Genomic DNA, 144,179 nt, shown 5'->3' with positions numbered 1-144,179 from the left:
TCTGGGTAACAACAGTTATGGGAGTCAACATTCATAGAACACTTTCCCTTGATCTCTTTTCTCATGGAATGGTACAGTGTGTCCTAGTTGTGTCTTTACACAGCTCAGAAACTGCAGAGGATCATGTTTTTCTGAACCTGGGCATTGAGGACCATTGGCAAAAGCAGTATTTTCCTCCTGTGAAAGCTGGAAAATTGCAGCCTCAATACTGATATAAAATACCTTGGTTCATTTTTCTCTTCATAAAAACACCTTTGGTCAAGCATTTGAGCTTTCTTAAAAAACCAGGCTACTTGCCACTTCTTTCTGGGAAGTCATCTGACAGTACAGTTTCACCTTATCAGAGTAACAACAGATATGGCAGTCGACACTCACAAAACACTCTCTCTTGACCTCTTTTCTCATGGAATGGTACAGTGTGTTCTAGGAGTGTCTTTACATAGCTTTGGATCTGCAGGGAAACATGTTTTTGTGAAACTGCAAATTGGGGCCTGATGGCAAAACCAGTATTTATCCCCAGTGAAAGCTGGATAGTTGCAACCTCAAATCTGACAGAACAACACAGCGATTCATTTTTTCCCTTCATTACAACATCAGATTTGATCAAGGACTAGAGTTTTCTTAAAGAAGCAGGCAGCTTCCCACTTATTATTGTGAAGTCATCTTACAGTACAGTTTCAGCTAATCAGGGTAAAACAGGCATAGCTCAACTCACAGGATACTGTCCCCTGACCTCTTTTCTCATGATATGGTACAGTGTGTCCTAAGAGTGTTTACATGGCTTTGAAACTGATGGAAAACATGTTCTTTTGAACCTGAGATACAGGGCCTGATGGCAAAAGCAATATTGTCCCCTGTGAAAGCTAGAGAGTTGCAGCCTGAAACCTTCAAGAAAGACACACTAGTTCATTTTCTTTTGATTTCAGCAACAGCTTTGGTCAAGCATTAGAGTTTTATGAAAGAAAAGGCTGCTTTTCACTTCTTGCTGGGAAGTCATCTGATATTACTGCTTCACCTAATCAGGGTAACAACAGATATGACATTCAACACGCACAGAACACTTTCCCCTGACCTCCTTTTTCATGGAATGGTACATAGTATCATGGGAGTGTCTTTACACAGCTTTGAAACTTCAGGGAAACATGTCTTTGTGAAAAGTTTGCAAAAACTTGGGCCTGATGGCAAAACCAATATTTTCCGCCAGTGAATGTTGGAGATTTGCAGCCTCAAATCTGCCAGAAAAACACACTGGTTCATTTTTCTCTTCATTACAACAGTTTTGTTAAGTATTTGAAATTTCTGAAAGAAACAGGCTGCTTGCCATTTAAAACTTTGAAGTCGTCTGACAGCACTGTTTCATCTAATCAGGGTAACAGGCATGGCAGTCAACACTCACAGAACCTTTTTTTCACTCTGACCTTTTTTTCATGGACTAGTACAGTGAGTCCTCCAAGTGTTTACACAACTCTGAAACTGCAGGGAAACCTATTTTTTTGAACCTGGGATTTGAGGCATGATTTCAAAAGCAGTATTTTCCACCTGTGAAAGTAGGATAGTTGCCACCTCACACCTTCAAGAAAAATACGCTGGCTGATTTTTCTCTTCACTTCAACAACAGTTTTGATCAAGTATTTGAGTTTTACTAAAGAAACAGGCTTCTTGCCACTTCTTGCTGAGAAGTCATTTGAGAGTACAGTTTCAGTTAATCAGGGTAACAATAGGTATGGTAGTCAGTACTCACAGAATACTCTCCCCTGACCTCTTTTCTCATGGAATCTTACAGTGCATCCTAGGAGTATCTTTACACAACTCTCATATGCAGGCAAAACTAGTATTTTCACTCTGTAACAGCTTGATAGTTTCAGCCTCAAACTGGACAGAAAAGCACCCTGGTTCATATTTTTCATCATAAAACAACAGCTTTGGTCAATTTTTTGAGTTTTGAGAAAGAAACAGCTGCTTGCCACTTCTTGCTGGGAAGTCATATGACAGAACAGATTCACCTAGTCAAGGTAATGACAGCTGTGTTAGTCAAAACTCACAGAACACTCTCCTCTGAACTTTTTCTCATGGAATGGTACAGTGTGTCCTAGGAATGCCTTTACACAGCTGTGAAAGACATGCAAACATGTTTTTGAGAACCTGGAAATTGGGACCTGATGGCAAATCAATATTTTCCCTCTGTAAAAGCTGAATTGTTGCAGCCTCAAACCTGTCAAAAAACCACACTGGTTCATTTTTCTCTTCATTAAAACAACAGATTTTGTCAAACATTTGAGTTTTCATAAAGAAACAGGCTGTTGCCATTCTTGCTGGGAAGTCATCTGACATTACAGTTTCAATTAATCAGGGTAACAGCAGGTATGGTAGTCAACACAAAACACTCTAATCTGACATCTTTTCTCATGTAATGGTACAGTGTGTCCTTCATGTTTCTTTACACAGCTCTGAAACGGGAAGGAAACATGCTTTTGTGAACATGGGAATTGGGGCCTGATGGCAATAGCAGTATTTTCCACCCATGAAAGCTGGGTAGATATAGCCACTAAAAAACTGCCCCTAAAACACCCTGCTTCATTGTTCTCTTCATCACAACAAGAACTTTGGTCAAGTATTTGTGTTTTATGAAAGAAACTGGCATCTTGCCACTTCTTGCTGGGAAGTCATCTGAGAACAGTTTCACCAGTTCAGAGTTAGGACAGTCAGCACTCAGAGAACACCCTCCTGAGACCTCTTTTCTCATGGAATGGTATAGTATGTCCTAGAAATGTCTTTTACACAGCTCTGAAACAGCAGGGAAACATACTTTTCTGAATCTGGTTATTGGCACCTAAAGGCAAAAGCAGTTTTATTCCCCTATGAAAGCAGGTAGTTTCAGCCTCAAATCTGCCCCCAAAACCACAACGGGTAATTTTTCTGTTTATTACAATATCAGCTTTGATCAAGTATTTGAGATTTCCTAAAGAAACAGGCTGCTTGTTACTTCTTGCTGGGGCGTCGTCTTGAGAGTACAGTTTAACCTAATCAGGGTAACAACAGGTATGGCTGTCAACACTCACAGAACACACTCCCCTGATCTCTTTTCTCATGGAATGGTACAGTGTGTCCTAAAATCATCTCTACGTGGTCTTTCTGAAGCTGCAGAAAAACTTGTTTTGAGAACCTGGGAATTGGGGCTTGATGGTAAAAATAGTACTTTCACCTGTGAAAGCTGGATAGCTGCAGTCTCAAACTTTCCAGAAAACACACTGGTTCATTTTCCTCTTCATTTCAACAACAGCTTCGGGGAAATAATTGAGTTTTTGGAAAGAAAACAGCTGCTTGCAACTTCTTTTTGGGATGACATCTAACAGGATAGTTTCACCTAATCAGGGTAACAAAGGTATGGCAGTCAACATTCACAGAGCACCCTTCCTTGACCTCTTTCTCATGCAATGATGCAGGGTGTTCTAGGACTGTCTTTACACAGCTCTGAAACTGCAGGGATACATTTTTTTTTGAACCTGGGAACTGGGGCCTAATGGCACAAGTAATAATTTCCCCTGGTGCAAATTGGATATTTGCAGCCTCAAACCTGCCAGAAGAACACTCCGGTTCACTTTTCTCCACAGTACAACAAGAACTTTGGTCTAGTATTGTGTTTTTTGAAAGAAACTGACTGCCTGCCACTTTTTGCTAGGAAGTCATCTGAAAATAGTTTCATCTAATCCGGCTAAGAACAGTTATGGAAGGCAAAAATCACAGAACATTCTCCCTTGACCTCTTTCTTTTAACATGGAATGGTATATTGTGTCTTTGGTGTGTATTTACACAGATCTGAAACTGCTGGTATACTTTTTTTTTTTTTTGGTTAACGTGGAAATTGGGGCTTGATGGTAAAAGCAGTATTCTAACCTGTGATAGCTGGAGAGTTGCAGATGATACCTGCCAGAAAAACATACTGGTTCAATTTTCTCTTCATTACAACAAAAATTTTGTCAAGTGTTTGGGTTTCTGAAAGGAACGGTTTGCTTGCCGCTTCTAGGTGGGAGTTTACAGTTTCACCTAATCAGGATAAGAACAGGTATGACAGTCAGCACTCATAGAACACTCATTTCTGCCCTCTTTTCTCATGGAATGGTACACTGTGTCCTAGGAGTTCTTTATACAGCTTGGAAACTGTATGGAAACATGTTTTTATGAACCTGAAATTTGGGGCCTGATTGCAAAAGCTCTATTTTTCTCTTTGAAAGTTGCAGCTTCAAACCTGCCAGAAAAACACATTGGTTCATTTTTCTCTTCAGTATAGCATCAGATTTGGTCAAGTATTTGAGTTTTCTGAAAGAAACAAGCTTCTTGCCAACTCTTTCTGGGAAGTCATCTGACAGTACAGTTTCACCAAATCTGGATAACAATGGATATGGCAGTCAACAGTCACAGAACACTCTCCTTTGACCTCTTTTATCATGGAATGGTATGGTGTGTTCTAGGAATGTCTTTACAAAGCCCTGAAACTATATGGAAACATGTTTCTGTGACATGGAAGTTGGGTTCTGATGTCAAAGACTTTTTTCCCAGTGTGAAACCTGGATAGTTGCAGCCTCAAACCTGCCAGAAAAAGTCTCTGGTTCATTTGTCTTTCAAACAAACAACAGGTTTGGTCAAGTATTTGAGTTTTCTGAAAGAAACATGCTGCCTGCCACTCTCTTGCTTGTAAACCATCTGACAGTATGCTTTCACTTAATCAGGGCAGCAACAGGTATGGCACACACACTCACAGAACACTTCCCTGACTTCTTTTCTCATGGAATGGAACACTGTGTCCTAGGTGTCTTGTTACAAGCTCTGAAACTGCAGGGAAAAACGATTTTGTGAACCTGGGAATTGGGAACTGATGGCAAAACAGGATCTTCCCCTGTGAAAGCTGGATATTTGCAGCCTCAAACCTGCCAGAAAACCACACTGGTTCACTTTTCTCTTCATTACAACAACAAATTTTGTCAAATATTAGAATTTTCTGAAAGAAATAGATGGGTGTTTCCTCTTGTTGGGATTCATCTAATAGTACAATTTCACCTAATCAGAGTAAAACAGATATTGCAGTCAATACTCACAGACCAGTATACCTGATATCTTTTCTCCTAGAATGGTATAGTGCATCTTAGGTATGTCTTTACATAACTCTGAAACTGAAGAGAAACAGACTTTTGTGAATCCAGAAATTGGGACCTGATGGCAAAAGCAGTATTTTCACCCTGTGACAGTCTTTTAGTTGCTGACAGAAACCTGCCAAAAAAACCCACACTGCTACATTTTTCTCCTCATTACCACAACAGCTTAGGTCAATATTTGAGTTTTTTGATTAAAAAAAAAAAAAATAAAACAAACCCAGGCTGCTGTTGCTGGAATGTCATCTGAGAGTACAGTCACCTAATCTGGGTAACAACTGGTATGGCAGTCAGCACTAACAGAACACTCTTCCCCGATCTCTTTTCTCATGGAATGGTACCGAGTGTCCTAGAAGTGTCTTTACACAGCTCTAAAACTGCAGGGAGACGTGTTTTGTGAACCTGGGAATTGGGGCCTGATGGCAAATGCAGTATTTTCCCCCTGTGAAAGCCGGATAGTTGCAGCTCAACTATTTAGGAAACTCTCTAGAAAAATACACACTGCTTTATTTTTCTTTATTAGAATAGCAAATTTGTTCAGGTATTTGAGATTTCTGAAAGAAATAGTCTGTTTGACACTTTTTATAGAAAGATTTTTCTACTGTACAGGTTCACTTCATCAGGATAACAACAGTTATGGTAGTCAACACTCACAGAACACTCTCCCCTGACCTCTTTTCTCAAGGAATGGTATGGTGTGTCCTATGAGTCTCTTTACACAGCTCTGAAACATCAGGGAAACATGTTTTTATGAACCTGGGAATTGGGAACTGAGGGTAAAAGCAATATTTTCCCCCATGAAAGCTGGAGAGTTGCAGGTTTAAAACAGCCAGAAAAACATCACGGTTCATTCTTCTCTTAATAACAGCAACAACTTTGGTCAAGTATTTGAGTTTTTGAAAGAAACAGTCTGCTTTCCACTTCTTGCTGGGCAGTCATCTGAGGGTACAGTTTAACCTAATCAGGGTAAAAGCAGGTATGGCAGAAAACACAGAACACTATCCCCTGATACGTTTTCTCATCGAATGGTACAGTGTCCAAGGTGTGGCTTTACACATCTCTAAATCCGCAGGGAAACGTGCATTTGTGAACCTGAGAATTGGGGCCTGATTACAAAAGAAGTATTTTACCTCTGTGAAATCTGAATAATTTCAGCCTCAAAACTGCCAGAAACAACACACTGGTCCATTTTTCTCTTCATTAAAACAACAACTTTGGTCAAGTATTTGAGTTTTCTGGAAGGAAAAGGCTCCTTTTCACTTTTTACTCGGAAGTCATCTGACAGTACATTTCACCTAAGCAAGGTAGCAACATTTATGGCAGTCAGTATTCACAGAACCCTCTCCCCTGACCTCTTTTCTCATGGAATGGTAGAGCTGGTCCTAGGAGTATCTTTACACAGCTTAGAAACTGCAGGAAAACATATTTTTGTGAACCTGTGGATTGGAGCCTGATGGCAATAGCAGTATTCTCCCCCTGTGCAAGCTGGATAGTTGCAGCCTCAAACCTGCCAGAGGAACACACTGGTTCATTTTTCTGTTCTTTACAACAATAGCTTTGGTCCAGTATTTGAGTTTTCTGAAATAAACAGGCTGATGGCACTTCTAGTTGGGAAGTCATCTGACAGTACAATTTCATCTAATCAGGGTAACAACAGGTATGGCAAGGAACACTTACAGAACACTCTCCCCTGACCTCTTTTCTCATCAAATAATATGGTTTGTCCTAGGTGTGTCTTTACACAACTCTGAAACTTCAGGGAACCATGCTTTAGAGAACCTGGAAACTGGGGCCTGATGACAAAAGCAATATTTTCCCCCTGTGAAAGCTAGTTACTTTCAGACTCAAACGTGACAGAAAGACACACTGGCACATTTTTCTCCTCATTACAACAACAGCTTTGGTCAAGTATTTGATTTTTCTGAAAGAAACAGATTTCTTTCCACTTGTTGCCAGGAAGTCATCTGGGAGTACTGTTTCATTAATCAGGTGTTGACTGCCATGCCTGTTGTTACCCTGATTATGTGAAACTATCTTATATGACTTTCTAGCTAGAAGTGGGAAACAATCTGTTTCTTTCAGAAAACTCAAATACTTACCAAACTTTTTGTTGTTACAAAGAGAAAAATGAATCAGGGTGTTTTTCTTAAAGTTTCAAGGCTGTAACTATCCGCCCTTCACGTGGGGAAAATCCTTTTTTTGCTATTAGGCCCCGATATCCAGGTTCAAAAAAACATATTTCCCTGCAGTTTAAAGCTGTGTAAAGATAGTACTAGGACACACTGCATCATTGCATGAGAAAAGAGTTCAGGAGAAAGTGTTCTGGGAGTGCTGACTGCCAATGATTAGGTGAAATTGTACTGTCATAGAACCTCCCAGCAAGAAGTGACTAGCAGCCTGTTTCTGACAGAAAATGAAGATATTTGACAAATTTGTTGTTGTAATAAAGAATGAAACTAGTGTGTTTTCCTGGAAGTGTGAGGCTCTAAATATCCAGCTTTCACAGGAGAAAATAACGGTTTTATCATTAAACCATAATTCCCAGGTTCACAAAAAAAAGTTTACCAGTGGTTTCAGACTCTGTAAAGACACAACTAGGACACACTCTACCATTCCATGAGAAAAGAGGTCAAGGAGGGGTGTTTTGTGAGTGTTGAATGCCATATCTGGTGTTACCCAGATTAGACGAAACTGCACTCTCAGATGACTTCCAAGGATGAAGTGGCAAGCAGCCATTTTTGTTGAGCACAAATGCTTAACCAAAGCTGTCACTGTAATGAGGAGAAAAGGAAACCAGTGTGCTTTTCTGGCAGGTTTGAAGCTGCAACTAACACGTTTTCACAGGTGAAAATACTGCTTTTACCTTCAGGTCCCAATTTCAAGGTTCGCAAAAGCACGTTTCCCTGACAATTCAGAGCTATGTAAGGACACATCTAGGGCACACTATTCCATTCCGTGAGAAAAGAAGTCAGGGGAGAGTGTTTTGTGAGTGTTGACTACCACACCTGTTGTTACCTTGGTTAGGCGAAACTGTAATGTCAAATGACTTCCCAGCTAGAAGTGAGAAATGGTCACAGACACACACACTCACACACACACACAGAAGTCGCTCAGTCGTGTCCGATTCTTTGTGACCCCATGGATTGTAGCCCACCAGGCTCCTCAGTCCATGGGATTTTCCAGGCATGAATACTGGAGTCGGTTGCCATTTCTTTCTCTAGCGGATCTTCCTGACCCAGGGATCGAACTCGGGTCTCGTGCATTGTAGGCAGACGCTTTACCATCTGAGCTACCAGGGAAGCTACCAAGAAAGAGAAATGGTCGCTTTCTTTAAAAAAACTGAAATACTTGAACAAAGTTATTGATGTTATGAAGAGAAAAACGAACCAAGTGGTTTTCCTGGCAGTTTTATGGCTGCAAGTATCCAGCTTTCTCAAGGGGAAAATACTTCTTTTGCCACCAAGTCCCAATACCCAGGATCACAAAAACATGTTCCCCTGCTGTTTCAGAGCTTTGTAAAGACATGGCTAGGACACCCTGCCGCATTCCATGAAAAAGAGGTCGAGGGAGAGTGCACTGTAAGCGTTGACTGCCATACCTGTTGTTACCTTGTTTAGGTGAAATTGTAGTGTAAGAGATGACTTCCCAACAAAGAAGTGGAAAGCAGCATGTTTCTTTCAAAAAACTCCAATACTTGACTAAAGTTGCTGTTTCTATGAAGAGATAAATCGGTGTGTTTTTCTGGCAGGTCTGAGGCTACAACTATCCAACTTTCCCAGGTGAAATATTGCTTTTTCCCATGAAGGCCCAGTTCCCAGGTTCATAAAAACATGTATACCAGCAGTTTTAGACAGTGTAAAGAACTCCTAGGATACACTGTATCATTCCATGAGAAAGAGGTCAGGGGAGAGTGTTCGGTGAGTGTTGACTGGCATACATGTTGTTACCCTGATTAGGTGAAACTACTGCCAGAAGACTTCCCAGCAAGAAATGGCAATCAGCGGGTTTCTTTCAGAAAATTCAAATTATTGACCAAAGCTGTTGTTGTTATGAATAGATAAATGAACCGGGGTATTTTTTCTGGTATTTTGAGACTGTAAATATCCAGCTTTCAGAGGGGGTAATACTACTTTTGCCATCTGACTCCAATTCCCAGTTTCATAAAAGTTTGTTTCCCTGAAGTTTCAGAACTGTGTAAAGACACACCTGGGACACACTATACCATTCCATGAGAAGAGGTCAGGGTAGAGTGTTCTGTGAGTGTGGACTGCCGTATCAGAATTAGGTGAATCTGTAGTCAGAGAAATTTCCAGTCTGAAGCAGCAAGCAGACTGTTTCCGAAAACTGCAATATTTGATCAAAGCTGTTGCTTTAATGAAGAGAAAAAAATGAACATTGTGCTTTTCTAGCAGGTTTGAGGCTGCATCTCTCCAGGTTTCACAGGGGAAATACTGCTTTTACTGTCAAGTCTGAATTTCCAGGTTCACAAACACATGTTTTGCTGCAGTTTCAGAGCTGTGTAAAGACAAACCTAGGACACACCGTACCGTTCCATGAGAAAAAAGGTCAGGAGAGAGTGTTCTGTGACTGTTGTCTGCCCAACTGTTGTTACCCAGATTAGGTGGAACTGTATTCTCAGATGACTTTCCAGCAAGAAGTGGCAAACAGGCAGTTTCTTTCAGAAAGGACGAACACTTGAACAAAGCAGTTGTTGTAATGGGAGGAAAAGTGAACCGGTGTGCTTTTCTGGTAGGCTTAAGGTTGCACCATCCAGCAGATGACTTCCCAGTGGGAAACAGCAAGTAGCCAATTTCTTTTAGAAAACTCAAATACTTGACAAAGCTTTTGTTGTAATGAAGAGAAAAATGAACCAGTGTGTTTTTCTGGCAAGTTTGAGGCTGAAACTGTCCAGCTTTTATAGGGGTAAAATACTGCTTTTGCAATCAGGCCCCAATTTCCATGTTCACAAAAACATGTTACCCTGCAGTTTCAGAGCTATGTAAATACACACATAGGAAACACCATACCATTCCATTAGAAAAGTGATCAAGGGAGAGTGTTCTGTGATTGTTGACTACCATACCTGTTGTTACCCAGCTTAGGAGAAAATGTACTGTCAGATGACTTCCCACAATAAGGGGCAAGCAGACCATTTCAGAAAACTCAAATACTTGATCAAATTTGTGGTTGGAATGAAGAGAAAATGAGTCAGTATGCTTTTCTGGCAGGCTTGAGGCTGCAACTATTGAGCTTTCACAGGGGAAAATACTGCTCTTACCATCAGGCCTAAGTTTCCAGGTTCACAAAAACATGTTTAGCTGCATTTCAAAGCTGTGTAAAGACACACCTAGGACATACTGTAGCATTCCATTAGAAAAGCGATCAGGGGAGAGTGTTCTGTGAGTGTTGCCTTCTGTAATTTTTGTTATCCTGATTAGGGGAAACTATACAGATGACTTCCCTGGGAGAAATCACAAGCAGCCCGCTTGATTCAGAAAACTCAAATACTTTACCAAAGTTGTTGCTTAATAAAGAGAAAAATGAACGAGGGTGCTTTTCTGGCAGTTTTGAGGCTATATCTTTCCGGTTTTCACAGGGGCAAAATACTGTTTTTGCCATCAGGCCCCAATTGTCAAGTTCACAAAACACGTGTCCCTGCAGTCTCAGAGATGTGTAAATACTGACTTAGGACACACTGTACCATTCCATGAGAAAAGGTATCAAGGGAGAATGTTCTGTGAGTGTTTACTGCCATACCTGTTGTTACCCTGAGTAGGCAAAACTGTACTGTTAGATGACTTCCATGCAAGAAGAGGCAAGCAGTCTGTTTCTTTCGCAAAACTCAAATACATGACCAAAGTTGTTATAAGGAAGAGATAAATGAACCAGTGTGATTTTCTGGCAGGTTTGAGGCTGTAACTATTCGGCTTTCTCAGGGGGAGAATCCTGTTTTTGACATCAGGCCCCAAAACTCAGGTTTACAAAAACACATTTCCCTACAGCTTTAGAACTGAATAAATATACACCTAGGACACACTATACCATTCCATGAGAAAAGTATCAAAGAAGAATTTTCTGTAAGTATCGACTCCCATAACTGTTTTTATCCTGATTAGGTGAAACTATACTTTCAGACGTCTTCTCAGAAAGTAGAGGCAAGCAGCCTGTTTCTTTTAGAAAACTCAAATACTTCACCAAAGTCGTTATGACGAAGAGAAAAATGAACTGGGGTGTTTTCCTGGAAGGTTTGATGAAGCAACTATCCAGATTTCACGTGGGGAAAATACTGCTTTTACCATCAGTCACCAGTTCCCAGGTTCACAAAACATGTTTCCCAGCAGTATCAGAGCTGAATAAAGACACTCCTAGAATACACTGTGCCATTTCATGAGATAAAAAGTCAAGGGAAAGTGTTCTGTGAGTGTTGATTGCCATAACTGTGGTTATCCTGATTAGGTGAAACTGTACTGTCAGATGACTTCCCAGCAAGAAATGGCAAGCAGCCTATTACTTTCAGAAAACTCAAATACATGACCAGAGTTGTTTTAATGAAGAGAGAAATGAACCAGAGTGTTTTCCTGGAAAGTTTGAGGCTGCAATGATCCAGGTTTCAAGGGGGAAAATACTGCTTTTACCATCAGGTCCCAGTTCCCAGGTTCACAAAACTTGCTTCCCTGCAATTTCAGTGTTGTGTATAGATATACCTAGGACATACCGTACCATTCCATGAGAAAAGAGATCAGGGAAGAGGGTTCTATGAGTGTTAACTGCCATAATTCTCATACCCGATTAGGTGAAACTGTACTGTCAGATGACTTCCTACTAGAGGTGGCGAGCAGCATGTTTCAGATAACTCAAATATTTGACCAAAGTTATTGTTGCCATGAAGTGAAAAAAATGCCAGGGTGTTTTTCTGGCAGGTTTGAGGCTGTAACTATCCATTTTGCATGGGGGGTGGGGGGAATACTGCTTTTGCCATTTAGGCCCACTTCCCGTGTTCACAAAAATATGTATCCCTGTAGTTTCACAGCTGTGTAAAGAAACTCCTAGGACACAGTGTACCATTCCATGAGAAAAGTGGTCATGGGTGAGGTTTTTTTTACGAGTGTTGACTTCCATACCCGTTGTTACCCTGATTAGGTGAAACTGCACAGTTTCTTAGCAAAGATCAGGGAAGAGTGTGAGTGTTTTGTGCCATAACTATTGTTACCCTGAAGAGGTGAGTCCATACTGTCAGAGACTTCCCAGCAAGAAATGGCAAGTAGACTGTTTCTTTCAGAAAACTCAGAAAAGTGACCAGAGTTGTTGTAATGAAGAAAAAAATGAACCAGGCTGTTTTTCTGGCAGGTTTGAGGCTGTAATTATCTAGCTTTCACAGGAGGAAAATACTGCTTTTACCATCAGACCTCAGAACCCAAGTGTAACTCTGTAAATACACACAAAGGACACACATTAAGATTCCATGAGAAAAGAGTTCATGAGAGAGTATTCTGTGCATTTTGACTGCCGTAATTGTTGTTACTCTGAATAGGTGAAACTGCACTGTTAGATGACTTCCAAGAAAGTAGACACAAGCAGCCTGTTTCTTTCAGAAAACTCAAATACTTGACCAATGCTGTTGTTGTAATGAAGAGAAAAATGAATCAGTGTGTTTTTCTGGTAGGTTTGAGACTATAACTATCCAGGTTTCACAAGGGAATATACTAATTTTTCCATTAGGCCCCAATTCACAGGTTCAAAAAAAAAAAAAAAATGTTCTCCTGCAGTTTCAGAGCTGTGTAAAACACTCCTAGGACACACTGGACCATTCCATGTGAAGAGATGTCAGGGAGTATGTTTTATGATTGTTGTCTACCATACCTGTTGTTACCCTGATAAGGTAAAATTGTAATATCAGATGACGTTCCAGCAAGGAGTGACAAGCAGCCTCTTTCTTTCAGAAAACTCAAATACTTGCCAAAGCTGTTGTTGAAAATGAAGAGAAAAATGAATCAGTGTGTTTTTCTGGCAGGTTTGAGGCGGCAACTTTTCGGCTTTCACAGGAGGAAAATTCTATTTTTACCATCAGGCCCCATTCCCAGGTTCACAAAACCATGTTTCCCTGAAGTTTCACAGCTATGTAAAGACACATGTAAGACACACTACCATTTCATGAGAAAATAGGTCAGGGAAGAGTTTTCTGTGAGTGTTGACCCCCATACCTATTGTTACACTGATTAGGTGAAACTGTACTGTCCGATGACTTCTCAGCAAGAAGTGGTAAGCAGGCTGTTTCTTTCTGAAAACTTAGATACTTGACCAAAAATGCTGTGATGAAGAGAAATAGAACCAATGTGTTTTTCTGGAAGGTTTGAGGCTGTAAATATCCTGCTTTCACAGGAGGAAAACAGTGCTTTTACTATCGGGTCCAAATTCCCACGTTCAGAAAAAACATGTTTCCCTGTGGTTTTAGAGCTGTGTAAAGACACTTTTTTGGTCTTTTCTAAGTTATGATTATAGGTCATTTGTCATATTTAGAACTTATTATTCAAATATCTCATGAAAACTCTTTTTTTTGTGCATATTAATGTATCTTTAGGGAAATTTAAGAACAAGTTTTTGTGTCTAAGTTTTTCAGTTGTACTATATTTTCTGCTTTGTGAGATATACCTACTTTTTATTCCTTTTCTTTAACAACTGAAAGTATATTGATGACTTGGACTTAGCATTTTTTGTTTAAATTCTGTTCACTGTCTTTTTTTGACATTTGTATATCATATTAAACAATAACTAGTGGTTTTCCTCTTTCCAGATAACTTGAGTTTCATTTGGTTTTCTTCTGATATTTTCTTAATATTGTTGAGAAGTTTATCCCAAGGTTGGGAATTTTGAATTGCACACCAGGAACTAAGAGTAAGGATTCTTCCTGTTGTACTGTTGTAATATTTTGACATTAAATGTCCATGGAGTGTCATATATTCTGAAAGCCGTCTGAAAACCTTATAGCCATAAAATGTCTAAACCAACAGGATAATTGTAATAGGTGTTAGGAATCTTTAAGAGCTTAGCACAGAATCTATTATAACTGCAGGTCAAGAGAGGAATTTGTTCTGAGGGTTAAGAAGAGATTAGATGGCAGTTGATTGTGGCCTTCACACATTGTTATAAAGTAGTTTTATTTTCAAAGACAGTATCAGGAAAATAAATAATTGCTTAAACCTTTTGTAGCTTGGCTGATAAACAATAAGTTACCTTTTTTTTTTTCCATATGTCATGCAAATGATTTCAGTGTGTGACATTAGAAGCACATCAAGGCCAAGAGTTAATGCTTTACCTCTGTTGGCACAGGGCACAGCCTTGGGCAGCATGGATGGATTCTGTGTGAATGCATTGGATTGCAGAAAAGAGGCCATTTGAAGAATAGAACATGATCCATCTCTGAATAACCAATTAATATTTTCTTATTAGTGACTGAGAAGTACAGTATATATATATATATATATATATATATATATACACACACACACACACATATATATATATATTTTAGACTTTCCAGATATTTTTAATTTTATAAGAAATTGTAGAATTTGACACATAAGAATTACATTTACATTCTACAAGGTCATTTTGTCTAATATTAAAACCATAGTTTTTTTCTTTTTGGTTAGTGCACACCTGGAATAATTTTTTTTCAACTTTCAACCTTTTTGTTGTGTTCTGAGTGAGTCTTATAAAAAGCTCCACCTCTGAACCTTGGATGCCTTGGGATGCTTCCATTCCTCTAACCCATCTGACCACTGGTTGGAATGCCCTTCTCCTTTTTTCTGCTGTAACAGTGTCTTCATCTAGTCCTCTCACTCAGATCTGTTAATAACTAAAAATTATCTCTAATTCAGTCAATTTACAAAAGTATAATATAAGGTATTGGGTCCAGCAGGTGACATTTTCTTGCATTTTAAGGAAATAATATGATGCTTCCTTGTAATCAGCACGTTATACTGAAATCAGGTCAGTATTTTCCACAAGTGAAAATTTTTACTTTAATTGCCTGGCAATTAAACAAATAGAAACACAGAAATCTAAAATTGAAATAGATCAATTTTAATCAGTTATTACTTGAAAACATGTATACAGCTATCTTCAGTTGCCTAGTACCAGGAACCCTAATAGTTTTATTTATTTATTTATTCTTTCTTTAAAAAATTATTTATTTATTTATTTTTTGGAGGCTAATTACTTTACAATATTGTATTGGTTTTGGCATATGTTGACATGAATCCGCCATGGGTGTACATGTGTTCCCCATTCTGAAGCCCCCTCCCACATCCCTCCACATCCCATCCCTCTGGGTCATCCCAGTGCACCAGCCCCAAGCACCCTGTATCATGCATCGAACCTGGACTGATGATCCATTTCACATATGATAATAAACATGTTTCAATGTCATTCTCCTAAACCATCTCACCTTCGCCCTCTCCCACAGAGTACAAAAGACTGTTCTATACATCTGTGTCTCTTTTGCTGTCTCACATACAGGGTTATCATTACCATCTTTCTAAATTCCATATATATGTGTTAGTATACTGTATTGGTGTTTTTCTTTCTGACTTACTTCACTCTGTATAATAGGCTCCAGTTTCATCCACCTCATTAGAACTGATTCAAATGCATTCTTTTTAATGGCTGAGTAATATTCCATTGTGTATATGTACCACAGCTTTCTTATCCATTCGTCTGCTGATGGATATCTAGGTTGCTTCCATGTCCTGGTTATTATAAACAGTGTTGTGATGAACACTGGGGCACACGTGTCTCTTTCAATTCTGGTTTCTTCTGTGTGTATGCCCAGCGGTGGGATTGCTGGGTCATAAGGCAGTTCTAGTTCCAGTTTTTTAAGGAATCTCCATACTGTTCTCCATAGTGGCTGTACTAGTTTGCATTCCCACCAACAGTGTAAGAGTGTTCCCTTTTCTCCACACCCTCTCCAGCATTTATTGCTTGTAGACTTTTGGATAGCAGCCATTCTGACTGGTGTGAAATGGTACCTCATTGTGGTTTTGATTTGCATTTATCTAATAAAGAGTGATGTTGAGCGTCTTTTCATGTGTTTGTTATCCATCTGTATGTCTTCTTTGGAGAAATGTCTGTTTAGTTCTTTGGCCCATTTTTTGATTGGGTCATTTATTTTTCTGGAATTGAGCTGCAGGAGTTGCTTGTATATTTTTGAGATTAATTCTTTGTCCGTTGCTTTGTTTGCTATTATTTTCTCCCATTCTGAAGGCTGTCTTTTCACCTTGCTTATAGTTTCCTTTGTTGTGCAGAAGCTTTTAATTTTAATTAGGTCCCATTTGTTTATTTTTGCTTTTATTTCCAATATTCTGGGAGGTGGGTCATAGAGGATCCTGCTGTGATTTATGTCAGAGAGTGTTTTGCCTATGTCTTTCTCTAGGAGTTCTATAGTTTCTGGTCTTATATTTAGATCTTTAATCCATTTTGAGTTAATTTTTGTGTATGGTGTTAGAAAGTGTTCTAGTTTCTTTCTTTCTTTTTTTTTTTTTACAAGTGGTTGACCAGTTTTCCTAGCACCACTTGTTAAAGAGATTATCTTTTCTCCATTGTATATTCTTGCCTCCTTTGTCGAAGATAAGGTGACCATAGGTGCGTGGATTTATCTCTGGGCTTTCTATTTTGTTCCATTCATCTATATGTCTGTCTTTGTGCCAGTACCATACTCTTTTGATGACTGTGGCTTTTTGGTAGAATCTGAAGTCATGCAGTTTTATTCCTCCAGTTCCATTCTTCTTTCTCGAGTTTGCTTTGGTTATTCGAGGTTTTTCATATTTCCATACAAATTGTGAAGTTATTTGATCTAGTTCTGTGAAGAATACCATTGGTAGCTTGACAGGGATTGCATTGAATCTATAAATTGCTTTGGGTAGTATACTCATTTTCACTATATTGATTCTTCTGGTCCACGAACACAGTATATTTCTCCATCTATTTGTGTCCTCTTTGATTTCTTTCACCAGTGTTTTATAGTTTTCTATATATAGGTCTTCTGTTCCTTTACGTAGATTTATTCCTAAGTATTTTATTCTTTTTGTTGCAACGGTGAATGGAATTGTTTCCTTAATTTCTCTTTCTGTTGTCTCATTGTTAGTGTATAGGAATGCAAGGGATTTCTGTGTGTTGATTTTATATCCTGCAACTTTACTATATTCGTTAGTTAGCTCTAGTAATTTTCTGGTGGAGTCTTTAGGGTTTTATATGTAGAGGATCATGTCATCTGCAAACATTGAGAGTTTTACTTCTTCTTTTCCAATCTGGATTCCTTTTATTTCTTTTTCTGCTCTGATTGCTGTGCCAAAATTTCCAAAACTGTGTTGAATAGTAGTGGTGATAGTGGGCACCCTTGTCTTGTTCCTGACTTTAGCAGAAATGCTTTCAATTTTTCACCATTGAGAATAATGTTTATTGTGGGTTTGTCATATATAGCTTTTATTATGTTGAGGTATGTTCCTCTATTCCTGCTTTCTGGAGGGTTTTTTTTTTTATCATAAATAGATGTTGAATTTTGTCAAAGGCTTTCTCTGCATCTATTGAGATAATCATATGGTTTTTATCTTTCAATTTGTTAATGTGGTGTATTACATTGATTGACTTGTGGATATTGAAGAATCCTTGCATCCCTGGGATAAAGCCCACTTGGTTATGAGTATGATATTTTTAATATGGTGTTGGATTCTGTTTGCTAGAATTTTGTTAAGGATTTTTGCATCTATGTTCATCAGTGTATTGGCCTGTAGTTTGCTTTTTCTGTGGCATCTTTGTCAGGTTTTGGTATTAGGGTGATGGTGGCCTCATAGAATGAGTTTGGAAGTTTACCTTCCTCTGCAATTTTCTGGAAGAGTTTGAGAGGGATAGGTGTTAGCTTGACTCTAAATTTTTGGTAGAATTCAGCTGTGAAGCCATCTGGCCCTGGGCTTTTGTTTGCTGGAATATTTCTGATTACAGTTTCAATTTCCATGCTTGTGATGGGTCTGTTAAGATTTTCCATTTCTTCCTGGTTCAGTTTTGGCAATTTGTACTTTTCTAAGCAATTGTCTAAGCATCAGAGGGCAGACACACTGAAACTGTAAACACAGAAAACTAGTCAATCTAATCACACTAGGACCACAGCCTTGTCTAACTCAATGAAACTAAGCCATGCCCATAGGGCTACCCAAGATGGGTGGGTCATGGTGGAGAGGCACAACAGAATGTGGTCCACTGGAGAAGGGAATGGCAAACCACTTCAGTATTCTTACCTTGAGAACCCCATGAACAGTATGAAAAGTCAAAATGATAGGATACTGAAAGAGAAACTCCCCAGGTCAGTAGGTGCCCAATATGCTACTGGAGATCAGTGGAGAAGTAATTCCGGAAAAAATGAAGGGATGGAGCCAAAGCAAAAGCAATACCCAGTTGTGGATGTGACTGGTGATAGAAGCAAGGTCCGATGCTGTAAAGAGCAATATTGCATAGAAGCCTGGAATGTCAGGTCCATGAATCAAGGCAAATTGGAAGTGGTCAAACAGGAGATGGCAAGAGTGAATGCCGACATTCTAGGAATCAGCGAACTCAAATGGACTGGAATGGGTGAATTTAACTCAGATGACCATTATATCTACTACTGGGAGCAGGAATCCCTTAGAAGAAAAGGAGTAGCCATTATGGCTAACAAAAGAGTCCAAAATGCAGTACTTAGATGCAATCTCAAAAACCACAGAATGATCTCTGTTCGTTTCCAAGGCAAACCATTTAATATCACAGTAATCGAAGTCTATGCCCCAACCAGTAATGCTGAAGAAGCTGAAGTTGAATAGTTCTCTGAAGACCTACAAGACCTTTTAGAACTAACACCCAAAAAAGATGTCCTTTTCATTATAGGGGACTGGAATGCAAAAGTAGGAAGTCAAGAAACACCTGGAGTAACAGGCAAATTTGGCCTTGGAATACGGAATGAAGCAGGGCAAAGACTAATAGAGTTTTGTCATGAAAACTCACTGGTCATAGCAAACACCCTCTTCCAACAACACAAGAGAAGACTCTATACATGGACATCACCAGATGGTCAACACTGAAATCAGATTGATTATATTCTTTGCAGCCAAAGAGGGAGAAGGTCTATACAGTCAACAAAAACAAGACCAGGAGCTGACTGTGGCTCAGATCATGAACTTCTTATTGCCAAATTCAGACTTAAATTGAAGAAAGTAGGGAAAACCACTAGATCATTCAGGTATGACCTAAATCAAATCCCTTATGATTATACAGTGGAAGTGAGAAATAGATTTAAGGGCCTAGATCTGATAGATAGAGTGCCTGATGAACTATGGATGGAGGTTCGTGACATTGTACAGGAGACAGGGGTCAAGACCATCCCCATGGGAAAAAATGCAAAAAAGCAAAAGGTTGTCTGAGGAGGCCTTACAAATAGCTGTGAAAAGAAGAGAAGCAAAAAGCAAAGGAGAAAAGGAAAGATATAACCATCTGAATGCAGATTTCCAAAGAAGAGCAAGAAGAGATAAGAAAGCCTTCCTCAGCGATCAATGCAAAGAAATAGAGGAAAACAACAGAATGGGAAAGACTAGAGATCTCTTCAAGAAAATTAGAGATACCAAGGGAACATTTCATGTAAAGATGAGCTCGATAAAGGACAGAAATGGTATGGACCTAACAGAAGCAGAAGATATTAAGAAGAGGTGGCAAGTATACACAGAACTGTACAAAAAAGATCTTCACAACCCAGATAATCACAATGGTGTGATCACTGACCTAGAGCCAGACATCCTGGAATGTGAAGTCAAGTGGGCCTTAGAAAGCATCACTATGAACAAAGCTAGTGGAGGTGATGGAATTCCAGTGGAGCCCCTTCAAATCCTGAAAGATGATGCTGTGAAAGTGCTGCACTCAATATGTCAGCAAACTTGGAAAACTCAGCAGTGGCCACAGGACTGGAAAAGGTCAGTTTTCATTCCAATCCCAAAGAAAGGCAATGCCAAAGAATGCTGAAACTACCACACAATTGCAGTCATCTCACACACTAGTAAAGTAATGCTCAAAATTCTCCAAGCCAGGCTTCAGTAATACATGAACTGTGAACTTCCATATGTTCAAGCTGGTTTCAGAAAAGGCAGAGGAACCAGAGATCAAATTGCCAACATCCACTGGATCATAAAAAACCAAGAGAGTTCCAGAAAAACATCTATTTCTGCTTTATTGACTATGCCAAAGCCTTTGACTATGTGGATCACAATAAACTGTGGAAAATTCTGAAAGAGATGGGAATACCAGACCACCTGACCTGCCTCTTGAGAAACCTATATGCAGATCAAGAAGCAACAGTTAGAACTGGGCATGGAACAACAGATTGGTTCCAAATAGGAAAGAGTACATCAAGGCTGTATATTGTCACCCTGCTTATTTAACTTATATGCAGAGTACATCATGAGAAATGCTGGGCTGGAAGAAGCACAAGCTGGAATCAAGATTGCCGGGAGAAATATCAATAACCTCAGATATGCAGATGACACCACCCTTATGGCAGAAAGTGAAGAGGAACTAAATAGCCTCTTGATGAAAGTGAAAGTGGAGAGTGAAAAAGTTGGCTTAAAGCTCAATATTCAGAAAACAAAGATCATGGCATCTGGTCCCATCACTTCATGGGAAATAGATGCAGAAACATTGGAAACAGTGTCAGAGTTTATTTTTTGGGGGCTCCAAAATCACTGCAGATGGTGATTGCAGCCATGAAATTAAAAGATGCTTACTCCTTGAAAGGAAAGTTATGACCAACCTAGATAGCATATTGAAAAGCAGAGACATTACTTTGCAAACAAAGGTCTGTCTAATCAAGGCTATGGTTTTTCCTGTGGTCATGTATGGATGTGAGAGTTGGACTGTGAAGAAGGCTGAGTGCTGAAGTATTGATGCTTTTGAAATGTGGTGTTGGAGAAGACTGTTGAGAGTCCCTTGGACTGCAAGGAGATCCAACCAGTCCATTATGAAGGAGGTCAGCCCTGGGATTTCTTTGGAAGGAATGATGCTAAAGCTGAAACTCCAGTACTTGGCCACCTCATGCGAAGAGTTGAGTCATTGGAAAAGACTCTGATGCTGGGAGGGATTGGGGGCAGGAGGAGAAGGGGACAACAGAGGATGAGATGGCTGGATGGCATCACTGACTCGATGGTTGTGAGTCTGAGTGAACTCCGGGAGTTGGTGATGGACAGGGAGGCCTGTTGTGCTGCTATTCATGGGGCCGCAAAGAATTGGACACGATTGAGTGACTGAACTGAACTGAACTGAACTCAAGCAATTGTCCATTTCTTCCAAGTTGTCCATTTTATTGGCATATAGTTGCTGATAGTAGTCTGTTATGATCCTTTGTATTTCTGTGTTGTCTCTTGTGATCTCCCCATTTTCATTTCTAATTTTGTTGATTTGATTTTTCTCCCTTTGTTTCTTGATGAGTCTGGCTAATGGTTTATTAATTTTATTTAACTTCTTAAAGAACCAGCTTTTGGCTTTGTTGATTTTTGCTATGGTCTCCTTTGTTTCATTTGCATTTATTTCTGCCCTAATTTTTAAGATTTCTTTTCTTCTACTAACCCTGGGGTTCTTCATTTCTTCCTTTTCTAGTTGCTTTAAGTGTAGAGTTAGGTTATTTATTTGAGTTTTTTCTTGTTTCTTGAGGTAAGCCTGTATTGCTATGAACCTTCCCCTTAGTACTGCTTTTACAGTGTCCCATAGGTTTGGGTTCCTGTGTTTTCATTTTCATTCTTCTCTATGCATATTTTGATTTCTTTTTTGATTTCCTCTTTGATTTGTTGGTTATTCAGCAGCGTGTTGTTCAGACTCCATATGTTGAAATTTTTAATAGCTTTTCTCCTGTAATTTAGATCTAATCTTACTGCATTGTTTTCAGAAAAGATGTCTGGAATGATTTCAGTTTTTTTTTTAATTTACCAAGGTTAGATTTATGGCCCAGCATGTGATCTATTCTGGAGAAGGTTCCATGTGCACTTGAGAAAAAGGTGAAATTCATTGTTTTGGGGTGAAATGTCCTCTAGATATCAATTAGGTCTAACTGGTCTATTGTATCATTTAAAGTTTGTATTTTCTTGTTAATTTTCTGTTTAGTTGATATATCCATAGGTGTGAGTGGGGTATTAAAGTCTCCTACTATTATTGTGTTATTATTAATTTCCCCTTTCATACTTGCTGTTTTTTGTCTTACATACTTTTTTTTTTAACATTTGTGGAGCTCCTATGTTGGGTGCATATATATTTATAATTGTTATATCTTTTTCTTGGATTGATCCTGTGATCATTATGTAGTGTCCTTCTTTATCTCATTTCACATTGTTATATCTTTTTCTTGGATTGATCCTGTGATCATTATGTAGTGTCCTTCTTTATCTCATTTCACAGCCTTTGTTTTAAAGTCTATTTTATCTGATATGAGTATTGCTACTCCTGCTTTCTTTTGGTCTCTATTTGCATGGAATATCTTTTTCCAGCCCTTCACTTTCAGTCTGTATGTGTCCTTTGTTTCAAGGTGGGTCTCTTGTAGACAACATATATAGGGGTCTTGTTTTTGTATCCATTCAGCCAGTCTTTGTCTTTTGGTTGGGGCATTCAACCCATTTACATTTAAAGTAATTATTGATAAGTAGGAGCTAAAGAACCTCTTGATGAAAGTGAAAGAGGAGAGTGAAAAGGTTTGCTTAAAGCTAAATGTTCAGAAAACGAAGATAATGGCATCTGGTCCCATCACTTCATGGGAAGTAGATGGGGAAACAGTGGAAACAGTGTCAGAATTTATTTTTGGGGTTCCAAAATCACTGCAGATGGTGATTGCAGCCATGAAATTAAAAGATGCTTACTCCTTGGAAAAAAAAGTTATGACCAACCTAGATAACATATTAAAAAGCAGAGACATTACTTTGCCAACAAAGGTCCATCTAGTCAAGGCTATGGTTTTTCCTGTGGTCATGTATGGATGTGAGGGTTGGACTGTGAAGAAAGCCGAGTGCCGAAGAATTGATGCTTTGAACTGTGGTGTTGGAGAAGACTCTTGAGAGTCCCTTGGACTGCAAGGAGATCCAACCAGTCCATTCTGAAGGAGATCAGCCCTGGGATTTCTTTGGAAGGAATGATGCTAAAGCTGAAACTGCAGTACTTTGGCCACCTCATGTGAAGAGTTGACTCATTGGAAAAGACTCTGATGCTGGGAGGGATTAGGGGCAGAAGGAGAAGGGGACGACAGAGGATGAGATGGCTGAATGGCATCACCGACTCAATGGACATGAGTTTGAGTGAACTCTGGGAGTTAGTGATGGACAGGGAGGCCTGTTGTGCTGCGATTCATGGGGTCGCAGAGTCGGACACGACTGAGCTACTGAACTGAACTGATGATCCCGTTGCCATTTACTTTATTGATTTGGGTTCGAGTTTATACACCCTTTCTGTGTTTCCTGTCTAGAGAAGATCCTTTAGCATTTATTGGAGAGCTGGTTTGTTGGTGCTGAATTCTCTCAGCTTTTGCTTGTCTGTAAAGCTTTTGATTTCTCCTTCATATTTGAATGAAATCCTTGCTGGGTACAGTAATCTGGGCTGTAGGTTATTTTCTTTCATCACTTTAAGTATGTCCTGCTATTCCCTTCTGGCCTGAAGAGTTTCTATTGAAAGATCAGTTGTTATCCTTATGGGAATCCCCTTGTGTGTTATTTGTTGTTTTTCCCTTGCTGCTTTTAATATTTGTTCTTTGTGTTTGACCTTTGTTAATTTGATTAATATGTGTCTTGGGGTGTTTTGCCTTGGGTTTATCCTGTTTGGGACTCTCTGGGTTTCTTGGACTTGGGTGACTATTTCCTTCCCCATTTTAGGGAAGTTTTCAACTATTATCTTCTCAAGTATTTTCTCATGGCCTTTCTTTTTGTCTTCTTCTTCTGAGACTTCTATGATTTGAATGTTGGTGTGTTTAACATTGTCCCAGAGTTCTCTGAGGTTGTCCTCATTTCTTTTAATCTTTTTCCCTCTCTGTTTCATTTATTTCTACCATTCTATCTTCTACTTCACTAGTTCTATCTTCTGCCACCTCTCCAGGTGTCCCTCACTGTGGAGAAACTTTACATCATTAACCTAGATGTTTTATCATCCGTGCTGTATAGATGCAGAAGTCTTGAGGCTACTGTAAGAATACGACTGAAAACCAGAGGCAGGAGGCTTAAGTCAAAATCCTGAGAACACCAGAGAACTCCTGACTCCAGGGAACATTAATCGATATGAGTTTGTCAAATGCTTCAATACCTATACTGAAACCAAGCACCACCCAAGGGCCAACAAGTTCCAGAGAAAGACATACCATGCAAATTCTCCAGCAACACAGGAACATAGCCCTGAGCTTCAATATACAGGCTTCCCAAAGTCACACCAAACCCACTGACATCTCAAAACTCATTACTGGACACTTCAGTGCACTCCAGAGAGAACAAATCCAGCTCCACCCACCAGAACACCGACACAAGCTTCCCTAACCAGGAACCTAGACAAGCCACACATCCAACCCCACCCACAGCGAAGAATCTCCAAAATTAAAGAGGAACCACAAACTGCCAGAATACGGAAAGGCCACCCCAAACACAGCAATATAAACAAGATGAAAAGGCAGAGAAATACCCAGCAGGTAAAGGAACAGGATAAATGTCCATCAAACCAAACCAAAGAGGAAGAGATAAGGAATCCACCTGATAAAGAATTCCAAATAACGATAGTGAAAATGATCCAAAATCTTGAAAACAAAATGGAGTTACAGATAAATAGCCTAGAGACAAAGATCTAGAAGATGCAAGAAAGTTTTAACAAAGACCTAGAAGAAATAAAAAAGTGTCAATATATAACGAATAATGCAATAAATGAGATAAAGTAAACAGATAAAGATTCAGACAAAGTAAACAGATAAAGATTTGTGGCTGATTAATGAGGTTTTAGTAATAATCACCTAAAAAGACCACAAGATGGCAGCGTTTCTCTAGGAAGCTCAACTAAATCCTTTAAGGAGTAAGTCAATACAAGAAAATTGAAGCACAACTTGTAAGAGGATGTTTTTGAATGCACTAAGAATATGACTCAGAATTCAGTGATTCATAGTTTACTGAATTCTAAAAATAACTTAGAACATTTCTTGAGGGTTTCTTGCATCATTTATTTTGCAAAAGGGCCTAAGACACTGTCCAGAAGGACTAGAACTAGATGTGTTATTTATTCCAACTATATGGGGTGATACTACTTACAAAGCAAGTTACAGAATTCATATGTCCATGGGTCAGCACAAAGCATACTGGTTTTTCACATCTTCTAATTCTTTGGCACATTTTAGAGTTTAATTTTTATGATGACATTGAATAATCAAGACAAGCATAAATAGACTACGCTCAAGATACCAAATTTCCAAAATACAATGCATCTTTAAAACTTCCACTAAACAGAGTTTGAACAAAACAACCTTTTTTATCCTAAATATCTCTTTTGCTTTCTTGGGCTGCAGGGTGCCAGGTTATTCTTAAATAGTTGCCCTGAATGAAGACAGAACGATGACCAGAGCCATCAACTGTTTAATAAGTCAGGGGTTGTATGCATTTCCTGTGAATAGTTTAAAGATTTTCTAGTATATTTTCTTTATTCAATAAATATTTTTGAAGACTTTGATTACATGTGTCAATATTTAAAAACTTGAGGAGTCTTAAGATGTATCTCAATTGCTGAGTAAACAATTAGAGAGAAGAGATCTCAGATTGTTCTAGATCAGTTAACAAACTCTTTTGTTTATTATTCTAAATTAAGCCAGAATAAAATATATTATTTAATTGTATTGACAGTTACAAACTGAGAAACCAATGGGAGATACTTGAGTAATTTCAGTTTTGAGAAATATTAAAATAGAATCTTGGGCTAGTTTTCATCAACCTCATCAGTTCTAGGCAAGTCATTCAGTCATTATTTCCGTTTGCTGGTGGCATTTAGCTTGGAGCCATTTCATCCTGTGCCCAGTTATTTTGTAGATAAAGCTATCTATAAATACAAAAAAATCATAAAACTATGGCTTTTTAGTGAATGTTTTTGAAGCTGAAAGGGCCTAAAATAGATAATCACAAAGGCATAATGAGGCAACATGACTCCTGCAAGTCCATGTCTAAATGGGCTTTGATTCCACACAAGCAGGTCCACATCTGTAATTCCTGTATGAGTTAGCATGTCATATTTCTAACTCAGATTGTATGTCCTCACTCATTTTTTTTAGTGTTTGGCATCAAATAGAGTCCCAGGGGACAGTAAACAAGAAGGGATGTGCACTTTTTTCAAAGACTGATATCTTAATTGCTCATAATGAATTAACTGGAAAATGCCTTCTATTATTACATTTAGGTTTTATGGTGATTAGGAAAGTTGTAAAGGATGGGTGAATGTAGAGCAGTAAGAATCTGATCAGAAAAAGGAACTATGGAGATATTTAAATGGTTGATGTTCCATAAGCAGTAATTTAGTTCTACTGAAAAATTGATAAAGGTCCAAGAAGTTTAATTTTTTATGTATACCATATTAAGATTCAAAATTAAGGTATATAAATTATTTGGGGATAATGACCAAAAAAAAATCATGATGGATGAAGGGACTAGATAAACAATCCTACCAGAGTTCTGTTTTGTCATGAACTTCAAGGCAGTACAACTCTTATTAGATATGACCTTGATTATTACTTTCAGATTCTCAATGTTGTAAAATTTGACTTGTTCTTGAAAAATAATAAAGATGCATAATATGCTGGATGATCTTTGTGGGAGCTCATAAGTGGAAATAATTGTAGGCTTGAGTAAAGTGGTAAAGAGGGAGATTAAAACATTTTTTAGTTCTCATTATAAATAAAACTATCTATTTATAATTTTTTCTTATGATTACAGCATCTTCACAACTATTTCACAGTGAGCCCTGGAGTTCCTGCTTGGTATTCTTATGTCTTTTTTTTTTTTTTTATCACAGCCACCTTGATTTTTGGCCTTTTTATGGGTCTGGTAAGAGATAATGTGAATCTCTCTTTTCTTTTTTTTTTAAAGCCAGTTGGTTTCATGCAAAACTAGACAGCAGCCAAGAAAGAAAATCATATACACAAACATCATTTTGTGTATAATCAAAGAAAATAACATTTGCTTTTATGATACTGCTTTCAATGGAAACTTGAGATATAATGGAAAATTCATTAAATTATTATCACCTTATCCTCTCCCTTAAATATTCTGAAGATATATGCTACCCAAAATATAAGCAGTGTTGAAGAGAGAAATAGAGACTGAACTTGAGTTGATAGTTGACAACTGATTCAGTTGTGAAGGCACACATTGCCTACATGATTAGAACACCATAGTGATAAGGCCAAACCTGTGAATTTATTTCTTGGGTAAATAAGATGATTTTTCCTGTTTATATCCTCAAATTGAACCTTTCAGTTTTCCCAAGGTGGATTTTGTAAGATAATGTGGATAAAAAAAAAAAAAATCACAGTCATTATGTGTAAAAATGAGATGAAAGCCACATCACTATGTCTTCTTTGGATTTGAAAATTCCTTTTCATTAGGTATCTGCACACTCTGTCCCTAGAGTTTTAGATAGGGGTTGGAATAATACATTTATACCTAACTATGTGGGCTACTGTAAATGTTTGGGTATGTTTTACTCTTGATTATATATATTTATGAAATCTTTCTCTTCACCTGCTCTTGATCAGTTTGACCACTAAACTCTAAGAAGTTCATAACAGTTATACTATATACTAATCACTTTGTTCTTAAACACTGTATGATAGGAATAATTGATCACTAAAATTTTCTAGAACTTGAAGTGGAAGAATAGACTGGTTCCAAATCTGACAAGAAGTACGTCAACAGTATATATTGTCACTCTTCTTATTTAGCTTATATGCAGAGTACATCAAGAGAAATGCTGGACTGGGTGAAGCACAAGCTGGAATGCAGCATGCCAGGCCTCCCTGTCCATCAGCAACTCCCGGAGTTTACCCAAACTCATGTTCATTGAGTCTGTGATGCCATCCAACCATCTCACCCTCTGTCGTCCCCTTCTCCTCCTGCCTTCAATCTTTCCCAGCATCAGGGTCTTTTCAAATGAGTCAGCTCTTTGCATCAGGTGGCCAAAGTATTGAAGTTTCAGCTTCAACATCAGTCCTTCCAATGAACACTAAGGACTGATCTCATTTAGGATAGACTGGTTGGATCTCCTTGCACTCCAAGGGATTCTCAAGAGTCTTCTCCAACACCACAGTTCAAAAGCATCAATTCTTCGGTGCTCAGCTTTCTATATAGTCCAACTCTCACATCCATACATGAGCACTGGAAAAACCATAGCCTTGTCTAGATGAACTTTTGTTGGCAAAGTTATGTCTCTGCTTTTTAATATGTTATCTAGGTTGGTCATAACTGTCCTTCCAAGGAGTAAATGTCTTTTAATTTCATGGCTGCAGTCACTATCTACAATGATTTTGGAACCCCCCAAACAAAGTCAGCCACTGTTTCCACTGTTTCCCCATCTATTTGCCCTGAAGTGATGGGACTGGATGACATGATCTTAGTTTTCTGAATGTTGAGCTTTAAGCCAAATTTTTCACTCTTCTCTTTTACTTTTGTCAAGAGACTCTTAGTTCTTCTTCACTTTCTGCCATAAGGCGGGGTGTCATCTGCATATCTGAGATGATTGAAATTTCTCCCAGCAATCTTGATTCCAGCTTGTTCTTCATCCAGCCCAGTTTTTCTCCTGATGTACTCTGCATATAATGATGTGCATATAATGATGTCCATGGGGTCGCAAAGAATGGGACACAACTGAGCAACTGAACTGAACTGAAAAATTTCTAGAAGGACAGCCCTTTATGTAAAATTGTCTCGAAGTCTGTCCTTATATTTTGTAATGTATTCAGCTCTTTTGCACCATCTTTTAAAAAATAAAGAAAATGTTTGTCACCTTTAGAGCAAGTCATAACTTGGTACTACAAAGTTATATTTCAAGGTGCCAAGGAAGCTTGATTTTATTTTGCCATAAACATGCTCACCTCATATTATGGTTTGTATTTGTCATTTGACTGCTGATGTTAACTTCATGGGTAGGGATAGAATGTTATTCATTAGTCCCAGGTATGTTCCATTCTGCTATATTAATCTTATTGCTAATTAATGTGTCCTTAGTCCTCTGGCCTAAAATGATTTGACTTTGGCTATAACTTTGTGGATATCAATGTACTTCTCCCAACTGCTATCTGTTTTGGAGCTGCATGACTGCGTGGCTTCTGTAGGGGGAACAGTATGAGATCCTGGGAGATTCTGAGATGGAGTTATGGTGGATGTAGTTGAGTATGGGCCTATTGGAAGACCATTGAAAACTCTTCTCAGCATAAAGGGTTTTAGAATTTTATTTTTGAGGTTGACTATAAGTCTAAAAAGTCAGGCCTGCATAAGCCCTAAGTTTATTTGGAAACTGAGTCAAATTATCAGTGTAGGAAGGTTATTAGAGACTTGATCTGAAGAAAAGAGTTGATTCTAGACTATTCAAGTGACCAAGTGATGCTGTTCCTTCATAAGAAGTTGAAAAGAGAGCGTTATTTAAGGAAATAATAATTTCAAAGCAGTAATAGAGTCATGGCAAAATATGGGGAAACAATGGAAACGGTGATGGACTTTATTTTCTTGGTCTCCAAAGTCACTGCAGATGGTGACTGCAGCCATGAAATTAAAAGACACCTGTTCCTTGAAAGAAAGGTTATGACAAACCTAGACAGCATGTTAAAAAGCAGAGACATTACTTTACTGACAAAGGTCTGTATAGTCAAAGCTATGGTTTTTCCAGTAGTCATGTATGGATGTGATCATCATGTATGGATTTGGACCATAAAGAAAGCTGAGTGATGAAGAATTGATGCTTTAAAACTGTGGTGTTGGAGAAGATTTGAGAGTCCCTTGGACTGCAAGGAGATCAAACCAGTTAATCCGAAAGGAAATCAGTCTTTAATATTCATTGGAAGGACTGTTGCTAAAGCTGAAGCTCCAATACTTTGGCGACCTAATGCGGAGAACTGACTCATTGAAAAAGACCCTGATGCTGGGAAAGACTTAAGGCAGGAGAAGGGGAAAACAGAGGGTGAGATGATTGGATGGCATCACCGACTTGATGGACATAAGTTTGGGCAGTCTCTGGGAGATAGTGATGGATAGGGAAGCCTGTTTTGCTGCAATCCATGGGATGGCAGAGTCGGACATGACTGAGTGACTGAACTGAACTGAACTAAATAAGACTCATTCATTGTCTGTTAATACATTTCCACAAAACAGCAAGCACATATCTCTGCTCAAAATGCCTTTTCTACAACCGTAGTGTGTGTTAAAAGAGACACAATAGCTAGAATTTTTGCCTTTAGTGAGGTCTCAGGTGACAGCTCATTGTTCTCTGTCATCTTTGCCATTAATGGGACTGAAAGCAAGGCCCGGTGTGCCATCATGTGAAGCTTGGTCCTGGTGACCTCGGAGGGATCTCCTTCCCTCTATGAGTCCTTATGGAGTTTAACATATGCAATGGCCAGGAGGGGCAGGATGTTTTCCATACAGAAGTGATTTCCTGATCATGTCGATGTTTCCCATAAGACTGACTATTACATTTTTCTATTTTTTTGTAACTTTAAAAGAATGGAAGTCAAAACAAGGCTGCTAGTTTGATCTTTGTTTGCTGTCTTGATTGAGCCTAGTAATGGCTGAAATATTTTACCAAGTGTTATTTTTCACATGCAGTCAAAAGGCTCAGTTTTAGAAATCAAGTATATATTTTGCATTTTAAACCAATATGGGAAAGATCCATAAGTGTATATCTGTATATCAGATCACCCTAGCCTCATCACTTTCTGACATCAGCAACTGTGCTTTGAAGGATGGAAAACAGCAAAGCTGTGGACAGGCAGAAGAGCCATGAAATACACAGGCAGCAATCTTATGCCTCTCTTATCTGGTCTCCATTTCAATTGGTGTAGACACTTTGAATTTTGCAGCTTGGGTGGGCAATTTTTCTATTGGGTTGGCCAATAGTTCATTTGGGTTTTTCCCAAAGATCTTATGGGAAAACTCTAATGAACTTTTTGGTCAACCCAGTATATGTTGCTGATCAATTCCTAGCGCAGAGCCTCCACAGAGAGGGTCTCTAGTATCAGGAGGGGTAGCTATCACTCTCTGTGAAAGATGGCAAATCCATCTGCTGTCCTCGTTTAGATGCCTAGCTGTCTGCTAAGCTGAAACCTGAAAATCCAACTGTTGGAGGAAAGAGAAAGAGGAGAGTACCATTTACATTTAGACCTTGTTTGTGGCTCAGAAAGTGGCCCATCCCTAGAGAGTGGTTCTTTAGACTGGAAAATAGACCCTGAACTGATAGAATGAGAGGATTTTCCTCCTGATTTCTGGGAAGGATGACAATGTAATGGAATTATGTACTATTAGAGACATGAAACAGCCCTTAGTGGTAGACTGACCCCAGACTTGTCCTTTCAAGAGAATGCAAGTGAGAAAACAGTTAAGTGACTTATACAGGGTTGAGGCTGGTGTCCCTTAAGTCTCTTCTAGGCCCCCTTACCTAGCATTCTAGATGGCCCAGGTATCTCACAGGTGGGACTTATTCCCTTCTAGGATTTGTTGTAAATACCAATTATTTGTCACTGGCAGGTGTTTCTTTTTTCCCTTACAATGTGACTGGACCAAAAATTTCCCTTCAGTTGGTATTAAGAAAGGCAAAAGGAAAAAGAAAATCACAAAAAACATTATGTTCATTGAATAGCTACTATAAGAATGTGGCTATTATGTAGGTTTTCAAACTCTGTCTTTTTGGATTGAAATGTTTTCCTCTTTGTTGTTCACATCAATTTAACGGCTTGAAGCTTGTTCCTCTCCAACCCACAGTGCCTTGTGCATCCCATTGCCCTGCATGTGGGAGTCCTCTGCCTGACATTTAGGCATTTCTCTGGATCCAAGCATCAATACTTTGGCCACTTGATGCAATGAGTCATTAGAAAAGACCCTGATATTGGGAAATATTGAAGACAGGAGGAGAAAGTGGTGACAGAGGGTGAGATGGTTGGATGGCATCACCGACTTGATGGACATGAGTTTGAGAAACCCTGGGAAAGTCCATGGGGTCAATGCAGTTTATGCTGCAGTCCATGGTCACTGAGTGACTGAACAACAACAGGATCTAAGAGCCTCTGTGGTTGAATTTTGTGTTGCTTACAAGAGTCAGACCACTGGTGTTGCCTGTCCTCTCCTGACCATGTCCAGGGCCCTAAAGGCCACCTCTTTCAAGTGGTCATTCTAGATCCTTCCCCACCTCTATACCTGGTTGTCATTTCTGTATCTCTTAAGAATCTATTAAAGAGCTTTCTTCATTCTTTTATGAGTTCCCTGTTCCATATTGTTTTATAATTAAACTTCTTTTTTAATCTCCTCCTGAGCCCTCCCCCAGATGTTAATATGATATCTTAAATGTACTGAACAAAATATTAAGTAATAAATGAATATACAGGTGCTAATAATCAAAGTGAGTTACTCATTTGATGTTTATGAAATTGAATCAAAGGACCATGACTTTGGAGTTTAAAATTTTTTAACCCCCTTAAATTTATGAAGTGTTATTCCTGTTTTAAAGATTTGGCAGTTGTTCATAGTGTAGGTGAAGCCCAGGAGTCAGCTCAGTACAAGAGGACCTGTGAAGCCCTTCTCAATGGGCGGCTTCCTCCTGTGCTGGTCTCTCTGTTCTGTGCACTGCTGTAGGGAGGACATGTGAGGGTGTAGAGAGCCAGGGGCTCCACTGACTTATCCCCGTTTCACGTGTCATCCCATCAGTTTCATTGCCGCAGCCCACAGTCCAGGTGTGGAACATGGACTGGAATGAACCTACCTCTAGGAAGTGTGTAGTTTATCAAGGGAAACAGCATATTTATAGTAAGTAGAAAGTGAGTCAATGCTGCAATCAAGGTTGGAGGTGAGACCAGTCAATCACTGTTTAAAATAAGATTTAGTTCCCATCATTGTTATGTTTTCTCACAGATTGTCCCTTTTTTAACTTCTTGTGGCACTCTTAGTAATTCTATACCATTAAATATTCTCCCACATAGTCAGGGGTTTCCCACTGGTGAGGGACAACCCACATACAGACTAATTTTATTGTCAGTGTTGTTGTTGTTCAGTCACCAAGTCATGTCCGACTCTACGTGACCCCATGGACTGCAGCACACCAGGCTTCCCTGTCCCTCACCATCTCCCGGAGTTTGCCCAAGTTCATGTCCATTGAATCAGTGATGTTATCCAACTATCTCATCTTCTGTTGCCCTTTTCTCTTTCTGCCTTCAGTCTTTTCAGCATCAGTGTCTTTTCCTGTGAATCAGCTGTTCACATCAGGTGGCCAAAGTATTGGAGCTTCAGCTTCAGCATCAGTCCTTCCAGAGTACTCAGGGTTGATTTTCTTTAAGATTGACTGATTTGATCTCCTTGCTTTCTTTCCAAAGGACTCTCGAGTCTTCTCCAGCACCACAATTTGAAAGCATCCATTCTTTGGTGCTCTGCCTTCTTTATTGTCTAGCTTTCACATTGGTACATGACTACTGGAAAGACTACAGCCTTGATTATATGGACCTTTGTTGGCAAAGTGATGTCTTTCCTTTTTAACACATTGTCTAGGTTTTTCATAGCTTTCCTTCCAAGAAGCAGTTGTCTTCTAATTTCATGGCTGCAGTCACCATCCTCAGTGACTTTAGAGCCTGGGAAGAGGATGTCTGTCATCCTCTGTCTTCCACCTTTCCCCTTCTATTTGCCATGGAGTGATGGGACCAGATGCCATGATCTTAGTTTTTTGAATACTGAGTATTAAGCCAGCTTTTAAACTCTCCTCCTTCACCCTCATTAAGAGGCTCTTTAGTTCATCTTCGCTTTCTGCCATTAGAGTGGCATCATTTGTCATAGTATGGTTTTTAAAAAGATCACTTCAGATTTGGCTGATAATGTCTGTTTTCTTATACTTGCTAATTCATCTAATTTTAGAGGGCTGTGTGTATACATTTGACTTTGTTACCTCTGTTCTAAATTAATAGTGATTTCCTACATTATATCACATAAATATAAATAGAAAATTCTTAATTATATCCTTGTCTTGTTTTTTGAGGAATTTTGACCAATTGCTCTGTATTCGTCTATGAATATCTGGTTATAGAAGCAAGGCCTAACTTTAAGGTTGTTTGGTAATAAATGTCCCATTCACTCACTGTAAAATCACTGTTTTCCCTCCAGGTCTTGGTAGTAATATCAGAATGTTTCTATTTGCCACTTCCAAGGAATTATTCTAAACATTCAGGTAAGTATGACAAATTTATGAGTTAGAGTATCTTTGGAAATCTGTGGTATGCCTTTCTGTGCTTATAGTGAATTTCCCCTTGATTTGCTGGTGACCAAACCATCACCACCACAAATTCCTTGAAATGTGTCCTCTAGATAGATTTGAACAAGCATTCTTTTATCTCCTCTCTTAAATTTGGGAACATTCATTTTGGAAATTACTTTTTTGCTTGAATTGTATGCCCTTCATTAATCAGTTGACACATTTTCCTTCACTCAAATTGGGATGAGCAAGAAGGGCGGGGAAGTGACCCTCACTGAGTTTCTCTTGTGTACCAGTAGTGGCCCTGACCCTTTAAAAGCAGTCTTCCCAAATCCTTTCATTACTTCACACTGTTTCTGGGACCAAATACCCCTGGATTTCCTTGCTTTTATTCCTATTGTTTTCAGAAAACAATAGGAACAAACAACTTTGTTTGTTTTTTTGGCCCTGCTTGTGGCCTGTAGCATATTCAAAAGCAGAGACATTACTTTGCCAACAAAGGTCCGTCTAGTCAAGGCTATGGTTTTTCCAGTGGTCATGTATGGATGTGAGAGTTGGACTGTGAAGAAAGCTGAGCACCGAAGAGTTGATGCTTTTGAACTGTGGTGTTGGAGAAGACTCTTGAGAGTCCCTTGGACTGCAAGGAGATCCAACCAGTCCATTCTAAAGGAGATCAATCCTGGGTGTTCATTGGAAGGACTAATGCTAAAGCTGAAACTCCAATACTTTGGCCATCTCATGCAAAGACTTGACTCAATGGAAAAGACTCTGATGCTGGGAGGGATTGGGGGCAGGAGGAAAAGGGGACGACAGAGGATGAGATGGCTGGATGGCATCACTGACTCGATGGACATGAGTTTGAGTGAACTCCAGGAGATGGTGATGGACAGGGAGGCCTGGTGTGCTGCAATTCATGGGGTCACAAAGAGTCGGACACGACTGAGCAACTGAACTGAACTGTGGCCTGTGGGATCTTAGTTTCCTGACCAGGATTGTACCTGCACTTCCTGAAGTGGAAGCATGGATTCTTAACCATTGGAATACCAGGGAAGTCCCTTTGAAGACTCATGAGACTTTGTATTTTTTGAATTTTATGTGAGAGTTTATTTTTATTTTTATTATTTTTTTAATTTAAATGTATTTATTTTAATTGGAGGCTAATTACTTTACAATATTGTATTGGTTTTGCCATACATTGACATGAATCCACCACGCATGTACATGTGTTCCCCATCCTGAAGCCCCCTCCCACATCCCTCCACATCCCATCCCTCTGGGTCATCCCAGTGCACCAGCCCCGAGCACCCTGTATCATGCATTGAACCTGGACTGGTGATTCATTTCACATATGATAATATACATGTTTCAGTGCCATTCTCCTAAACCATCCTACCCTCACCCTCTCCCACAGAGTACAAAAGACTGTTCTATACATCTGTGTCTCTTTTGCTGTCTCGCATACAGGGTTATCATTACCATCTTTCTAAATTCCACATATATGCATTAGTATACTGTATTGGTGTTTTTCTTTCTGGCTTACTTCACTCTGTATAATAGGCTCCAGTTTCATCCACCTCATTAGAACTGATTCAAATGCATTCTTTTTAATGGCTGAGTAATATTCCATTGTGTATATGTACCACAGCTTTCTTATCCATTTGTCTGCTGATGGATATCTAGATTGCTTCCATGTCCTGGCTATTATGTGAGAGTTTAAGTAAGCTTATATTTCTTTTTGATTCTTAAAGGTTTTAAGGCTTTCGGACTTCCATATATAATTATAAACTAGTTATGTTCCTTAGAATTCTTAAAAGTAACAGAATCCCAGTTTAAAGTAACTTAGAGGAAAAAGGGAAAATCTATTAGCTTACGAAACTGGAAAATCCAAGAATATTCTGGTTTCATACTCAGCCCAAGGATGATAGGTTTCTGTCTCCATCATACTGATTCAGTGGCTTTCAACAGCCCCAACTCACATTTTATCAGTTTAACAATCCCTGTAGAAAGAAAGAAAACTTTTCCTCCTCACTCTGGCCAAAAACTCCTGGAAAGTACTCCAATTGGCTCTGCTTAAGTCACAGTTGGAACCAATCACCATGACCAGTGAGTGTTTCACTGAGCATTCTACAAGGTACATAATACAGAACACAAAGAACCTTTGCCCTCCATGCCTCTGGGCTCTGCCAAAGTCAGCATGGTCACCGAGTCTCCAGAAAGAGGTGGAGATGCTCTGGGTGGGGCTAGGATACTATCCAGAGATCTGTCCTGTGTGATAACATAGTTTCAAGATGGAGAAAGCCATCCTATGCCCCATCATTCCATTTCAAAGCTAAATGCACTCAACTGTTGAATTTTATTTAAAAATAAAACTGAAGTATAGTTGATGTCAAACATTGTATTAGTTTCAGGTGTACAATAGGGTTGATTCAATATTTTTACAGATTATACTCCATTTTAAGTTATTATATGGAGAAGGCAATGGCACCCCACTCCAGTACTCCTGCCTGGAAAATCCCATGGACGAAGGAGCCTGGTAGGCTGCAGTCCATGGGGTTGCTGAGGGTCAGACACGACTGAGCGACTTCACTTTCACTTTTCACTTTCATGCATTGGAGAAGGAAACGGCAACCCACTCCAGTGTTCTTGCCTGGAGAATCCCAGGGACAGGGGAGCCTGGTGGGTTGCCGTCTATGGGGTCACACAGAGTCGGACACAACTGAAGTGACTTAGCAGCAGTAAGTTATTATAAAATATTGGTTATATCCCTATGCTGTACATTACATCCTTGTATCTTGTAGATTTTATACCTACAGAATATACCAAAAGAATATGTTAGCTTTCCCCTCTCTCTGCAGTAGCTTATACCTCTTATCCCCTTCCCCTCTCTTGCCCCTCCCAGTTGGTAACCACTAATTTGTTCTCTGTATGAGTCTGTTTCTGTTTTATAATATTCATTCATTTGTTTTATTTTTTTAGATTCCACATACTAGTGAAAGCATTTGTGAATGCCCATTGTTTATTCGAGAATGTTTCCCTCTCTTTTTTCTGCAGAGCAGAATCTCAGGTCAGAAGAGGTTCATATAACTGAACAGTTGCAGGATGTAGAGGAGGAAAAGGATGATTCAAATGGAGAAGAAAACAAGGACAGCCTCTCAGATGATGAGGATGAGAAAGAAGCCCTTGGTTATGAGAAGGAAGCAGAGGAGGATGAAGAGGACAGCTCGGCTGCTGGTGTGGATGAGGAGAAGAGTGATACCCGTGACCAGGGGTCCCTGATGGAGGCCCAGGAGGATGAAGGACCTAGTGAGATGGAAGATGATACCCCTCAGCAGCCCCACCCAGCTGGCGCAGAGGCAGTGGAAGACTCATTGAGGCAGCACAGAAGTCAGCATGCTGAGAGGGGGCCGTCGGCCTGAGGACAGTGTTCCCAAGACCAAAAGAATATGTTAGCTTTCCCCTCTGTCTGCAGTTTAAACCAAATTCTTATTTTCTTTTTGAATGAACAAGCTTCTCTTGAGGAGGGAGGAGGGTTCAGGATGGGAAACACGTGTATACCTGTGGCAGATTCATGTTGATATATGGCAAAACCAATACAATATTGTAAAGTTAAAAAATAAAATTAAAAAAAAAAACTACAATGAGAAAAAAAAATGTAGTCTCGTGGCATTAAGCCTTGTGTATGTATGAGAATCTTTCAGGCACAGCAATGAGGATACAGAAAAACAAACATGATGATAGGGTCTGTTTGGGACTGGGGATGAGCACACATGTGTTTACTCCAGGCTACAGAGTTTTAACCAGAGGAAATGGTCCCCAGCATCATGAGCACTGTTCACGGGCACAGACAAGGCTGCAGGCCTCTAAAGTGAAAGCAGGGCAAACTGAGCACCCTCAGAATGTAGCAGACATCTTGCTTCCTCTTGTATTGAGTATTTATTTTTGTCAAACTGTAAGAAACATCAGGTACCATGGTACAGGGATACTTTTTAGAGATAGAAGTTCAGAGGGCCTTGGAGATTATGGTAGAAAAAAGCTTGGAAATGTTCCTAACTCTAAACCTCCCTTATTGTGTTTTATTTCTTACCTTTCACATTTCCAGTTTTCCCACCATGGCCCTGTGGGCTCCCCACCCTCTTCACAATACTTCCTCAGTGAGAGGACTCAGACAGCAGTCAGCTTGACATCAGCTGCGTTTATTCTGCCTTAAGTGTTTAGATAATCAAGCAGCACAGCTCATGAAGCCGTGACTGCCAAACGTCTCAAACAAAATGTTGTATGTAATCTTTGGAGATTCAAAAGGAAGTAGGGGTTTTACAGGAGAGATTTTGGTTGTTGTTTTTAGCCAAAAAGTAGTCTTTTTTTTTTTTTTTTCCAAAAAAAGCTCCTTTAGCAATACTCTTTTTGAAGCCAGAAGTCTCCTAAGTCTTGCTAGTACAAGGTAGTCTTATGAAGAAAACTTGAATACTGTGTTGTTTTGTTTCTGTCTCAAGGGATTCCCTGGCTCTTGAACCACTTTAATAATAACTGAAAAACCATTTCTGGTTTTCCTTCAGTGATGTGCTTTTGGTGAAAGAACTAATGAAAGTGTATATCTAGAAATGAAAGATTTGGTTTCATTTCCTTCTTCCTTAATCTTGTAAAGAATTTTATTCCTGTAAATCTCTCAGTACTTAGTCTGCTAAAAGTACCCAGGGGGCCCAATGTCTTTCAAAAAATCCATCCATCTATCTGATTTGTGTCTTAGAATAAATTCATAATATTAGATTCCAAGCTTATGAAAGATGTCTAAAGCTGATCCTATACCCCTTGAGTCCAGATGGAATAATAAGTAGTACAGGTTTATGGAATTCAAAAAGCTTCTGTATCTTTCAAAAGAAATATGCAGTACACTCCTATCTGCTGTTTAGATAACCCTTGCCTTGTATTAACTTTGAACATGGACTCACTGGAGGAGGGGGAGGTTCTGAAACTCTACCCTGGTGTGGCTGAATGAGCCTGTTGCAAGCCTCACACGAAGGCAGTGTTTATTCTGACAGAATCCAGTTTTCAGAGTTGGTTATTTTTAATCTTTCCAACTTAGTGACCTGATAGTCTCATCCCCCAGTGTGGTGACAGTAAGAGTTGCCAATAGTTTTCCTCTTTATACAGCAACAGACCTCAAGTTTGAGGCCATCGCAGAACTGACAGGCTGGGAAAACCTTGGCTTGTGCTTATTTCTAGCTCCTCCCACCATATGGGGCTCTGACACCTCCTCACCCAAAGCATGGGTTCTAGTGGTGCAGGCAGCTCCATCTCCCTGATGTCAGGAAGCCTTTCTGGAGCAGAGCCAAGCTGAGCCTGCCCTCCTGGCACTGGATTCTGTTTCTTTTCTAATCAGCTGAAACAAAATTTTCAAAGATCGTTGAATTCAAGTTCAATGGTATGGAATCAAAAAGGTTTTGTAGTTTGGCTTTTCTGTATAATATTTCCCCCAACCTTCCCCATGTTGAAATAATCTTTTTTTTTTTTTTTTTTTAAGTGGAGTATTTTACTAAAGGGGATGGAATGAAAAAATAAAATCTACTTTGGCTTTTTATAAATGTAATGCCAATTTCAGTTGGATTCAGATAATACTGTATTATATAATAAGAAAAATATATTTTCTTCTCAGCAATACTTAAAAAAAATTAGAGGAAGAGGAGAAAACTGTTTGGAGATGCGGATCCATTAAAAGTTCAAGTATCTGGCTTTGGGGACTGATTTTACTGTTTTTTTTTTTTTTAATATTCTGGTGAAAGATGTACACAGTCTAATTTAATTTCTTTCTACTTGCAGCCTTTAGGTTTATTTTCAGTACTTACTGAATATAAAACTAAAGGAAAAATATCAGCCCCAAATAACTTAAAATTAGATTAACATTTCAATAGGATTTGATATATTTTTCCTATAGATAATATATGTAATCCAGAAGTCAAGTGCATGGAAATGATTTTGATTCAAAAAATAAAAGGAATTATCATGTCTCTCTATATTACAATATCAGTTATTTAGTTATAGAATATCAAAGTTAGGTAAATTAGATAAAACTATTCATTTGGGAATGGGGGCAGTGCTTTCTATGTGAGAAGTGAGAGAGGAGAGCCTATTCACTGATTAGAGGGAAAATTTGAAACCTTCAATTACTGTTTCCTTGATTTCTTCCTTTTATTATACATCTCTTGGCGAATGACCCCAGCTTGCTTAGAGATCTCATCCTGAAGAAACATATAGGCCATCCATTTCTTTCTTGCCCTTTAAACTGTAAGTATGAATGGGATGAGAGGCTGGTTCATTCAGCTCACAGAGCCTGGCACCCATGTGTACACACCTGTAGCTTGGCCTTGGCACAGATCCCTGTTAGTCACAGTCCTCTCTGACTACAAGAAGAAATCCAAAATAACTACTGTGATAAAAAGCAAGCAAGCTTTGGCCAGGCTGACACTGATGTTGGAGAAAGCCAAATTTTGACTCTTTTATGGCCCAAATCCTTGTTGATAGCTGTGATGTTTCTCCATGATTTGGGTATGTACAATTTGGATAGATGATAAAACTGTCTTTTAAGGCAAATACTTGGCATGTGACATTTTATTACCAAGTCCTTTAAGAGTGGAGCATGTTTTACAGAATGGCAAACATTAGAGAGTCCAAATGAGTAGAAATGATAAGACACACCTGAAATTTTAGCCTAAAACCTTAAATTGGCATGAAATAGGAAAAGGAAGGGGGTGACTGGTGCTTTTACTAATGTGCATCAGTAGTTTTGATATGTCCTTCCTCTCAGTGCTAAAGTGTCATTTCTGCCAGTATTATAAATGTGTGATTCATCCATCCTTTCAAATATAATATTTGGGGAAGTATTCATGTAAATCTGTGCCAAGGGAAAAGTTCCTTCTTGTTTAGTACCTGTTTACATCAGTCTACGTTATGATCCCCTTTAGAATATAATAGCTTATTTTGAAAACCAAAAGTGGAGTCAAGTCAGATGGACCTAGATGGGGCAGCTTTTTGAGCATCTTTCCTGAACTAGGAAGCTTGCTTGAAAGGCCTTTGATAGTTTTGGATCGGGACACATGTCCTTCAGATGGTTTAGTCTCAGTGAACCTTCGTGTGAACTGTGACACTGTATATACGTGACTCAAACAACTTTAACATGTTTCTGATGTATTTTAATCATATTTGTTACTAAACAATGCAAATGCAGCTTTTATACTAATAATACTGTTTATTTGTATTGCAATACATTATAAATTTGTTATTTATATTCTTACAATGATCTTAATTTTTTAGCCTAGTGATAGATATTTTTCTTTTCATCTGTGTATTTTCTGCTTCCTTACATAGCATCACCAGGAAATCAAGATGTGAGCCTCAAGCAATGCATTGCCTGAATTACAAATCACTTTATCATAGAGTTGTATGTGATCCTTGATGCTATTTGTTTTCATTTTATCATAAATTTCCACTTGCATCAAAACCTAATGATGGTGATAACTAAGTAAAGACAAAACAGTGTACTCTTTTTCATATAAGAATTTCACAGAATTCATTTGCCTAGGCAGTGAAAAATATTACTTTATTAAAAAATAATTTTCATGTGTCCATCCTCCATCCTGTCTGTTCATTATCCTTCCTTCCTTCCTCTTCTTCCTCCTTCTCCTTGACTTGATGAATCCCAAACCCTTGCTTTAGCTGCTCTGGGAAGTTCACAAAAACTCAAGAATGAGTGCAAAGATCCCAGGCTTTCTCCTCATTGCAGTTGTGTTGCCTATGAAAACTCATTGCCCTCAGGTCCCCTCTGTCCTGAGCTCTGGAAGTGACCAGGGCTGGAACATATGGCAAGCATTGCTTCTATCCCTCCAAGACACTGTGAGTTGATCTGGTCTCCTAGGGCGCACAGAAGACTCTGCCTGCACCCGACCCTTCCTGTCAGCATAGCAGTAGAAAAGCACAAAGGACAAACTCCTTCAGAGACTAAAATAACGGATATTATATTTTTCACTTTTGAAAGATGTTAGAGACATGTGTAGTAAGAACAAAATGATTAAACTTCCATACCACCAAGTCCTTAGAGAAGCTGGCTCAGCATGCTAACGGAAGAACATCCATTATGTGGTATCTAGACCAACTTGAACTTGGTTATGCATCCTTGGTGGGAGCAAAACCTGTAGCTTTTGAAGCCACTAACACTGTGCTGCAAAGAGTAATCCCTTGCTTTGCTTCAGTCTTGGAGGTTCTTTGGAACCTATTCCATAATAATAGGACATGTCTTATTAGGACATGTGACCCTCTTGAGACTTAGAACAGGATTAGGCTAGTCTGGGCTGTGTTAACAGACTCCCAAATCTCAGGGGCTTTCAGAACAAGGAGAATTTTGTTGTTTCACTGAGGTCAGGTGTCCCAGACAGCAGAGAGCCTGCTTCATGCAGGTTTTCCTGTGCATGATCCAGGTTAAGGGAGGCTCTGGCTGTGTAATGCGTGGCTTCTGAGGCAACCGTGTTCACTCCATCCCAGTCACTGTGGAGGTGAGAGCACGAGGAGTGCTCCAGGAGTGTGTCAGAGCTGGGCTGAGTCCCTTCTGTTCACAAGGGCACTGGCTGTGTTTTCATGTGCTTAAGAAAAAGGAGGATTGAGAGCTAGCATCTCTGCCACAGTGACTTCATCTTACATGTCTTTGTAACCCTTGTGCCTCGCGAAAGGTAAACTCCTGGGAATGTTAGTGGTATGAATGTCATGTCACATGAGAGGGAAGAACACCTGCGGGCCCAGGGCTGTCTGTCTTCCTCTGAACATTCCTATCATTGGTCTTCAAGATACCAGAGTTTTCAGACTGTTAGTGGTGTGTGCTCATAGAGTTCATGTTTGGAGAGATGGACATTAGTGAGTGTGGTAAGAACAGAAGAGTTAAGAGATGCTATGTAGCTTACAGAAAGGAACCTTGTCCAGGTGGAGAGTTTGGATGGTATGTGTGACCAAGAGGGAAAGATTAGGGGTTTCTAAGGCAGAGATGGACTCAGAACCCCTCTGATGAACACAAGCAATCTTTAAACAGCAAATATTGAAAAACAGGATTAACATTTATCTCAATGGGAGGTTTTTTGATGAGCATTCAGTGTGGATGCTGGACTCCATTTTTTTAGGGAATGAGAGATGAACAGTTTCTTATTAATATTTGCATGAGTTTTTCCTCCAATTTCTATATTTTTGATATCTAATCAGTAATTTATATATCTCCCTAAATGGGTTTCTAGTTGATAGACATCCAATTTATCACATTAACCTTAAACATTATACTTTGGAAAATTTTATACCATCAGAATTCTTTGTGTTTTATTGTCCCTGGTGGGGCATATAGTTCCTAAAATTCTAATTAGTTACTTTGGTAAAGTTCATAGGATAAGGCCCAGACTCAGAGGGACAACCTGCTAAGTTTACAAAATTACAGAGCTGTCACTCTATGGAATTGTCCTTCAGTCTCTAGTTCTTTCAGTGAATTCTAAGCGTGAATCTTGATCTAATAAATAGCATTAGAAACCAGCAGGTTATGGATTAACTATTGACTTTAAACCATTTTTACTAATAAACATATTGTACAGAGTACTCTAAGACTTTTCACATCCTTGACTCCTGCATATGGGAAGCACCTGTGGACAAAGCCATAACTGTAGCACCAGGTCCTTTGACCCTCCTTCAGAACCTTTATTCCACTGACTCTGGAAAAGTATTACCGCCTAACAGAGTCAAATTGTCCATTAAATGGCATAAAATAGGGTGATTTTTTTCTTCTATGCTTCTAAACTACTGACATTTCTTTTAAAAGTGCATATCTGCTTTCATGCCAGAAGAGAAAGCAACTTCCCTACCCGCCTCCATCCTGAGAGTACAACACAATCTTATTGACAGGTTAAAGTAGTGACTTGAAGAAACAGTTAAGCCCATGACTCTTCTTGAGTTTTCTCATAAAGGAAACTGCCTCATTCATAATATGTAAACAACATAGTGATTCAGGGGCAAACCCACAACAAGAGAAGTTTGAGCATATATTGTTTCAAAAAGGGTTAAATTTAAATTGTTGTCTTTTAGCAGGCTAATGATGTAAATCTTCAAAGTAAAAGAAGAAAAAAATCTCCAAGGAAGAGGTGAGTTCAGCATTTCTAAAATGTATTTGATAAACAACATTGAGGGAACAGAAAATCTGAAAATCTCCCACCAAAAAAACTAGAAATGTTGGCTAAACTGTAGCTGACATCTTTTTTAAAGGCAAGTTCAGTTCAGTTCAGTCACTCAGTTGTGTCCGACCCTTTGCGACCCCATGAACTGCAGCATGCCAGGCCTCCCTGTCCATCACCAACTCCTGGAATTCACTCAAACTCATATCCATCGAGTCGGTGATGCCATACAGCCATCTCATCCTCTGTCGTCCCCTTCTCCTCCTGCCCCCAATTCCTCCCAGCATCAGAGTCTTTTCCAATGAGTCAACTCTCCACATGAGGTGGCCAAAGTACTGGAGTTTCAGCTTTAGCATCATTCCTTCCAAAGAACACCCAGGGCTGATCTCCTTTATTTATTTATTTATTTTTAATTTATAAACCTGTATGCGAGACAGCAAAAGAGACACAGATGTATAGAACAGTTTTTAGACTCTGTGGGAGAGGGAGGGAGGGAATGATTTGGGAGAATGGCATTGAAACTTGTATAATATCATGTAAGAAATGAGTTGCCAGTCCAGGTTCGTTGCAGGATATAGGAAGCTTGGGGTTGGTGCACTGGGATGATCTCCTTTAGAATGGACTGGTTGGATCTCCTTGCAGTCCAAGAGACTCTCAAGAGTCTTCTCCAACACCACAGTTCAAAAGCATCAATTCTTTGGCGTTCAGCCTTCTTCACAGTCCAACTCTCACATCCATACATGACCACTGGAGAAACCATAGCCTTGACTAGACAGACCTTTGTTGGCAAAGTAATGTCTTTGGTTTTTAATATGCTATCTAGGTTGGTCATAACTTTCCTTCCAAGGAGTAAGTGTCTTTTAATTTCATGGCTGCAATCAGCATCTGCAGTGATTTTGGAACCCCAAAAATAAAGTCTGACACTGTTTCCACTGTTTCCCCATCTATTTCCCATGAAGTGATGGGACCAGATGCCATGATCTTCATTTTCTGAATGTTGAGATTTAAGCCAACTTTTTAAATTTTCTTCTTTCACTTTCATCAAGAGGCTTTTTAGTTCCTCTTCACTTTCTGCCATAAGGGTGGTGTCATCTGCATATCTGAGGTGATTGATATTTCTCCTGGCAATCTTGATTCCACCTTGTGTTTCTTCCAGACCAGCGTTTCTCATGATGTACTCTGCATATAAGTTAAATAAGCAGGGTGACAATATACAGCCTTGACGTACTCCTTTTCCTATTTGGAACCAGTCTGTTGTTCCATGTCCAGTTCTAACTGTTGTTTCCTGACCTGCATATAGGTTTTTCAAAAGGCAGATCAGGTGGTCTGGTATTCCCATCTCTTTCAGAATTTTCCACAGTTTATTGTGACCCACACAATCAAAGGCTTTGGCATAGTCAATAAAGCAGAAATAGATGTTTTTTTCCGGAACTCTCTTGCTTTTTCCATGATCCAGCGGATGTAGACAATTTGATCTCTGGTTCCTCTGCCTTTTCTAAAACCAGCTTGAACATCAGGAAGTTCACGGTTCATGTATTGCTGAAGCCTGGCTTGGAGAATTTTGAACATTACTAGTGCGTGAGATGAGTGCAATTGTGCAGTAGTTTGAGCATTCTTTGGCATTGCCTTTCTTTGGGGTTGGAATGAAAACTGACCTTTTCCAGTCCTGTGGCCACTGCTGAGTCTTCCACATTTGCTGGCATACTGAGTGCAGCACTTTCACAGCATCATCTTTCAGGATTTGAAATAGCTCAACTGGAATTCCATCACCTCCACTAGCTTTGTTCCTAGTGATGCTTTCTAAGGCCCACTTGACTTCACATTCCAGGATGTCTGGCTCTAGGCTGGTGATCACACCATCGTGATTATCTGGGTTGTGAAGATCTTTTTTGTACAGTTCTCCTGTGTATTCTTGCCACCTCTTCTTAATATCTTCTGCTTCTGTTAGGTCCATACCATTTCTGTCCTTTATCGAGCCCATCTTTGCATGAAATGTTCCCTTGGTATCTCTGATTTTCTTGAAGAGATCCCTAGTCTTTCCCATTCTGTTGTTTTCCTCTATTTCTGTGCATTGATCACTGAGGAAGGTTTTCTTATCTCTTCTTGCTATTCTTTCGAACTCTTCATTCAGATGCTTATGTCTTTCCTTTTCTCCTTTGCTTTTCACTTCTCTTCTTTTCACAGCTATTTGTAAGGCCTCCCCAGACAGCCATTTTAGAAGAAAAAAATTCACAGGGTTCAAAAATCATGAAGTAAATAAACATGACCTGGTACTGGGACTGCCCTAGTAGGGGAAGTGGTTGCGGAGGTGATGTTAGTGTTGGAAGCTGCGGCCTGAGGTAACCAGAGGGTGTGTGGTTCTTTGACCACATGGCTGTAGTATACAAGGTCTTGACTACACCAAGATGGGAAGTTGGAACCAAAACTATAAAATTCCCAATTATATACTCAGTGAAACAAAAAATCTACTCACTAGCACATGGGGAAAGTTTATCTGTCTTGGCCTGATCTGTGTGCTGAAAACAGTAGTCTTCCTTGGGAAATCAAAACCACAGGCCTGACTTTTACAAATCTAAGTTTGAACTTACATAAGCTTCATAGTCTCAAAAGGCCCCAAATCAAAAAATTCTCATAAAAAATGTGAATGGGGCAGGAAGGTATACTAGTGAAAGGAAGCACAAAACTAAGTACTCTTGAAAACATTGTTGACTGGCATAAAAATTCCCATAAAGAAAGACCACTTAAAGATTAATTCACAATTCAAAATTACAAAATACATAAGGAAACTGTTCATCATCCAGCAGGATTATATTTGTCCTAATCCTTGAGATAATATTAGACAGAGTGAAGTAAGCCAGAAGGAAAAACACCAATACAGTATACTAACGCATACATATGGAATTTAGAAAGATGGTAACAATAACCCTGTGTATGAGACAGCAAAAGAGACACTGATGTATAGAACAGTTTTATGGACTCTGTGGGAGAGGGAGAGGGTGGGAAGATTTGGGAGAGTGGCATTGAAACATGTAAAATATCATGTATGAAATGAGATGCCAGTCCAGGTTCGATGCACGATACTGGATGCTTGGGGCTGGTGCACTGGGACGACCCAGAGGGATGGTATGGGGAGGGAGGAGGGAGGAGGGTTCAGGATGGGAAGCACATGTATATCTGTGGCAGATTCATTTTGATATTTGGCAAAACTAATACAATTATGTAAAGTTTAAAAATAAAATAAAATTAAAAAAAATAAAAAAAAAACTGTAAACTTTTAAAACACAAAAGAAGAGGGCACTTTTTCCCCCCTAGAATAATATATTTTAGGTTCATCCATGCTCCATGTATCAGCAGTTCAATCCTTTTTATTTGCATGTAGTATTTCATTTTACAAATATATAACACATTATTTATTCTTCTGTTAACAGACATGTAGAGTATTTCCAGTTCTTGGCTGGCCCATGTTATCTTCTGATTATGATATATTCCTGAATTACTTTACTACTATAGTAATCTTTGGTAGAAATATTGGAATGAATGCCAGAAATATATTCCTCAGGATTTTCTAAGATTTGTTCTTATGTCACCAAAAAGCAATGTATAATGTATTTCACCCCTGCAGGAAGCAGATGCTTGAGAAAACAGATACTGGAGCAGGTATCCCTGGGGTGAATCCCAGGTCTACCATTTGCCATGATTTGAACTTGAGCAAGTTATATAACTTCACTGTGCTTCATCTTTACAGTGGGTATATTAAGGGACATCCATATACATTAATGACATTATAGACACTTCTAACCAACCCTCCTAACGAGGACAACTAGAAAAGCTGCTTTATATATATATAAATATATATATATATACATATATATACACATACACACACATATATACATATGAAAGTGCTAATCGCTTCATCATATCCTACTCTTGGCGATCTCATGGACTGTAGCCTGTCAGGCTACTCTGTTCATGAAATTCTCCAGGCAAGAATAATGGAGTGGGTAGCCATTCTCTTCTTCAGTTCAGTTCAGTCGCTCAGTTGTATCCAACTCTTTAAGACCCCGTGGACTGCAGCATGCCAGGCTTCCCTGTCCATCACTGACTCCCAGAGCTTGCTCAAACTCATGTCCATCAAGTTGGTGATGCCATCCAACCATCTCATTCTCTGTCGTCCCCTTCTCCTCCTGCCTTCAATCTTTCCCAGCATCAGGATATTTTCCAATGAGTCAGTTCTTCTCATCAGGTAGACAAAGTATTGGAACTTCAACTTCAGCATCAGTCCTTCCAATGAATATTCCCTTCTTATATGTATATAAATGTTAAGATAGTAAGATACATTTTTACATACATGCACACACATCTTACCTAAGAGGATCAGATAATGAAGGATCTAGGGGAGACAGAAAAGTCAGGAATGTGACTTGGGGCAGGATTTGGTGTTGGGCAGTTTTCCACTGAGGACATTTGCTCTTTCTAGAAGAGGAGATGGTGAGTGTGTTGAGAAGCTGAGTGATCTTTTTGAGAGCTTTGTCTCTCTGAGGAGTCAGAGACTAGCTAAGGACAGGATGGCCTGTGAAACCCCCTGGTTTGGGCTGGATTTCTGAAAGGACTCACAGTAGAAATGAAGATGAACTAGAAGTAGGCACAGCCTTGGTTTATCCAGTTCCTGAAAACAGAATGCCATGACCTAGAAGCAGATGCAAATTCTGGGAGGAAGAAATTGGTAATGACTGAGTTCTTAAGTTGAGTGGTGGAGTCTCTTGCATTTTTCACTTTGCTGTGAGGTAGGATTCCATGATCTAAATAAATCCTGGGGCTCATAAAGCCCTGTCTCTGTGGATTATTGCATTCAAAGGACCAAGATCTAGCAATCAAAAGTAAACTCTGATTTCCTTATATTCCTTTCCTTTTCTGCCTCTTTTAGTCCCAGAGTGATCAATTCCCTCCCCAAAGCCAGCACTATTCCTTCCTTTTAATCTCTAGTCCGCTGCTGCTGCTGCTAAGTTGCTTCAGTCATGTCTGCCTCTGTGCGACCCCAGAGACGGTAGCTCACCAGGCTGCCCCGTCCCTGGGACTCTCCAGGCAAAAACACTGGAGTGGGTTGCCATTTCCTTCTCCAGTCTATCCCTGAATAATTCTCTCTAGTATCCCCAAAGAGTTAGCATTAATCAATCTCAATCCACCTCCATTTTCCTGTCACCTACCACCTCTTCATTCTTAACCTTTCTGGAGAAAGGCCCTTTCGCTACAGATCCTTTCTAATAGAGATACCCCATCTCAGCTTCAAAGTTTCTTTCACTGTACAATTAGGCCAATTAGTCCAGGAAAGTTGTAAATACCAAAATGACATTGCCAGAATTTTGCTTGATTGAGAGGGAACGTGGGAGAGAGGCTATGAAAGGACATGTGTTAAAAGAAACTGTGCTGATTACATTTTCCATCTGGTGTCCCCAACTTCCCTAGATAATTCCAGGAAGATCAAAATCCCTGTCAGGGATCTCTGTCAGGAAACACTATCAAACTCAGCAGCTTCTGCCAACATTCATCATTGGAGGCAGTAAATGGAAAACCTTGCTAATGGAATTTCTAGAAACATATCAGGTTGAGTAACTAATCCCCCTGCCTTCCAAGAGAATCTCAAACCCTCTGTTCCAGTCTCCATTCTTCAAATAAGGAAATATCATTCATCTGACAAACCTCCTTGAGGTAGATGCCCCACTGCATGCCCCTCTTCTCCATGGCAGATCGGGACAGAGGCCACACCCGTCTTCCAGGTCCAACCACACAGGCGGAGGGTAAGCCCTGCATGGACTCACCCCTGCTGGTTTCTTTTCAGTCTCCGCCTGTCAAAAACAACTGCACTGGAAGCATATTAGTGCCCAATCTGTGAGAAGAGCTGTCTTTTGGGGTCCTGATTGGGATTTGAGCCCTATTTATACTTCCCTGACAAGATTTCAGAAAAAACATCTATTTCTGCTTTATTGACTATGCCAAAGCCTTTGACTGTGTGGATCACAATAAACTGTGGAAAATTCTGGAAGAGATGGGAATACCAGACCACCTGATCTGCCTCTTGAGAAACCTATATGGAGGTCAGGAAGTAACAGTTAGAACTGGACGTGGAACAACAGACTGGTTCCAAATAGGAAAAGGAGTATGTCAAGGCTGTACATTGTCACCCTGCTTATTTAACTTATATGCAGAGTACATCATGAGAAATGCTGGGCTGGAGGAAGCACCAGCTGGAATCAAGATTGCTGGGAGAAATACCAATAACCTCAGATATGCAGATGATACCACCCTTATGGCAGAAAGTGGAGAAGAACTAAAGAGCCTCTTGATGAAAGTAAAAGAGGAGAGTGAAAAAGTTGGCTTAAAGCTTAACATTCAGAAAACTAAGATCATGTCACCCAGTCCCATCACTTCATGGGAAATAGATGGGGAAACAGTGGAAACAGTGGCTGACTTTATTTTGGGGGGCTCTAAAATCACTGCAGATGGTGATTGCAGCCATGAAATTAAAAGATGCTTACTCCTTCAAAGCAAAGTTATGACCAACTTAGACAGCATATTAAAAGCAGAGACATTACTTTGTTAATAAAGGTTGACAAAAAAATGGTTTTTCCAGTAGTCATGTATGGATGTGAGAGTTGGACTGTGAAGAAAGCTGAGCGCTGAAGAATTGATGCTTTTGAACTGGGGTGTTGGCAAAGACTCTTGAGAGTCCCTTGGACTGCAATGAGATCCAACCAGTCCATCCTAAATGAGATCAGTCCTGGGTGTTCATTGGAAGGACTGATGTTGAAGCTGAAACTCCAATACTTTGGCCACCTGATGCGGAGAGCTGACTCATTTGAAAAGACCCTGATGGTGGGAAAGACTAGGGCAGGAGGAGAAGGGAATGACAGAGGATGAGATGGTTGGATGGCATCACTGACTCAATGGACATGAGTTTGGGTAAACTCCAGGAGTTGGTGATGGACAGGGAGGCCTGGTGTGCTATGGTTTGCGGGGTTGCAAAGAGTCAGACACAACTGAGTGACTGAACTGAACTGAACTGAGAAGATTTCAATGAGAGGGAGTATCCCTTCTGTAACTTTCAATTCTGCTCCAGGCCTTTGGCATGAGCCCCACTAGGTGATCCTACAGGCTGTTAATATGCATTCTTTATCCTACTCAGCCTAGGTCTCCTTCACTAGTAGTGAGAATTCACGAGGTTCTTGCTTCAAGATTAAAATCAGCAGATTGTGGCTCCCTCACTTAATTGCTCCAGCCAGGAGGTTTGCCAAATCTCATTCCATCACCCCTGGCAGATGGGCCACCTTGGGCATGCTTTCTGCCGCTTGTGGGCACAGCCTCTCAAGACCATTCAAAACATTAATTGCAGCTTTTATAGCTTTGACTTCTTAAGTCAGCCCTGGTGTCAGATGTCACATGCTATAGCATCTCACTATTTCTGTGTCTGTGCATATTTGTATCATTTTAGTAGAATGATCAAATTATAACTCAATGTTTTTTATTTGACCCTTCCTTGGCATGGTATTTCCCACAGATTTTCAAGTTTCTGGGAGCAATTATTTTGTTCCGGTTGTTCCAAAGTCTGAAGTTGAATTCTGCAGCAGCAGCCAGATCCCCCGGAATAAATCTGTTCACCACCAGTGAATAGGGCAGCAGCTTTCATCTGCTCCAAGCAGGACTGACATAGGCCTTTTTCTCTGTTGTGGAAGAAATATAATTTCTTAAAAAGTTAGATGGTCATTGATGCTGTCTTTAATGTTCATTTTGTAATTTCACAGAGAAGCTTTTCTTTTAAAGACAGTTTTGATTTAACTCATTATATTTGCTTCATAAATCTGATTTCTAAATTGGAACTGGTTTTCCTTCTTCCCCTTCCTTACAATTTCCATTTCAGCAAAGCCTCGACCACTTTGCTCTGGCTTTATATAATTATTTCAAGAACCTACTCCTTAGTTCTCACTTTATTTCATTGTTCCAAGAGTCTGACCTCTGTATCAAAATGTACTGTTGATTCAGGTAATGTGTTGTTATTGTATTGTTAGTCAGTCGTGTACAAGTCTTTGCCACCCCATGGACTGTAACCTGCCAGACTCCTCTGTCCACGGGATTTCCAAGGCAAGAATATGGGAGTGAGTTACCTTTTCCTTATCCAGGGTATCTTCCCGACCCAGGGATAGAATCTTGTGTCTCCTACATTGGCAGTTGGATTCTTTACCATCTGAGCCACCAGGGAAGAGCCAGCTCAACCTAGGAACCAGAAACGTAAATGATTAACTTTATCTCTGGAAAAATACTAGTTCAGTTTAGTTGCTTAGTTGTGTCAAACTTTTTGTGATCCTATAGAATGCAGCATGCCAGACTTCCCTGTCCATCACCAACTCCCAGATCTTGTTCAAACTCATGTCCGTAATGCCATCCAACCATCTCATTGTCTGTTATCCCCTTCTCCTCCTGTCTTCAATCTTTCCCAGCATCAGGGTCTTTTCCAACTAGTCAGTTCTTCACATCGGGTGGCCACACTAGTGGAGGTTTAGCTTCAGCATCAGTCCTGTCAATGAATATTCAGGACTGATTCCCTTTAGGATGGACTGGTTGGATCTCCTTGCTGTCCAAAGGACTCTCAAGAGTCTTCTCCAACACCACAGTTCAAAAGCATCAATTCCTCAGTGCTCAGCTTTCTTTATAGTCCAACTCCCACATTCACAGATGACTACTGGAAAAACCATAGTTTTGACTAGATGGACCTTTGTGGGCAAAGTAATGTCTCCACTTTTTAATATGCTGTCTAGGTTTGCCCATAGCTCTTCTTCCAAGGAGCAAGCATAATTTAATTTCATGGCTACAGTCACTATCTGCAGTGATTTTGGAGTCCAAGAAAATGGTCTGTCACTGTTTCCATTGTTTCCCCATCTATTTGCCATGAAGTGATGGGACCAGATGCCATGATCTTAGTTTTTTGAGTGTTGAGTTTCAAAGCCAGCTTTTTTTCTCTCCTCTTTCACTTTCATCAAGAGGCTCTTTAGTTCCTCTTCACTTTCTGTCATAAGGGTGGTGTCATCTGCATATCTGAGGTTATTGATATTTCTTCTAGCAACCCTGATTCCAGCTTGTGCTTCATCCAGCCTGGCATTTCCCATGATCTTCTCTGCATATAAGTTAATAAGCACAGTGACAATATACAACCTTGACGTACTCCTTTCCCAATTTGGGATCAGTCTTGTTCCATGTCCGTTTCTAACTCTTGCTTCTTGACCAGCATACAGATTTCTCAGGAGGCAGGTAAGGTGGTCTGTTATTCCCATCTTTATAAGAATTTCCCACAGTTTGTTGTGATCCACACAGTCAAAGGCTTTGGCATAGTCAATAAATCAGAAGTAAATATTTTTCTGGAACTCTCTTGTTTTTTCAGTGATCCAGTGGATGTTGGCAATTTGATCTCTGATTCCTCTGCCTCTTCTAAATCCAGCTTGAACATCTGCAAGTTCACGGTTCACGTACTGTTGGAGCCTGGCATGGAGAATTTTGAGCATCACTTTGCTAGCATGTGAAATGAGTGCAATTGTGTGGTAGTTTGAACATTCTTTGGCATTGCCTTTCTTTGGGGTTGGAATGAAAACCGACCTTTTCCAGTCCTGTGGCCACTGCTGAGTTTTCCGAATTTGCTGGCATATTGAGTGAAGGACTTTAACAGCATCATCTTTTAGGATTTGAAAGAGCTCAACTGGAATTCCATCACCTCCACTAGCTTTGTTCATAGTGATGCTTCCTAAGGTCCACTCGGCTTCACATTCCAGGATATCTGGCTCTAGGTGAGTGATCACATCATCATTGTTATCTGGCTAATTGAAATCTTTTTTGTATAGTTATCTGGGTCATTGAGATTTTTTTTTTGTATAGTTCTTCTGTGTATTCTTGCCATCTCTTTTTGATATCTTCTGCTTCTGTTAGGTCCATACCATTTCTGTCCTTATTGTACCCATCTTTGCATGAAATATTCCCTTGGTATCTCTAATTTTCTTGAAGAGATCTCTAGTCTTTCCCATTCTATTGTCTTTCTCTATTTCTTTCACTGACCACTTAGGAAGGCTTTCTTATGTCTCCTTTATATTCTTTGTAACTCTGCATTCAAATCGGTATATCTTTTCTTTTCTCCTTTCCCTTTAGCTTCTCTTCTTTTCTCAGGTATTTGTAAGGCCTCCTTAAACAACCATTTTGCCTTCTTGGATTTCTTTTTCTTGGGGATGTTCTTAATCACCACCTCCTGTACAATGTTCTGAATGTCCGTTCACAGTTCTTCAGGCACTCTGTCTATCAAATGTAATCCCTTCAATCTATTTGTCACTTCCACTATGTAATTTATTGTAAGGAATTTGATTTAGGTCATAACTGAATGATCTAGTGTTTTTCCTTGTTTCTTTCAATTTAACTCTGAATTTGGCAATATCATGATCTGAGCTCCAGTCAACTCCCAGTCTTGTTTTTGCTGACTGTATAGAGCTTCTCAATTTTTGGCTGCAAAAAATATAATCAGTCTGATTTTGGTACTGACCATCTGGTGATGTCCATGTGCTGAGTCTTCTCTTGTGTTGTTGGAAGAGAGTGTTTGCTATGACCAGTGCATTCTCTTGGCAAAACTCTGTTAGCCTTTGCCCTGCTTCATTTTGTACTCCCAGGCCAATCTTGCCCATTATTCTGGGTATCTCTTGACTTCCTACTTTTGCTTTCCAGTCCCCTATGTTGAAAAGGACATCTTTTTTTTTTTTTTTTGTTTTATTCTAGAAGGTCTAAAAGAAAATACTAAGTACTAAGGAGAGTCCAATTCATTCCACAGTAACATTTCTCCAAAGCTCCACCTCCTATCTTTTCTTCTTCTACCCTCTCATATGTAGGTGAATGGGCTACCCTTCACCTCCACCTTATTTTCATGCTCCCTTCTTTTCCATACAAATATTACCCTAGACTCTTTCTGCATAAGCTCTCGATTTTCCCCTCTTTCTTTCATGTCCCATTCCCCCTGCTTTTATAAACAAACCTCATCTTTTTCTTTTAAAAACTTTTTATCTTTAATTTTTTTTTGCCCCCTCTATGACTGCTCTGAATATATGTAATAAAGTCTATGGGGTAGAAGAAAGACAAAGGAAGAAACGAGAGACAGCTATGCTATTGTCTCCTCAGGGGAAACACCAAATATTCATGAATTAATATATCATCCCTGTCACATTACAAAGAAATAACAATAAATCCATCCAATAAAATTTGTTGCTTCTTTGAACCATATTTTTTGACTATCATCTCTCTCCCTATTTCTATTTTGTCTCTGTCAACACTTTGTGTCTTCAGCCTAAAATTAGAAACAAAACAATTGTTCTTCTTTCCCCAACATTACTTATAGGAAATTTCATAGCTGAGTGAAAGATGTTACAGTGAGTTCCCAAGTTAGTGATATTAATTCCAGTCAGTGTTTCCTGTTTGCTTGGAAGTAAATGAGCCTTGTGGGTGTAGAAAAAGAAAATCTCACACCTGCTGCTCAGGTAGGAAGAATTTTCCTTTTCCTTCCTTCCACAGCACCACTATAAGTTCCCAACAAAACATGTGCAATGGCTAATAATGTTTGTTTGATTTTCCATATGGAATTTAATTTTATATGTAAAACTCTCTTCAGAGGGTTATATTTCTCTTAGCATTATACCTTTGGCAACTCAAGAACACAGTCTGTCCATTAAAAAAGCATCATTAATTAGTTCTTTTTGGAAAAATAGCTAATACAAACAGGAAGTTAGAATTTATCATGAACGTTTTCAAAAATATGGGCAGATTTTTCAGAAAAACCACTCACCTAGTTTAGGTAAAATTCAGTAAACTCTTGATGTAACTCAATGAACCCAGAAAGATGGGGTTTTCTGGTAAAAGTTTCTAAAACATACATTGTTGCATCATTAGAAAAAAGGAAAACACTCAGACCAAAATACTGAGATATGTTTCAATTTAAAGTAACAGTCATGAAATAATAATTTGTGAAGCCTTCTCAAATCTGATTCCTGAACCAACTCTTCTTGGAAACAAACTTAAGTAGAAGATTCACAGATATATTACATATGTGGCATAAGGATTTTAAAATCCTCAAAATTGTTCTCATAATTTACCTTTAGATTTGAAACTATTATCTTTTTAAGGATGAAAAATTAATACTTTGAGTTTTTATGTTATAAAATCCAATTATATTTTACTCTTACAATTTTCTGCAAGTTTAATACCTATCGTGGATACTGTCTTGAAAATATGTTTTGTGTAAATTGTGAGAATACCTTGAGAGGTTTTAGTTAGATGGCTATCCATCCCGTTGTTCTGTAGAACCAGCCTGTGAGGTAGTATAAATATTATTTTCAGAACCAGAAACTTCAGTTTTTAGCTTGACTCAATTTCTAGCCTACTTGTGTGATGCTGTGCCAATGATTTAACACTTCTAGGGGAGAATCCAGACTCTGCACAACTTATTGTCTATATTAACATTATTGTATTATTCTATTGTTTCATCAATTTAACTTTACCTAGAAATAGTTGCCTAGAACTTTTAAAACTTACAGGTAACTTTATAATAGGTTATTTCCAGAAACATTCTAAAAGCTCCATCAGACTTGTCACTCAGTTCAGTTCAGTTCAGTCGCTCAGTCGTGTCCGACTCTTTGTGAACCCATGAATCGCAGCACGCCAGGCCTCCCTGTCCATCACCAACTCCCGGAGTTCACTCAGACTCATGTCCAGTGAGTCAGTGATGCCATCCAGCCATCTCATCCTCTGTCATCCCCTTTTCCTCCTTCCCCCAAACCCTCCCAGCATCAGAGTCTTTTCCAATGAGTCAACTCTTCGCATGAGGTGGCCAAAGTACTGGAGTTTCAGCTTCAGCATCATTCCTTCCAAAGAACACCCAGGGCCGATCTCCTTCAGAATGGACTGGTTGGATCTCCTTGCAGTCCAAGGGACTCTCAAGAGTCTTTGCCAACACCACAGTTCAAAAGCATCAATTCTTCAGCGCTCAGCTTTCTTCACAGTCCAACTCTCACATCCATACATGACCACTGGAAAAACCATAGCCTTGACTAGATGGACCTTTGTTGGCAAAGTAATGTCTCTGCTTTTGAATATGCTATCTAGGTTGGTCATAGCTTTCCTTCCAAAGAGTAAGCGTCTTTTAATTTCATGGCTGCAATCACCATCTGCAGTGATTTTGGAGCCCCCAAAAATAAAGTCTGACACTGTTTCCACTGTTTCCCCATCTATTTGCCCTGAAGTGATGGGACCTGACGCCATGATCTTCGTTTTCTGAATGTTGAGTTTTAAGCCAACTGTTCCACTCTCCTCTTTCACTTTCATCAGGAGGCTTTTTAGTTCCTCTTCACTTTCTGCCATAAGGGTGGTGTCATCTGCCTATCTGAGGTTATTGATATTTCTCCCGGCAATCTTGATTCCAGCTTTTGCTTCTTCCAGACCAGTGTTTCTTATGATGTACTCTGCATATAAGTTAAATAAGCAGGGTGACAATATACAACCTTGATGTACTCCTTTTCTTATTTGGAACCAGTCTGTTGTTCCATGTCCGGTTCTAACTGTTGCTTCCTGACCTGCATACAGGTTTCTCAAGAGGCAGGTCAGGTGGTCTGGTATTCCCATCTCTTTCAGAATTTTCCACAGTTTATGGTGATGCACACAGTCAAAGGCTTTGGTGTAGTCAATAAAGCAGAAATAGATGGTTTTCTTGAACTCTCTTGCTTTTTCCATGACCCAGTGGATGTTGGCAATTTGATCTCTGGTTCCTCTGCCTTTTCTAAAACCAGCTTGAACATCTGGAAGTTCACGGTTCATGTATTGCTGAAGCCTGGCTTGGAGAATTTTGAGCATTACTTTGCTAGCATGTGAGATGAGTGCAATCGTGCGGTAGTTTGAGCATTCTTTGGTATTTTGCCTTTCTTTGGGATTGGAATGAAAACTGACCTTTTCCAGTCCTGTGGGCACTGCTGAGTTTTCCAAATTTGCTGGCATATTGAGTGCAGCACTTTCACAGCATCATCTTTCAGGGTTGGAAAGAGCTCAACTGGAATTCCATCACCTCCACTAGCTTTGTTCGTAGTGATGCTTTCTAAGGCCCACTTGACTTCACATTCCAGGATGTCTGGTTCTAGGTGAGTGATCACACCATCGTGTTTATCTTGGTCATGAAGATCTTTTTTATACAGTTTTTTCTGTGTATTCCTGCCACCTCTTAATATCTTCTGCTTCTGTTAGGTCCATACCATTTCTGTCCTTTATTGAGCCCATCTTTGCATGAAATGTTCCCTTCGTATCTCTAATTTTCTTGAAGAGATCTCTAGTCTTTCCCATTCTATTGTTTTCCTCTAATTCTTTGCATTGATCGCTGAGGAAGGTTTTCTTATCTCTTCTTGCTATTCTTTGGAACTCTGCATTCAGATGCTTATATCTTTCCTTTTCTCCTTTGCTTTTCTCTTCTCTTCTTTTCACAGCTATTTGTAAGGCCTCCCCAGACAGCCATTTTGTCTTTTGCATTTCTTTTCCATGGGAATGGTCTTGATCCCTGTCTCCTGTACAATGTCTCGAACCTCAGTCCATAGCTCATCAGGCACTCTATCTATTGGATCTAGTCCCTTAAATCTATTTCTCACTTCCACTGTATAATCATAAGGGATTTGATTTAGGTCATACCTGAATGGTCTAGTGGTTTCCCCACTTTCTTCAATTTCAGTCTGAATTTGGCAATAAGGGAGTTCATGATCTGAGCCACAGTCAGCTCCCAGTCTTGTTTTTGCTGACTGTATAGAGCTTCTCCATCTTTGGCTGCAAAGAATATAATCAATCTGATTTCAGTGTTGACCATCTGGTGATGTCCATGTGTAGAGTCTTCTCTTGTGTTTTTGGAAGAGGGTGTTTGCTTATCTATAGTCAAGAATAATTTTACATTTCCTTCAGTTGTTTACAACGTATATAGTTGAAAAATAGTTCAAGGACAGTTAGAGACTATGATCAGATAACCTGGAAAATTGTCATCTAGGCATTGATAATTTTTCATTGAAGCACAGATTTTTTCCATATATATTTCTATCAAGGTATATCTACTAGTGATCCATGGAACCCACTTTGGGAATTGACTTTAGAATCTGCTGCCTTTCTGTGAGTGTGCCCATCATGGGAAATGTAAAAAGGCAGATTACGAAATAGATTTTGCGTCTCTTTAGTTGAATTTGAGTTCCAGGTACTGCTCTTTTTGTATGTATCCAAACACTTTGAGAGTTTACATATCCTTTGTCAGCAGGAATTATTTAATATTATCAGACACTGATTTTTGGAGTGGTAGGTAGTGACTTCAGATCTGAAAATTAAAAAAACAAAAAAACAAACAAAAAACACATCATATTTCTGCTAAGAAATACTGGACACAATGCTCACATCACCATAATTTTAAGTGCATCGTTTTATATTTCCTGTGCTTTTTGAATCTGGCTATCCTTTGAAAAATTGTTTCCTGAACATTGAAAATGATGCCATCTCCTTTGGGGAAAATGTTGATGTCTATCAATACTGAAATCTCTTTAAGAGACACTTTCTTGGTATTGAAAGTTGAAGGGGCAGACTAATTTGTATGACCCATATCCACATGGTTTCTGAAAAACCCTATTAAGTTAAAAAACCTGAGAATTATGAAGCTGGCCAGGATCCCAATATTCTCTAACTGAAATAAAGAGATGAATGTGGGTACTAAGAGAAGACAAAGGTAGAGAGGATGTGCTGAGGACTTGTGGAAAAACATTAGAGGCTAATTTATTATTATTTTCAGAAGTGACCTGAGAACTCAAAGGGGACAGTTTTTGAAAGCCAATTGATGTGAAGGTTAAGATGGATTTCTTCAATTGTCATTCTGATGCAAATTCATCATGTTTATTTCAACAATTCCTTTTTTTTTTTTTTTTTTTTGCTATTTTTCTCTCTGTCAGACAAGCTGCTGCTGCTGCCGCCAAGTCACTTCAGTTGTGTCCGATTCTGTGCGACCTCATAGACAGCAGGGCACCAGGCTCCTCTGTCCCTGGGATTCTCCAGGCATGAATACTGGAGTGGGGTGCCATTTCCTTCTCCAATGCATGAAAGTGAAAAGTGAAAATGAAGTTGCTCAGTTGTGTCTGACTCTTCGAGACCCCATGGACTGTAGCCTACCAGGCTTCTCTGTCCATGGGATTTTCCAGGCAAGAGTACTAGAGTGGGTTGCCATTGCCTTCTCCACTGTCAGACAAGGCCTACAAACAATTAGCTTCTTAATAACACATGCATTCAACTTTTAGGAGTTAGTTCAAAGTGGGTAAAACACAGCCTAGAAAAGAAAAGGACTACCAGGTTTCATTACAACAGTATTTCATTCTAACTTAGAGAGAAGGCCGGCCATTAAAAATCTATTGTGATTTGTCTTTTCACTAAAGGGGCTGCCCATCACTGGGGCTTGACAGAGATATAAACAACTGAACAACTAAAAAATCTACTTTTATTTTCTGTAATGAGCTGACTGGTAGCATTCACTCAGGTGCTGTACAGTAACTGAAAGCAGCCTCTGTTTTCCTGATTATAAAGAGGTTATTCGCAGGAGGTAACGCAGATGGTGCAGTGGTCAATAATCTTCCTGCCAATGCAGGAGACACAGGAGATGGTGGTTCAATCTCTGGGTCAGGAAAATCCCCTGGAGGAGGAAATGGCAACCCACTCCAGTATTCTTGCCTGGAGAATTCCATGGACAGGAGCCTGGAAGGCTGTAGTCTATGTTGCAAATAGTCTATGTCGCAAAGAGTCAGACACAACTGAGTGACTGAGTACGTAGCATGCATAGAACCTGGAGAACATTCTGCTGTTGTTTACTACTGGGGAGAGAGCTGGGATAGTAAAAGTCTCCTTTAATAGGCTAAGAGAGACTTTCATTGAGTCTGACAATTGCCAGAAGGGTTCATTAAGAGACAAGAGCTCTCAGGCCAAAAATTGCATCAGTACTACCATGCCTCAACAGTGAAGGGTAGTGTCCACCTGGGTGCTGGGGTTCAGAATCAGAATGTATGTTCTTTATCTATTTTATTGTACAGAGAAGTTTTCTTCTGTTGAGATTTCAGTAAGCAGAGTGACTGGTTCAGTGGTTGATTACAAATTTTCTCTGTTTCCAATCTAAGAAACTACGAAGTTCTCCAGTTTGGGAGCATCTAGGTTTAAAATGGCACCCCACTCCAGTACTCTTGGCTGGAAAATCCCATGGACGGAGGAGCCTGGTAGGCTTCAGTCAATGGGGTCCCTAAGAGTCAGCACAACTGAGCGACTTCACTTTCACTTTTCACTTTTCACTTTCATGCATTGGAGAAGGAAATGGCAACCCACTCCAGTATTCTTGCCTGGAGAATCCCAGGGATGGAGGAGGCTGGTGGGCTGCCGTCTATGGGGTCACACAGAGTCGGACATGACTGAAGTGACTTAGCAGCAGCAGCAGCAGGTTTAAAATAGTAGTTTATAAGGAAACTGGAGAGGAATCAATCATTCTACTCCTGTGGTATCAGAAACTATAGTTAGGCACTATTAATATTCTTATATCAATAGTTTCTGTCCTGCCCTCATTGATAGTGTTTGAATAAATTGGAATATTTTAGTTGGTAAGACCCAAAACAGAATTTTCTTATGGGATTTTTTTCAATCATCAGTATCAGAATTACAGAACATACACAACATACACACCCTTATCTTCATCCCAAAAAATTTGTACAGAAAAAAACAAAACAGCCAGAACAAATATTTTAGTGAATGCTTCTGGAATTGTACTCAGTGAGACTAATCTCATTGAATTCTAATAATCTCTATTCATTAGACTTTGTATTAAATTACATTTAATTATCAGTTAATTATAACCATAATTTCATAGATCTGTATAAATACAAAATATTATATGTACATATGTAGCATATGTGTGAATATGTGTATATATAATATCTTATTACCTTATTATCACCTTATTAAATCCTTCCCTGGGCATTCCAGTGAACTGGGTTCTGGGTCAATAAGGAGCTATGTTTGGATGCTAGTGAAACATATCCCAAATATAAAGAAAACCTTAAATATTGATAGAATAAAGGGTTATGCTGAGTTATATGAAAGCAGTTGTGGAGGGAAGGTAATTTGGAGTTGGTAAGGTCGCTTTGCAGGCCTCAGAAGCCAGGCTCAGAATCCTTGTCGCTTTCTGTCTTGCCATCTTTAGCCAGAATCATCAAGGAAAAAAAGACAGATGAACCAATAAAATAAAATCAGAAACGAAAAAGGAAAAGTTGCAAACAACACAGAAATAAAAAATCATGAGATTGCTACAAAAAATTATACATCAATAAAATGGAAACCTGAAGAAATGGCTAAATTCCTAGAAATACAATTCTGAGGCCAACATCACCCTGATACCTACCAAAGATATCACACAAAAAAGAAAATTACAGGCAAATATCACTAATAAATATACATGCAAAAAACCTTAACAAAATATTAGCAAGCCAAATTCAACAATACATTAAAAGGATCATATACCGTGGATTTATCTTAGGGATGTGAGAATGATTCAATGTCTGAAAATCAATCAACATGATACACTACATTAACAAATTGAATAACAAAAATCATATGATCATCTCAATAGATGTGGAAAAACTTTCGACAAAATTTGACATCCAGTTATGACAAAAACTCTCAGCAAAATGGATATAGAGTGAACATGTTGTTTAGTCACTAAGTTGTGATTGACTCTTGAGACCCCGTGGACTGTAGCTTGCCAGGCTCCTCTGTCCATGGGATTTTCCAGGCAAGAATACTGGAGTGGGTTGCCATTTCCTTCTCCAGGGGATCTTCCAGACCCAGGGATTAGACCACATCTCTTGCATTGGCAGGTGGATTCTTTACCACTGAGCCACCAGGGAAGCCCATAGAAGGAGCATATCTCAACATAATAAAACCCATATATGATGAGCCCACTGCTAACACCATACTCAACTATGAGAGCTGAAAGTGTTTCCTTTAAGATCAGGAACAAAACAAGGATGCCCACACTCACCACTTTTATTCAACCTGATATTGGCAGTCCTAACCACAGCAATTAGACAAGAAAAAGAAATAAAAGAAATCCAAGTTGGGAAGGAATTAAACTCTCACTATTTGCAGATGACACAATATATACATGGAAAATCCTAAAGATATCATCAAAAAGCTACTAAAACTCATCAGTGAATTTGGTAAAGTTGCACAATACAAAATTTATATAGAGAAATCTGTTGCTATAAACTAGAAACAAACTATCAGTAAAAGAAATTAAGAAGACAATTTCATTTACAATCATATCAAAATAAAGAATAAAATACCTAGGAATAAATGTAACCAAGATGGTAAAAGACCTGTACTCAGAAAACTATGACACTCTGATGAAAGAAAATGAAGATGACATGAACAGATGAAATTATATGCTGTTTTCATGGATTGGAAGAATTTATATTATTAAAAATGATTATACTAGCCAAGGGTGGAGAAGGAAATGGCAACCCACTCCAGTGTTCTTGCCTGGAGAATCCCAGGGATGGGGGATCCTGGTGGCTGCCGTCTATGGGGTCACACAGAGTCAGACACGACTGAAGTGACTTAGCAGCAGCAGCAGCACCCAAGGTAATGTACAGATTCAGTGCAATTCCTATCAAAATACCAATGGCATTTTTCTCAGAGCTAGAACAAATAATTCTAACTTTGTGTATGGAAGTACGAAAGACTGCAAATAGCCAAAACAATTTTGAAAAATAAGAACATATCTGGGAGTATTATGCTTCCTGATTTCAAACCATACTTCATAGTGAGAGACATTAAAACAGTATGATGGGCTTCCCTGGTAGCTCAGCCGGTAAAGAATCTGGCTTCAATCCAGGAGATCCTGGTTTGATTCCTGGGTTGGGAAGACCCCCTGGAGAAGGGATAGGCTACCCATTCCAGTATTCTTTGGCTTCCTTGGTGCCTCAGATGGTAAAGAATCCACCTGCAACGTGGGAGACCTGGGTTCAATCCCTGGGTTGGGAAGCTCCCCTGGACGAGGGCATGGCAGTCCACTCTAGTATTCTTGTCTGGAGAATCCCCATGGACAGAGGCGCCTGCTTCAGGACAGTCCATGGGGTTGTGAAGAGTCAGACATGACTGAGAACCTAAGGACACACAAAGCTAGAGTCATCAAAACAGTATAGTACTGGCATAAATAGGACACACAGGTCCATGAAAGAGAACAGAGAGCTCAGAAATGAATCCACATTAATTTAGTCAACTAATCTACAACAGAAGAGGCAGGAATATACAAAGGAGAAAAGCAGCCTCTTCAGTAAATGGTGTGGGGAAATCTGAATATCTGCATGCAAAAGAATCAAACTGGACTACTTTCTCATATTAAAAAAAATCTTCAAAATAGATTGAAGACTTTTATGTAAGACTTGAAACCATAAAATTTCTAGAAGAAAATATAGTCAGTATACTCCCTGACATAAATCTTAGCAATGTTTTCTTGGTTATGTCTCCTCAAGCAAGGAGAACAAAAGTAAAAATAAACAAATGAAAGTACATCAAACTAAAAAGCTTTTGTACAGCAAGGAAAAGTATCAACTAAATAAAAAGGTCACTCATAGAATGGGAGAAGGTATATGCAAATGACATATCTGATAAGGAGCTTGATTTCCAAAATACACGAGTAACTCTTACATTTAAACACACACACAAAAATCTCCCCAAACAACTCTACTAAAAAGGGGGCAGAAGATCTAAAAAAACTTTTTTTCTCCAAGCTGATGTACAGATGGCTAACAGGCACATGAAAAGATACTCTACATTACTAATCGTCAGGGAAATGCAAATCAAAACCAAAATAAGATATCTCTTTACACTTGTCAGGATGGTTTTTGTCAAAAAGATAATAAATAAGAATTGTTTGTGAGAATGTGGAGAAAAGGGAGTGCTCATGCCCTGCTGATGAGAATGTAAATTGGAAAACAGTATGGAAGTTTCTTGGGCTTCCCAGGTGGCACTACTGGTAAAGGGCCTTCCTGACAATGCAGGAGACTTCAGAGATGCAGGTTTGATTCCTGGGTCAGGAAGATCCCCTGGAGGAGGGCAAACAACCCACTCCTGTATTCTTGCCAGGAGAATCCCATGGACAGAGGAGCCTAGTGGGCTACAGTCCATAGTGTTGCAAAGAGTCAAACATGACTTAAGCAACTTAGTGCAGTAAATGGAAGTTTCTCAAAAAATTAAAAATGAAATTACCATGAGAGCCAGCAATGCCACTGCTGGGTACTTAGCTGAAGAGAATGAAAATGCAAACTTGAAAAGATACACACACATCTATGTTCACTGCAGCATTATTTACAACAGGCAAGATATGGGCTCAATCTAACTACCAATGGGTAGACTAATGGTAAAGAATATATGCACACAATTGAGGAGGAGCTAAGATGGTTGAGTAGGACGGGGAGAACACTTTCTCCCCCACAAATTCATCAAAAGAACATTTAAACACCGAGTAAATTCCACAAAACAACTTCTGAATGCCGGCAGAGGACATCAGGCACCCAGAAAAACAACCTAAGTCTTCGAAAGGAGAGAGAAGAAATACAGCCCCACCCACCAGAACACCGACACAAGCTTCCCTAACCAAGAAACCTTGAAAAGCCACCTGTACAAACCCACACAGAGCGAGGAAACGCCACAATAAAGAGAACTCCACAAACTGCCAGAATACAGAAAGGACACCCCAAACTCAGCAATTTAAACAAGATGAAGAGACAGAGGAATACCCAGCAGATAAAGGAACAGGATAAATGCCCACCAAACCAAACAAAAGAGGAAGAGATAGGGAATCTACCTGATAAAGAATTACAAATAATGATAGTGAAATTGATCCAAAATCTTGAAATCAAAATGGAATCACAGATAAATAGCTTGGAGACAAAGATAAAGAAGATGCAAGAAAGGTTTAACAAGGACCTAGAAGAAATAAAAGAGAGTCAATATAAAATGAATAATGCAATAAATGAAATTAAAAACACTCTAGAGGCAACAAATAGTAGAATAACAGAGGCAGAAGATAGGATTAGTGAATTAGAAGATAGAATGGTAGAAATAAATGAATCAGAGAGGATAAAAGAAAAACGAATTAAAAGAAATGAGGACAATCTCAGAGACCTCCAGGACAATATTAAACACTACAACATTCGAATCATAGGGGTCCCAGAAGAAGAAGACAAAAAGAAAGACCATGAGAAAATACTAGAAGAGATAATAGTTGAAAACTTCCCTAAAATGGGGAAGGAAATAATCAACCAAGTCCAAGAAACCCAGAGAGTCCCAAACAGGATAAACCCAAGGTGAAACAGCCCAAGATACATATTAATAAAATTAACAAAGATCAAACACAAAGAACAAATATTAAAAGCAGCAAGGGAAAAACAACAAATAACACACAAGGGAATTCCCATAAGGATAACAGCTGATCTTTCAATAGAAACTTTTCAAGCCAGGAGGGAATGGCAAGACATACTTAAAGTGATGAAAGAAAATAACCTACAGCCCAGATTATTGTACCCAGCAAGGATCTCATTCAAATATGAAGGAGAAATCAAAAGCTTCTCAGACAAGCAAAAGCTGAGAGAATTCAGCACCACCAAACCAGCTCTCCAACAAATACTAAAGGATATTCTCTAGACAGAAAACACAAAAACGGTGTATAAACTTGAACCCAAAACAATAAAGTAAATGGCAACGGGATCATACTTATCAGTAATTACCTTAAATGTAAATGGGTTGAATGCCCCAACCAAAAGACAAAGACTGGCTGAATGGATACAAAAACAAGACTCCTACATATGTTGTCTACAAGAGACCCACCTCAAAACAGGGGACACATACAGACTGAAAGTGAAGGGCTGGAAAAAGATTTTCCATGCAAATAGGGACCAAAAGAAAGCAGGAGTAGCAATACTCATATCAGATAAAATAGACTTTAAAACAAAGGCTGTGAAAAGAGACAAAGATGGTCACTACATAATGATCAAAGGATCAATCCAAGAAGAAGATATAACAATTATAAATATATATGCACCCAACACGGGAGCACTGCAATATGTAAGACAAATGCTAACAAGCATGAAAGGAGAAATTAACAATAACACAATAATAGTGGGAGACTTTAATACCCCACTCACACCTATGGATAGATCAACTAAACAGAAAATTAACAAGGAAACACAAACGTTAAACGATACAATAGACCAGTTAGACCTAATTGATATCTATAGGACATTTCATCCCAAAACAATGAATTTCACCTTTTTCTCAAGCACACATGGAACCTTCTCCAGGATAGATCACATCCTGGGCCATAAATCTAGCCTTGGTAAATTCAAAAAAATAGAAATCATTCCAAGCATCTTTTCTGAGCACGATGCAGTAAGATTAGATCTCAATTACAGGAGAAAAACTATTAAAAATTCCAACATATGGAGGCTGAACAACACGCTGCTGAATAACCAACAAATCACAGAAGAAATCAAAAAAGAAATCAAAATTTGCATAGAAACTAATGAAAATGAAAACACAACAACCCAAAACCTGTGGGACACTTTAAAAGCAGTTCTTAGGGGAAAGTTCATAGCAATACAGGCATACCTCAAGAACAAGAAAAAAGTCAAATAAATAACCTAACCCTACACCTAAAGCAACTAGAAAAGGAAGAAATGAAGAACCCCATGGTTAGTAGAAGGAAAGAAATCTTAAAAATTAGGGCAGAAATAAATGCAAAAGAAACAAAAAAGACCATAGCAGAAATCAACAAAGCCAAAAGCTGATTCTTTGAAAGGATAAATAAAATTGATAAACCATTAGCCAGACTCATCAAGAAACAAAGGGAGAAAAATCAAATCAATAAAATTAGAAATGAAAATGGAGAGATCACAACAGACAACACAGAAATACAAAGGATCATAAGAGACTACTATCAACAATTATATGCCAATAAAATGGACAACGTGGAAGAAATGGACAAATTCTTAGAAAAGTACAACTTTCCAAAACTGGACCAGGAAGAAATAGAAAATCTTAACAGACCCATCACAAGCACAGAAATTGAAACTGTAATCAAAAATCTTCCAGCAAACAAAAGCCCAGGTCCAGATGGCTTCACAGCTCAATTCTACCAAAAATTTAGAGAAGAGCTAACACCTATCCTGCTCAAACTCTTTCAGAAAATTGCAGAGGAAGGTAAACTTCCAAACTCATACTATGAGGCCACCATTACCCTAATACCAAAACCTGACAAAGATCCCACAAAAAAAGAAAACTACAGGCCAATATCACTGATGAACATAGATGCAAAAATCCTTAACAAAATTCTAGCAATCAGAATCCAACAACACATTTAAAAGATCATACACCATGACCAAGTGGGCTTTATCCCAGGGATGCAAGGGTTCTTCAATATCCGCAAATCAATCAATGTTATACACCACATTAACAAATTGAAAAATAAAACCCATATGATTATCTCAATAGATGCAGAGAAAGCCTTTGACAAAATTCAACATCCATTTATGATAAGAACTCTCCAGAAAGCAGGAATAGAAGGAACATACCTCAACATAATGAAAGCTATATATGACAAACCCACAGCAAACATTATCCTCAATGGTGAAAAATTGAAAGCATTTCCTCTAAAGTCAGGAACAAGACAAGGGTGCCCACTTTCACCATTACTATTCAACATAGTTTTGGAAGTTTTGGCCACAGCAATCAGGGCAGAAAAAGAAATAAAAGGAATCCAAATTGGAAAAGAAGAAGTAAAACTCGCACTGTTTGCAGATGACATGATCCTCTACATAGAAAACCCTAAAGACTCCACCAGAAAATTACTAGAACTAATCAATGACTTATAGTAAAGTTGCAGGATATAAAATCAACACACAGAAATCCCTTGCATTCCTATACACTAATAATGAGAAAACTGAAAGAGAAATTAAGGAAACAATTCCATTCACCATTGCAACGGAAAGAATAAAATACTTAGGAATATATCTACCTAAAGAAACTAAAGACCTATATATAGAAAACTATAAAACACTGGTGAAAGAAACCAAAGAGGACACGAATAGATGGAGAAATATACCATGTTCATGGATTGGAAGGATCAATATAGTGAAAATGAGTATACTACCCAAAGCAATTTATAGATTCAATGCAATCCCTATCAAGCTACCAACGGTATTCTTCACAGAGCTAGAACAAATAATTTCACAATTTGTATGGAAATACAAAAATCCTCGAATAGCCAAAGCTATCTTGAGAAAGAAGAATGGAACTGGAGGAATCAACCTGCCTGACTTCAGGCTCTATTACAAAGCCACAGTTATCAAGACAGTATGGTACTGGCACAAAGACAGAAATATAGATCAATGGAACAAAATAGAAAGCCCAGAGATAAATCCACGCACATATAGACACCTTATCTTTGACAAAGGAGGCAAGAATATACAATGGATTAAAGACAATCTCTTTAACAAGTGGTGCTGGGAAAACTGGTCAACCACTTATAAAAGAATGAAACTAGAACACTTTCTGACACCATACACAAAAATAAACTCAAAATGGATTAAAGATCTCAACGTAAGACCAGAAACTATAAACCTCCTAGAGGAGAACATAGGCAAAACACTCTCCGACATACATCACAGCAGGATCCTCTATGACCCACCTCCCAGAATATTGGAAATAAAAGCAAAAATAAACAAATGGGACCTAATTAAAATTAAAAGCTTCTGCATAACAAAGGAAACTATTAGCAAGGTGAAAAGGCAGCCTTCAGAATGGGAGAAAATAATAGCAAATGAAGCAACTGACAAACAACTAATCTCAAAAATATACAAGCAACTCCTACAGCTCAATTCCAGAAAAATAAATGACCAAATCAAAAAATGGGCCAAAAAACTAAATAGACATTTCTCCAAAGAAGACATACAGATGGCTAACAAACACATGAAAAGATGCTCAACATCACTCATTATCAGAGAAATGCAAATCAAAACCACTATGAGGTACCATTTCACACCAGTCAGAATGGCTGCAATCCATAAGTCTACAAGCAATAAATGCTGGAAAGGGTGTGGAGAAAAGGGAACTCTTACACTGTTGGTGGGAATGCAAACTAGTACAGCCACTATGGAGAAGAGTGTGTAGATTCCTTAAAAACCTGGAAATAGAACTGCCTTATGATCCAGCAATCCCACTGCTGGGCATACACACTGAGGAAACCAGAAGGGAAAGAGACACGTGTACCCCAATGTTCATCGCAGCACTGTTTGTAATAGCCAGGACATGGAAGCAACCTAGATGCCCATCAGCAGATGAATGGATAAGAAAGCAGTGGTACATATACACAATGGAGTATTACTCAGCCATTAAAAAGAATACATTTGAATCAGTTCTAATGAGATGGATGAAACTGGAACCTATTATACAGAGTGAAGTAAGCCAGAAAGAAAAATACCAATACAGTATACTAACGCATATATATGGAATTTAGAAAGATGGCAACAATAACCCTGTGTACAAGACAGCAAAAGAGACACTGATGTATAGATCAGTCTTATGGACTCTGTGGGAGAGGGAGAGGGTGGGGAGATTTGGGAGAATAGCATTGAAACATGTATAATATCATGTATGAAACGAGTCACCAGTCCAGGTTCGATGCACGATACTGGATGCTTGGGGCTGGTGCACTGGGACGACCCAGAGGGAGGGTATGGGGAGGGAGGAGGGAGGAGGGTTCAGGATGGGGAACACAGGTATACCTGTGGTGGATTCATTTTGATATTTGGCAAAACTAATACAATATTGTAAAGTTTAAAAATAAAATAAAATTAAAAAAAAGAATATATGCATACAATTACTCAGCCATAAAAATAGTGAAATGTTGCCATTTGCAACAACATGGATAGATCTGAAAAGAACTATGCTTTAACTTGGGACATGTGAAAACTGAAATGTAAAAAAAGGAACAAACATAAAACAAAAAAGGGTCATATATGCCAAGAACAAATATTGGTTGCCAGAAGGGAGAGGGGTGAAACAGATGAGGGAAACAGGTGAAAGAAATCAAGAGGTACAAACTTCCATTTACAAGATAAAGGAGTAACAGGGATAAAATGTATAGTGGAGAATATAGTCAGTAACAATATTTGGGTGATAAACAAACTAAGGGGCTTCATTTATTAATTCCATCTCTCCTCATTACACTTGGAAACAATATTTTAAAGAAGTGACCACCACAAAAAAATCATCTTTTATAAATAATAGTCTTCCAATTTTTCCTTAGCTGAAAATATTTATAATTTTTGATCAGCAGTCTTACATAATAATATATATCAAGATAATATATTATGCATAAGAATATATGATTACATATCAATATGATTTGTTAAGCAGATGTATTTACAGTGAAAATCAGAGACTATATTATTGTAGCTTGCAAAGCCTAAAGTTGGATAAATGCATGATTTCCATTAAAATTTCTAAAAACCAAGAATCAATAATCTCACAACTAGAACAGGTGTTGGCCTTAAAACTCACTTTGAATTATTCACTACAACTGGTCCCTAAACAGATGAAAGAAATGCCATTCCTGCCAAACTATTCCCTCATTTGTAATAAGAATGAAGTTAAACATTTTTTTCCCTTCCTATGCTATTCTTTGTGAATGGCAACTACTTTTACTTGTCACAACGAATATTTCCAGCAATATTGAGTAGAGTGTCATTATTGAGTTGAAGTAATAAAATATAAAAAAGCATTTTACAGTTCTTAAAAAAAATGAGCCACTATTCTTTTTAAAAAATCTATCACTGTTACCACTATCCACAAAAATAGAGAGGAGAGATGGAGATTCATTCAATCTACTCCTTTCTCAAGTTCATTTGCTTTAAATAAATTTGCATGGTGTCCACACATATTTCTCACAAAACGTTCTCTTATTTTAGCAATTTCCAAAAGCCATCAGCACCAACAACTTTCTAGTTTTCAAATATGCTCACAGGAGGTTTTCATTTGACATGTACATAGATATGTGACTTTCAGCCTTTAGTTGTTGGGACTCATTTATAAGAAACGTGCTGTTAATATTCATCTATAACATTCATAAGATAAATAGTTGAACACATGTAGGAGGACTATGTGCATCTCTGTCTCACCTGCTAAGACAAGGATGTGCATCCAAGTGCAGCAATTTTCTTTTAGCATCATATTTTAGACTGAGCTATCATTCTTGTTTGGTTCAAATTATCTGCTTGAAGAAACTGTGTTGTTTTAAACATTCACAGCTTTTCCTCCTAGTATAAGACTATAATTTAAATAAAAGTACACTGTTTAAGGGGCTTCCCTAGTGGCTCAGTTGGTAAAGAATCTGCCTGTTAAATTCAGGAGACCTGGGTTTGATGCCTGGGTTGGGAAGATCCCCTGGAGAAGTCTACTCCAGTACTTTTGCCTGGAGAATTCAGCAGGACAGGCTGCAGTTCATGGTATCGCAGAGTCAGACACGACTGTGCTACTAACCTTCACTTTCATGCTGTTTAAGGGCATTTCAGTTCTGATTATTAATCTCTAAAATCAGAGAGCTGACATCTCATTATTAGCCAGTCTCCTCTGGCTCACTGTTTTCAAGTACAACTGTGTTTTAAGAATAGCGCATTCTGGAGCTTGCTGGTTTATCCTACAGCACACTGCTTACAGAGAGCATAGTTTCCAGCCCTTATTATTCATCTTCTTTCATCATTAACCTTGGGGTATCTTCATGTGTAGCAGAAGCAATATTGTGGAATAAAGCTAGTTCTTTGATAATCAAAAGGACAATTGACTATGCCAAAGTCTTTGACTGTGTGGATCACAATAAACTGTGGAAAATTCTGAAAGAGATGGGAATACCAGACCACCTGATCTGCCTCTTGAGAAACCTATATGCAGGTCAGGAAGCAACAGTTAGAACTGGACACGGAACAACACACTGGTTCCAAATAGGAAAAGGAGTACGTCAAGGCTCTATATGGTCACCCTGCTTATTTAACGTATATGTGGAGTACATCATGAGAAACGCTGGGCTGGAAGAAGCACAAGCTGGAATCAAGGTTGCCAGGAGAAATATCAATAACCTCAGATAGGCAGATGACACCACCCTTATGGCAGAAAGTGAAGAGGAACTGAAAAGCCTCTTGATGAAAGTGAAAGAGGAGAGTGAAAAGTTGACTTGAAGTTCAACATTCAGAAAACTAAGATCATGGCATCTGGTCCCATCACTTCATGGCAAATAGATGGGGAAACAGTGAAACAGTGTCAGACTTTATTTTGGGGGGCTCCAAAATCACTGCAGATGTTGATTGCAGCCATGAAATTAAAAGACACTTACTCCTTGGAAGAAAAGTTATGTTCAACCTAAACAGCATATTCAAAAGCAGAGACATTACTTTGCCAACAAAGGTCCATCTAGTTAAGGCTATGGTTTTTCCAGTGGTCATGTATAGATGTGAGAGTTGGACTGTGAAGAAAGCTGAGCACTGAAGAATTGATGCTTTTAAACTGTGGTGCTGGAGAAGACTCTTGAGAGTTCCTTGGACTGCAAGGAGATCCAACCAGTCCATCCTAACGGAGATCAGTCCTGGGTTTATTGGACAGACTGATGCTGAAGCTGAAACTCCAATACTTTGGCCACCTCATGTGAAGAGTTCATTCACTGGAAAAGACTCTGATGCTGGGAGGGATTGGGGGCAGGAGGAGAAGGAGACGACAGAGGATGAGATGGCTGGATGGCATCACCGACTCAATGGACATGAGTTTGGTTAAACTCTGGGAGTTGGTGATGGACAGGGAGGCCTGGCATGCTGCGATTCATGGGGTCGCAACGAGTCGGACACGACTGAGCGACTGAACTGAACTGATATGTTATATATATAATAAATACCAAACTGAAGCCAAAAGTAAGCATTTGTGAACTTTGGGGATAAATCTATGTATAATTCAATGTTAATTCTAACAGCATAAGGCTCTTTGATTAAATTAAGGGGTTGGGGAAATTGGAAGGGAAGGCAGGTAACACAGGGTGGGTTAGCAACCAACTAAGACCTGCGGGTAACTGAAGCATGCACGTCAGAGAACTATGATCGTGTGACTCATAGAACACACATCTATGAGTTAAATGCCAGAGGATTGAGGGATTCGCTATTCATGTATGAACTCCTTTGCTACAGTCCATGAGTTCACAATTTAAGCCCTCCAGAGGGCACTGATTCCAAAATGCATGACATGTGGATGGAGCAGCAGATTCCAAGTTCAATATCTCCTATAGGTATTGGCAGTTGAAATTCAGCTGCTGGGCACAGGTGAGCAACTTTAAGTGGGGCCTCCCAAATTGAAAAACAGATCTGACTCATGTCAAAGCCATTGCTTTCTGAGTCACGTCTTATTAATGCAAATCTTCCCCAGGTGTTTTTTCCATGAGTGAATAAAATTTTAGATTGAAATCGCAAGGTCTTTTGGACTGGCATTTCCCTGCATCTTCTCCAGAGGAAGATAAGACTCTAAGAATCAGCTGTAAATTTGGCCTTAATGTTTCTTGTTAAAGCCAAAAGTTTATAATCAGCCAGGTTTCTTGTGCAGACACCCTACATTTACTGGATGTGCTAGGGAACTGTTGACCGCCTTGACCAAGCACAATAATAATGATTTGCATGAGTTGTCTCAGCAGGAGGTCCTGATAAGGAGAATGGTGCTGTTGCAGAAAACTAACGGGGAGAATCTACAAGGGGCCAAAAGGAAGGAGGAGATGCCCATCCATAATATGTCCTGCCAAACTCCCAGAAACCTTGTGCTGGAATCCAGATTTGCAAGTACACAAGGAAGTACCCTTGTTGTTGTTTAGTCGTGTCTGACTCTTTGTGACTGCAAACAGTAGTCTGTAGCCTGTACAGGTGTAGCCTGCCAGCTTCTTCTGTCCAAAGAGTTCTCCAGGCAAAAATTTTGGAATGGGTTGCCATTTCCTTCTCCAGGGCATCTACCCAATCCAGGGATCAAACCGATGTCTCCTTCAAGTCTCATGCATTGCAGGCAGATACTTTACCACTGAGCCACCGGGGAAAGCCCGGAAGGATCCTGAGTCAGACCAAATATGGGTACAAGCAAAAGCCAGAGACTATCTGGAAAGCTAACTCCATTACCATTAAACCTGAGACTGTAAACCACGCAGCAGAGCAGTTCTCCTGTTCCCTTACCCTGCGGCTCTCTGCCCAGGCACCCCTTACCAATAAAGTCTTTTGCTTTGTGAGTACACGTGTCTCTTTAGATAATTCATTTCTTAGTGTTACACAACAGCCCACCCTCGGGCCCCGGAAGGAGTCCCCATTCTGGTAACATATGCCCCATTTATTTCATAAGCTCTTTTTTGTATATGTGCATGATCCAAATATGGAAAGAAAATTGAGTGTGCAGCAAATTCTGGGTACCAGTTAAATAGCAAAGACACACGCAGTAGGGAAGAAACAGCCTTTGGCAGAATTGAGCCAAGGGCGGCTTTAGGCAAGTACTGCTCTAGGTTTTTAATTTTTCCTCATTCTCCTGCCTTTTTAGTGTAACAGACACCTAACCCCCTCTTGCTGTCCCCTCAACCCAATTTCTTGAGTCTTAGATGTACTACCTGCTCTTTGGCAGGCAGCTGCAAATAAAATTTCAAAGTCTAAGCATGTGTTTGCTCACTTAATTAATGTAAGCAACAGAGAACTAAATTTGAACTTTGGAAAAAGTCTGTTAATAAATGACTAATAACAGAATTGTCAGAGTGTAGAAAGAAACACAGGGGGAAAAACATCCCAGGGTTTGCAATAGCCCAGGAAAATGTCCTCTCGGCTTGTTTGCATCAGTGATTATGAACAACATGCTAAATCTGTACTTCAGAAGTCTATATATGACTATTATAAATCTGGGGCAAATGATCAGGAAACCTTGGCTGATAATATTGCAGCATTTTCCAGGTAAGAATATTTTTAAAATCATGTTTTAAAATTATACAAAGATATTCTATCAAAGCACAATATTTCAGTTTTAATAATGATGGTATGGACTTACTTGTTTAGATATTATGTTTAGTAGAGAGGGAAAATTCATGGGGCTGTGAGAAATATTGGGCTTTAAATTTGCTTGGAAAAAGCTAACCCTAAATTTCCTCACTTGGAATTATGTGGATAATTCACCTAACTGTGTATAAAAATGGTGATAAATTCTGATGATTCCATTCTCTTTTTCTCTGACAGTCTAATTTATGGTATAGAAAACTGTTAGTATTAAACAGGAGATAACTGTCTTATCTGGGCAAACCAGATCAGATGGTTGCCTCAAATGTTGCCATCATGCTGCTTTTCCATTATCATTCATTTTGATTACTGTTTTCTAAATTTTTACTTTAGATTCAAGTTTGTCTATATGGCATTAATCTTTCACTTTGTGGTTTCTTTTCTCCTCCAAAGGGCTTCATCTCTCTTCCCAAATTAGTTTTCCACTGACTTTCATATTTCAAAGCCCAAGATGGTGGATGTCACAGCTTATGCAGTTAGGAAATGGTTTATTTGCTGGAGTAGGGGAGGGAGCCCTCAATATACTACAGTCTATGAGGCTCATGCACCTGTAGTGAAGCCAGCAAATGTGGGCACTCATGGATGGTAATAAACAAAAAGGGAAAAAAGTACCCAGGTGAAAGAATCTGCCTTTCTTCCTGATTTCTGCTTTAGCCTAGAGCAAAATCACTCAGGCTCATTTTCCTATGTGTGTATTAGGAGAAATGAAATCATTCTAACCATGGTGTTTCCCAGCAAACAGCACCAAATCACCTACAAATCAGTGTATGAGCCTGAGCGTGGGGTGAAAGGCAGGGGAGGCTTCCCCAAACTCCTTCAAGCCTTGACTTTGTCTCAGATCTTTCCTGGGACACAAATGAGATTTAATAAATGCTAGGGAGCCATGGAAAGGGAAAAGCTGGCAAAGAGTGGAGCTGCTTAAACTTCTGATGATTTTATCCAACTGCTATGGGGTATTTCAGGTCCTTCAATGTTTTCTGCTGTCAGAAGTTGCCCCTACTTGGGCTCATCTCAACTCTGTTCACAAGTGATGTGGTTTGCCTATTAGTAGTTTCCTGAAAGCAACACTTAAACCCAAATAGGTAATTTTAACCAAGGAAATCTCAGGGCCTTGGGAGGATAATGGAGTTGGTGTCCATCAGCATTCCTCAAGGCACAGTGCTCAAGGGACCACCTAGTCCATTTTTGCACAGCCTTCCTCGCCCTTTAACACCCCTCACCACATGCTGGTTGGTTAATTGCCTCACACATTAGGTATCTCAGTGGGTTCAATTCAATACATGTTGAGGATAGAGTGAGCCAGGTGAAGAAAGTTCTTGTCCAGTGGAGCTTACATTTCAAGGGATGCACATTGACCTTTGGCCTCCAAAATACTGGTGGCTGAACTGGTGAAAAATGGACCCAAAACAATTGGCCCAATGGACATCTTCAAGATGGAGCGAAGGGGTGTAGCAAACCAGACACCTCTTCAACCCTTGAAATTCTAGAAACCTTGTGAGACACAGAAGACTGTGGTGACTTCTGTGTGGCCTGGAAAAGCACCTCACAGCTTCTGTGAATTACACAGCTATTCCCAGCAGTGGGTATTCCCAGCCTACTCAGCCTAAGTATTGAGTGAGTAACTTAGGGACAGGACACAGACAATGAGAAGGAGTTTTAAATGCCACCTTTTCTATGAACCTTGAGCATTCTCTTTTGTTCAGCTTTAAAGGAGGGAAAAATGTACTATTAGACTCTTTTTTTTCTTCTGGAGGATAGAGGATTATTATCAACCATGTGAGGAGCTTTTATTACAACACACATTGCCTGTCTAGCATCTCCAATCCTTTTTTTGTCATGTAACTTGCTGGATGAACTTTCAGTTCTTACTCTGTATCATAAAGCTGATCAGATCAGATAAGATCAGTCGCTCAGTCGTGTCTGAAGAAGAGAAGTGAAAAGCAAAGGAGAAAAGGAAAGATATAAACATCTGAATGCAGAGTTCCAAAGAATAGCAAGAAGAGATAAGAAAGCCTTCTTGAGCGATCAATGCAAAGAAATAGAGGAAAACAACAGAATGGGAAAGACTAGGGATCTCTTCAAGAAAATCAGAGATACCAAAGGAACATTTCAGGCAAAGATGGGCTCAATAAAGGACAGAAATGGTATGGACCTAACAGAAGCAGAAGATATTAAGAAGAGGTGGCAAGAATACACAGAAGAACTGTACAAAAAAGATCTTCACAACCCAGATTATCACGATGGTGTGATCACTGACCTAGAGCCAGACATCCTGGAATGTGAAGTCAAGTGGGCCTTAGAAAGCATCACTACGAACAAAGCTAGTGGAGGTGATGGAATTCCAGTTGAGCTACTCCAAATCCTGAAAGATGATGCTGTGAAAGTGCTGCACTCAATATGCCAGCAAATGTGGAAAACTCAGCAGTGGCCACAGGACTGGAAAAGGTCAGTTTTCATTCCAACCCCAAAGAAAGGCAATGCCAAAGAATGCTCAAACTACCGCACAATTGCACTCATCTCACACGCTAGTAAAGTAATGCTCAAAATTCTCCAAGCCAGGCTTCAGCGATATGTGAACCGTGAACTTCCTGATGTTCAAGCTGGTTTTAGAAAAGGCAGAGGAACCAGAGATCAAATTGCCAACATCTGCTGGATCATAGAAAAAGCAAGAGAGTTCCAGAAAAACATAAAGCTGATCACGTGGAGGTAAAATAGATGTTCTTCGAGGTGATGGCTTTGGCTTGATGGGATGAAGGCAATCAGTCTGAAAGCTCTCATTCTAATTCAAATGAAGATGACAAATCAAGCAAACCTCAGATAACCCACTGTGACACACGACAGAGTATTTTAAAGACAGTTGTGAAATTTATAACCTCCCTATCCCAGGGGTATAGCAAATGGTGTGAATGCACAATGACACCTTTTATCTCTGCACCCAGCTCTGACAACCACCTTTTGGGGTTCTGGGGACACAGACCAGTTAGGTGACAAAGCAGTTGCTTGGAGATATTTTTGGGTAAGACTTGAGGTTGTAATGACATTGTGTCTGCTTCACACACACACACACACACACACACACAAAGACAAATAAAGTCAAATAGAACTACCCAAAGAACGGAGTTTCCTATTGCAATTATGACAGGAACAATGAAAAATGTCAGCTTGTTAGATTTCGTGTGGGCTGAAAGTTTGGAGTTAATTTTCAAAAGGATAGTTCTTAGATTCTCTTATACATTAACCAGGGTTATAATGTGAGAAACACATTATCTTTCTCAAACATGGTCTGCACACATTTTGTGGCTTTTTGTGAAATTATCTGGTGGAATATGATTCTCCAATTTGGGTGTTTATAAGTCATGGGATATTAGTAAAGGAAGCTCATCGTCCCTAATGCACTTAGTGACACTGAAAATTGCATGGATTTTCTCAAATAAGAGGTGGTAAAAGTGACATCATTCCCTCTCTTAAACATTTGAGAAGCAATATATATTCACCAGGGGCATTGTTAGTGTTCTCATAGGTGTAAATGTCACAGAATCATTCAGCTACTTGGCACCACAGGTAAGCAAGCTGATTTTTCTCTTGCATTATGAAAAGCGGTTAATTGTCTCATTTTTTGAAAAGTCACATGGCAAGAGATCTCACATGAGTTCCGTCATCTTCTCATCCTTCTCCGTCCTCATCATTCTTCTCCCTTTTCTTTTCTTCTCTTCATCTCCCTCCCTCTCCCCTGGAAATCTCTCTCTCTCCCCACGTTGGACCTCAAAGCTGTGGTTTTTTATCCAGACATGTATTACAAACTACACACACAAACACATGTGCGCACGCGTGCGTGCGCGCGCGCGCACACACACACACACACACATGCATATTTCAGGAGATTCATGGGCCTTCTGAAACTTATCTACGCACAGAGGCACTCCGAAAATGGCTTGACTGTTTAAATATAGTATTTACCTGGCTGTGTTTTCTTCCGACTTAAATTCCTTCTTCTTTACCAAGTGTCTCAGAAGTATCAATATTCCAGTTAAATGTTTTAAAGTTCTCTCAATATTGAGAAATAAATAGTAACAAATAAGATTTTAAAACTTGTAGCATATTTTACATATACATATACACAATTTATGTATGTATATATATGTTATGCATTTTTAATGCTTAGAATAAGTAATTCATGTGGAGAAATTAATATGATCATCATTTTTATTGCTTAGTTGCTAAGTCGTGTTGGACTCTTTTGTGACACCATGGACTTTAGCCCACTAGGCACCTCTGTCCATGAAATTTTCCAAGGAAGAATATTGGAGTGGGTTGCCATTTCCTCATCCAGGGGATCTTTCTGACCCAGGGATTGAATCCGAGTCTCCTGCATTGGCAGGCAAATTCTTTTCCACTGAGCCATTTGGGAAGACATGATCATCTTACAGTACTTATAAATTATTAATTCACTGTGTTGAGTTGGTGGGATTCAATAACAGCACAGAACTTCAAAACTGGATGATGAGAGGGTTTCTTCCTTCATCAGTGTACTTCCTCTTGGGGACCTGATTTATGATAACATAAAATTGAGGCCCTTGTTGGATGTTAAAATGATTTCCACTTTTGCACCACTTCATTTAAGAAACCTTTGAAAAATGTTTATTATTCAGCTGGTTCAATTGTTTTGTCAATCTTCATATTTTTTTCCAAAGTGGAAGTCCCATAAAACCAGGGTCCAAGGTTGTAGTAAGCTAGTTTTATGTAAGATTGTGAAAAAATAACTTAAATTCGGGATGAGATTGGGTGGGGCTTGCAGAACTATTGGGATTACCTGACAAGGTTAAGTTGTAATTGCTCTTTGGAACATTTCAAAATGTGAAGGACTTTTTAGAAAGCATACATTTTCCACGCCACTGATCTCATCTAATTTGGTCTAGGAATTGCATTTTGTGCTGTTGGTTGATGCCTCTGTAATGTCATCATCAGGGCAGGAAATTATATGTGTGGGAAGCAAGAGCATAGTTATTAAAGTGACTTCGCCACCTCGTGGACAAGCATGAAATTGCTGCCTGTAGAGGAAAGGGTTGAGCCTTGCGTGATTCAAGGGGAACTGGATATCTGAAAATGTTCCTTCTGACACACAAACACACGCATGGCTAATGCCCTGCAGCTCTGTGTGTGCTCTTCATAAAAGCTTCCATTGTTTTCTCAGCTCTAAGTAAATATTAATGCCTTCCAAGGCCAGCATGCCAACGGCTGCTATTAAATCTTTTTCTCTCATTCTAATAATACACTTAGAGATGACTGGTAGTAAAATTTCTCTTCAAGGTTTCTGCATCTCCCCATTCAGAATGGAGATCAAAGAATCATGCTGTGAGGGTCAGTTGAGAAGAAAAGACTTCCAGCAGCAGAGCATGTGGTGTGACAGAAAATCAAGACAATTATGTTGTTCAAAGGAATTGCAGAGAAATCACCGTTAAACTTCTTTATTATGTTTTGCAGGGGTTGGATGTTTTTACTTTATTATGTGAGGAAGGATTATATTACAGACCCTTAGCTATTCCTCAAAGCAACATTAAGGCAGAATTTCTTCTTCCGCTGGAGGAAGTAGGCTTCAATTAAGTCTTGGGAGGTTCCATTTATTTTGGTGACTCTGTTACTAAATCACACTTCACTGTATTAATGAAAAATCTTGATCTATCTGGAAGCAGAATTAAATCTAAGTCCTGAAGGTGAGTGCTAGTTAGGTATATATGCATGTGTACTCACAGGTTTATTGCCTTAATGCTCATGAGAAACTGGGGCTGTATGTTCTTCAGTTTTAATCAATTACTAATGAGGAGAAAATAATCCTGAACAAATAGGAGATATAAATTTTGCAGAGAGAAAAGAGAACTAGTTTTCCTGTAAATTTTACTAGTTTGTTTCTTGGTTTGTTAGTAACTTACATTGCTACACAAAAGAACTGCAGAAAAAATAATTTTAGATAATGGTCAGGGGTCAAAAATTCTTTGGGTCAAAAATTCCAGTCTCTGCCAAATAACATTTTTGGGGAAAATGCTCAATTTACTAAAAAAAAACCCCATCTTACCTTATCGTCATACTTCAATGGATACAGAATTCAGATCAAGGATTTTGAAGAAACCACATCATAATTTTACAAGTAATTGCCTGAAGCTACTGTCTGTAAGAAAAAAGAACAGTTGACGTAGACATAGGATATCTTCTTAAACTCTAATCTAATGCCCATGCCATTCTATACTGTCTTCAAAATGGCTTGGAAGAAGTGAAATGAAAGCTATGTTCACACAGAAACCTTCCGGTGAATGCTTATGGTGGCATTATATATTATCACCCCAAGTTGAAAGATTCCAAATATTCTTATCTTGAGAATGGATAAACTGTGCTACATTTTTACGATGGAATACTCACCATCAACTGAAAACAACAATTATTGATGCTTGCAGCAATATGGATGAATCTCAAAAGCATTAGGCTGAGCTAAAAAAAAAAGTGAAAGTGAAAGTCACTCAGTCATGTCTGACTCTTTGCCACCCCACAGACTATATGGTTCATGGAATTCTCCAGGCCAGAATACTGGAATGGGTATCTGTTCCCTTCTCCAGGGGATCTTCCCAACCTAGGAACTGAACCCAGGTCTCCCATATTGCAGACGGATTCTTAACCAGCTGAGCCACATCCCAAGCCTGATTCAAAATGCCATATACTAGAGTTGACCTTTGAATATGGATTTGAACTTAGCAGGTACGCATATACATGGGTTTTTTTTTTTTTTTTTTTTTTACACCGAAAAGGTAGTACATGATCTGCAGTTGCTTGAATCTGTGGATGTGAAACCAGAGATCTGGAGGATCCAACTGTAAAGTTATACACAGATTTTCCACTGTGCAAAGGACTGACCCACCCCACTACCCCTGCCCTGTTCAAGGATCAATTATATATAATTTCAGGACGAACTATATATGATTCCATTTTTATGATATTCTTGCAAAGTAAAACTATAGGAACAACAACAACAAAATGATCAGAGGATGTTAGGGGATTGAAAGGAAATGGGGCAATTTTTCAGGATGGTGGAACTCTTCTAGATCTTGATTGTCTGGATATGCAAATGTGTTTCTCAAAGAGCAAAAGGCTGTAGACTCAAATGGGCGATGTCTACGGTTTGATTGTTCTTGACTAAGAACAATAACTTGAGAGGTTTATTATTAATCTTATTGATAACTTTCTATCTTAACAAGCATTAAAATTTCCTAATTTCCTTGAGCTTTGTGAAGTAATTTGCTTGCTGGGAAATACACAAGAATATCTTCTTTTTCTAACTCAAACACTTGAAATTCTCAAACCTTTTCTCCACCCTCCCCCAAATTCTAGGTGGAAGCTATATCCAAGGATGCTCCGGAATGTTGCTGAAATAGACCTGTCGACTTCTGTTTTAGGGCAAAAAGTCAGCATGCCGATCTGCGTTGGGGCCACTGCCATGCAGTGCATGGCTCACGTGGATGGGGAGCTTGCAACGGTGCGAGGTAGGAAGAAGGTTCTCACTCAAAGGACAGAAACAAACTAACATTTAGTGACTGTCTCCTCTGTATGCATCAAGCAAACACTTCCCTGGATGTTTTTATACTCACAATAGTTAAGCTCACTGACTGGCATAGAAATGCCTGTTCTTGCACGTCCTGCTCTTCTACCTTCTAGATGTATTACTTTAGCAAGATACTCTGTGTGCTTCAGCTTTATTAGCTGTAAAATGGGGATAAAAATAACACCTACCTCCCTGGATTACTGTAAGGATTAACTGAATTTTCACATACAAAGTACCAGTACCTGGCATGGAGTAGTGGCTCACTGACTTTTATTCATACTGTGAGTATTAATATCAACATCTCAAAAAATTGAGGTCTGAGAAAGGGACTCACCCATGGTGACACAACTAGGCATACAGAGATGGACTCAACTTCACATCCACCTCATTTTCAAAGCTCTTTTTGCTTCCCCTAAACCCACATGATTCTCACTGTCAAACAGCAAATACTGTGACTTGGTTGGTTATGTTTTCTGCTATAGTTTGCTTATGGATGGGTTATATTCCCCAAAATAGAGTGTTTTCAACTGCCTTAGGAGGGAATAATGAGAAATTCAAATATGAAATGCAGAAATTCCTAATTAAGGGTAATTTGTCAACTTCCCAGTCTGCTAGCAACTATGGATATTTGAAAAGGTATGTGCAGTGATAAATCTCCCCACATTCTGCTTCAGAAGCATGTATAAAAGTTGGTAACACATTTTATCTGATTTTTTTTTTTTTTATGCTAAGGACGGCAGGTAGGAGAAGGAAATGGCAACCCACTTCAATATTATTTCCTGGAGAATCCCATGGGCAGAGGAGCCTGGCAGGCTATAGTCCATGGGGTCGCAAGCGTCGGACAAGACTTAGTGACTAAACCAAGGAAGGCAGGAAATTCAGGACCAAAGAGCAGGAACTAAATACTATTTTTAAAGAATTTTAATTCTAAGAATCAAGGAGCTTGTGAATTCACTTTCCTCCTTGAAATGTCTTCCACAAACTACTGCTTTGAATATCAGCCTGACTCAGTGAGATTGTGCTGGGAAGATTTAGGTCTTTAATTTTGGGACCACAGAGACAAGTGACCCTTGGAGCCCCAACCATTTATCTACAGTAATCCTGAAATATGGAGAGAGAGAAGGGGAAAAAGGAGAAATGGTATTGGTCTACTTAAAATTTGGATAAGAGAGAACTTCTCAAACATGTTATAGATCACAAAGAGTAAAACAAAAGCAAACAAGTCAGCATACACACAAAAATGGAAATTTCCACACTCTCAAATTTCTATAAAAGATTAAAACAAATGGTAAACCAAAATGAATTGAAAAAATATGAGACTGCAAAAGGTTAATGTCCTTTTTGTGTAAAGAGCTTTATGTTTGAATAATAAAATAACATATAACCCCTAAATGGAGGAAAAGATGTAAATGAAAAAATTCAAATAGGACATTCACAAATGTAGACATAAAATGGCCAATAAACATATTAAATATATAAAATATTTTATCATATCCATGATTATCAAATAAATATAAATTATAATATTGTGTTTTCTGACTATCAAATTATATTATTTTAAGATTAAATCGTGGGATGAGATTATATGCATGTTGAAAATGTGCATTTTTAAGAGAAACCTATATGCAGGTCAGGAAGCAACAGTTAGAACTGGACATGGAACAACAGACTGGTTCCAAATAGGAAAAGGAGCACGTCAAGGCCGTATATTGTCACCCTGCTTATTTAACTTATATGCAGAGTACATCATGAGAAACGCTGGACTGGAAGAAGCACAAGCTGGAATCAAGATTGCCAGGAGAAATATCAATCACCTCAGATATGCAGATGACACCACCCTTATGGCAGAAAGTGAAGAGGAACTAAAAAGCCTCCTGATGAAAGTGAAAGAGGAAAGTGAAAAAGTTGACTTAAAGCTCAACATTCAGAAAATGAATCATGGCATCTGGTCCCATCACTTCATGGGAAATAGATGGGGAAACAGTGGAAACAGTGTCAGACTTTATTTTTGGTGGCTCCAAAATCACTGCAGATAGTGATTGCAACCTTGAAATTAAAAGACACTTACTCCTTGGAAGGAAAGTTATGACCAACCTAGACAGTATATTAAAAAGCAGAGACATTACTTTGCCAACAAAGATACATCTAGTCAAGGCTATGGTTTTTCCAGTGGTCATGTATGGATGTGAGAGTTGGACTGTGAAGAAAGCTGAGCACCGAAGAATTGATGCTTTTGAACTGTGGTGTTGGCAAAGACTCTTGAGAGTCCCTTGGACTGCAAGGAGATCCAACCAGTCCATCCTAAAGGAGATCAGTCCTGGGTGTTCACTGGAAGGACTGATGCTGAAGCTGAAACTCCAATACTTGGGCTACCTCATGCGAAGAGTTGACTCATTGGAAAAGGCCCTGATGCTGGGAGGGATTGGGGGCAGGGGAAGAAGGGGATGACAGAGGATGAGATGGCTGGATGGCATCACCGACTCGATGGACATGAGTTTGGGTAAACTCCGGGAGTTGGTGATGGACAGGGAGGCTGGGCATGCTGCGATTCGTGGGGTTGCAAAGAGTCAGACACAACTGAGAGACTGAACTAAACTTAGGAGGAGTATAAAGTGGAATAATCTTTCTAGAAAATAGTTTGGAACTGTTTGTCAAAGCTTTAAAAATACCAATTCCATGTGATGCTATAAATTTCCTCTAGGAATTCCAAGGAAATATTTATGATTTTGAGGAATGACATTTCTTCAGGAATTTTTATGCCTGTTATTATTATTTTTTAAGTATTTGCCTATTTGGCTGTGTCAGGTCTTAGCTGAGGCATGAGGGATCTTTTGATGCAATGCAGATTTGCAATGAAGTTTCAATGTGGGGTCTAATTCCCTTGCCAAGGATGAAAACCAGGCCCCCTGCATTGGAAGTGTGGAATCTTGGCCACTGGACCACAAAGGAAGTCCCGTCCCTGTTATTTTTAATAAGAAAAAGTTAGGAAAATAACTCAAATGTCCCAGAATTAGAGATTGGTTGCAAAAAAATAGGATGCATAAAAAATGGGGTAAACATTTAAAAATTATATGAAATGAAGAGTTGACTGGCATAGAAATAGAATTTTTAAAAAGCCGTTATAAACTGTATTAAGGTCCTAGAATATATTTACTTTTGAGGACCAAGAATGTAGACCACATTTTACAAAATTTTATTTGTGGGTTATGGATATTCTGACTATAGGATCAGATGTGACTCTATAACCTTCTTATTTTTGGTCTATATGTATAGAATTTTCTTTGATTTAGAAGAGTGCAATAAAAGTTAAATTTAAAATAAGAGAGAAAACTGGAGAAGGAACCATGGAGGAATGGATGAGAATGGAAGGAAGTGAAGAAGGCAATAAGCAAAGCTTATTGAATTGATAAAACACCCTGAAGCTGCAAATTATTTTTACATAAATCACTATATTTGCTATTTGACAGGTGTCACTGTCCCCAGCAGGTGAAGAGCTGGTTCCATACAGAGCAAGTTTTCATAGTTAGTGATTAATAGGACTTATTCTCCAACTCACTTCTGATGATTCCAAGGTCACTACTCCTTTTTGCTGGGAGTAAGGTGGGAAGAAAAATGAGAAGAAAGCTTACTTAGAAACTACTTTGACAGCCTAGGCATGACTGTTTTATCTAACACTATTTCCTGCCAGCGCTAACTCTGAGGCATTATTAAAGGCCTACTGGAGTCTTACCCCTTTAGATTTATTTATTAAGCACTTAATACCATGCTCCAGGCACTTTTATAAACATATTACAAGTATTAAAGCATCACATCCTCCAAACAACCCAAAGAGGTAGGTACTATTATTAGGCCCATTTTATATATGAGAAGTAATGCTGTGCCCCAACCAGTAACGCTGAAGAAGCTGAAGTTGAACGGTTCTATGAAGACCTACAAGACCTTTTAGAACTAACACCCAAAAAAGATGTCTTTTTCATTATAGGGGACTGGAATGCAAAAGTAGGAAGTCAAGAAACACCTGGAGTAACAGGCAAATTTGGCTTTGGAATACGGAATGAAGCAGGGCAAAGGCTAATAGAATTTTGCCAAGAGAATGCACTGGTCATAGCAAACACCCTCTTCCAACAACACAAGAGAAGACTCTACACATGGACATCACCAGATGGTCAATACTGAAATCAGATTGATTATATTCTTTGCAGCCAAAGATGGAGAAGCTCTATACAGTCAGCAAAAACAAGACTGGGAGCTGACTGTGGCTCAGATCATGAACTCCTTATTGCCAAATTCAGACTGAAATTGAAGAAAGAAGGGAAAACCACGAGACCATTCAGGTATAACCTTAATCAAATCCCTTATGATTATACAGTGGAAGTGAGAAATAGATTTAAGGGACTAGATCTGATAGAGTGCCTGATGAACTATGGACTGAGGTTCATGACATTGTACAGGAGACAGGGATCAAGACCATTCCCATTCAAAAAAATGCAAAAAAGCAAAATGGCTGTCTGGGGAGGCCTTACAAATAGCTGTGAAAAGAAGAGAAGCGAAAAGCAAAGGAGAAAAGGACAGATATAAGCATCTGAATGCAGAGTTCCAAAGAATAGCAAAAAAAGATAAGAAAGCCTTCCTCAGCGATCAATGCAAAGCAATAGAGGAAAACAACAGAATGGGAAAGACTAGAGATCTGTTCAAGAGATTTAGAGATACCAAGGGAACATTTCATGCAAAGATGGGCTCGATAAAGGACAGAAATGGTATGGACCTAACAGAAGCAGAAGATATTCAGAAGGGGTGGCAAGAATACACAGAGGAACTATACAAAAAAGATCTTCACGACCAAGATAATCACGATGGTGTGATCACTGACCTAGAGCCAGACATCTTGGAATGTAAAGTCAAGTGGGCCTTAGAAAGCATCACTATGGACAAAGCTAGTGGAGGTGATAGAATTCCAGTTGAGCTATTTCAAATCCTGAAAGATGATGCTGTGAAAGTGCTGCACTCAATATGCCAGCAAATTTGGAAAACTCAGCAGTGGCCACAGAACTGGAAAAGGTCAGTTTTCATTCCAATCCCAAAGAAAAGCAATGCCAAAGAACGCTCAAACTACCGCACAATTGCACTCATCTCACATGCTAGTAAAGTAATGCTCAAAATTCTCCAAGCCAGGCTTCAGCAATACATGAACCGTGAACTTCCTGATGTTCAAGCTGGTTTTAGAAAAGGCAGAGGAACCAGAGATCAAATTGCCAACATCCGCTGGATCATGGAAAAAGCAAGAGAGTTCCAGAAAAACATCTATTTCTGCTTTATTAACTATGCCAAAGCCTTTGACTGTGTGCATCACAATAAACTGTGGAAAATTCTGAAAGAGATGGGAATACCAGACCACCTGACATGCCTCTTGAGAAACTTGTATGCAGGTCAGGAAGCAACAGTTAGAACTGGACATGGAACAACAGACTGGTTCCAAATAGGAAAAGGAGCACGTCAAGTCAGTATATTGTCACCCTGCTTATTTAACTTCTATGCAGAGTACCTCATGAGAAACGCTGGGCTGGAAGAAGCACTAGCTGGAATCAAGATTGCCGGGAGAAATATCAATAACCTCAGATATGCAGATGACACCACCCTTATTGCAGAAAGTGAAGAGGAACTAAAAAGTCTCTTGATGAAAGTGAAAGAGGAGAGTGAAAAAGTTGGCTTAAAATTCAACATTCAGAAAACGAAGATCATGGCGTCAGGTCCCATCACTTCATGGGAAATAGATGGGGAAACAGTGGAGACAGTGTCAGGCTTTATCTTTTTGGGGCTCCAAAATCACTGCAGATGGTGACTGCAGCCATGAAATTAAAAGATGCTTACTCCTTGGAAGAAAAGTTATGACCAACCTAGATAGCATATTGAAAAGCAGAGACATTACTTTGCCAACAAAAATTCGTCTAGTCAAGGCTATGGTTTTTCCAGTGATCATGTGTGGATGTGAGAGTTGGACTGTGAAGAAAGCTGAGCACTGAAGAATCGATGCTTTTAAACTGTAGTTTTGGAGAAGACTCTTGAGAGTCCCTTGGACTGCAAGGAGATCCAACCAGTCCATTCTGAAGGAGATCAGCCCTGGGTGTTCTTTGGAAGGACTGATGCTAAAGCTGAAACTCCAGTACTTTGGCCACCTCATGCGAAGGGTTGACTCATTGGAAAAGACTCTGATGCTGGGAGGGATTGGGGGCAGGAGGAAAAGGGGATGACAGAGGATTAGATGGCTGGATGGCATCACCAACTCAATGGATGTGAGTTTGAGTGGACTCCAGGAGATGGTGATGGACAGGGAGGCCATGCGTGCTGCGATTCATGGGGTCGCAAAGAGTTGGACAGAACTGAGTGACTGAACTGAACTGATACATGAAAAACTGAAGCACACAGTAGACACCGAGGGTCACAAAATTGTGTGAATTTATAAATGATACAGATTAGGATTCAGACCTCGGCAGTCTGGCTCCACAGTTTGGGCTCTTAGCCACCTTGTGTTGTTTTTAATTTCCAGAAAATCCCACAAGTGTTATGAGGGGAAGCCCATTTATCTGTAAATCACAATTCCCTGAAAGTGAAGTGAAAGTGAAAGTTGCCCAGTCATGTCCAATTCTTTGTGACCCTATAGACTATATAGTCCATGGAGTTCTCCAGACCAGAATACTGGAGTGGGTAGCTGTTCCCTTCTCCAGGGGATCTTCCCAATCCAGGGATTGAAACCCAGGTCTCCTACATTGCAGGTGGATTCTTTACCTGCTGAGCCACCAGAGAAGCCCTAAAGGTAAAAGGGAAAAAATTTGCTATTTAAGGTGCAGGCGAAGCAGCCTATGCCTACCCCAGGAGAATGCAGGAGAGTGAAACACTTGATAGACGTTAGGATAAGGCAGAACAGGCAGAGCAAATGATGTAGTGACACCGAGAACACAGAGGAATTCGCAAGGAAAGGTTATACACACTGGCTTCAAGAAGCTAAGATCCTGAACAGGTTCTTGTCAGGCTACTGACACGACAGTTTATATTCCATATTTGTAGTAGAATCATCCCTCAAGGATTTCAACATTCTTAAGATTTCTTCTATGTTCCTATCACTGTCTATGGATTGATGGTCTATGTAGTATGGCTATTAATCCTCCAAAGTGGTGGTGATCAGCTCTTAACAAAAAGGGCTCCTTGGTTGGTATGTGTTGGTTGTGGGATGGATAGATTATTCAGAAGGAAAAAATGTGTGTCTGGAACAGATGCTATTGGTGCCCATCATATATTCCTTTGTTACTTCCCATTTCTATCAGAACATGCAACTTTTTGCCTAATATTTTCTCTGGCAACAGGAGCTGATGGGGGTGGTGTTGGAAGTTGGTGAGTGGAAGGGCATCCTTCAGGCTGTTAGAAAAATACTCCAGCTCTCTTTGATCAGGGTCACGGAAGTATTTTCTCATCCTACCACCCAGGGTTTCCCCAGTAAGCCTGGGCCCCAGTTGCCTTCAGAAGTCACCTGCCCAATATCACACCCTTCCTTGGCTGCCTCCCTTTCCTCTTTCACTTTCCCATTCCTTCAGCTTAGCTTGTGATCATTCCCAAATAAAAGTCTCAGGCTCACAGTACTGTCTCATTGTCAGCTTCTGGAAGAATACAAACCAAGACAGTGGCTAACTGAATATTAATACAACCATAGGCACTTTAAAAGTGGAGGGATGCTTGTATTTGATAGAGATTGTTTCTTTCTCTCAAAACTGACGAAATCAACATGGAATTATACAGCTAATATTTGATTTACTTTATTGTTTCCAAATATGGACATACTCTCAAGCTAGCTTGATCCTTGTGGAGATTATGAAATCTATGGATGTTGTTGTGAAGGACTTTTTTTCTCACTCTCCTAATTATCTGGCCCTTAATGTAGCTTTCTTGTTTCCAGAGTCTTGGTCCCTAGCTAGCAGGAGAAATTGAAGCCAAGTTTGGAGAATAGGTGGAGAAGGAAACGGCAATCCACTCCAGTATCCTTGCCCCAAAAATCTCATGGACAGAGGAGCTTGGTGGGCTGCAGTCCATGGGGTGGCAAACAGTTGGGCACAACTGAGCGACTAACAATACTTGGAGAATAGGTGATAGTTAGCAGCCCTTTCTGAAGAAAGGGCTCCCCCTAGCTTGGTCAGTAAGATTTAAGTGAAGGATATTCAAATCCCCAGGGAATGGTCTGGCCTGAATAATTAGAATGAGCAGCTAGAAAGTTCTGAAAGTTGTCATGGTGCCAGGGTCTCACTGTTCTGCAAACTTCTTCATGGAGCCCTGCTTCAGGGGTCCTTGGGTCTTTCTCCTTACCACTGTGGGACATGTCCCCAGTACCAACTAAACCCCAAAACAGAGCTCTCTGTTTTTACATGACTGTGATTGTAGAGTGACCAGTGGAACTACACTTTCTTTCTTTTCAAAATGGCAATGAAAGAGCAAGCTGTGGTTGCATTTCAGATAAAAATTCATTTGTAACAGGGTATCCTATGTCTATTTGCTATAGCTGGCAACCCTACTTTAATAAGAGATCTTACCTCTAGAAGTTCTTGTGAGAATCACATGGGATAAATGTTGGGAAAAGCTTCCTGAAGTGGGGCTCAACTTTTATTTGCCCCTGAGATTCCAAGTCCCTAAAATATTTCTCTTCCATACATTCCGCACATCAGAAAAGTACACTCCATTTATATCTTAGTGGAAGTAAAGAATGCTCTTTTTACTTTGCTTAATTTTTTTTTTAAGTTTTATGCAGAAACCTCAAAAAATGGCTTTTAGGGCCAGGTTGGTAATGTAAATGTGCAAGGAGAGATGAAGTTGAGAAAACAACAATGCAAGCTCAGTGGTAGAGAGGGTACCATGCCTAGACTGCATATTCCGTGGAAGGAGGGTAGCCCCATCTTACCTCCAGCTAACTGATGCCCTATGGGAATGAGAATGTGGGTCTGCCAAATCTTCAAAAAAATTTTTTTTAAGAGAAGCCAGAAACCTTGATTTTTATGTGCAATCTCCTGGTTTTTAAACGTTGGCAAATAAATCAAAATTCTTTAAAACACTGTTTGGGGCAACAATGTGTGGGCCAAAGTAAATACTTTTGTGGGCTACAACTGACCACTGAGCTGCCAGGCTGGGGCATCTGATTTATGTGGAAATTCACCACTAACTAGTTTCGCTCCTTGAGGCGGGACATTTCCACTCTCTATGATTACGCTCCTGCACTGATAAAGTGAGCTGCTTATGCAAGAGCAGTGGTTTATTTCCGGTGTCCCAAGGAGCTGGAGTTGTTTCCAAGTATCTCAGGGAAGTTAAGTGTGTCACTGAGCACACAGCTACTTTTGTTACTTATTGGGATTCAAAAGAGTGACCCTTCAAACAAAGGGTTCTGTTGCTAAGACAGAAACAAAGAAAAAGTATTCAAAAGTAGAAAACTCCCAACAGGAATAGATGGTCTTTACAATTTTTTCAGCATATAAATAAATTATTTTGTTCCATTTTTAAAATGTCATCAAATACAAAAAGAGAGACCAAAGTAGAGACCTGCCCTTCCTTACATTTCTGGAACTTCCTCCCAGCCCACTTACTTTCAACTCTATGCCAGCTCTGGAGGATAGAGAGTGTGGAGTGAGTATCTACCTACACTGGATTTTTATTTCTTAAAGCTGCCTTCTTGGTTTGGAGGAGACTGATCAGATAAGTATTTATCTCTGGATCTTGCTGAAAACAAATAGGTGTTTAAAAAACACATATAAATTTTAAAAGTGATACTTCAAAGTCTTGTGGAAAATTATAATAGCCAACATTTATTTAGCAATTAATATGTGCCAGGAAATTTGAATTTTTAACTCATCTATCCCCTGCTGCTGCTGCTGCTAAGTCGCTTCAGTTATGTCTGACTCTGTGTGACCCCATAGACGGCAGCCCACCAGGCTCCTCCGTCCCTGGGATTCTCCAGGCAAGAACACTGGAGTGGGTTGCCATTTCCTTCTCCAATGCCTGAAAGTGAAAAGTGAGAGTGAAGTTGCTCAATTGTGTCTGACTCTTAGCGACCCCATGGACTGCAGCCTACCAGGGTCCTCCACCCGTGGGATTTTCCAGGCAAGAGCACTGGAGTGGGGTCCCATTGCCCTCTCCGATCTATCCCCTAGTGGTGTCTTAAAATGTGTGAGCCCAAAGCCCTTTATCCAACTCCTGTGGATGTGGAAACTGAGGCTTGGAGAGATTAAATGCCTGGTTCAAGATTATTAATCACAATACACAATGTTGTCTATAATACTCTGGCCAGTTACTGATATTACCAAATGTCATATCAGTCTAATTGCAGCAAGATCCCTACAGCAAGCTATATGTTATATAGTCTTGGAATATTAACTGCAAATGTTCTATGTTTTTACAGTTTTATCCCTTTAGTTTTGAGAGTATGGAATAAGCCACAGGATATGAAACTTATTAGGAAATAGGAACCTTGTGCAAAATTCAGGAGCATGAATAAAGGTGCTTAAACTTTAAACAAACAAAAATTAAAATTCTTTTAAGATGGAAGGGGGGCTTCCCAGGTGGTGCCAGTGGTAAAGAACCAGCCTGCCAAGGCAGGAGACATAAGAGACAAGGGGTTGATCCCTGGGTTGGGAAGATCCCCTGGAGGAGGACTCCAATATTGTTGCCTAGAGAATCCCATGGACAGAGGAGCCTGGAAGGCTATAGTCCCTGGCTGGCTACAGTCCATAAGGTTGCAGAGTCAGATACAACTGAAGCAACTTAGCATGCACACATGCAAGATGGAAGGAGTAACCAGGAAACATTCAGTGGAAAGCAGTTTGCCATGCACAGTGCTATGAATAAGAGGTTATTGCAATGGATGTCAACATTTTAATAATTGGTAATTATTATAACATTTAAGGAGCTTCCCCAGTGGCTCAGCAGGTAAAGAATCTGCCTGCAAAGCAGGAGAAACAGGAGATGCGGGTTTGATCCTTGGGTGGAGAAGATCCCCTGGAGGAGCAAATAGCAGCCCACTCCAGTATTCTTGCCTGAAAAAGCCTGATGGCCTACAGCCCAAAGGGTTGCAAAAAGTCAGACATGACTGAACAACTAAGCAAGCAATAATATTTAAGTAGTCATACAAATGCCCCTTACTTATAATGGCATATCTGTTTGAAACTGTATTAGATTGGGTTTTAATTTTTAAGTTTTATTCGTCATATAACCTTCAGGGATGAATACAAAATCAGTTCTCCAAAATATTAATATATTGAAACAAATAGAAATAATAAATACAAATGCTAGTAGCACATAAAGAGAGTGGTCTCATTAGGTTAAATTTCCATCTTGCAGAATAAGTAGAGTATATCTGATTTCTCGGAGAACTAATTAATAAAATGTTTACTATAGCATTGTGAAAATCTCTCTGGTTTTATGTACGGTGGATGTAGTAAAATTTTATTTCATTTCCCATGGAGGTACATTAGCTCTTTTGCTCTGTTTAATCATGGGAAATAATAATGAAAGAAAAAAAAAGAGATTAAATATTTACTTATGCTTTTGCATCTGACTTGTTATGTGAACAAATACCACATGAGGGAGTGCTGGGACCTCAAATAGAGAAAAATTAAAACCTACCCAATGCGTTCCAGGAATGCTCAGCATATTAGTAAATTCTTATTAAACTGTCAAAAAAAAAAAAAAAAGATTTTAAAAAGAAATTCCTACCCCTGGATGCAATTAGAGGCTACCACACAGGATTTGATGGGCCATAAAACCATTAAATCTAAACACTTTCTTTTTGAGGCTAAAAGGGCAGAACATTCCAAAGTGAAGTTTTGGGACTCAGTTGTGACTTGACCACCTATTAAGGTGCAGGTGGAACAGATTGCAGAGTGACACAAAGGCCCCAAAGAGCTGAATTAGGGTGTAGGTGAGAGATTTAGCTGTTGAATTTTCTGGATTTTCCGAGATTAAGTGATCAACCTTAACACTGAGTGAAAGACCATTCAGCAAGAAAAATTGTCATTTCCTTTGCTCCAGGCCCATACGATGTATTTTTGAAAGCTTTATTGATTTATATATTTATGTGTTGTACTAGGTGACCAAGTATATATATATGAGGAAAATATCACCATAAGTTTTAATTTTAACTAAATCCAGGAAAAGCACCAGATTTACTTTAAATGAAACTTTCACTATTTCTGAAGTGAGTGCCTTTTATATACCAGGTACTTGAACTTCACATCCCAATCATTAACCCTCACAATAGACCTGTGTGATCATGATCTTTTATCAGTCTCCTCATTTGACAATAGTGAAGGACACACTTGACCAGTATTGGTCGGTGGTTAAGATGGGGATTGAACCTAGATCTGTTTCACTCTAGAGTCTGATCCACTGATTTGTCTTCAGCCATTATTGTATCCACTTTTACTAAGAAGAAACAAAAGTAAGGAGGAATAAAGGAGAACTTTAGAGAACTATCTGTTCACTAAAACTTCGTCCAAATTACATCAGTTAAAAATTTGGAAGGGAATACCTCTTTGCATCGTTGTAGTATAAAACATCAATTTGTACATTTTCTTGCCCTTATTTTCAACCTATTTAATGACTACTGTATATTTTGGATATTCTGATTATTTAAAATGATCAAAAGTCAGTAAACGTGCTCTTTCTGTACATATACACATTACATGTACATACACACATACATATTGTATTGCTAACTCATTTCTGTCATGTCCAATTCTGTACGACCCCACGGACTGTAGCATGCTAGTCTCTTTTGTCCATGGGATTCTCCAGGCAAAGATACTGGAGTGGGGTGCCATTTCTTACTCCAGGGCACCGTCCCAACTCAGGGATTGAACATGTGTCTCTTATAGTCTCCTGCATTGGCAGGCGGGTTCTTTACCACTAGCGTCACCTGGGAAGCTTTATATACATATATAATAATGATTGTGGGCATCTTATATATCTGCACATATATAAATATATAATTCATATATAAAATTATTCAAAAAGTGATAGATTCAGCGTTGAAATTACTTTGCAGTGAGAGAAACTTCATTCATCTAAAACAGCTATTAAAAGATTAGACTTCAGCTGTTTTAAAGACCAACATCAAATGAAATAATTTTTAGTATTTTGCACCAGAACTGAGCAGCTTTCTTGAGAATGTGAGATTGCTTCTTCTCAAACTGTTAGTGCTCTGGAAGATATCAAAGTGTGACAGCTAGAAGGCAAAGGCTTACCTATGGATTCCAACATTCAGGGTGTTAGATTGAGGGAGGTTGATTGAAGTCACCATGTGTAAATCTGATACTCCTTGAAACCATCATTAAAAGGCATCTCACTGTGGTGTGGTCTTCATGCCAGCTGCCAGCTATGACAAGGCCTGGAGACTCAATAAAAATGAAAGAATTATAACCTGGGAATCATTACAGTAAAGCTAATGTTTTTGTCTATTGCAGAGTGTGGCCTCAGAGATGAAGTACGAACAAAGAAGGGTGGGCTAAGGAAGCCCATTAGGAAGAATTGTCCCGAAAATATTTCCACACAATGAAAAAGAGTTCTTGGTGTATAGTGACATTATGACCACTCAGAGTTACATTGTTTCAAAATCAGACCATGGAATGTCATGAAAACACTGGCTTCTTGGCCTTTTGAGGCAGGCTTTAAATTGGTTAAATTTTCTAAATTGTAAATGAATATTTTTGACCACTTCTGAGTATTTCACACATAATTATAGTAGAAGTTGTTTCTTAATTTAGATAACTGACTTTAGAACATTCTTTTTCTGAGTAATCTAAATGATAGGTTTCAACGTTGAGACAATAGTTTTAATTGTGTCTTTAACAATTCTGTGTAATAATAGCTTCCTAGGCAAAGAAACTCTGACCCCTCAGTGGCTAGTATGGTGCATGTTTATGCAAACACTTCAGTGTGTCAGACCCTGAGTTTAGAACCACACAACTGCTTGGTACATGATCATCGCATATTTTCCCTATTGCATAATGACTTCCTGTGCAGAGGACAAAATGGATTTTCTCAACAAAATTTTCAGCACAGATGTTTTGGTGACTAAGTTTTACAGAAGCATTTTAATCAAATGCACCTAAAAAAGCCCCTTTTTGCCCTTTCATAATATTACCCCTTTTCCTTAAACATATAATTTTGGAAGATTAACTCACCTTTCCCATAAAGGAGAGTTATTTTCAAAGAAATAATTTGTACCCAAAGTAGCACATTGCTTAATTGTTCTGCTCTGGTTTATTCCACATGAGTTAATGTCCCAAATAACAGACATCAATTCCCATTGATAACTTACAGTTCACATTGCTGTTTTTGTGGTAGTGAATAAACATCATTCTCAAATGTATTATAAATCTCTTCCTTGTCAAGCCTAGAATGATAAACTTTAGTTTCATTTGACAGTTTGGCATCTTATTTATATGTGTAATGCACCAACTCAGTGGATATGAGTTTGAGCAAACTCTGGGAGATCGTGAAGGACAGGGAAGTTTAGCGTGTTGTAGTTCATGGGGTCTCAGTTGGACAAGACTTAGTGACTGAACAATTGTTTGCCCTGATATTAAACATTGAGAACTATTTTATAATTGGTAAATTGTGCTTTCTTATCTTTGAGAAACCTCTCTTCCTCCTCATCTTCTGTCACTTTATTTTTATTTTGTTGCTTGCTTTTTCTTTGAATCTGAAATCTAGGAAGCTTGCAAATTCCGGATAAGCAAGATTATAAAATACATCTGATAATGGTTAAGTGTGCTGAGGGGTTGTTGTTTAGTCACTAAGTCATGTCCAACTTTTTTGTGACCCCATGGTCTGTAGTCTACCAGGCTCCTCTGTCCATGGGATTTCCTAGGCAAGAATACAGGAGCGAGTTGCCATTTCTTCCTCCAGGGGATCTTCCTGACCCAGGGATTGAACCCATGTCTCCTGCATTGGCAGGTAGATTCTTTACCACTGAGCCACCAGGGAAGCCCAAGGGGTTGTTGCTGTAGCGGACTTTAGTTCCCTGACTTTAAATCTTACTAAGAGATGAATTAATAAGAAAATGTTGCCAAGTTACCTGTGTCCCTCTACAGAGGAATAACAATGGAGAAGAAAAACACATTCAGCAGGACGTGGCTGGCAATTGACAAGACACAAGCCAGCCCTCTCCTGGCTTAAAGTATAGTCCACAAAACAAATGCCAGCATTACTAGGAAGCTTGTTGGAAACACAGAATCTTAGGTCATATCCCAGACCACTTGGGTCAAAATCTGAACTTTATCAACATCCGCATGTAATTCCTGTGCATGTTGAAGCTTGAGAAGCACTGGATGGAGACTGGAATGAAAGCTCCTGGTGGTTTCCAGCCAAAGGCATAGCTTAAATCCCCAAAGATGAAGTAGTGTTGGGTGTAGCTCAAATATTGTTTCCATCTGAAGGCCCTCCAAGACCTTCTGAGAGCCTCTGATTCCGTGATGATTGCCTGCAATGAGCAGGAACTGAGAAGCAGACTCTAGATGCATGGGAGATGTGTACAAAGTAGTCTTTGTTTAAAGAACTGAAACAGGCAGATTTAGCATCTCCTGAGATTTAAGGTCACAATAGCCCTCCTATCTGCTTGCCTCCACATTCAGATTACTTGGATTAGAAATAAATGTTTTATTTAAGGCTTGATGTAAAGTGAAACCCTGGCCAAACCTAGAAATACAATTGCATTTCTCAGCCATAGGGAGGATTTTGCCAACTTGTGCTGTTTTGCAAAGCTATTTACCTGTTCTATCCCAGCCAAATCACTGAACATTGGGTTTAGCCTTTGTTTCAACCAGAGGTGGCTGCATTCATATATAATATGAACTGATATAAACCTCAGTAGTTGTTTACAGATTTCATAGTGTAGGACACTGAATTAATTACATTGAATTTGGGGAGGTAGAATTAACTTGGTCTTATGCCAGATTATTGTAACCCATGTAGCATTTCCCCACCCTAGGGCATGTGATTTAATTCTAATAAAGAACTATTTGGATAGGTCTAAAGATAATTTTTGTTCTATTAAACAGAATGCACCAACATTTTCCACTAGCCCATAGCCCACTTTGATGTTGGGGGAGGGGTTAAAGCTGATAGTATTGATCTCATGATTTCCATATTATGCTTACAGTTGTAAAAGAGGGGAGAAACTAAAGAGTGTAGGGAAAATCTGAAACGTTTGCTTTCAGAAATTACTGCTTGATGGGCTTAGTGAATACTATAGGCACTAATATCTTCTCCATGGTTCTCTTCATGGAAATCTGTAGACAGATGAAGGACAGCCATGGGGAGTGGAGAATGGCATATTTTTGTTGTAACTCCTAGATTATTTGCTTTTGTCTTGCCATTGACTTTACAAAAAGATCACACCCCGGGAATGTAGGAATTTCCTCCTTTGATATCCCTCTATCAGCCATAGCCTGGAGTTTCTTGGCCTGGAGAAGGTTCCTCTCTTCCATAAGTGCTCTCTTGCTTCAGGAAGTAAGAATCTGACACTATATTTGTAAGGAAGAATGAATGTCTTGAGCATCAGTACCCTTGTAGAGAGGGCCTTCTCTGGTGGTCCAGTGGTTAAGACTTTGCACTCCCAGTATAGAGGGCCCTGTTTTGATCCCTTGTGGGGAACTAAGATCCTACATGCTGGAAGGTGTTGCCAAAAAAACAAAATGAAAAAATTAAAAAAAAAAAAAACCCAAAACATTGCAGAGGAAAGCTGTATGTTGAGAGGATTATGAATAATGAGAACTCCAGGTGCTTGACAAAATTCTAAAAATTTAAAAAGTTATCTAGAACTTCTTTTCCCAAATACTGTTAGGCATTCTCTCACTTAACCCTTTACAATTGCTTAGCTTTAGAGTTTACCAGAAAACATTCATAAATATCATCTCAATGGACCATCTGGCAATACTATGATGTGATGGAGTGGGTGGGGCAGCAGCTTTGGTTGAAGAATCTTTACAATTGAAATGTGCCTCATAGATGGTAAGCCTGAGAGTGCAGCCCAGACCTCTGACTCGTGTGTGTGTGTGTGTGTGTGTGCACGCGCGCTCAGTTGTGTCCGAATCTTTGAGACACCTTGGACAGTAGCCTGCCAGACTCCTCTATCCATGGAATTTTCCAGGCAAGAATACTGAAATGGGTTGCCATTTCCTACTCTAGGGGATCTTCCTGAGCCAGGGATCAAACCCACATCACTTGCATCTCCTGCACTGGCAGGCAGATTCTTTACCACTGCTTAAGAGATAGGAGAGATTGACATTATTACTTAGGTCATTTGTAGGGTTTTATCTTTGATGTTTCAATATCTAAAACCTTACTAGTGTCTCTTTAGTAGTGTGTGTGTTGGGGGGGGGTATGTATTTTTCAATAGCAGTGACTTGATGACTCTTTCTTCTAAATAAAGAAAAGAAACATATATCAAATATAAACAAAGTCTGAATATACCTAGAATATTAAGAGTTTATATGTCTATCCTTGAAGATTTATCTCAGGGATGATAAAACAGTATACCTGTGGCGGATTCATTTTGATATTTGGCAAAACTAATACAATTATGTAAAGTTTAAAAAAAAAAAAAGAGTGGATGGAAATAGGAAATAGAGTCATATGGGATCAATGTTTACTTAATGTTGTAGCTTCCAGGGTATGCTTTCTCTAGGACATGTTGACTATCATGAAAGGCAAGATGTTCAGATTTGGATCAGTGCTGGGGACCTTCTCATGGGCAAGAGACAGGCCTTGCCTTTTAGTAACATCACCATTTTGCCAGGAATTGGGAAAAGGCAACATGCTTTGGAGTCTTCATTCTGCACTACATGTTAGGAATGGGGGCCCATGAACATTGACCCCTGCCCTTTGTAAAATGAAATTTGACACTTGCTCCTTGTGAGAGCAGGTGAGAGTTTCATTGTGGAAAATAAATAGGGAAAATGGACTTCAAAAACTTTTGAGTTCTTGGCACTAGACTAGGACAACTCAAATTAGAATTTTTCAACAAAATCTATGTTCAGTCATTTATAAAATTAAAAACCTTGTACTTTTTGTCCCCCTCAGAACAATGTAAGCTGGAAGGGTGAATCTTTACTCTCAGACTAAGGTGATATTTGAAATAGTTAGCAACCAGTAGAACAAAGATTGTGACCAGTTACAAGAGATGCACATGCAGTAAATGGCAGGCATTAACCACGGGTTTCCAAATTTCCAAGCCTTCCCAAGTATATAGAAAACCTGTTCCCTTGGTTGTCATGGTCCTAAGGATTGGGGGAGTACATTTGTTCATACTAGTAACAGGGAGTCTTGTGGGCATCTGGGAATTCTAGAAAAATCATTGCCTTGAGGGAGTGGTCAGACATGCTGGGTTCTCTGTGTGACCTTACTTAGGCCACATCCTTTTCAGAACACATTTCTTTATGGGAAATTGATGGTTAGGGGATTCTGATCCAAACAATCATTGTCCTCTGGTGTTTGTTCCAAACAATAGTGGATGACCTGGATCTATTTTTCATATTTACAACTCTTAATGAAGATAAGATATTTATACATATTATTACTCATAATTTCTTACTTAAAATGTGGTTTGTTGGGCAATATTTTTCTAATATGAGTCCTTAAGAGAGAAATTCTCGAAGGAACACTTAGAGGAAACAGATTAATGATCCATAGATAATATAACCTTCAGGTTAAGTCTTCTTTATCTGACCTGTGACATGAAGAACAGGGATGAAAAGCATCTTTGAAGGCATTGGAAAAGTAACAATCATCAAAAACAAAATCCGCTTTACTACCAGGTTACCTTAGAGTAAAGAGGATGTGGCCTAAGTAAGGTCACACAGAGAACCCAGCATGTCCGACCACTCCCTCAAGGCAATGATTTTTCTAGAATTCCCAGATGCCCAGAAGACTCCCTTGTTACCAGTATGAACAAATGTACTCCCCTAATCCTTAGGACCATGACAACCAAGGGAACATGTTTTCTATATACTTGAGAAGGCATGGAAATTTGGAAACCCGTGGTTAATGCCTGCCATTTACTGCATGTGCATCTCTTGTAACTGGTCACAATCTTTGTTCTACTGGTTGCTATTTCAAATGTCACCTTAGTCTGAGGGTAAAGATGCACCCATCCAGCTTACATGATGATGCTGTTTGAATGTCAAAGAGTGGTCCAGGGACTGGCAGCATTGGCACCACCTGGGAGCTGGTTAGAAAGGCAAGTTCTTGGGCCCCGTCTCTGCCAGACTGCATCAGAAACTCTGTGGTGCTTTTCACAATTTGTGTTTTCATAAACACTCCGGGGGATTTATCTGCTTGCTAAAGTTTGAAAAGCATGAAAGCATTTTAACCTCTCAGAGCAGCTTTGTAAACAGCATGTCACTTGATTCTTATCATCTCCCTGTGTCACTTGGATGACTTTCACTCATATTTGATGGATGGCAGATCGAAGGTAAGTCAAATGAACCAGGGTCAAGTAGTCAATTTTATATATTTATTATTTATCTTTTGGCATTTGGCATACAGACATTGTATCAGTTTGTCCTCCACTAAAGCTGACCCCAATTTACTACCTATTTTTGGAAAAAAGCCTGTCATTCATGTTCTTTCAAGTTATCTAAGACAATAGGATTGGTTCAGTTCAGTTCAGTCGCTCAGTCGTGTCCGACTCTTTGCAACCCCATGAACTGCAGCATGCCAGGCATCCCTGTCCATCACCAACTCCTGGAGTTTACTCAAACTCATGTCCATTGAGTCGGTGATGCCATCCAGCCATCTCATCCTCTGTCGTCCCCTTCTCCTCCTGTCCCCAATCCTTCCCAGCATCAGGGTCTTTTCCAATGAGTCAGCTCTTCACATCAGGTGGCCAAAGTACTGGAGTTTCAGCTTTAGCATCAGTCCTTCCAAAGAACACCCAGGACTGATCTCATTTAGGATGGACTGGTTGGATCTCCTTGCAGTCCAAGGGACTCTCAAGAGTCTTCTCCAACACCACAGTTCAAAAGCATCAATTCTTCACCACTCAGCTTTCTTCACAGTCCAACTCTCACATCCATACATGACCACTGGAAAAATACAGCCTTGACCAGACGGACCTTTGTTGGCAAAGTAATATCTCTGCTTTTCAATATGCTATCTAGGTTGGTCATAACTTTCCTTCCAAGGAGTAAGCATCTTTCAATTTCATGGCTGCAGTCACCATCTGCAGTGATTTTGGAGCCCCAAAAGATAAAGTCTGACACTGTTTCCACTGTTTCCCCATCTATTTCCCATGAAGTGATGGGACCAGATGCCATGATCTTAGTTTTCTGAATGTTGAGCTTTAAGCCAACTTTTTCACTCTCCTCTTTCACTTTCATCAGGAGGCTTTTTAGTTCCTCTTCACTTTCTGCCATAAGGGTGGTGTCATCTGCATATCTGAGGTGATTGATATTTCTCCTAGCAATCTTGATTCCAGCTTGTGCTTCTTCCAGCCCAGTGTTTCTCATGATGTACTCTGCATATAAGTTAAATAAGCAGGGTGACAATATACTGACTTGACATACTCCTTTTCCTATTTGGAACCAGTCTGTTGTTCCATGTCCAGTTCTAACTGTTGCTTCCTGCCCTGCATATAGGTTCCTCAAGAGGTAGGTCAGGTGGTCTGATATCCCCATCTCTTTCAGAATTTTCCACACTTTATTGTGATCCACACAGTCAAAGGCTTTGGCATAGTCAGTAAAGCAGAAATAGATCTTTTTCTGGAACTCTCTTGCTTTTTACATGATCCAGCTGATGTTGGCAATTTGATCTCTGGTTCCTCTGCCTTTTCTAAAACCAACTTGAACATCTGGAAGTTCACAGTTCATGTATTGCTGAAGCCTGGCTTGGAGAATTTTGAGCATTACTTTACTAGCATGTGAGATGAGTGCAATTGTGTGGTAGTTTGAGCATTCTTTGGCATTGCCTTTCTTTGGGATTAGAATGAAAACTGACCTTTTCCAGTCCTGTGGCCACTGCTGAGTTTTCCAGATTTGCTGGCATATTGAGTGCAGCACTTTCACAGCATCATCTTTCAGGATTTGGAATAGCTCAATTGGAATTCCATCACCTCCACTAGCTTTGTTCGTAGTGATGCTTTCTAAGGCCCACTTGACTTCACATTTCAGGACGTCTGGCTCTAGGTGAGTGATCACACCATCATGATTATCTGGGTCCTAAAACTCTTTTTTGTACAGTTCCTCTGTATTCTTGCCACCTCTTCTTAATATCTTCTGCTTTTGTTAGGTCCATACCATTTCTGTCCTTTATAGAGCCCATCTTTACATGAAATGTTCCCTTTGGATCTCTAATTTTCTTAAAGAGATCTCTAGTCTTTCCTATTCTGTTGTTTTCCTCTATTGCTTTGCACTGATCACTGAGGAAGGCTTTCTTATCTCTTCTTGCTATTCTTTGGAGTTCTGCATTCAAATAAGTATATCTTTCCTTTTCTCCTTTGCTTTTTGCTTCTCTTCTTTTCACAGCTATTTGTAAGGCCTCCTCAGACAGCCATTTTGCTTTTTTGCATTTCTTTTTTGGGGGATGGTCTTGATTCCTGTCTCCTGTACAATGGGAACAGGAACCTCCATCCAAGTTTATCAGGCACTCTATCTATCATATCTAGTCCCTTAAATCTATTTCTCACTTCCACTGTATAATCATAAGGAGTTTGATTTAAGTCATACCTGAATGGTCTACTGGTTTTCCCTACTATCTTCAATTTAAGTCTGAATTTGGTAATAAGGAGTTCATGATCCAAGCCACAGTCTGCTCCTCGTCTTGTTTTTGTTGACTGTATAGAGCTTCTCCATTTTTGGCTGCAAAAAATATAATCAGTCTGGTTTTGGTGTCGACCATCTGGTGACATTCATGTGTAGAATCGTCTTTTGTGTTGTTGGAAGAGGGTGTTTGCTATGAACAGTGTGTTCTCTTTGCAGAACTCTAATAGCCTTTGCCCTGCTTCATTCTGTACTCCAAGGCCAAACTTGCCTGTTACTCCAGGTGTTTCTTGACTTCCTACTTTGGCATTCCAGTCCCTTATATTGAAAAGGACATCTTTTTTGGGTGTTAGTTCTAGAAGGTTTTGTAGGTCTTCATAGAACCTTTCAACTTCAGCTTCTTCAGTGTTACTGGTTGAGGCATTACTTGATATCTTGTTTAAAAGGTTGTGAGGTGACTGATGTCTGTTTGAGGTGTCTAACATATGAATTGTATAAAATTTTAAATGACAATGTAAATGGCAAATGCATTTTTAACAGATTTTAAAAGATAAAATTTAAAAAGTTATAAAGGAAGAAAAAATAAACTCTCCCACCCTCACCTATCATTAACAATTAGTTTGTTTAGGTTCATACACCAATAATCACATTCGTACAAATCATGGTATACCAGTTATTTTGGAGATTTTTTTTCTTTCTTCTCCTATTTTTTTGGGTGGGGAAGAGGACGGTGGAGGGCGGGGGGTCATGCTGCATGGAACTTAGGTCACTGATCAGGAACTGAAACCAGGCTTCTGTGGTGAGAGGGTAGAATCTTGAACCACCAGGGAATTCTCTGGTTTCTTAATATATCTTGATAAACTTTCTGAGTCTGCAAATGTCATTCCTTGTAACTGAAAGAGAAGGAAGGAGGAGTGAGAGAGGGACTGTGAGAGAGAGACAAGGGAGAAACAGAGAAATAGAGAAATGGAGAGAGAGAGAGATTCAAGGAATCGGCTCATACAAATGTATAAATTGGTTAAGTCCAAAATCTAGAGCTGGCACACTGGAGACCCCAGAAAAGCTGAGTTGGTATTTGAATGTGAAGGCAATCTGCTGACAGAATTCCCTCTTCCTCCAGAAAGGTCAGTCTTTTTTTTCAAGGCCTTCAACTGAATGGATGAGGCCTATTCACATTATGGAGAGTAATCTGCTTTATGTAAAGTCTACTGATTTAAATGTTAATTTCTTCCCTGGTGGTTCAGAGGTTAAAGCGTATGCCTGGAATGCGGGAGACCCAGGTTCAATCCCTGGGTCAGGAAGATCCCCTGGAGAAGTAAATGGCAACCCACTCTAGTACTCTTGCCTGTAGGGAGGAGCCTGGTAGGCTACAGTCCATGGGGTCCCAAAGAGTCGGACACGACTGAGCGACTTCACTTTCACTTTCACTGATTTAAATGCTAAACTCTTAACAAAAAAAATCTTACAGCAACATCTAGACACATTTGAGCAAATATCTGGGAACCATTGCCTAGCCAAGCTGACACATAAAATTAACTATTACAAAAATTACTTTTCATGGCTGTGTATATCTCATTTTATTTATGAACTACCATTTATCTATTTCCTTAAGGTTGGAGATTCAAGTTGCTTCTAAGTTTTTAATCTTTACATATAGCACATCTTTGGCCATTTGGGTCAATTTTGTCTTCATATCTATTCACAGAGTGTGGAAAGGAAAGAGTGTTTCTAACTTTTTAAAGATGCAACTTTTTATTTCTAAATTGTCTTTGTAGCTGTCTTTATCCCATGAACCACAACTTGGAGACTAGAGTAGGGAAAATGTCAAGCTGGTCTTGATCTTCTCTTTCCTTCCTCAGCCTGCAGGTCACTGGGAACTGGCATGATGCTGAGTTCCTGGGCCACCTCCTCAATTGAAGAAGTGGCAGAAGCTGGTCCCGAGGCGATTCGCTGGCTGCAGCTGTACATCTACAAGGACCGTGAGGTCACCAAGCAGCTTGTGCGGAGGGCTGAGCGAATGGGCTACAAGGCCATATTTGTGACAGTGGATACCCCTTACCTGGGCAACCGCTTTGATGACGTGCGTAACAGGTTCAAGATGCCACCCCAACTCAGGTAACCATGGCTGTTTGATCACTGGGCCCCTTAACTTATTTTCTATTTCTATTTGCTCTTGTCATGATCCAGTTCCAAAGACTTTCTCCAGTTTCCACTTGGGTGCTCTGGGGAATTAGATCTTCACAAAATGTTGGTCCCAAAGTATGGCTGTATGAGATTGTGTCTAGGAAAGATAAGGTCTGGGTTCTAGAGATGGTGTCATTGTCAAATATCCATATAATCCTCAGCAAATCACACATCTTATGTGAGTGTTGCATACTTGAGCTATAACAGCAGAGACAAGATTTGCCATATACTTGTCAAAGTAAAAAAATCTATGTCTCAGAGTGTATTAAGGGCTTTTAGTAGGATGCATTGCCATATAGATAAAAGATACTTAATTTAACTTAAGCAACAGCTTGCTATTGTAATCCTAATACCGTATTTCTTTGCCTGTTAAAATAAAAAAGCACGCTTTTAATTTTATTTTTAATTGTATTTGGAACAATTCTGGCAGGGAAGATTGAAGAAAGCTAAAAGAATGGAGACAAAAGAAGTCACATATTTGCTGCCCTGTCTCCTACTTCTTTCAGTAATATATCTCTTTTGTTGTGGTTCGCCCATGGTTCAAGATTCACTAGTTTATTTATTGGTTCATTCATTCTTTCATCCATTCACTCACTCATTCATCTGAGAAAAAACAATGTACAATCTAGGAATCTAAGACTGAACTGTGATGGTTTTATCAGGCCATTCAGCTGATCCATCAACAGGGAATTATAGTCCTTTTCCCTGTAAAAGATTAGAATCATCTTGAGTCAAAACTAGAAACTCTGGAGCTTACTGAAAAAAGACAGAGCTACAAATCTCTCCTCCCCTTTGTTTTTACCTTCCCTTGGTTCCTATCAAAATCTGCCCTTATGTTTTTCATACCAGTGTTTGACCGATAGACTTTAGGGCTAAAATTATTTGACCAGAACCAAAATCTTAGTTTTAATGGAGGACATTTTGATGATGGGATTTCAAAGCATCCACCAGAGTACAAGAAATGAGGGATGACTTCTTTGGAATCCTAGACCTCACTTCACTGGACTATTGCTTATTCTGTCTACATATAAAGTTAATCCTCCTAAAAGATCCAAAATCTAAAAGATTCAAAATCAAATCAACATTCCACATAAGGACAAGAAGACTGTTGAGAGCCAGGATTCCAAGTGTATTAGAGAATGGAATGTCTTCCAACCGTCATGTAAGTTCATAGTCTTGTGTGTTACATAACTGTCATATAGCTCTTCTGTGTGTATACCTATTTAAGTATAAGCTACTGTGCATAAAATCTTGCTGTTAAACCATATATAAATGAGCTGTGTGATGTGATCTCTGTGATAATTCCAGGTAGGTTTAGGATTTCTTTCTGTATATAATATCCTCAATGGCCCAATGGCAGAATGAGGAAGTGTTCCCCTGACAGCTATCAATCACCCTGCTCCACACATCCCAGACATGGAGTTACCCAAACACCCTGTCTTTCTAAGAGAACAAAAACAAAAATCCTTGACATATTTCTACTTCTTGCCAAATTTATCAGAAAGTAGATGGTTTCAAATGTCCTTAATATGAAATCTTATTAATCTATATTAATTCTTAATATGAATTCACATTTTTCTCTCTTTTGATTACCTTAGTTTTTAGACTTTCTAAAATGTTGTTTCCCAGTATTTAGGCTTCTGACAGGAAATGTTCCTCATTGTTTCCCTTTGACCATTTGAATAGGAATTTGCTATTTCTTTTCCCTCTTCTACTACCACTTCTGCTAGCGACAACAATAAATAATACAGCGGGTTTGTTCTTTAAGTTTAGGAAGCAGTTTCTGGCTCTGGATAACAAAACAGGCTTCACGTGGTATCTACTTAGTTGGCGGATGACACCCATGTTAATTCTGGCCCATATCTCTTACTCCTTGGGTGCCAGGGCCACTCAGCCAGGAGCGGGAAGGCTGCTGTTCTTTCCCCCTCCTCCTTCCTCCCGGGCTCCTGCCCAGATGACGTGAGGGACCAGGAGACAAAGGCCCTTTTCAGCTGTCAATGTGTAGAGGAGTGGCCACGGCTCCCCAGCTTGTCACATCTTCCTTCTGAAGATGATCAAATAATGAGCCACACATCTAGACTACGGGGAACACAGGAAACACCCTTTGCCGGAGCCCTGGCCGTCAGAGCACACACTGACGCTGTTTGTCCCTTTGGGCTTCGGGGTGACGGGGGGCGGTGGGCGGCGTGCAGCGCCCTGGGGCCCACATTCAGCAGTGAAGCCAGATCCCACAACGGGAGGCCCTGGCTTCCGCTGGAGGGCACGTGCTGCCCAAAAGCTCATCTGTTACAGCCTGATACGAAATCAGGTTTCTTTCCGCAATTGACCTGACTCATAGAAGGTGAAGCCGGGCTGTTCAGAATGAGGTTTGGCAGGCGAAAGAGGCAGGAAATCCAGATGAGAATGAGTCTGTAAAGCAACGGCTCCTTCCAGCCCTGGTGGCTTCCTCTGCCTGGAGAGAAGGGGGCGGGTCCTGACTCTTGGCTTCTGGGACCAGCCAGAGTTCAAGAGTTTGGTAATCTCTGCCTGGTCCATATGCAAAACACATGGATGAGCCGCATGATGAGCAGCGCGGAGGTCCCCGAGACTGAGGGGGAGTAAGGCGAATTCTCATCTGCTCCCGGAAGAGGCGAGGATTGAAGCCAGTTCACCAGATTGGCTCCTGAGGCGCTGAGTCAGGGACCCGAGTCCATCTCCACACCACACGCGGGTGGCTTGTTTACCCTGGGTTAAAATTTGGCTCTTTGGGGCAGCACTAAGGCAGTTAAAAGAAATTTCCAATCATTGACTAAGGTCAAGCTAAATCATGACACCTACCCTTTTGATGATTTGCCTTGGGACGTGCTTCCTTAGGCCCTGAAATAAAGTATTCACCACAGTAGCCAGAGAATAGCACACAAAAGAGATGAGACTGTGCTGTCTTCCCAGGTTTCTGGGGATAAAAGTGGCGGGTGAGGCACCCCCTTCTCTGACCTCATTGCCAGCATTCTCATCTTCATTCATTCTTCCCAGCATCTCCTGCTTCCTCCTATTTTTTCAGGGTGCCAGCCACATCTGCGCCTTAGAGCCTCAGAACTGATTCTTCCCTCTGCCTGTAACATTCTTTCCCCAAATCAATGCAAACTAACTTCACTTCCTTTACATTTTGACATCAGGGATGAAGCTACTTGTTTTTATATTGGGAAACCAAAGATGAACGGTAGAGAAAAGAATAGAGATACAATAAGTGTGGGGATCTTGGGTTGGGGGTCTAGAGGAGAGAAAGCGATTTGTGGAGGAGGACTTTGTACATGGCAGATAGCCTCTAAATTATTTGGTTAGGAAAACAGTTACAATGTTAAGTCACATAATATTAAGCAGGATAATAACCTTCCAAAGATGCCTATGTTCTGAACCTTGGAACCTGTGAATATGTTACTTTTTACATGGCAAAATGAACTTGGCAGGTGTGATTAAGTTAAGGACCTTGAGATGAGATGATTATCCTGGATTATGACAGGAGGCTTAAGGTAATGAAAAGGCTCCTTATAAGAGGCAAGCAGGACGGTCAGAGTCAGAGAAAGAGATGCGATGAGAGAAGTAGAAGTTGGAGTGATAGCATCTGGAAACAGGGAAATATAGATGGTTTCTAGAAGCTGGAAAAGTCAAGGAAAGAGATTCTCCCCTAGAGCCTCTGGAAGGGAAATAGCCCTATTGACCCCTTGAGTTTAGTCCAATGAGACAGTTTGAACTTCTGACCTCTAGACTATAATAAATTTGTGTCACTTTGAGAGTTGGATTATGAAGAAAGCTGAGTGCCAAAAAATTGATGCTTTTAAATTGTAGTGTTGGAGAAGACTCTTGAGAGTCCCTTGGACTGCAAGGAGATCCAACCAGTCCATCCTAAAAGGAGATCAGTCCTGGGTGTTCTTTAGAAGGACTGATGTTGAAGCTGAAACTTCAATACTGTGGCCATTTCATGCGAAGAGTTGACTCATTGGAAAAGACCCTGATGCTGGGAGGGATTGGGGGCAGGAGGAGAAGGGAATAACAGAGGATGAGATGGCTGGATGGCATCACTGACTCAAAGGACATGAGTTTGGGTAAACTCCAGGAGTTGGTGATGGACAGGGATGCCTGGCATGCTGTGATTCATGGGGTCGCAAAGAGCAGACACGACTGAGCGACTGAACTAAACTGAACTGAACTGAAAGCCTCTAGGGTTGTGCTTGTTATAGCAGCAACAGGAAACAGATGCAATGACACAGCTCTGCCAATTTCCTCTACAAGAAAGCTTTTCATTGGGGCCACATCCAATTATCATATTTAAACTTTCAAGTAAAGCCTCTACCAGCTCACATCCCTCTTGTTCTGCTCTTCTTTTTTCTTTATTTTGTATAGTACTTATGAAAGTGAAAGAGGAGAATGAAAAAGTTGGCTTAAAGCTCAACATTCAGAAAAACGAAGATCATGGCATCTGGTCCCATCACTTCATGGGAAATAGATGGGGAAACAGTGTCAGACTTTATTCTTTTGGGCTCCAAAATCACTGCAGATAGTGACTGCAGCCATGAAATTAAAAGATGCTTACTCCTTGGGAAGAAAGTTATGACCAACCTAGATAGCATATTGAAAAGCAGAGATATTACTTTGCCAACAAAGGTCCGTCTAGTCAAGGCTATGGTTTTTCCAGTGGTCATGTATGGATGTGAGAGTTGGACTGTGAAGAAAGCTGAGAGCCAAAGAATTGATGCTTTTGAACTGTGGTGTTGGAGAAGACTCTTGAGAGTTCCTTGGACTGCAAGGAGATCCAACCAGTCCATTCTAAAGGAGATCAGCTCTGGGTGTTCTTTGGAAGGAATGATGCTAAAGCTGAAACTCCAGTACTTTGGCCACCTCATGTGAAGAGTTGACTCATTGGAAAAAACCCTGATGCTGGGAAGGATTGGGGGCAGGAGGAGAAGGGGAGGACAGAGGATGAGATGGCTGGATGGCATCACCGACTCGATGGACGTGAGTCTGAGTGAACTCCGGGAGATGGTGATGGACAGGGAGGCCTGGCGTGCTGCGATTCATGGGGTCGCAAAGAGTTGGACATGACTGAATGACTGAACTGAACTATGTTCTAACAGGCTCCATAAATTACCTGTTGATTATGTTTCTTGTTTATTTTCTGACTCCCCTAGCTAGAATGTCAACCTAGGTAGCCAGTATTTTTGACCATTTTACTAAAACACTGGCAAATGGTCAGTGCTCAGTAAGTAATGTTGAATAAAAATGTACTAGATTATAACAGATTTACCCAATAAAACAATACTAATAAGAATTTGAATAAGGGTTTGAGCTCATACTTAAAATCCATGCCCTGAACTTTTCTTCCAAATACCCAGCCACATGGAAGAAAAAGTTAGCAGGGCTATGTAGTAAATAGAAATGTTTTCCTAATCACAGTATTAAAGGTTGCTGTTCCATGTACAAATATCTATTACGTATTTTGAATGTCTCTTATGTTATACTGATATTATGTGTTCTGCTGCTGCTGCTAAGTCGCTTCAGTCGTGTCCGACTCTGTGCGACCCCAGAGATGACAGCCCACCATGCTCCCTGGTCCCTGGGATTCTCCAGGCAAGAACACTGGAGTGGGTTGCCATTTCCCTTTCCAACGCATGAAAGTGAAAAGTAAGAGTGAAGTCGCTCAGTCGTGTCCGACTCTTAGCGACCCCATGGATTGCAGCCCAGCAGGCTCCTCCGTCCATGGGATTTTCCAGGCAAGAGTATTGGAGTGGGGTGCCATGCCTTCTTCGATTATGTGTTCTACTGGTTGTTATTTTGTAATGTGTTTCCCACAGTGGAGACATATGATATCTCAATAATAGTCATCATTACTGACATTAATTTTGATTATTTAATAATGTTAACTTTCCTTAGTAGTTGTTACATTTTTATGATGCTAACTTACTAAAAACTAAAATCATTTTTATATTAGATTAAAAAGTATATTTAGGGGCCTTTCAAGGCACAATGAATCCTTTACAAAAAAGAAATCCTATCCCTTGCCTGTGGGTCATTAAACAGATTGGGATTCAGAGAATTAAGTCCCAAGTAATCTTGTTATTATTTTGATGTTGCCCTTTTCCTTCCTTATGAAATGAAATACTTTGGTTATCAGAAGCTGCTTTAAGTGTTTTTTGTGTATATGTCATAATTCTAATAAAAATAGCATTCATGGAGGTTTCCTTTGGAGCCATGGTTAAAACACTCCATCGTGGGTCTCTGTCAAGATATCTGAAAACTTTTTCTTGGCTTCTGGCTTTGAACAACGTTTAAGAGTAACAACAAGGCTTCATTGTACCCTGAAATTTCTGTAAGGCAACATTCATTCAAGTGTTGATCTGCATTTAGCCATCCAAGAATAACAACAGTTATTTATATAATTTTATCCATGTTTCTGTTTTTTCCTATCCCTTTCACCCTTTCACCCCACCCCTGCTGAAACACTGTAGCTTGTTTGGGATGGGGGTGGGGTGCTATGCAGAGAATATACACGTACAGATATTATTCTTTTTTCCCCTCTGGTTTTGCTATGGCATGGACAGACAGGACCTTTTTCTTATTAACAATATTATTTAAAGGTTTGAAATTTAATATCGCTTAGTATCATTTCTAAGTAATGGAATAGGCCTCCAATAATAAGGGTATGTTTATTGACTAGGTTAGCTTAGTTCAAGTTAGGATGACCACAGAAGGCCAAAATCTGTGATAAAATGTACAACCTTAAGTGGTTTGACTTAAAAAAGAAGCTCAGAGTATTTCAGCTATAATCTAAACCAAACCTCAGCAAATAATGGATACAAATATGACTTTCATGGATTTGTGATTTTCTGTGGCCTTTAGTGGCCACCTGAGTCATGCTGCTAAGTTGCTTCAGTCGTGTCTGACTCTGTGCAACCCCATAGATGGCAGCCCACCAGGCTCCCCTGTCCCTGGGATTCTCCAGGCAAGAACACTGGAGTGGGTTGCCATTTCCCTCTCCAATGCATGAAAGTGAAAAGTGAAAGTGAAGTCGCTCAGTCGTGTCCGACTCTTTGCGACCCCAGGGATTGCAGCCTACCAGGCTCCTCCGTCCATGGGATTTTCCAGGCTAGAGTACTGGAGTGGGGTGCCATTGCCTTCTCCAAGGCGAAGGTCTTCTCTATGACCTGAGTCATAGTCAATCCTTATTGAGAAAACTTAGCCAGTGGTTGAAGACAGTTACATGGGATGTGAATGTCCATGGCCTTATGATAATAGATGCTGTCTAAGCTACACAACCAGCTATTTATAAGCACATTAAAGGCATTAAACCTCAGCGCTCAGTTGCTCAGTCATGTCTGACTCTTTGTGATCCCATGGACTATAGCCCACCAGGCTCCTCTGTCCATGGAATTTTCCAGGTTGCCATTTCCTCCTCCAGGGGATCTTCTTGACTCAGAGATTGAACCCAAGTCTCCTGTGTTTCCTACACTGGCAGGCAGATTCTTTACCACTGAGCTACCAGGGAAGCCCTAGTTTTGTAAAAATTTTGTACCTCTGTACTTCTAAGTTTATATAAAAATAGTTATAGCCTTGGCTCCAAGATACTTTCTGTGTTCAATGTCAGAGCCAGTGGAAAGGAGTAAAGACTGATGACTAAGCCAGAGATCCATATATAGCTTTTACTTTAACACAAAGAAGAGACTTGCTAGCAGAGTAATTCATAATGTGCAGAAGAGCAAGGTGAGTCTAGGTCACTGTCATCATTCAAAGTCAGCCTTTTAGAGAAATGAAGTTGGCAGTTGGATTTAGGTCTGCTAAGCTGATTTCAGGCAGCTAAGTCATATGGGTGGTGCCAGTGTGTATTTGGAAGGCCATCCATCCAATCAGTGGTCAGAGGTGTAGGCAGAAAAGACTTTGTCCTTAGCTTGGAGAACTTCCAAAATCTTCCAAGATATCAGGATATTAGACTAAGAGAAAAGACTTCAGGTGTAGAGTAAGCCAGCTGCAAAATCTTCTAGATTAGTTAGAGAAATACTGTTCTAAGCTGAGTTAACAAAATTAGACATAGGAGAAGGGAGCAACTCAGTGGGGTTGTGTCTCTGTGTTTCTTTAGGAGAAGAATGTGAACCACTGATTTAAGTAAAAGTAGTACCTTTAGAAGATGGTAGGAATATTGGTAGAGGAGTGGGGAAGAGGTATCAGGGAGGGGAGATGGTCAACAATTGGCATGTTACAAAGACAGTCACAGCTATGGGCAACTGAAGCTTAATCCTGCTGGGAAACTCTGGGAGATCTTGTAGAATCTATCTCAGAGTTAATCTGCCCAGGGTTGAAGGAGCTGGGGTATGTGTATACCAACATCCTTGACAAGTTGAGTCTGCTGTGTTGAGGGTGACTCAGGCCCCAGGAGTAAGAAAAAGTCATATGTATTAGTCAGGTTCTCCAGAGAAACAGAACAAGTAGGATGTCTGTATCGAAATATCTGTATCTATATCTATAGAGATATTTACTATAAGGGATTTGCTCACACAATTAAGGAGGCTGAGAAATCCCACAATCTATTATCTACAAGCTGGAGGCCCAGGTTGTAGGAATAGGTCCAGGAAAGCCAGAGTAGTTTCAACCTAAACCTGAGGCCTAAGATGGGGGGAGTTAATGGTATAAGTCACAGTCTGTGTCTGAAAGGCCTCAAAACTGGGAGCCCATAGTGTAAGTCCTGGTCAAAACCTGAAGGTTTGACAACCAATAGCTCCAATGTGAAGGGTAGGAGACAATGGATGTCCCTGCTCAAACAAAGACAATGAACTTATTCTTCCTCCACCTTTTTGTCCTATTTGGGACCTCCACAGATTAGAAGATGCCTGCCCAATCTCTTCTCAGTCTACTGATATAAATGCTAATCTCACCTAGAAACATCTTTATGGACATACCCAGAAGTAATGTTTTACCAGCTGCTTAAGCATCCCTTAGCCCAGTCAAGCTGACAAAACTAACCATCACACCTCAGGCAAAGTAAGGAAGGTCTTGGAAACTCATATCCTGGTCAGGATTGTCTAGAAGATTGGGGGTTCTGAGTAAGAAGACAGAAAAAACAAGTAAATAGAGAAAAAAAGCAAGAGCTGACAGTGCATCTGCTGGGAACCACTTTCCACTTCTCCCTATGACCAAGCACCAGCACCACCACCACACCAACATGGTAGCAGGAAAAGAGTTGAAAGAAGAAAAAAAAAAAGACAAGGAAAAGAGTTTACAGTGACCCCAGACAGAGGTGTTAATACTGCATTTCCAATCTCCTCTAGAATTTTCCACAAGGACTTTGAAAGATTTCTGAAGTCTAATGTAATTGACAGAGTGCAGTTGAGATCTGAGTGAAGAGAATGTAATTAGGAGTCAGAGACGCTGAGACTTTCCTGGTGGTCCAGTGGTTAAAACCTCACTTCCAATGCAGGGGATACAGGTTCAATCCTTAGTTGGGGAGCTAAGATCCCACATGCCTCACAGTCAAGAAACCAAAGCATGAAATAGAAAGACTTTAAAATGATGCACAGAAAAAATTCTTAAAAAAATGAGTCGAGACCAGTTTGAAACCCAAATGCTGCATTAGTTAATACATGGGGGCATCTTGTTCTACAATTCTGGTTTTATTTTTTGTATAAAATAGAAATTATAGAGTGTGAATTTTATCTTCCAAAAGTTTTTTAAACATTGTGGGTATATGAATGCCCATTGTAAATTGTGATGCATCATGCAAATGTTCGTCTTATGATTAGTATGCATTGCCTTTGAAAATAGCATCAAATTGATTGTTTATATTCACAGACTGGCTTAAAAAGGTAGAGATATTTGAACTTGGCCAAAGTTTTATCCTTTAATCTGACTTATTTATATAAAAAGATATAAATTTATATAAAAATCTTACATTATAAGATATAAAATAAACTTTAAGTGACCAATTAAGTCTACTAAGTTGTCATATTTAGCCTGGACTCCTTCATCAAAACACGAAAACATAAATGTGATCAACTTGGAGAGTGAACAGTCAATTGATTTGAAAAGGGTACCCTTCTTTTTTTTCACTGAATGAGTCATTGTAAAGATACTTCTAATTTGGGAAGTTTCTCATGTTATGTATCTCTTTGTTTCAGAATGAAAAATTTTGAAACCAATGATTTAGCATTTTCTCCTAAGGAAAATTTTGGAGACAAAAGTGGACTCGCTGCATATGTGGCTAAAGCAATAGACCCATCCATCAGCTGGGAGGATATTAAATGGCTGAGAAGACTGACATCTCTGCCCATTGTTGCAAAAGGCATTTTGAGAGGTTTGTTTATTTCTCTACTTGAGTGAATTCTGATTTTATGATTCTTTATGGATATGATCATGATATTTTAAGGGAAAATAATCAATTATTTCCAAATAATTAATATGGAAATATAAATCCATCTCTCAGTTCTCCCATTTGACATTAATGACTAAATGTTTCTTCCTTCTGAAGGAGAACAGGGCTCTTATGAAGTAAAAAGTTACTTTTTCTAAAGTAGTGGGATTGCCTGATTTTGGATGCCATTGAATCACAGAGCTTGGCAAAACCTAGGTAGAAGGTCTTGAGTTTGTTGCTTTGGCTGAAAGCTGCCAACAACTGCTCTCAAATCAATAAGTCCCAAGGAAGATATTATGACAGCCAGATATGTTTAAGAGCCCTTTGTATTTTTCTCCTGTTCCCTCCCAGTACTAATGACTAGAACTGATTTTTTGAGTTTGGAATCCCATATCACCTCTCTTTAAAGAATGGTGGACTAGAATGTTAAAATCTTCAAATATCAAGCCATGGTTGTTAAGAAACTTGACAAATTCCCCAATATCCACATGTATGCAAATCCCACAGGGAGGTACCAATGAATATAATAATTTGGAATGTAAATGTGTTCACCCACAAAAATATTTTCTTGCCTTTGAAAACATTTAATACTGTTATGTAGATAACTGCTCGAAACATGTTATTTCAAATGGAAATGTTTAAGTAAGTGGCTCTGTGATGAGAGATTCCATTAATTTATCTCAGGGTTAACTATGACTTAGAATCAAAACTTTTTCATTGGTTTTACTTGAATATGTATGAGTACCATGGCCCTTATTTATAAAGTTCTGGGAATGCCCCTGACTTTAATAGTATGGACACAAAAATAAGCTAATGTGAGTAAAAGAATGGGCCTAATGAAGCTTGGCTACCCACTCCAGTATTCTTGGGCTTTCCTGGTAGTTCACATGGTGAAAATCCACCTGCAATGTGGGAGTCCTAGGTTTGATTCCTGGGTGGAGAAGATCCTCTGCAGAAGGGAATGGCTACCCACTCCAGTATTCTGTCCTGGAGAATTCCATGGACTGTATTGTCCATGGGGTTGCAAAGAATCGGATATGACTGGGCAACTTTCACTTTTCATAATGGAGCTTTTAAGTAGTGGAGATATGTTTAAATCCTGATCTGTCTTAATCTGTGCTTTTAAAAGACATTGTTATATTCTTTTCTATAGACTATTGTCAGTTCAAAATTTCTGTGGATTATACTTTTTTGAGTATATACTGATATTACAGACACCTTTAAACAGTTTTGCTGACCTTACTTGCATTCATACTGTAGTCCATGATTATTAGTGCTACTTCCTGTAGCTATATTCCACTGTAGGTACTGAAATATTAACCCGAAGGATCTGTCCCATTTATTTGCTCATTCATTCACTTATTCACTCACTCATTTCATAAACATTTATTATGCTTACTGTGTGCTAAAATAAAAGACAATAATTTGAGATCCTTGGCCAAAGGACATCTCATTCTTGGAGGGGACAGACATAAAAACAAGAATTTGGGTGAGATAAGATGTTGTACATACTGAGATTGAAATCTATGCACTATAAGGGTATGGCTTAAATAGTGTTTGGACAGTTATAAAAGTGATTTAGGGAAGGTTTCATTCCAGGATGAAAGATGATCCTTGACTTTTGTCATGACATCAGGTCAAAAGACTCTTTTTCAGACTTCGGTCATGTTGAAATACAGCAGTCACAAGTAACAATGTTAAACCATATAAGCCGTATGTAGACTTTAAGATGATTGAGAACCACTAAGAACCTTGATGAGGGAAACAACCTCATCAGATCAGCAGTGTAGAAAAAGCAAGCTTTGTATAATGGGCCGACTCAATGGAGGTGGCCTAGCTGTGGTCAGGGAAGCAATTTAGGAAACTGCTGTAATCTGGGCAAGAATTGTAGCTAATCCCTGGTAGCTCAGCTGGTAAAGAATCTACTGGCAATGCAGGAGACCCCAGTTTGATTCCTGGGTTGGGAAGATCCACTGGAAAAGGGATAGGCTACCCACTTCAAAGTCTTCTGGGACTTCCCTTGTGGCTTAGCTGGTAAAGAATCAACCTGCAATGTGGGAGACCTCTGTTTGATCCCTGGGTTGGAAAGATCCCCTGGAGAAGGGAACAGCTCCCCACTCCAGTGTTCTGGCCTGGGGAATTCCACGGGCTGTGTGGTCCATGGGCTGTGTGGTCCATGGGCTGTATTGTCCATGGGCTGTATTGTCCATGGGCTGTATTGTCGCAAAGAGTCGGACATGACTGAGCTACTTTCACTTTCACTTCACAGTGGTGTCACTGAGGGAACTGAAAGAGTGTAATCCATTTAGAAAATTATTAAAAATTATTTAAAATATTTAAAATTAATTAAAAATTATTTTAAAAATGCTGTTTCAAGTATTTAATCACTCTCATCACAGAAGGCTCACAGCAGTTGGGGTAAAATCACCAATTTAATTTCTAACCAATGTTTCAATTTTGGATTCCCAATATACCTAATTTTCTACCACTTTGTCCTCTAGGATATGATGTGAATCTACTGAATGATTTACTATCACATGTTAAGTTGAAAAATGTTTTGACTTCAAGAACATCATTCTGTGGCCGTTACACCAAGGACCACTACCAACACTTTTACTTCTCTTTTTTCTTTCTTATCCATGTTATGTGTTTTTCACTCAGTAGACAGCCTGAATGTTTATTGAGTAAAATACTTAGGGAAAACTGCATGAATATCTATAACTAGAGAGAGCTCAAAAGCAAGAGAAGGAAAGACTGGGCATTTGGCATTTGAAAGGAAATAACTTATTTGTACACGTGCAGTTTACATTGTCTAACTTCTCTGTAACTATTTACTTCATTTATTTAACAAACAAGAATCATCACTATGACAACAATGACATTAAGGGGTGCATAGGTTCAGTCTGGGTGGAGGGGAGGCGGGAGTGCTAAGGCCAATTCTGGGAAATCCAGGTCTCATTATTTCACAGATCTTCATCCAGAAGTTACATGGATTGACTAAGAGTCATCTATCTTTTTCATTTTCCTTTTACCAGAAAGGTACAGATTATATTTGTAGGAATATGAAATCACAGGCAACTGAGAAGATCTCAATGAAACATCCCCCCTTACCACCGTTTTAAGGATTGCATTCTAATGAATGCAACTAAAACAGCAAGATGCAATCTCTTGCTGTGGTTAAACTCTGTCTTTGGAAATCTCAACACAAACTCTAAATATGTACTTGAGACAGGGTTAGGTTTTCCTCAGAACTCACGCTAACAAATGGCATTATAAACAAAGGCATGTGCTTTTTAGAATTTTTTTCTAATTAAAAAATTTAAAACTAGACGGTCTCACTTCTCTAGTGATTTTTGGCTTCTCAGAAACTTCTTTAACTCATTATTACCCTATCTATAGTTTTTAAAGACATTCTCAAAGAATATTCACTCAGTGTTCCTGAATTGTATTCAAAACTGCTGCCATGAAGCTAGGATTTAGTTACTAAGCTCCTATTGAAATAGCATAGAGTCCTGCTATATGTCTATTGTTCAAGGCCTTGACAATAGATAGAAGATAATACTACTGTAACTCTTGAGTACTTACTTTGGTATTTAAGATTAAGTATGGAAATAATGTATTAATAAGATAGCAAACAGTGCTATTCACTATTGACTGTTGTGTTTGTGAATCAGTTAGTGTATTAACTGGCAAATAACAAATTTGGAATGTCATACTAGTAAACTCTAAAGGTTAATGAAAATATCCAAGATTCATGAACATTTGCTATGTCCACTTTGACTCTCTTGTTAAGAAAACATTGTTTTTCTCTCTGAGTTAAAATAAAATGTGAACAAGATTACATAAACAGCTAAGGAAAGGGATACATAAATGGTCATAAATGATTACTTTCATTTTTTCTCTACATACTCATGATCCCGTCTTCTTAGAAAACCATTCAGTGATTTCTCCCTACATTCCCAGCACTGCCTGGTAGAACACAGAAAACCATCTGAGATGATAGAAGACAACAAACTAAGACTTAAATAGCACTTCCTTCAAAATGAAAAGCTCATAATAATCATAACCCTCACTATGATTAAAATTTGTTGTTATAAACAAAACTTAAATAGATTTGCCAAAAGTATCCAGCAAATAAATCTTCCTCTACCTACTCATATTCTTAGTTAGTATTTCCTGTACCATCCGCTGAAAATAATAATAATCATATTTATCTGAGTGCTCAACATGTCAGGTACTTTCTAAGAGCTCATTCAACTCATTTAATCCACAAACCAATCATATTTGAATCTTTATCCCCATTTTGTGGTTAGTACACTGATGTACCAAACAAGTTAAGTAATTTGCCGCTTACATGGCAAGCATGAAGCAGATATGGGATTCAAATCTAGGTGGCCTTACTACCAAGCCTAAGGGGTTAATCTCTTTTTCATACTGTATAGGGTCAGTTTATTGACAGTATTCAATATCTTAAAACACAGGTTATAGCTACCTGGTGGCAAGTATTTGCATTATAAATCAGAAGATTACATATATCTTCAATCATGAGATTCATAAAATATATTTCAAATATTTTAATTTTTTAACTTTTGATTTTTATGTTTGATATCACACATGCAATTAGATAACCAGAGCAATTCTAGTTACATTTTACATTGTTTGTTAAGGTTACTTATAGATATAGATACATCTAGACATAAAAAAATACCATGGTACATCTCTTTATTAGAGTGGGTAAACCCATGCAAACATTAAAACTCAGTTAGCCAATATGTCAGTCCGTAGCCAAGTGTGGCTATTCAAGTAAATTAAAATTAAACAAAAGTAAAATTCAGTTTCTCACCTACATTGCCACACTTCTATTACTCTATGGCTATTTATGTTACTATATGGAACCACACAGATGTAGAACATTTCCATCATCATAGAAAGTTCTCCTGGATAGCATACAAGTCTGTATCTTTAGAGAACCATTTCCTAAACATGTTTTAAATGATAGTGTGATAACATACTGGATTTCTAGTTCAAAATGATAGATTGAGCACATATGTACCCTTTTATCAAATTTAAGACCTTACTGAAATTAAAGTACAGAAATCCAAGAATGCATAACACTTATGACAGCAAAGGAAAGGAAGGCACAAGCAGCAGAGAAACTTCAAGACATTTATGAAAGAAACAAAAGGTAAAGGGAGTATATTGACACCAGGAAAATGAAAAGAAAACTGCTCCTGTAGAGAGTCTTTGTGAGAACCCTGAAGGCAGGAGCAAGTCGTATCATAGGGTGCCTGAGGGTTCCTAGGGTCTAGAGTGCAAGTGTGACAGAGATGAGGGATGAAAAGTGGGAGCTGAAAGCCAGAAGAATCACTGGAGTTCTGTTTGTGACACTCCCCCACTAGCCCAGGAGAGACTCTGCTGAAGATGGGTAAGGTTTGCTGGGGTTCCGGGGTGTCCAGGGGACTGGTCTCTGCCTCCTGCTGCTGCCTTGGAGGGGTGCAGGGTGGTGAGGAGCTGGGAGCCACGGGGTCTCCCAAGGGTCTGTGCTCCAGCCCAGGGGAGACTCCACCTTTAGCATCACAAGGCATTTCAGAAATTCCAAAACATAAAAGACCATGGTACATCTGCAGAAAAGCTGATGGCAGAGGAAAGAGATAAAGTAAAAAAAGAACTTTAAAGACTCCAAAGGATAGGTTCAGAGGGATTGAAAATATGTTTAAATAAGAAGAATCTGCTGTGAAAAGAAAATTGGAACATTAAAAACAGTTCGCAAATATTAAAAAAAAATGATTTTTGGAATTAAAAATAAAATTACTGGTTTACTGAAGAAGAGGGTCAAGGATATTTCCCAAAATGTAAAACAAAGTGACAAATAGAAATGATTAAATGATTTTAATCATTAAATATGATTAAATGGAGAGGCTTGAAGACTGTTTAAAATGTCCAATATCCAAATGATAAGGGCTTCAGGAAAATTAGAGATACCAAGGGAACATTTCATGTGAAGATGGGGGCAATAAAGGACAGAAATGGTATGGACCTAAGAAAGCAGAAGATATTAAGAAGAGGTGGCAAGAATACACAGAATTGTACAAAAAAAGATCTCCATGACCCAGATAACCATGATGGTGTGATCACTTACCTAGAGCCAGACATCCTGGAGTCTGAAGTCAAGTGGGCCTTAGGAAGAATCACTACAAACAAAGTTAGTGGAGGTGATGAAATTCCAGTTGAGTTATTTCAAATCCTAGAAGATGATGCTGTGAAAGTGCTGTACTCAACCTGCCAGCAAATTTGGAAAACTCAGGAGTGGCCACAGGACTAGAAAAGTCAGTTTTCATTCCAATCCCAAAGAAAGGCAATGCCAAAGAATGCTCAAACTACCACACAATTGCACTCATCTCACACGCTAACAAAGTGATGCTCAAAATTCTCCAAGCCAGTCTTCAACAGTATTTGAACTGAGAACTTTCAGATGTTCAAGCTGGATTTAGAAAAGACAGAGGGATCAGAGATCAAATTGCCAACGTCCACTGGATCATCAAAAAAGCAAGAGCATTCCAGAAAAACATCTATTTCTGCTTTATTGACTATGTCAAAGCCTTTGACTGTGTAGATCACAACAAACTGGAAAATTCTTCAAGAGATGGGAATACCAGACCACCTTACCTGCCTCCTGAAAAATCTGTATGCAGGTCAAGAAGCAACAGTTAGGATCAGACTTGGAAGAATGGACTGGTTCCAAATTGGGAAAAGAGTACATCAAGGTTGTATATTGTCACTCTGCTTATTTAACTTCTATGCACAGCACATCATGCAAAATGCCAGGATGGATGAAGCACAAGCTGGGAAAAATATCAATAACCTCAGATATGCAGATGACACCACCCTTATTGCAGAAACTGAAGAGGAACTGAAGAGCCTCTTGATGAAATGAAAGAGGAAAGTGAAAAAGCTGGCTTAAAACTCAACATTCAAAAACTAAGACCATGGCTTCTGGTCCCATCACTTCATGACAAATAGATGGGGAAACATTGAAACAGTGAGAGACTTTATTTTCTTGGACTCCAAAATCACTGCAAATGGTGACTGTGGCTGTGAATTTAAGGCACTTGCTCCTTGGAAGAAAAGCTATGACCAACCTAGACAGTGTATTAAAAATCAGAGACATTACTTAATACACAGAGACATTACTTTGCTGACAAAGTCCATCTAGTCAGAGCTATGGTTTTTCCGGTAGTCACGTATGGAGGTGAGAGTTGGACCATAAAGAAAGCTGAGCACCGAAGAACTGATGCTTTAGAGCTGTGGTGCTCGAGAAGACTCTTGAGAGACCTTTGGACAGCAAGGAGATCAAACCAGTCAATCCCAAAGGAAATCAATCCTGAATATTCATTAGAGGAAGTGATGCTGAAACTGAAGCTCTAATACTTTGGCCACCTGATGTGAGGAACTGACTCATTGGAAAAGACCCTGATACTGGAAAAGATAAAGGAAGGAAGAAAAGGGGATAACAGTGGATGAGATGGCTGGATGGCATCACCGACTTGATGGACATGAGTTTGAGCAAGTTCTGGGAGTTGGTGATGGACAGGGAGGCCTGACATGCTGCAGTCCATGGGGTCACAAAGAATTGGACATGACTGAGCAACTCAATGGAACTGAACTGAAGGGCATCACACACACACACTATATATTTCTCATATAGCACCCGCGTCTCTTTACATCTCCAGCATTGGCAGGAGGGTTCTTTATCACTATCATCATCTGTGAAGCCTAACATATATATAGTTTAGTATATATAGTATATGGACTTCTCATGTGGTGCTAGTGGTAAATAACCAGCCTGCCAATGCATGTTAGATGAAATAGATGCGGGTTCGATCCCTGGGTCGGAACCATCCCCTGGAGAAGGGCGTGGCAACCCACTCCAGTATCTTGCCTGGAGAATCCAATGGACAGAGGAACCTGACAGGCCACAGTTCATAAGGTCACAGAGTCAGACACAACTGAAGCAACTTAGCATGCACACTATATAGTATATATTCCTTATATATACTATTCTCTGCTAGTAATAATAATATCATGATGACACAATGTCTTAGTCGGCTCAAGTTGCCATAACAAAATGTAATAGCCTGAGAAAGGGAGTGTTTTAAAGCAGAAATTTATTTTCTCATTCTTCTGGAGGCTGGAAGTCTGAGATAAAGTAGCCAGCCTGGTTGGTTTTTGTGAAGGCTTTTCCCTTGAGTTGCAGAGGTCACCTTGACGCTGTGTGCCCACATGACCTCTCCCTTGTGTGCGTGGAGAGGGAGAGGAACAAGCTCTCTGGTGTAATCTTGTAAGGGCACTAATACCATGATGAGGGCCTTACCCTCATGACCTTTATCACTAGCACTACCTGGGACCTCATTTAACCCTTATTACTTCTCAAAGTATTCATTTCCAAATTTGATCACATTGAGGGTTAAAACTTCAACCTATGAATTTTTAAGGATATAAACAATGTCTATGCCACATGGGTTTAACATTTTCATATGCCTATAATTTTAGAAGAAAAATATTTCTAGCTTTATTTTGAAAAGTGGGAATATTTAAAAATTCCATGAAACACAGTTTGGAAAATGGTGGTTTAAAGAATAAAATTTTCAAATAATTCAAATTACAAATTCTCCTATGAATCTCTTTTTTATTATTCTTAGTCAGGTATGCCCTTGATCTCCATTGCTGAATTTATAAATATATGCAATGTCCTGTATCTATCTGCTTAAGTTTCCACAATCTGATTTCACTACAACCTTGGGCTACTTTTGAGTGTTAAACTTGGGAAGCAGTGTTATTTTCATGATTCTGTTAGCAAATAGTTTTTATTGGGAGAATGCTGAAAATAATAGTTTAAAGATGTAAAATATTTTTAAAAGATTTGAAATTGATTTCGGAGTATGTTAGTCAAATTTAAAACAGCATTTTCAAAAATCAATATATTTTTAAGACTGGTTTAAGATGTAGCATATCATTTGAATGTTATATTTTTATATGCTTCAATGGACAAAATACATTTAATTATAGAACACTATTACTTAAAATAATTACTGAAGTTAAAGCTTTGTATTAAAGAATATTTTTGAAATAGACTTGTTTATCACCTGTTACACTAAACTGCTTGCTACTGTTATGTTCGTTTATGTTATCCAAATTTTGGGGGAGTAATTATGTTGAATGATAAATAATTTAATCTTGTTAATAATAAAAATAAACTGAGCACGGGTATTTCCTTATGAGGATAAATACATTTTAACTGCATGTCAGTTTACCATCTATTGATAGTTTTATTTCATCATTAAGCTGTTTCAAATGTTAACCTTTTTTGGCCAAAGAAATCATCAATATAATTCTAGATTTAACCCTTGGGTGTATGTCTGTGCTAAAGTTTCTGAGCAAGATACATATGTATCAGGCCAGCCCCTCTTTGATGGGGATGCTTTGGCCTCAAAATTCAAGCCTTTTATTAAGTTGCCTTTTCCACACCGTGGTTGTATTACTCTTTCTAGGTGATGATGCCAAGGCAGCAGTTAAACATGGTTTGGACGGGATCTTGGTGTCAAATCATGGGGCTCGACAGCTTGACGGGGTGCCAGCCACTGTGAGTTTTGGCAAATGCCTCCATTGGAATTCCCATTTGTATTTCAGTTTTGACCATCTCTGTGACTACCTCTCTTTGTATATATATTTTTGTATGAATACTCAAGATAGAATATGTAGGAATATATGTAAGATCTCAGATTTTAAGTTTAGTGGTTCAATCCCCGAGTCTGGAAGATCCCCTGAACTAGGAAATGGCAACCCACTCCAGTATTCTTCCTTGGAAAATCCCATGGACAAAGGAGGCTGGTGGGCTTCAGTCCAAGGGGTCGCAAAGAGTTGAACATGACTTAGCGACTCAGCATGTACATGAGCACATGGGCATCTACCTAAATTAGATTATTATTCTATTTGTTTGTAAACTTATAAAAGTCGTCTGTGTTAAGTAAGTAGCCATTTGTAGGCAGTGATTAGTCCTATATTTATAGATATACTGAGAGGAATATTGTAAATTTGAGTAGGAAAGAAGATTATGCCATGAGTGTCTTGGAGGTGGAGGTTGAAAAGCTGAAGAGTGAGGGCAGGTGGGGAAAGGAGGCAGAAATCCTGTGGCCTGGGAGAGGTTTCCTGCAAACAAACCTCTCTGTTGGAGCTTGAACTACCTTGGCTGCACATTGGAATCTCTTGGGAGCTTTAAAGAATCCTAATTCCCAGTCTGCACCCTGAATCCATCCATCAGAATCTTGTGGGACCAGGAAAACTGAAGCACTAGTATTTTTACAGCTACTGAGTAGATCCAATGTGAATTTATATGTACTATATACCCTGTGCCAGACAAATCAGAGTCAGAATCCAGATATAAAAGTAAACTAACTGGCTGCAATGGTGTGGGATAGAGTTAAAACAGTTAAAGTGAGCAATCGGCTCCCAACGCCAGGAGCGAAGGGCCCAGCCATGGATTGACTTTAAGATAAAGGATTGGGGAGCCCAGAAATGGATCAAAAGTCATGGAGATAGACATATATCCAGGGGTGTACTTCATGGATCCCTGATCTAGAGTGAAGGCCAGAAGCTGTAGGTGGGGTGGCGTGGGGATCCCTTATATGCTGTCCGCTGTGAGAATGTGTCCGGGATTTCTTCAGATGAGGCAGTGGGATTGCAGCTGTCTTTCACCTCTGCTTTGTTCCCATATGGACCCCTGCTTTCACTAGTGTGAGTGTAAAAGTGGAATGGGAAAGACTGAGATATTCTTGGGGAATACCAAGGAATCTCTTTTGTTTGCAGTATCTGGTGGGTGTTGGGAGCCTGAGAAATATGCCTGCTTGGACAGGTCAGGGAGGGGGTCTTTGAATATTAAATATTATGAGTCATTAGATATGCAATAGAAAAGCCTTGATTTAGCAGCAACAAGTACCACAAATTGGACTGTGGCATGACAGGGAGCAGGAAGACCAATGAGGTGGCCTGGATAATTATGAGAGCCAAGGAAAGAGAGAAGGGTCTGACCTGCTATGGGGCTGAGGGATAACCCCTCCAAATCTCAGCTTTTTCATCTTTTAAAGTTAAAAAAATTAATTAGATTGTTTCTTTGGCGCCTTTAAACTTTAGTATTCCATAATTTCACTTATCATAGGCAAAGTAAGCTAACATCATGTAACAAAACTTAAATAAATATGTATCTATGAAATAATGTGGATAGACTCTTTAGTTCATCATTTCCGAGCTGGATCATCATATCCATTCCCCCTTTTGTCAGAACCATTTAGTCATAGTTATTAGTTGGGGCAAACATTTGAATTCATTCAAATAATTTAGTCAAGTAGTGGATTACTGTTTCATTAAGATAGCATGTTGATTTAGCTAAATCCATGGATGTTGTGCAGGTCTTAGGGCAGATTGAATGAGGCCAGGGGTTCCTGGGCACATGCATTTGCACTCAAGAGTTTTTCTTGAAGCACTAATGGGCTAATGGTAGGAAGAAATCAAGTCTTTGCACAGAATCAGTAATTAAAATCATAAAACTGGAAGTTGTCAGCTCTTTCCAATTCAGCATTACTTATAAAGACCCATCTTTTTAGGTGATATTAAACATTGCCTGTAGTGGAGAGTGAAGAGCTCCTCTGGGCGGGCAGGAGAAGTTGGTCTCAGTTCAAGGCTTTTCCGCTGATTTATGCCTCTCTTGTGTATGAAGACGTGGACTTAGTGGGCAGGCCAAATTAAGTTTGTTTTCTAAAAATAAAATCTAAATCTACTGAAATCAAATCTAACTAGATTTTAAGGGAAACATATCTGAATGGTGTGGTTTATTTCCTTCTGGCTGAGGGGATATGGAAACTTATCTAAAAGGGCTTTTTGAGTTGTGGTCTCAGAAACTGTTTTAAGATAAACAATGACCCTCCCCTTTGCATGATGTGTGCCTGAGAGGAGATACTTGCTTGAATTTGCCTCCTACTTTAGAGAAAATTTAAGGTGCATGATGATGAGAGAAATGTGAAGCAGGATTAAGTTTATAGTGAAGGTGTTTTTCTCTCAATGTGTTGGTTTTCAGGCATTTGGCAAAAGACTTGGAGGAGGCTGTGATATAGAACTTCTCAGTAGGTACACAGAAGGACTTACTCTCTTGCACATTCTGTGACATCATAACTCAGAGCCAAAGAGGCAGTGTGATTTTACTGCAAGAGCATTGAAATGAACCCAGAGTCTTGGGTTCAAGCCTTTTCTTGCCTCTAGAAGGGTGAGAGCTGGGTGAGCAAGTTGCTCAGACTTTTCAGCCTGAGTCTCTACATAATGTTGTGTTGGTCGCAAAAATTAAATGTCTGGACTGTATGATTTCTGCATTTCTATAAATCACAGAGTTTTCTTGTATGGAGAAATACTTATCATTAAGAGTCCCAGATCAGGAGTTTGACTGCAGTCCATAGTAATACAGTGCTATTGAGAACCATGGCCTGTTCCAGCAGAGTTTAAAAATAAGTTAACATTATTTGCAAAGCAGAAGTAGAGACAGAGACATAGAGAACAAACATACTGATACCAAGGTGGGAGGGAGGGTGGGATATACTGGGTGTTTGGGATTGACATATATACCCTGCTGCTGCTGCTGCTAAGTCACTTCAGTCGTGTCCGACTCTGTGCGACTCCATAGACGGCAGCCCACCAGGCTCCCCCGTCCCTGGGATTCTCCAGGCAAGAACACTGGAGTGGGTTGCCATTTCCTTTTCCAATGCATGAAAGTGAAAAGTGAAAGTGAAGTTGCTCAGTTGTGTCTGACTCTTTGCGACTCCATGGACCGAAGTCTACCAGGCTCCTCCATCCATGGGATTTTCCAGGCAAGAGTACTGGAATGGGGTGCCATTGCCTCCTCCACATATATACACAACTATATATAAAACAGATAACTAATTAGAACTGACTGTATAGCACAGGGAACTCTACTCAATGCTTGTGGTCACCTAAATGGGAAGGAAATCCAAAAAAGAGGGGGTTTATGTAAACACATAGCTGATTCACTTTGCTGTATAGCAGGAGCTAACACAACATTGTAAAACAACTATACTCCAATAAAAGAAAAGAATAACGTATTTCTTTCTAAGAATTTTGATAATTCAGTAGTGCATGCTTTTATAAGTAATTTAACATCTGCCTTAAAAAAAATGAGTTCACATTAAGATCCTTACTCTGAAGGTAATAATGTGGCAAAGACTAGTCCTGAGGTAATTAGGGAATGATATGGCAGAATTAGTATATTTCCAAAATCCACAATACTAGATCATCTCAAACTGGGGTCTAAAGACAGATTATATGGAGTCTTTGAACCCTAGGAGCTTTTTTTTTTGACTTTTTTATGGAAAAAAAAATTTTTTTATGCTAACTGGATCCAAAGTAGTGTTTGGTCACTCAGTCATGTCTGACTCTTTGTGACCCCATGGACTGTAGCCCACAAAGGCTCCTCTGTCCATGGGGATTCTCCAGGCAAGAATACTGGAGTGGGTTGCCATGCCATCCTCCAGGGAATCTTCCTAACCCAGGGATCAAACCCAGGTCTCCCACATGCAGGTGGATTCTTTACCAACTGAGCCACCAGGGAAGAATGTAAACTTAAAAATATGATATTCTTTTCATATTTTCAAGTGAAAAATTTCAATTGTAAAACATTTTCATAAAATAAACTTTGGGTTATTAAATCAGTGTTTCTAAAATTGAGTCCTTGGGTATATTCTATGACATCAGAAATTTCATTTTTCCTTCTGAAAAAGATTCATTATATTCTTCCTTTGAGGACCATTTGATTTATCAGTTAGCTTTTGCTGTATAGCAAACCATTCTGAAATCTACTGGCTAAAATTCAATAGCCATTGATTCATGTCATAACTTTGTGAATTGTCCATTTGACCTGAGATCCACAGAGAGGTTTTGTGTTCCTGGCTGGGCTCACTCATACATGTCTGTGGTCAGCTGCTGGGTCTACTAGGGCAGGCTGGTATAGGATGACCTCAGCAGGGATGGGCTCTGCATTGTCTCTCATATCTAGAACGTTAGGTGGGCTGGGTCTCACAAGACACTGGGTTTCCCAGGGAACAAGTGGAAATATCTAAGCCTCTTGAGCTTTATGCTTAGAACAGGCATATTGTCACTTATTTCTTTTTCTGTTGGTGGAAGCTAAGTCACACGGCCACTTCAGATTCAAGGTGTGAGGAAATAGACTTTTCTGACTTCATTTATTCCTCATGATGGGAGGAGTAGAAATGTTGCACTGCAAGGAAATGAAGATAAGGTGGCAGATGGCTGCAGCCATTTCTGCAATCGCAAACTGTCAGCCAGACCTATATGGAGCAGGGGTTTTCTAAACGTACTTAGTAGAACTCACACTATTTATTAGAACTCACACCACCACCTCCAGCCAGGGCTGCCTGAAGCATGGTGGGTAGACAGTCAGAGGAGGACTTGTGGGCAGTGGCTTGGAATCTGTCTTCTGCAATGTTAACTAAAGCATCTCTGGCTTTATCCGTTTGTTTGTGCTCAACTGCTCTGGTTTGGAACCTTTAAAGTGTTTTATGCCTAAAATGTCAGAAATCATGAGTGTAGGACTGGATGCTTTAAGAAGGTAGAAAGATGGAAGTACCTTGTGAGTGGAAGTTTTGTGGACAGGGAGGACCTTGAGCGGGAACAGGAACTGCTGCTGCTGCTAAGTCACTACAGTTGTGTCCGACTCTCTGCGACCCCATAGATGGCAGCCCACCAAGCTCCCCTGTCTCTGGGATTCTCCAGGCAAGAACACTGGAGTGGGTTGCCATTTCCTTCTCCAATGCATGAAAGTGAAAAGTGAAAGTGAAGTTGCTCAGTCGTGTCCGACTCTTAGCAACCCTATGGACTGCGGCCTACCAGGCTCCTCCGTTCATGGGATTTTCCAGGCAAGAATACTGGAGTGGGGTGCCATTAGGGGGGCTTTTCCAGAATCAGGTCCCTGTGGGATTCTTTTTGGATTCTGTAAACTGCCTGGCATGATGCCTGGAATCTGCCAAGTCATCAATAAAATATTTGATAAATCAGTGAATGGATGGATGAGTGAACAGTAGTACATTGGAATCTTACCATATTTTCCTGTAGATTAACTCTGCTGGAGCTAAGCCTGCAATTAATTGTCTAAGGAACCACTAAGAAAAGAAAAGCTGAAATGAATGGTCTTTTAGATGTGTAGCAAGCTGAAAAGAAACAGAAAAGTCGTAAAATAGTGGACTTGTTCATTATATTTACTTATTTTATCTGCTCTGGTCAGAATTATTCTGCATAATATATACCCAGTAAAACTGCAGCTCCAGGAAGAAGAAAGGGGGGATGAGGCTCTGTGATGGATAGAACTTCCTTGTCCATGGACAGGAAAACACGAATCTAGGCTTCATTTTATAATCCAGGATTCACACTTTAAGTATCCTTATTAGTTTATTTTTTAGGCCAGATTGGGCATTGGAAATATCCTAAAAGACTTGATTTGCGTGACTTTGAAAACGTGTATTGAACTGAAACTAGCTAATATTTTTCTTTGGTTTTGGTTTCAAATGGGGAAATATACTTAATTATAGCTTGCATCATCACTTGGAAATTGTAGCATTTATATGTTGATGTAACTTGCCTGAGTCTAAAAGGAGGACTATGTATAGTTAAAGGGACATATGTAAATGGATCCAAAGCATGTTTGGCCAGGCAGAAAAGCCGAAAGGAAAAGAGGAAAATCACATTACTTGCCAAACATTTAGGGGGCTGTGCTCCAACTGTTGCCTTCACTTCCTCCAAATCTGTAGTTGGGTTTGGTCTTCAGTCTTCTACATAAAACTCTTTTTACATTGAGCCTCTCAAATTTGGGGGGAGAAGCAGGAAAGTTTTTGAGTGATTTCAGCACAATTACTTCTAGAAAAACTGCACTTGAATGTATGGATTTAATTTTATATTTAAGTACTTGGGGATAAGTGTGGATAATTTCTGCGGATTTTTACCTACTATGGTCACTATAGTAAGTCACTATGAGAATTGTTTCCACCCTCAGATGCAAAGATTTACACCCAAGTAGCCAATTGTGTCAGTTACTATCTATAACTAACTATATTGGCTATTAACCAACTTTAAGAGCTATTACCACATGATGCTAAAAAACAAAAGATTCCAAACTCAAATTTAAATCATTATTCCCATGAAACTTTTTGTCAACTAGGGGTCTGCTGACCTAGATTTGGTACTGGCTGGGTGGCTGTTCTCCAAGTTTCAGGTCCAGCTGGGCTTGGATGGGACAACTCTCCTTCTTCTCCGGGGGTCTCAGCTCTATGGAGGGGAGGGGGAGTTTTCTCACACGGCCAATGGCACAGCTGCAAGAGACAGTTGAAATATATGAGGTCTTTCAAGGTCCATGCCCAGAAATGGCACTCTTCCACCTCTGTTCACATGTCACTGGGCAAAGTAGGTTGCAAGGCCAAGGCCACTGTCAAGGAGTGATAAGTGCACTGCTTTTTTTTTTTTTTAACTACGAAACACTGCCAAGTGACCTTGGAAAAAGAGTGGGTTCAGAGTGGTGTGAAGAATTACGAACAATAATACAGTCTAGCAGATGGACCTCAATGAAGCTTTTATATTCTCTAGAGCTGATATAATAAGCCCATTATCAACTGCTAATCAAGATGAGGATCTTCAAAGTGCATGTGGTCATTTTCCTTAAAAGCAAGGAAAAATATTTTCAGGGAGAATTCTCTAATGTATAACTGGATGTTTGCTATATTGTTATACATAATTGTATATTATATATATTCTCATATTTTGGGTGGGAAAATCAGAGACTAAGTTTTTTTGTGACTGATAGTGTTTGCATTTTTATATACCATTGCTTCTACCACAATCTGAGTATGAATTTTAACAATTGATTTTCAATGAGTAAATTAATGTTCAGAATAATTTATATGAGGAAGATACTTCATTTATATTTATGTATTTAATATAGAGTAGCTCTGTGCCTTTAAAGCTGATTATGTATTTTTAATTGTGTATGTATATATACACACAATTAAAAAAACATATATATATATACATATATATATGTATACAAATATATATATATATGTATATATTTGGATCATGATATTTGAATCCGAATATGAGGAATAAGGGCTTCCCAGGTGATATTAGTGCCACCTACCTACCACTACATCTTCTGCCTACCATTGCAGAAGACTTAAGAGACAAGGGGTTGATCTCTGGATTGGGAAGATCCCCTGGAGGAGGGCTCCAGTATTCTTGCCTGGAGAATCCTAGGGACAGAGGAGGCTAGCAGGCTATAGTCCATAGGATTGCAGAGTTGGACAGGACTGAAGCAACTTATCATGCATGCACACACATCAGCATGTACACAGCATGTACATGTATCAGCATGTACACAAAATAATCTTGGACTTTGACAGAAAAATAAGCTACTCAGTTCCAAATTTAGCTGGTCTTTGGTTGCTAGCATTTGCACTTCTTTTATTTTAGGAGAGACTGATTTTACTGTTGATTCTAAGCTTAGCCTTTCCTACTTTCAGTGCTAATTGGATGGTTGGTGGCCTGTGGAAGTTGAGTTGGGGAACAATTCAACATGCATAGTATCACTTTACTGACCTCTTCTCTCCACAGATTGATGTTCTGCCAGAAATAGTGGAGGCTGTGGAAGGAAAGGTGGAGGTCTTCCTGGATGGCGGTGTGCGGAAGGGAACTGATGTTCTGAAAGCTCTGGCCCTGGGAGCCAAGGCTGTGTTTGTGGGGAGACCGATCATTTGGGGCTTGGCTTCCCAGGTAACTGGAGAACAAAGCAATAAATATATAAAACAGAGTGACTCAACTGTGAAATAAATTCATGAAACCAGTCATACAGACTTACTCAAAAGATCTGTGTCTTCTTGCTTAGGGAGAGAAAGGTGTTCAGGATGTCCTTGAGATACTGAAGGAGGAATTCTGGTTGGCCATGGCTCTGAGTGGTAAGACTTGGTGTTATCATTTACCACTTCATTTCTTCTGGGTGTCTTTAGGCCAGGCTCCTTGGTGGAACTAAGTGAATTTGAGGGGGAGGAGGATGGAACCATTTGGAGTGTAATGAAATTTAAAGTTGGCTATAGTGTGCAGAGAGCTCTCGAAGGGAGGAACTCCACAGTATGTCTGCCTGTAGCAGTCACTTAGCTTCTGCTTGGACAGTCTTTTCAGGGATGCTTTGACAAGTCTTATTAGTACCTTAAGGGTAATGCTACATCATATTCTTTCTCCTCTCTTAACACATGAACAATAAATCTAATGGGCTAGCCACCAGCTCCACCTAGATGTCTATGTGGCATCTCAAAATCTACCTGTCCAAAACTAAGCTGCTCAATTTCTACATTAACTCTGCTCTACCTACAGATTTTTCAGTCTCAGTTCATGTTAATACCTTTGTCTCACTTGCTCAGATCTTAAGTCTTAAGTCACTCTTGACTCCTTTTCTCTCTCATAGCCTCACATCCATCCACAGAGGTGCTTTCTGTAAAAAAAGCCTGGTTGGAACCTGCATCGTCTCCCTTCTTCTTGGATATTGTAATGGTTTCCTGGTGTATCCTTCCTGTCGCTGTCTCTTTCCTTGGGTATTTTGAGTCAGCCTGTCTATCCTGTCTTCCTTCTCTGTTCCAGTTTCTTCTGATCATAGCATCAGAACTATCCTTTTAGACATTAACTTAGATCATATCACTCTTCTATCAGCACATTTCAATTGCTCCCAATTTATTCAGAATAAATAGACCAAAGTCCTCATGATGGTCTATGAGGGTCTATGTGGTTTGATCTCTGTCACCTCTCTGACTTCAGCTCCTCCCACTGTTACTCAGGCCATATTTGAGTGACAAATATGTCCACCCAGGCCTTATTTGCCTTCTTGATGATCCCTGATGACAACAGGCATGTTTCAGCCTAAAGGCTTTGGCCTTGTTCTTCCTGCTGGCTGGATGCTCTTTCCCCAAAAATCTATGTGGCAAACTCCCCTGTGTCCTTCAAGGCACACTTTTCTATCTTACTGTTTCATAGGATCCCATGTTGATCACCATATTTAAAACTAGCAATTTGTCTTCCGCTCACCCAACTTCCAATTTTTTCCTCTGTTATTGTTTCATTTTTTTTCCATAGCAGCTAACGTCTTCTAATTTCATTTTTTTCCTTGGCACCTAACACCTTCTGTAGATTATCTATCACATTATTTTTCTTAAATGACACACATTGTGCATTGTCTGTTTCCTCTCTGGAATGTTAAGAACCACGAGGCAGGGATCTTTGTTGTCTTCACTGCAGTATCTCTAGTGTCTGGATTAGAGCATAGCATGTAAATAATAAATATTTGCTGAATGAATGAACAAATAAATAATCATTATTCCTAGTGACTGTTTTGAATTTGACTCAGAATGGACCTCTAGATGCATTGAATCATCTTGAGTCAATCATCCCCTCCCCTCCTTTTGAAGGTAGCAAGGGCTTCCTTTTCTGTGATCTGTATCACCCAGACCATCCCCACAGATAGAATTCCAGAGCTCAGTGGTCTATGCACTTCTGAGCTGAGGCAGGGTAGACACAGCATCCGTGAGAAGGATGCCATTCTTTGAATCCTCACTCTACCTTTTAATTTGCTACAGACATATCCTAAAAGAGAACTTTTAGCCACTGACTCTGTATTAAATGTGGCAGAAAAGAATATACTCTTTGTGTTAATAAAAATATGTGCCAGTCATTTTGTGTTAAGGACTGTTTAGGTAATAAAAATGGTCTCATGCCACATAAGATTTGGCAAGCTTACCTTGAATCATAAACCTTACATTTGTCAAGTTTTACATTCCTTGGGAAAACGATTACCTGCCTGATTATTATTGCATTCATTTCATATTAAATGTATGCATTATTTTTTCAGGGTGCCAGAATGTGAAAGTCATCGACAAGACATTGGTGAGGAAAAATCCTTTGGCTGTTTCCAAGATCTGACAGTGCACAATATTTTCCCATCTGTATTTTTTTTTTTTTTGGCATGTGTTACTTGACAAAGAGACACTGTGCAGAGAGTGACCACAGCCTGTAATTCCCCACTTCGATACAAAGGGTGTCATTCTTCTCCAGCAAAATAGCAATCCCTTGCTATTTTAAGTTCATTGCTTTTGACTTTTCAATGAGTGTCCTAGGAACCTTTTAGAAAGAAATGGACTTGCATCCTGGAAATATATTAACTGTTAAAAAGAAAACATTGAAAATGGTTTTAGACAACGTCATCCCCTGGCAGCCTCACGTGCTACAAACAAAAGATATTCCTGGGTAAAATTGGAGGTAGCTAGTGCCGAGGTCAAAAGATAATGATCTCCCTGTTTATAAACCTTCACTATATTTGGATATCCCTAAAACTGTGTTCTTAAAGTCTAAGGGCAACTTTAGAAGGCTGGATGTGCCCGGGGAAACAGGAGATTTGGATTCACAACACTGAGGAGATAGCACTTAACTATCTTAACTGTTTTGTGTTTCCAGTTAGTGAATTGGGATAAAAGTGATTTTCTAGATACTTTTTAACACTCTGGGCTATGTGACTCCTTTCAATGTAGATTTTCATTCACATCTTCAGTATCTGAATATATCTGAGTATTTTATGATATAGACTGCTTCTTAATCAGAGAGAAATAAAGCATTTTCTGAAAAGAAGCTATCTGGCCCATGTGTAACAGTATGGAATTCAACTGTTTTAATCTCACAACCCAAACACCTCTCTGTTCCTCCTGTGCATACTCGTTCACTGTCTTACACCTCATCCTCCTTCATTAGTTTGCTTCTTCCCCACTCACAGTCACATGTAAGGCCAGCTTCATGATTTATGAAGGCCATGCCAAGTGAAGATGTGGGCCCCCTGTTCAGAAAAGCAGGACAAAGGCTTTCTTCCATGATTTTTCTCTGAACCTGTCATGGAATCTTTTCTTTCTATTTAATGTCATGTTTCCTTGGGCAGGGGAATCCTCATGGGTGCCTGAACACTGCCCTATGATCTATCCTGACTCCTCTGTGCCCAGGGCCGTGAAGGGGGCTGACGGTAATGCTTTCATTGGGGCTGGATGAGCCAGCAGCCAAGGACTCACTCACTCAAGGGACTTGGGGAGGTAGCAGGGGGTGGATGGGTTGGAGGAGGGACAGTGTATCATTCTAGGCTCCCAGGCTGCAGCACATATTCCATGATCCCCTGATCCTTTACACAAACTCAAAGATAAGATTATTAAGAATTTTAAGTCAGTAAGAACATTAAACTCAAACATGAGGCCCCTTTGGAGCATGGAGTCCTGTGTGACTGCACTGGCTGCCTGTCCATGAAGCTCTGGTCATATGAGCTTCACATTTATTCCCTAGCCAGATTTTTGACAGATTGTAGGTAAAGTTGATAACCAAAGAGAGTTTGAAATTTCTTTTCACCATCTCCCTGGTTATTCATTTACTGTGAAGTATATTTACTGTGAAGAACAACTGAGAGAGAATCACTACCTTAATATATGATGGTGATGCTATATTTTGTTGTTTTATTATAATGTTTTATTATTCTCAGATCTCTTTGTCTCTTTCTTTCTCCCTCTCTCTCTGTCATTCTGTCTTTCTCTCTTCTTCCTTCCTACTCTCTTTCCCTTTAAATGCTAGAGTATTCGTAAATACTCTGAGGGACACAAACATAGGCCTTTCTTTTTGAAATTATATCTGGGTCTGATAAAAAAGAATCATTTAGGGACTTCCTTGGTGGCTCAGTGGTTACGACTCTGTGCTTCCACTGCAGGAGGCCCAGGTTAAACTCCGGTCAGGGAGCTAAGATTCCCCCATGCCACATGATGCAGCCAAATAAATAAATAATACAAGGTAAAAATGAGTCATGTAATGTGATGAAAATTATGCCTTAAATTATTCTCCAGATACCAATAAAAAATTTGACTGTCACATCACGTAACTGTTTTGTGTTTCCAGTTAGTGTTAATAAACTGATAGATCTATAATAAGCACCTCTTTGATCCCACAAACTGATTTGAAAGTGTCTTTGCTGTTGGCAAAGAATGTCCACTTTGGCTTCATCATGGTTTGTTGTTGTTATTTAGTTGCCAAGTCGTGTCTGACTCTTTGCGACCATGCGGACTGTAGCCCACAAAATTCCTCTGTCCATGGGATTTCCATGCAAGAATACCGGAGTGGGTTGCCATCTTCCTGACCCAGGGATTGAACTCACATCTCCTGCATTGCACGTGGACTCTTTGCTACTGACCCACCTGGGAAACCTACATCATAGTAGGCTTGATACAGCAGGTTGCTAAAAACTTGATAACTATCTCAGCAAATGAAGACCCACACGTGATGCTTTAAGTAAGTCTTATGAGAATGGAGATGAATGGTCTTAATTTGTGAATTTCTAGACACTTTTATGACCCCCAGAGCCATGCTACCTCCTTGAACATAGGTCCCCATTATTTTCTTCAGAGTTGTGATAGGACTGAATGTTTTATGATATGTGTTGTTTCCATAATCAGAAAGATACAAAGTTGTTTTTACATTGTCTTGAGTGTATCCAATCCTGTTTTAACAGTGCTAAAACCGAAGGTGTGTGATGTCTGACACAGGAAGAGTGGGTGTTTGTTGCATATCTACTTCTAGGGATTTTCTCACTTGAGCTTGAAAGAAGTTCTTTAAGGAAGACAATTGATCTTTCTGTTCCTGAGTTTCTTAAAATATGTTGAGAGAAGGGATAATAGGGAATGAATAGTTTAATATAGGCCAATCTGCTTTTCTTGTGTGTTTAATGTATATGGTACCCTAGAGAAGTGTTTCTCAAGCTGGAGAGTGTATTATAATCACCTGGTGTGCGTGTGTGTGTGTGTGTGTGTGTGTGTGTGTGTGTTAGTCACTCAGTCATGTCTGATTCTTTGCGACCCCATGAACTGTAGCATGCTAGGCGGGCTTGTTAAAACAGATTGCTGGGATCATGTCTATAGATTCTGATTCAGGAGGTCTGGGGTAGGTTCTGTATTTCTAACATGCTTCTAGGCAGATACTGCTCTTCAAGGCATCACTGGTGTTGTCTAGAGCAAGAAGCATCAAGTCCAATTTGCCAAGCAGATCATGTAATGACCCAACTGTTGGGTATGGTGGATGACAACCCATCTAAAAATGCCACCTTTTCTTCAGCCAATTGATTCTTCTTGTTAAAATGTATTTCATATGGAGGCACAAAGTACTTGCAGTGATGTGTGTTAAGTGCCTAAGTTTGTCATAGGTGGACACATTTTACACACACACCCATGCAACCACCACCACCCAGATCAAGATTTGGAAGTTTTCCATTGTCCCCAAACCACTCTGTCTACCAGAAGTAAACTTACGCTACTTCCATCACCGTTGGTTAGTTCTAGCTGTTCTTGAACTTCATGTAACTGGGATCAAATAATATGTGCTACTGTTTCTAGTTTTGTACATGAAGTCCATTCATGTTGTTGAGTATATCAGTAATCCTTTCTGTTTATTGCTCTATAGTAACCCAATGCATGAATATACCACAGTTTATTGATTCACTGGGTTGTTTGCAGTTTTTTCTGCTGGAAGCTGATTCCCACCAATTTAAGTGAAAATGCAAGTTCAGTGTTATTTTCTTATTTTTCAAGGAAAGCTAGACATCCCCATTATTATGTGAAGATTTTTAAGAGCTGGCAAATATTTAACAGTTTAAACATGGAGCAGGTCATGTTAAACATGGTGTGGCCAGTCTAGTGCATGAGTCATGGGTTCTCAACACCTGTGACATCTTGGCCTCACAGATGTTCCCCTCATGGCTAAAATCACTCTTATGTCCCCACACAGAACATGCTTGATATATGTAGCAGTGATGGGTGCCTGCTAATAGAACTCATCAGAATCTTTTTTTGTTAAACTCACTTATATTCTGCTATTTAGAAGAATGTGGGTGTGAAATAAACTTCCTTCTCTCTACCATGCTTGGGGAGCCCAGGATCCCAGACCTGTAAGAATGAATCAAGTAGTACTGATGCTTCTTAGCGTGCTGTCTGCAAGCTGCATCTGTGTCATTGCTGTGCTATTCATTCATTTGTTTATCTTGCCAAAACATTAGTGTTTGTGAAACAGCTTTAGAGAGCTGTGGTGGATTAGTATAGCATGAAAGGAAGTGGTGGCTTGTTCTCAAACAGGGAGAAAAGACCTTTCATTGTAAAATTCATTATTTATTTATTGTCCAAAGGACTGTATTGCACATCTGTTGCATAGCAACAAAATAAAGTTTGTCTGTTTAGGAAAATCTGAAGGCGTCTTATAACATAAAGATAAAGAATGCTTTCTGAACTCTTATTTGCTTCAATGTGTGCTTTGTCACATGCCAATTATAGAAGAACATCAGGATGAGAGTTTATTTTAGGTGATACAAATGTTAACATAAATGATAGAGGGTATTATTTTATGTTTATGTGATGGGAAATCTTATCTATTTAAAAAGATGCAATTTCCTGTCCTTATCCAATGCTTACTGGAGTAGTCAGTATCTTGTTTCTTCCCTAAGAATTTTTTGGGAGAGTTTATTTTTAGCCAGTTATTTGTTTCTATTTCTATTGATATTTTTCTGAATATCATTTCAGATAATGCCCATAGGTTCAACTGAAAAATTTCCAGGATCTTCTGAAAACCAAAAACTGTGTTACCCTGAATGATGCCAATACAATGGGTGAAATTCAAGTGTGCAATATATTTATTTGTTCATTTGTTCAGCCTCATTGGGGAAAAGATTCTGGCTCAGTTTCCTACTTGTGTTCTCTGGTTAGATCATCTGCCTTTCAAGTTGATTCATTTTTACATTATAGTCAAAATCCTAAGTTTAACAGTATGGGGATCTTCTTATTGATGGGGTAGTTTATAGTAATATGCTTCACATTATGTATTAGAGTTTTATTACTAACGTCACTAGTTGAAGGTCAAAGCCAACCCACCCCAAAGTATTGGACTAGAATCCTGAAGATCTGAGTAACTAGCCATGTGAAACATTATTTAACCCTAGGACGCTCAGAATCTCAGCTGTGAAATG

General features: G+C 39.4%; 1 protein-coding gene across 1 annotated transcript; it reads left to right on the top strand.

Annotated features, from left to right (window-relative positions):
- Positions 1–76,837: 76,837 nt before the first annotated feature.
- On the top strand, positions 76,838–139,078 carry HAO1 (hydroxyacid oxidase 1). The gene is made up of 8 exons (XM_005900497.3): positions 76,838–76,974; positions 84,448–84,599; positions 108,300–108,555; positions 118,764–118,939; positions 128,545–128,636; positions 136,727–136,885; positions 136,998–137,067; positions 139,008–139,078. Exons 1-8 carry the CDS (start codon positions 76,838–76,840, stop codon positions 139,076–139,078), a joined length of 1,113 nt encoding a protein of 370 aa, XP_005900559.1.
- Positions 139,079–144,179: the final 5,101 nt, after the last annotated feature.

The sequence above is a fragment of the Bos mutus genome, chromosome 13 (genome assembly GCF_027580195.1).
Source record: "Bos mutus isolate GX-2022 chromosome 13, NWIPB_WYAK_1.1, whole genome shotgun sequence".
Classification (NCBI taxonomy): Eukaryota; Metazoa; Chordata; class Mammalia; order Artiodactyla; family Bovidae; genus Bos; species Bos mutus.
The sequence above is the reverse complement of the archived record's forward strand: the minus strand, read 5'-3'. Positions and strand labels throughout refer to the sequence as shown.

Bases quoted from the DNA above. Each gene is read 5' to 3' on its own strand.
- HAO1 (XM_005900497.3), top strand. From the start codon at position 76,838: ATGTCCTCTCGGCTTGTTTGCATCAGTGATTATGAACAACATGCTAAA. The intron at 108,556-118,763 runs GTAACCATGGCT...TCTTTGTTTCAG, and splicing joins AAGATGCCACCCCAACTCAG to AATGAAAAATTTTGAAACCA. The intron at 128,637-136,726 runs GTGAGTTTTGGC...TTCTCTCCACAG, and splicing joins TTGACGGGGTGCCAGCCACT to ATTGATGTTCTGCCAGAAAT.